Genomic DNA, 144179 nt, shown 5'->3' on the forward strand with positions numbered 1-144179 from the left:
TAAATAAAACTATATAAACTTTAAGTTAAAATAGTATATTGAATAAAAAAGTTAAATGTCACTTTTAGATTATATGATTCTTGTTTTAAGAACATTTTAGAAATTAAAACTTAAACATTTGTATTTTTATATTAAAATTATGTTGAAAAAGTTGAAATAAAAATTATAAACTGTAATTTATTTTCAAGTAAAAATAATAATGTTTTTAGTTTATATAAGAGGTAATCAAGAAGCTTTGTCTTCTACCAGCTATTAAAGCATCTTTAGTAGTTAAAAATATCTTCTTCTTTTTTCTTTTATATTTTTTTTAAATGTTAATGTAGATTAATATTTTAAGTACATTTATAGTAACCATAGTAAAATATTTTAAATTTGTAATAGTCTTATTTTATAATCACAACATTGCGCGGAAAACGTCAAATTTTCAACCAAAAAAACAGTATAAAACATTTATGAAAACCAAAACTTCTAGGTAAACTGTAACGTAGCTTTAGCTTTTAGCATATCGTTTACCAACGTAAATCCTGTCCCTATAAAAAGCAGTGGCTTCAAGTGTGTTTAAAAGGTTTGTACATATAATCATAAATAATTATAACACAATAAACTCTTTTTATTCTACATTACTAACATTTCATACAAAAACAAATATTAATCTACTATAATTTTTTTACTTACGTTACTGCAAGACACATTACTTGTTACGTTAAGATACTTGTTAAAATCTTTAAAAATATTATTAAACTATTTTGTGAAAACTTTTACACAAAACAAAAAATTTGAAAAAATAAATATAATAAATTAATTTAAAAAAATAAATTGCTTTTTCCCTAGTAAATAAAAACTTAATAATGTTTTTATTCTTAATCAGAGATATTAAAAAACGAGCTTAATTTTTTTCTAAATTAGTTTAAAAAATTTATTAAAGTATATAATAGCAATACTCATGCACGTTTTACTAAAATTATCATTATTTGAACATGAAATTTCTCATAAAAGAAATATAAGGGATTTCATGTTCAAATAATAATAATTTTAGTAAAATGTGCATGGGTATTGTTTTACATAAAAACAGTTTAGATTTTAAAAAAAGCGTGGACCATTTCAAATAGTCTTGGTTAAATGTATTAGAGTAAGTTTAAAACATTTTTTTTGCTACAGTGGCCATTAGAAAATTGAAGGTCTTTAAAAATTTACATTCGGACATATTTGTATATATTATTAAAATATTATAAATTTGGAAAAAAAAAACAACGACCCTTGAGAACACAGCAAAGTAAGAACATAAAAAAATTTTAAAAAAATATTTTTTGGCTTAAACATCCGTTAGAGTAAAAATTCCAAAAAAAAAACATTTTTTTCTAAGGGGCCCAAATCAAAAATTCAAACCCCGATCCAATGAACTTATTTTTAAATTAAATGCAAAGGAGCGTTCTCTAGAAAAATAAATCTTAGTTACCTTTAAGTATAAGGAAAATAATTGGATCTAAAGTTTGGACATTTTTTAAAAATTTCAAAAAATGCTAATCGAGCTAAGTTAACGCACGTGTTTAAATCATAATGTAAACAATATTTTTAAAGTGCAATTCAATATTTTAATAATTATTTGACATCGCCAGAATTTTTCTGGTCACAAATAAAAAGTTAATTAGCACGTATATTAATTTTATAAGCTCTTTACACAGTAAATTAAGCAATATTTTATAGTTGACACAAATAATTAAATAAAAAATAAACTTGAAAGGTTTTAGAGTAGTTTCTAGTATTATAAAAAGTTAATTAAAAGGACTAATTCTAAAAACGATTTACATAAGAAAAGTATTGTGATGAGTACACTTTAAAAATGTTCAAAATAGGGTAAGTACTGGAACTTAATACCAAAACGGTTAGTAAAATGAGATTGCCTTGGGCTTGTTTCATTTTGATTAAAATATTTATTTTATTTTTATACATTAAAATTGTAACAATTGCAACAAATATAAGTAGTTTGAGAATATACGTAGGCAGAAGTCTTGTTAGTAGGTATCAAATAGTAATATTTATTAACAATCTAATATTTTGCAGGTCTGATGAATGGCAGGGTTGCCAAAAACCTGGAATCCTGAAAATTCTGGAAAAACCTAAAACTTGACAACTTAGGCTAAAAAAAACCTGAAAGAACATGGAATTTCGGAAATTTTGAAAAAAATTAAATTTTAAACATTTTTTATATGTTAAACAGTAAAATTTTGATTTGACACAAAATATTTATCTTAAAGATAAAAATTTTTTGCCATCATCAAAAACTTTTTTATTAAAAAACACATAAAAAGTAGTTTTAAGATATCTTTTTAATGTCGTTATATTATTGAGCACAGTTTTTATTCCGAACTAAATTTTAAACTAAAAATAGACCCTAAAACGTTTAATTTTAAAAACCTGGCGACTAAAAATATCTTAAACTTTTTGTACCTTAAACTTAATTTAAAATAAAATAGACCCTAAAACGTGTAATTTTAAAATCCTGGGAAAATTTTGAGAACCTGGAGAAAATTTGGTAAAAACATTTGCCAACCTTGGAATGGTTTGGAGTTTTCCAAAGTGTTCCATATGCCCCATCTTAGCGAGTCAGTGGGTGTTAAGCTGCAAAGTAGGGCCGTGACGAATAGAGTGGCCATAAGTTGGTACTTAGGTACGTTTTACGAGAAATTCGAAATTTACACTATTTACAGTATTTATTATATTTTGGTTTGTATTGAAGACTACAAAAAAAAATCTTAGGCACATTTAAAGGAGGTTTGAAACTTATAATAGACATTTGGAGGTTTTAAATAAGAGGGGGTGAAGAATAACTCCTTGTTAATTTAGTTTAATAATTTATTAACAATGTAAAATCTGAAATGAAAACAAGTATAAACATAAACACTAAAATGAGCTATAGTCTAATTATTCTACATCCCTTCCAACTCATTTGAGATGATAACAAGTTTAAGGCAATGACATAGCTCGTCAAGAGGGATTTAAATAAGTAAAAAAAATATTTGACTAAGATTAAATTAAATTTGATGCATTAAGAAAGCTCAATTAACTTAAACAAGGGATTTATTAGAGGGAAAAAAAATAAATAAAAACTGCAATAAAACGCACTAAATAAATCCAAAACAATTCAAATTCATGCAATTCTACGCTGAATCCTTCCTGGCTCAGCAATTATCACTATCAGCAGCAATTGAGAACTCAGCGACAACTGTTGTATAAACAGGAACAAACAGACTTCACTTATGGTGATTTCTACTTTGGAGTACTCCGCTCTCAAGCTTCCCTGGCGCATTGAAGTCTTTCAACCTACGCAAAGCAAGCGGCACGTTATTTTTTTTGGGAACCATAGGAGCAGGAATGTACTCTTCCTCAACCTCTTCATGATCCGCTTCAACCTCACTGGTTTTACCAGTATTGGCACCGTTGCAATCCTCTGTAATCTTTACAGAAGAATCAGGACGTTGATGATCAACATTGCGCTCATGTGAGCTTGGTAGATTACTGCTCCAACCTCGGGAAGTTTTTGCTTCAATGCTTGTTGAGGCTGGATTGTACATCCTTAAAAACATTCTGTTCCTTCGAGTAAGTCTCCGTGAACCATCAACTCTGACTACATATTGATCATGTGGAAGCACCTCCATTACCACTCCGCTTCTGTCCCATTTACGTGGATGAGTGCCACTCTGGTTCTGTAGTAGACACCTACTGCCAACATGGAGAGGTCGAAAATACCTGGCTCTCTGGTTAAGTACTTCGGAATTCTTAACAAATTTTGTACGGAGCACCTCTTCTTTAAGCCTCCATGCTTTACTCCACATGGGTGTAAAGAAACTATCTTTAGCTGACGTCCATATATGATCTCGGCTGGAGACACTTGACAATCGCTATCGGGAGTATTTCTCAAATGGAGCATCGCACTTAAAAACTTGTCATTGTCCAGACTTCCTGAAGCGTCAAAATTTGATCTTAGCAACCTTTTTGCCTGTTTGACGGCTACTTCCGCTCTACCGTTTGATCTTGGATAGTAAGCTGAAGATATTCGATGCGTAACATCCTAGGTTTTAAGAAATTCCTTTGTTGCACTGGTCGTAATTCCGGTCCACCATCACTTGATATTTTCTCGGGTACTCCAAATCTGGAAAACAAAACTCGAAAGCACTTAATCAACTCACGCGAACCTGCCTGAGAGGTTCCGCTGGGTGTGGAAAATATTTCTGACCAACCCGACAACCTGTCACCGACTACCAAAAAATTGTTTCCGGCAAACTGGAAAAAGTCTGCGAATATTTTTTTAAAAGGGTTTGTAGGAGGATCAGATGCTTCTTGTGGCTATGATGGTTAAGAAGGTGAATTGCGGTTGCAGCTTTGACAATTGGCCCGAATTGCTTCAATGTCTTGTGTAATACCAGGCCAAAAGATAATCTGTTGGGCACGATTATGCATTAATGTGACTCCTTGGTGCGCCGAGTGTAACTTGTTGATGACCCGATATCGTAAACTGACGGGGATTACTACTCTGTTCTTGTAAAGTATAATCCCATCACTTAAGTACAATGCATCATCGTATCTAAAATACGCTGACAAAGATTCATCATGTTTCAAACTTCGACCTTCCTCAATACACCTGGATACTCTTGAAAGAACTTTGTCATTTAGTGTCTCTTCTACAATTTCCTCCCAAGTGATTGCCATTGAATGCATACTTCATTACTCAATGAAGCAATTAGAAGTGATTCGTCAGTCAAATCACTATCATGTGAATTCACTTCATTAATCGATGAAGCATCTGCCGCTAGATTAGTTTTACCTGGCATGTAATGCACTTGAAAAAGCCATGGCAATGTACGTTGTTTGAACCTAAAAATGCGCGTGTTGTGAATTTCGTTTAAGGTGCGATCACCAAAAATCTTTACCAGTGGTTTATGATCCGTAACAACCACAAGATTTTTGCAGCCCTTGTGAAATACTTTGTCTGTTCTAATGACCAAGCAATAGCAAGCGACTCCCCTTCTATGGCAGCATAATTCTTTTCTGCCCCATTCAGAAACCTTGAACCTGCAAGCGTCACTTTCCAGCCGGTGGTGCAGCAATCTGGTAACCGGCTATTGCATTTGCAGTGTTTCTGCATTAGGAAGTAGCCCAATCCTTGCTTTGACCAGACTGGTCTAAGACAAGTCAGCTTCCCAAGATCAAAAATTTGAACACCGCTCTTTATTGCGTCAATGATTATCCCTTTTGATTCATTAAATGATTGGTTTAATTTTTCTGTCCACATAAACTTACATTTTGGACTGAGAAAATCTCTAAACGGTGCCATAACTTTACGAAGTTTGGCATAATTTGCGACTTGATTTATCAGACCAAACCAGCTACGTATATCTGTGGCAGACTTTGGGGTTGGGAAATTTCGAATGGAATCCAGATATTTGGGCAAAGGTTCTATACGTTCATCAGAAATTCTAAATCTAGCAAAATCAACGGACTTTTGACAAAACTGGAACTTCTTGGGATTTAGAATGATGCCTGCATTGCCAACTTTTGGCAGAAAATCTATTTTTCGCCACCAGTGACACTCTAATTCTGAATCAAAAAATACAGTGTCATCAACACATCTCTCCTTTCTTTCAAAATCAGATAAAATAGCTGCAAATCGTCGATTGTAACCATCACCAGATGATACAAAGCCTTGAGGTGCTCTAGTATATCGGAACCTGCCAAACGGAGTGATAAATGTAGTGAGGTGTTTATCACTTTCTCTCAGTGGAACTCCATGATACCCGTTCCATGCGTCTTTTACAGTCTTGAACGTTCCCTTTGGAATTCTGCGCGCTAGTTTAAACGGAGTATCTGTAGCGCACGTCTCCCTCTTGCAATACTTGTTAAGTGGTGAGAGATCTACTGTCCTCCTAGGTGACCCATCCTGTTTCCTGGTGACCACCATGCGGTGACACCAGCTTACAGGTTCACCAAATAGAACACGTTCCAAGAAACCCAACTTCACATCTCGAATGAGATCTGCTTCAACCTGCTTCTGCCAATGAATTGAGCTGGTGTATGACAAGCACGTGGTTTAGCATCATTCTCCAAATAAACCTCAAGTGGTGTATCTCAAGTCCCACTCATTTGCTGGAGTAGTGTATGAGAACATACGTTAAACGTTGAAGCTGCGTACCTATGTAAGAGCCAATCCCGCATTTTGCTCACGTTTGTATTTGTTGCCTCAAACGGAAGTTTGTTTGGTCGGTCTGGCACTCTACTCCTTGGCGGGCAATCACAGGTCACATCTTTATGCGGGTCCAGTCTATTCGGATCATTTTCATTTGAACTTACAGCAACTTCAGAATGCTGATGAGGTAGTTGAGATCCAATGGTGGGAAAATCCTAATTAATAATCAGGAAGTCAACCATGGTTTCATACGAGAGAAAGAATCCAGTCACTGAATCGCTTACATAAACAATTCCATCACATCTGATAACCTCCATCTTTGGAGACATTCCGCTGTAACGACATTGCGATTACCAGTGGATTGCGATTACCAGTGGAAGAGAAGGGATGAGCATCGAACGGTATAAAACGTTGACTCATTAATTAGCTTCGGCTATTAACTTGTAACTAGGGATTTGTAAATAAGATTTTATAAAACTTTTCTTAAAATTGTTTACCACACTTAAAACTTTTATTTAGCATTTTTTTTTACTACAACTTAATGACTTAGAGTTTTATGCTGACTATAAAAGCGTTTATTTAAGTTTGTTAACTAAATTTCTAATTTTTTCTGATCTGCAAAACGTTACAACATTTAAATACACTCTTACATTTAAGTTTTTGGTTCGACTATAAAATGATTACTGAGTGCTCAAATCATATTTTTGATGTAATACATAAATATCTTTATATCCTAGTACCTTCTAGCACATTAAGTTGATGTTTTAATGATTTTTTTTGAATATCTCTTAAAGATTTACTTTGGGGTATTAAAGATAATCCATAAAAAGAAATTTAAAAACACCCTATACCTATTGTGCATGCTTTATATTTTCAAGTTGTTAGTACTCTAGGCGTTTAATGGGTTTTTACTAGTGATGTACCAGACTCGCTATCCGGGTCCGGCCGGATATTGCCATTTTTGTCTGATATCCGGATTCGGCCGGATTCTTATTTGAGAAAAAAGTCCGGATCCGGTTCCGGCCGGATTCTAATTTAAAAAAAAAAGTCCGGATCCGGTTCCGGATGGATCCTAACAGAGATCCGGCCGGACCCGGATCTAGTTAGTAAAAAATAGCATACTGAAAAGTATTTTTTCAAAAACAAACCCTGTGTAAATTAATAAGAGTCATTTTCGTCAGTTAAAATTAAACACCTACCGTGATTGGCTCATTTTGTACACGTGACTAGTTTACGTTTGTTTACATTTAAACTATGAATGAAACATTTCAGAAATGCAATTCTTTACAAATTTTGTAAAATTGAAAACTTTGGAATGAATACTTGCATTATTTATTGTTTAAAGTTAAGCTCAGAGAATATTTAGAGTTAATACGGTTGAATGTACGAGCCAATGAGAATCATATGACAAAATGTTTCAAACTAAATACTGATGCAACAAAACATCAGAACATGACAGGCAGTTTATATGTAAGCAGTTAGTTAGTTTGGTGTGCAGCTTGAAGCAACAAAATATCTTGAACTTTTTTGTGAAATTTTGTGATAAGTGAATATTTCAACTGGTGTTTATTTTTTTTTTATTTAAGCCAGGTTTATAGTTTAATAGTTTATTAAAAAATTTACAGTTTTTTGTTTACTAAAAGTTTTATTTAATTTTTGTTTTATTGTTTTAAGTCTTTTGATATAGATTTAAATAGCTTCCAGTTTTTAAAGTGCTACCAAAGTAATAAATAATTTTGTATATGCTAGTATTTCTTGTTGTGTTTCATATAAAAGATTCATCACTCAAAACTGTCGTGTCTGATTATAGAAAGTAGTTTCAGTTGGAATTTAGTATTTGTTAGATATTAATTAAATAAAGTATGATTTAATTATGATGGGTAGTACTAATAAGTTTAGTGTACAACAATCAGTCTACAACTTTACTACCAATTTGTCAACCTTTGCTAGCTGTTCTACTGATTATTAGATTAAAGTAATTTTTTCAGTTTTTAAAAACCTCATTCTGACTCAGGTTAGTTTATACTCACTCTAGCTAGTTTTTTTTTGACTTAAACAGTGGCAACCCTGCTAGTTTGAAAATTTTTGGGAATTTTAGAAAATCTTGGACTGCCTCAGGCTAGTTTAGTTTTTTATAAAAACTCAGGCTAGTTTTGTTTTAGATTTTGAATGAGTTTGAGCTGATCCAGTTTTCAATATTTTGTAACTTTCTAGTGTATTTTGTTCAAGAACTTGATTTCAGATTTTTAATTGTAAGTAACACCTAAAATTGTAAACCTTGTGGCTAGCTGTTCTACTTATTATTAGATTAAAGTTCTTTTTTTCAGTTTTTAAAAACCTCATTCTGACTCAGGCTAGTATATACTAGTGATGTACCGGACTGACTCACTATCCGGGTCCGGGTCCGGCCGGATATTGCCATTTTTGTCTGATATCCGGATCCGGCCGGATTCTAATTTGAGAAAAAAGTCCGGATGCGGTTCCGGCCGGATTCTAATTTGAAAAAAAAGTCCGGATCCGGGTCCGGCCTGACCCGAAATTGTGGGTCCGGTACATCACTAGTTTTTACAAGGATTTTGAAGTCTTTTTCAGCTTAACCACCTTTAACATCTTAAAGTTAATGTTTTTAAAAACGGAAACCAAGTTGGAACATTAAATTGGTTTCCGAAGGACCAGAAATGTAACGACATTGCGTTTAAATAAAAAAGGGCGCTAGAGAGTTTTCTCAAATTAAGGACTTTTTTATCGCTTTGTTTACTTCTCGAACTGCTTTAGCATGACGTTCAGTCAGTTGCAGCAACCTTTCTTAACACATCGTTTGAAATCGTGAGTATTATTTATTCTTTTGCATGTTATTTCTGTTTCTCTAAGATAAATTGTACATTTGAATTTGTTTAGTGTGAAATATTGTATTTGTTTACATAATTTTGAATAAAATAAGTTGCTGTAAAGATTGCTAACATTTTATTAAACACAGTTGTACACTTAGTTTCACATAAGATTTAATAACTTAAGTTTAGTTGTTTAGACTAAATAAAGATCGCTAGCAGCTTCATTATCTCTTAACATACTTAACGTAATCATAAACTAACGTAACTTACTAAATTTGTTGTTGGCCATAGTTAGACACGTTCCTTTGGCTAGTTAATAAAATACAATAGATATATTAGCAACTCCCTCAGAATAGCACTATGAGTACAGGTAATCGCAGTAAGCCTAAGGTTAGTGATAATGACGGTATGTTCTCCAAACATACAAGCCGCTTTTAGCGAGACCACAGAAATCAAGGCTCGTAAGAGCAAGAGGTTAGAAAAAGCGGGCGTACCCAAACGTCCTATTGACCCGAATTACTCTTCATCGCACAAACAGGGTACTACAGGCCTAGTAGCCCCAAAGCGAGAAAGATACCGCTAAAAGTCGCTTTGAAAGCCCCTAGCCTAGAATGTTAGTAGGAATTTTATTGGCAGCCCGAATTGTGACGGATACAGGCATTAAATCCTTCTTACAAAAACCAGCCTCCTAAAAGTTTTTCCACCCCCAAAGGTTCGACTGTGCTCCAGTATCAGCTAAAGCACTTACCAATGCAAACTTGTTTGTGCCATGTCTAGCAATCTTGACTGATGCACGAGGATGATCAGTCGTTGCCTTGGCTTTACGCAAGGACTTCTTGCTGAATTTGGTGTTATTCAACATTATTCTTTTACTTGCGTGTTGTGACATTATTTGGGTATCTTGTTGCATAAAATCAGAACGATCAGCTTGGATTTGAAAAGCATTAATTTTTTTTGATCGACTACGCCAACAAGATAAACAATATCTGAAAGGCTTTTTATTTTGGTTACCTTTTTCGTTGAAAGGATAGAAAAGCTTTTTACAGTTCTGGCAAGGAACATGTTATGACTTATCTCCTATGTTGACACGTCCCTTCTTCTGACGTTGAAAGGAAGAGACTGTAGATATAGTCCGCAAATTCTCAGTCGCATGGCGTCCCATTTCTTTACTTTCAATTAAGGAAATTATATCAAATGATGACCTGGATAAGATATCTTCAGTACTGAGAACTTCTCTTCTTATGTCATCGTCCCCAACGCCAGCGAGCATCACGTCTTTTATTGCTTCTTCTGTGTAACTCGTCTCATTGCTTTTTCCACAGTCACACTCACTGACTGTAGTGAAATTGCAGGTTTCTGCTTTGTTTCGTACACGTGTGGCAAACGTCCTAAATGGTTCATCATGGTCCTGATGTAGATTCATAAGTTCTGCTCTCTTTACACCAATAGCAACTTTTATGTCTGCAATCGATTCCATCAGTTTAGCAACGTAACTTTCTGATTTGGCCATCAGTCGAGGCAAACGTGGCTACATGGACATGACATTAAACTGTATCCGGGGTGTGTGACTAGATAATCGAAAAGTTTTTTGGTACACCTCAGACCAAAAAACTTTGACGCTTTTTTATTTTGTCGTTTAATAAACAACATAAATTACAGCGTAAGAAAAGAAAAAAAAACACATACGATCATAAGCTGTTTAAAAACCCATATAGAAGCTAACAGAGACTAAGTTGACATAAAACTAGTTCTTATGCTAACTAGTAGTATATTTATCTTTCTAAATAAATATTAACAAAAAGTTTAAGTTGTAAGATGATACAGGTAATGGAGTATTTCAAGATTTGTACATGCTGTTTTAAAAAAGTTATTAATGAAATTTAGTACTAATTTAAATTAAATATACTACATGGATATTTAAACAAGTTTAAGTTTAATCTCAACATTAATTTTTACCTTTTAATAAAAACTATCTATGACTCTTTATGTTTATTACCTAAACAAGCTGCACTAATTTTAACTCAATTTAGATAAAATTTCCAAAATCATATAGACTAGAACTTTTTTTTAACTTCATGGTAATAAATAATAGAAACAAATTTCTGAAAGTTTTAAACTAAGTCTCTTAGATTTTTAGTTTATTTTTAGGAACAAAATGATAGTTTCAAAGCTTTTGCTTTTAATTTATCAACTTAAACTATGAATTTTTTTATTTCTTTTCAAGTTACTTGCTTTATCTACTATATATTATTATAGCAAAAAAAAATGTAGGGTCATCGGTTCTATATACATATAATACTAGTTAAAGATAGTAAATTCCTTTAAAAAAAAATTACTGCTTATTAGATTCAAACATTTTTTAAGCCTAAGAAATAAGCAACACCAATATATAAAAGTCGCTGATCAAACTTAAAAAAAAACTTTTGTGTTGTTAGCAAATATATTATACCAAAATTTACAATTTCTTTATTTATCTTAAATAATAAAAAAAAAACGCTAACTGTATAAGCAATAAATTTAGGAACTTATGAATTTTTATTTTAACAAAAAGGTGTTGATATTTTAACAAAAAGTTGTTTTTACTGTTTGTTTATTAGATTTCTGATTTTCTAAAGTGCTGAAGTTTGTATAAATTCTAATACTCTAGTCTAAAGAGACTAAGTTTATGCAATTTATATCTTCTTAAAGCTTCTACTGTTGTATTAAAAACAGGAGTAATAAGAAAAAATAAGCTTTAATTTACTTTGCATAGTTAACGTTATGATTATTTATTACGTGGTACACGACTCGATAACCGAAAGGTTTTTTCGTACACCAGGTCCTTAGACTAAACTTTTAGAGCGCTTTTTTTATCTTTCAATAAACAATATACATTATTAGCTAATATAAAGATTAAACAGGGTTTATATACTGAATATGATGCTTTAATCAGTCCAGGACAAAGTCAAAGATTTTATTGAAATTTTATTGAGGACGGAAGGTAAACTTGAAAACGTTTAAAACTTATATATTGTGCAATAAAAATTTATAGATTTTTTAAAACAATCATTTGTTTCTTTTAATAAAGATTAAACTTAATCATTTTTAATTATGTTTTAACGTATTTTTCTAACATTTTACATGTAAAATATTAATTTATAAAAATGGTTCCCTTTTTTTATTAGTAACTCTGATTTTTTTTATATTTGAACTATCTATATAATAAATAAATAAGTTACTCAGCAAAAAATACAACTATATGTAATTTATTAAGACATCTCGAGAATATAAACAGAAAACATATAGTTGACTTACTATAATTTCTAAGAACTTTGCTAAAAGAAGAAGCTAAGTTTAAAAAGATGGTAGAAATTTCAGAGTCTATACCAAGGTTTTCCAAACTTTTCTTGAAAGGTCCCTTTTAAAGAAATTTAAAAAACTATGATCTCCTTCGACAAAGTTTCTCAAAAAACAACCACTTAAAATGCTTAAGACCTTTATTTTTTGCTTCTTATCATTAACTCCAGAATATCTAGTGTAAAATTCAAATCATGACCTCATAAGTCCCCACTTTTGGAAACCCTGGTCTATACTCTAAATGCTTAGAATAAATGAAGTTACTAGCTTTTTTTTATAGTTAAAATACTGAATATTAGATCATGAAAAAAGATGGTAATGCAAAACTTTAAAAATAGAGATAAATAGTTTTAGTCGGCGGGCTAGAGGTGAAAAGTTCTCGGCGGGCCGTGGCTTTTCAATTTCATTTAATTAACAAAAATTACTCAATTATATAATTCATTTCAACAAAATATTAGTTCTGTATTTTTTTTACTACATCTAGTATAAGTTTTTTAATCTCCCTTAAATTTATCTAAAACCGTTCATTTCAAAAGTAAGAATTATCTAGTGTAAGTTTTCAAAATTTTGTTTAGCGAGCAAGGTTTACATGCTCGTAGGCGGCAGTTTAATCTTTTGCGGCTCGGATTCCACTTATACTTTGTAAACTTTTGCAGGCCCTTAACCGCCCCTACTCTGAGATTATTTAAATAAAGTTAGAACATACATACAAAAATATTTAGGATAAAAATAAGAACAGAAGTTAACGTACGTGTTTTTTATTCAAAATATTTTACGTTTCTAGTAAAATATTTGTGTTAAAACTGTTAAGGACTACTATGTTTATTTAAAGTTCAATTTAAGTTGAAATCTGCTTAATTTTTTTATTCTTACTTAAAGCTATTAAAAAAAAAATTTATGTTGTTTGTTCAAAACTGTTAAATTTACCCATCAAACGACTTACTAAAATTTTTAGATAAGGTATATTAAAATGAATAATTTTTAATGTTGTACAAACTGTAACACATTAAGATTTTACAAAATAACGTTTGTTAATATTTGTAAATGTGCTATTTAAACAATTTTCAATTTAGTTATGTTTTCAAAGTGTAGTATATTGATCATCAATTGAGTTTTTGGTTTATATACCTCAGTTAAAATAAGTTAATAATAATTTTCTTTAAAACTCTTAAGCAATGTAGTAATAAACTGATGTGAAAATAATAATCCAAAAATATGACATGTAATAGAATATAGTTGATAAAGTAACTGAGTTTTGAAGTGGCTAGACTATAGCTTATTCAAACAATCATTAAACCAACAGTTTAATCATAAACCATCTATCTTTATAAGCAAACACTACAACTATTTTATTTTTTAATTTAAAGTCAAAAAAAAAGATAAAAAATATTTGTTTTGTTTAAATTAGAGTATGCAGAAAAAAATAAAACAATAAAAACAAAGTAATTAGGTCTAAAGGAGAGTTTTTCATTACTGCTACAATTAATTTATTTCTTTTTTGTTTACTTAAAAGTAAAAATGTAGAATAAAAAACATGTTAAGTAATTTTTTGAGACAAAAAGTATTAAGTAGAAGTTTTTCTATAAGCAGTTATAACAATCAAACTGCTCCGAAGCTACCTGATTGTGATTTTGAACCAGAAAAATATTGGTTAGTAAAGCTTTCATTTAAGGTGATGAACCATTTTTCTATAAACTTATTTAAAAACAAAATAAATAAAGCACAACTCATTATTATGTTAGAATAATATAAAAATTTTGCGAAACTTTATATAGAACTATTATACTTCAAAAAAACAAAACAAGGCTTTTATTTTACACTCGTTACTATTGCTTGAAGTACTTTCAAATCGTTCGTCAACAAGCAAATATAATAATAATGAGTGTACAATAAAAGCTTTATTGATTTTTTTTTGAAAAATTATAATTATATACATATACTAAATGTAAATAAATCTTTTATATTTTTCAACTTTAAAGTAAACAGTTTTATTTTGGTAACAATTACTTAAAAAAAGCTTAGCAAAATTAAGTTAAAAATACGTTTTAGTAAATTATGTTTTATAAGAGAAAACAAAAGTTTTACTAGTATTCTTATCACATAGAATAAAATTAAACTTTTCTATTTAAAATAAAAGTTTTTAGTTATGTTTTTGATTTTTTTAACGTTAGTCATATTAAGTTGTAAACACGATATTCAACTAAAAATAAAGCTTATTTAAATGAAAAAACTACCTTAAAACTTTTGTAAGTATTTTGTTGAATAAAAAGCTATATATCTTAAGGCTAATAATAATTTTAAAACGTTTAATTAATTTTTCAAACAGTGGTCCTTCGTATGAAAAAATTCAAGAAATTAGATCAAGTAAGCTAAGTAAAAGTAAAAGAACAATCTACTCAAAGCCTATACTTTTTCATCAAGTAAGTAGCAAATTGGCTTCATATAAAAATATGAAGAAAAAAATAAATATACATCAGTCTTATAAAAAAAAAGTTTTACTAATTGAAACGATATAAGTTTTTTTTAAATTTACTTTTAAAAAAATCAGAAAATATTTTTCAGTAAAAAAGAAAATTTTTTAACTGATTTCAATGAAGAAAACAAAAATTTTTACTTAAAAACTCTTGTCAAGTTTTATGGAATTTCTAAGTTTTTTTTTAATTAGGTTTGAATAAGTTACAACAAAGCATTAGGAATTTTTAAAGCATACTTTATGGGAATGGGTCAAAATTGCACAACGACAAAATTGCACGAAAAATTTGTACTAGAGTAAAAAAAAACAAAAAAATATAAATAAAACGGAGAAATAAACTAAAAGATAAATTAATAAACAAACAAAAAGAAAAACAAAGTTACTGACCGAGGGTAAGGGTTAGGGGTAACAGTGATAGTAAAAATAAATAATAACTAATTAAAATTGTCATTAAAATAAATACATATAAAAATAAATTAATTAAAAAGAAAAAAAATTCAAAGACAGAGGGTAAGGGTTAGGGACAGTGATAGTAAAAAGAAAAAAAAAGTTAATAAAATAAAACCAAAATTCGACCAGTGCAAAATGGTCTGCTTGTGAAAAGTGTATTTGTGCAATTTTATCCCCTCGTGCAAAAGTGTCTTCGTGCAAAAGTATCTTCGTGCAATTTTGTCCCTTACAATTTTGTACGTTCGTGCAAGCTTGACAGCTACCCATATTTTATAGTGGACCATAAAGTATCCTGGACAAGACGTTAAAAGGTATCCGTTGTGTACCGAAAGTAACCGAAAGTAACCGAAAGTTTCTTCTGGCACCAGGTCCTAGCACCAAATATTTTAGGCTGTTTTTTTTGTCGTTTAATAAACTAATAATAAGAGTTTAAAAAATCATTATATTCTTCTATACTTTAAAAACTCCCAGTAAACATATAATTAAAACTAGATAGTTTATGAGAGTTTGGTTTGTTAACTGTTTTAATTATAAATGTAATAATTTTTTGAATAGGGTTATAAACAATGGCTTTGGGATCATTCTGGGACTCGATATTTGGACTTGTTTGGTGGAATAGCCACAGTTGGAGTTGGTCATTGTCACCCTGTTGTTGTAGACAAACTAACAAAGCAGGCAAACAAGCTGTGGCATACCTCTAACTTGTACATGAATCCAACTATACACGAATATGCAGAACAGCTCACTGCAACAATGCCAGAAAATTTAAAGGTCAGTAAACTAACTATATAGTACATTAACTGTTCAAAATATAGTTTTAATTGTTTGCTAACAAAATATCCTAGTAAAGTAACTTCACTGGAATATAAATAAAAACAAATTATACAGTAATCTTCCTTTATTCTACCAACATATGTTTCTGTGTGTCAACGAATCAACACACTTCAAATATCTATCCTATCTTTCCTATTAACAACCCAGTTGAAGTGTGTTGATTCGTTGACACACAGAAACATATGTTGGTAGAATAAAGGAAGATTACTGTATAATTTGTTTTTGTTTATATAGTACATTATTAATATTTATATTAAGTTTTTATAACAGCTTTTTTTTGAAGATATGTTTAGTGAACTAAATACTTTTTAAATTTCTTAAAGTCTTTTACGAAAAATAACTTACTGAAGTTTAATGCTAGCTGTACAAACTAAGCTATCATTTTCAAAAACAACTTTTGATTGCAATACAAAACAGTCACTCTATAAAAAATATATCAATTAGGTTAGTTTGTTTAATTTAAACTTTTTTAATGTTTTTATGAATTAAAATGAAAAAGTATGAAACCATTTCCATGTAAAAAAAATTAAGAAAAATAGTAATAAACTTATTTAAAATCAAACATCTACAAATTCAAAATATAGTTTTATCTTTTAAATAAGAATTTAATAATCGCAAGAGAAATATTATGAACTTTATTTTTGCGATTTTTGACAATTTACTTTTTTTATACATATGTAATAGAAATTAATTTAAGGGTGTTTGATCAAAACATTTAAAATTTAACACTATTTGAAGTATAAAAAATACGTTTATCACCTACTTCTAATGTTAAATGTTAACTAAAAATGTTAAAACTTCGTTTATTATAAACTACCGATACTATCAAAATTATGAGTAAGTAACAAACTTTAGTAACTTTTTTTGTAAAATAATTTTAAAACTTTATTATAAAAATAATATAATTTAGTTTATAAATAATGATATTTTAATAGCGTAAGAAAGTTTTAGCTGTAATATTTTATTAGAGTTGTTTATAATTTTTTTGTTTAAATATAAAATGTAATCTAAAGTCAGCTAATAAAAAACCAAGTTTATCAAATATGAAGATTATTTTCCAATGTTAAACTCGTAATTTTTTCTTTAAAGTAACTAAAGTTTTGATTTTTTTTTCAAAATTTTTCTATTTAATCTACATAACAAAGGTTTTTTGTACACTATTGACACAAATTTATACCATGTGGTAGATTTCGCAAAACGAATATACGTGAATTCTCTACAAATGCAAAAAACACCCAAAACAAAAAAAAAAGTCTTGTTTTTGATGATAATTTATATTCAGTGTAATTTATTGCAGTGGCTCTTATCTTATTTAAAAGGTGTACGTACAAAGTAAACTATGTGCACACTGGATTATTACAACTTCAAAAACATTTATTATATTTTGAATGTCTTAATACACAAGTATCGTGTTAATAAATGTTAATTAAGTTTTTTTGTTTAGCTTTTTTTAATAGTAAAAAACAAAACAAGCGTCATTCAAAATAATAATTTTGCACCTTATCTTTTTTTGTTCACACCGTAAACATGGCCTAAAATACTAAAATGGTATTTTTCCTCACAATCTGGTACTGATCTGTTTAAAAAGTATAAAAGTATAGTATCATATATAAAGTTCAAAATTAATTCTAACGAGTCACTTTAGTAGGAAATTAAAAACAAAATTACAAAAAATGATAAGTTTGTTAAAATAATTCCTGTTTACAAAAACTAATTTGTTAGTATTTTTAGTTCTAAGTTTTATATTAAAAATATAATTTTACATTAGTTTTATTACGATTAAACTGGAAATAATAACAGTAATTGTCTATTACCATTATTAGTTTTAAATTGTGCATAGTTAAAATTTAGACTTCTAAACTAAGGCGTAATATTTAAAAAAAGTATTGTGATTTCTCTTGAGCCTAATACATTAACCTGCCACCTATGTACACCTTTTGAACACAGTGCAAAAAAGCGTACCCAATCGGCAGCAGTACGTACCTAGGAATTTTTGGTCTTTATTTACTTACATTAAGCCTGATACAAGCATGCTAAAAGTAACTAAAATTTACAAACGACTAACAAACCAAAATTCCCGAAAAAAAACTTTAACCATAAAAACAAAACGTATTTGTTTTTAATATGATAGAAGTAATGAGTAATACACATATTTAATAATTAAGAGTAGTATAACTTAATTAATATACGTATTTATTACAAAATTTAAACATAAGTAAAATATTTTTTTAAAGTATATTGATTAATTTATTTTAGCATACCTGCAGAATAAGCTTGATAAAAACTGGTAAGAATATGGTGTAAATTTAGGTAGCTGTCAAATTTGCTGGAAGATACTTTTGCACGAAGACACTTTTGCACGAGCAGACAGTTTTGCACGGGGACATTTTTGCACGGGTTTAATTTTTTTTAACTAATTGTTTATTTTTTCATTAATTCTTTTTTTAAATTTTGGTTTTTTTTACTATCACTGTTACCCCTAATTCTTACCCTTGGTCGGTAGGTTTTTTTTTATTTTAAGTTATTATTTCTCATATATATTTTAAAATTTTATTTTTTTTTTTCAATTAATTTTTTTTTACTATCACTGTTACCCCTTTTAAACAGGTTTTTACACTTAACTGCTTTTGAAGTAACTATTTTTAGGTAGACATTTAAAAATCATTATATATAACTAAATTTACACCATATTCTTATCAGTTTTGAGCAAGCTTATTCTGACGGTGTGCTAAATTAAACTAATCAATTAACTTTTATTTAATGAGTGACTAATGTTTAAATTTTTAAGTAAACACTAGTACCAAAACCAAACTTTTCAAAAACTTAAAGTATATGTTTTTATAAGGATTGTTTTCATTTTATTACTTTTTGTTTAGTTTTACTGTAGATCGATTATAACGTAAATGGACTTATTTGATTTTACTGTTACTAATTGCTTTTACCTTTTATTAATCTCTTGATTACTTTATCGTTACTTGATTACTTGGTTACTATATTAGTGTGTAAAATCTTATTATTTGTTAGCATTGTACTCTACTGAAGAGAATTGCTCAAAATATATTTAGTGTTTTTGAAATTGTGTGTCTTGTGTAACTTATTGTATATTTACTGGTCACTTATGTTCCAATGTATGTTTTTATGTATGTATGTTTATATTAAACCGACAAAGTTTTTTTTTATTTGTCTTGTATTTCCTTGTATCTAGAAAATTTACATAATACATATAATTTACTTATATTTTTAATTAAATAAGGACTTATTATAGCATTGATCACATTTTAATAAGTTGTGTGATTAAACTTCTAGTAAACTGTATGGTCATCAAAGAAGATTATTTTATATCAGATTAGCTCTTGGATGTTTGTATAAATAGCCAAAGTTTACAGGCTACCAATGTTGTTGAAACGCAAGAAGTTACTGGTAAAAAATATTAAAATCTAGAGACAGCTTTTCAAAACTTTCAAAGTATTTTGAAAAGCAGTAGCGAGCAACAAAAAGTGTCTGCTAAACACAAATGATAAGCTAGACTGACAGACATGTTTTCAAAGCACCTAGTTCTAAAAAAATCTCAATTGCAATGTTCTTTGTTTTCATTAACATCGGTTTAGACATTTATGATTCAATCTTTGGGTATAGTTTATTGAAGATACTATAGTTTATTGAACGATAAAAAAACGCTCAAAGTATTTGGTCCTAGGACCTTGTGCACGAAGAACCTTTCGGCTATCGAGTCGTACACATGTGATACCTTTTAATATCTTGTCCAAGGTATGTAAATGTCAATTGCAATGTTCCTTAGAATTGTTTATCTTATTTTTGTTTCTATGTTTTAATCATGGGGTATGCAAATTTAAATTGTGTTGTTTTCTTCAAATAAATAATGTAACATGCTTGTTTTATTGGATTGAATATACAATTTATAAGTTCATAACTTATTTTCTGGTTCCTTTAGTTTAAATTTATTAAAAATTAATACAGTATAATTTATTTTAAGATATAATACTATTGTATTACTAATCTCACGTAGTAAAATAAAATGAAATTTGAACACAGCATTTTTCGGCTAAAAGTGCGTACCATACCGGCAGTTCGTACCTAGGAACTGTGTATTTAGGTGACAGGTCACTGTAGCTATATTATTAGTATACTGTTTTATAAACATTTTCAAGTATCAGATTTGAGTTATTTGTTGCAAAGTTTTTAATAAGTTTTTCAATAACCTTTTTTTTATAAGTACGTTATAGTTATGGAAACAAAACTTTTTTCTAAACTTTATATTGCAATAAAATTGTAACTTTACTTAATTGATGTCTTGCATATTTTAAGTAAGTTAATTAGCTTCTGGTATGAGGGGTATTAATTTTTTCACTAGCCTAAATTATCAATATTTTACAAACAATGTCTATGTAAATTACATCTAAAAATAAATCACAACAATATACTTCTAAAACTGTTCAACTGCTAAAGAAATTTTTGAACTTTATTACTTTTATATAATCTTTTACTAAAATTATAACTTTTTAAAAAAGTCAAACTCAAAAAAACTAAATGTTAACTTTATGTAATAAAGTACATTATAAGATGTGACGTTAAAAGGCGTTAAATCCTGGAGATCCTGATAAGCTAAGCTTATCGGAATAATAACCACAGATGTTCTTGTGCTAAAACTTTATTTCAACTAACGGCGTTTCACTGCTCTCAAATAAATTTAAGAACAGATCTACGGAGTCTATAAAATATTAACACACATTAAAAAAAAAGCAGAAAAAGCATGTATAATTATGTATAGTGTTTATGTAGGTAGTAACTATAAATGAACTTTATGGTTTAAAAACAAAGTTTGTGATAAAAACATAAAATTATAAAATTGTCTACAAAAAATACAAATTTAATAAAAGTAGGCACTAACCTCAAAAAGCTCTAAGAATAGGCAAGTTTTTAAAATGAAAATTAAATTGAGTTGTGCAGAAATGTTACGTCATAATAAATTTAACAAATTGGTCAATAATTTATATAACTTAAAAACATGAAGTATTAAGCTTGCAAGTGTATGTAATTGTAATGTGAGTGTTGTGAAATAAATTAGTACATAAGTAGACAGAGTTATTTAAAGTAGAATCGTCGGTTTTGGGGACAAATATTCGATAAATCTTGCCGCTACTGAATAAGTTTCATCTAAAGTATATTTAAACTTTTAACCAGTGGTTTTTGTTAGCATGTGTGTTTTTTTTCAAATTAAGTTTGTAAATTTAAGTTGATATTTTTTATCTTCTAAATGTATATTAATCGTAATAAATAAAAATTGTTTGTTACCGTTCCTTCAAAAGAGTTTTAAAATTCTTATTCAGTATTTTTTTTAATATTAAATAAAGTAAGTTTAAGCATTTTAATAGCTTAAATCAGATTTAACCTTAGTTTTAAATACATTTTTGTAAGTTTTACTGACCTTTAATATAGTTCATTTGCAATATTTTTAAAAGTTTAATCCATAGTAGCTTAAACCTTTTTTACCAGTTTTCCTTAGTTATTTTTTGTTACGTGTTTAACTATAGTTTTTGAACCTAAACTAAACCTTGATGTCTTCATACTAAGTAATTTATTTTTTTTAATTTATTTCTAAAAAGGATTTCATTATTCTTATTGATTAACTGGGTGAAGTTATGTTTAATGAACAAATTTCTGAATTAATATATTTAAATTATATTTATTGTAGATTTAATAGTAAGATAGACTAATTTAATAACTTTACGTTTCTAAAAAACATTTGAAAATTTTAGCCAATAAAAATGAATGAAAGGTAGTTTATTTTGTTAATAAAATATATAAGAGAAAAAAGGCTAATTTAAAATTTTTATAAATAGAACTACTTAATAATGTAGTTGACACTAAAAACAAATTATTAACTTTGTTCAACTTTAAAAGAAATAATAGATTTTCTATCTATAAAAATTAGGCACAAAACTTTTTCTAGTTTCGATACAATATGAGCCAAAAATTTGAAACTGAAAAAATTAAAGTTATTTATAAATTATATATATTCAAACATTTTCATATCAAAACTCTATTTCAAAATTTTAATTCTTTTTGACAAAGTAGTAGGAAAAAAAAAACAAAAAAAAAACCTATTTACGGTAAATGTAGTAAAAGCAAAACATTAAAAGTTTGAGATTGATGAAATTTTCATAACAATACAGTTCTCCCATAAATTTTATTCAGCTTAGACTAACAACGATTTTATCGTGACGTCAATTTGCAAAAAAAAATAAAAATTTTATTTGTAAAACTAAACAGCTCATATAGTTTTTTTGGTTGTATGACAATCCAAATTCAGACAATTTAAACTCATACGATTAAAATTCTTAAAAAACTGTTTAAAACGTATGTAGGTCTAATTAAAAAGATTATGATATTAAAAAAGATTAAATAGTTGTAAAATCACTAATAGTTTCTATATTTTAAGACTTATCTAAGGCTTGTCTCAATAATCTTTTTTAACTTTGCAAAAAAAAAGGAAGCATTTGTAGGTATTGACAAGACCTACTAACTTTTTTTTCAAAACATATATACATTACATTTTGAACCGTGGTCCTTTAAATACTTTTTTAAGAATTTGAATTGTCGTACATCCAGTTTTTTGGACTAGTTTTGACTGTTAAATAAAATAAAAACTGAAATAAAAAATTTTGTTTAATTATTTTCACGCTATTTATGACAGTAAACTACTCTTTTTTAAATAATTTATCTAAAAAACGACTAACTTGCAAAATTATAGACTCTTAAAAAATAAGCATATTTTTAAGATTAATATATACCTCTTCAGAGAACTCTTCGATAAAATTTCTTTTAGAATTTCCTCCCTTTATGTATAATTTGACTATTTTTGTAACGTGACCAAAAATCAAAATAGCCAAAAGATGAGCTTTTATAATATACTTTACTATTCTTTGTTTTTTTTTCAAAATAAGTTTAGTGTTCTATACTATATTGTTTTTATTTATTTGAATACTACATTAAAAGTTGCATTGTAAAAAATAAATAAATTCAATTACCCTATAAAAAGTATATTCATTATAAAACTTAAAACGAATGGCTTCAAACTGTTTTTTATATTAATATTGAAACTATTTCATTATAACTTTACACATAGGTCTGCTTTTTCACAAACAGTGGTTCCGAATCAAACGATTTAGCTATGGTAATGTCTCGTTTATACACAGGAGCTTTTGACATCATTTCATTGAAAAACTCGTACCATGGAAGCAGCCCTTACACAATAGGGCTAACCTCGCATGGTACTTGGAAGCACAACTATGCTAATGGGTTAATTTTTGTTTTAAGCATTTAGTATATTTTGAAAAAAAATTGTTTACATAATTTATTTAAAAACTTGAAAAAAAAACATAAGAAGTTTAACAATATTTCTTAATTTTTATTTTCTAGAAAAAAAGAATTTTGAAAATAAAAAAAGCTTAAATAGCCTACAAATGAATAAATTAATAAACTTTAAAATTAAAAATATCGAAAACTTACACAAAAGCCGGTTTTATATTATAAAGATTTTTAACTACTATATATAGTTTATTGAACGACTAAAAATACGCTCAAAATATTTGGTCCTAGGACCTGGTGCACTAAAAAACCTTTCGGTTATCGAGTCGCACACCACGGATACCTTTTAACGTCTTGTCCAGGACAAAATCGAAGGATACTAAAACATTTTTACAAAATTAAAAACAAGTTCTGTTTTTCAACAGGTTTTTAAATCTTTTGTTTTTTGTTTTATTTTAAGATTCGTTTTCAACAGCTTTGGAATTCATCACATTATGAATCCAGACCCGTACAAGGGGATATGGGGTGGATCAAAATGCAGGGATTCAGTTGTTCAAACCGACAGAACTTGCTCGTGCGCCGAAGACGAGTGTTTTGCTTGTGACAAATACTTAGAACAACTCGAAGAAACGTTGGTACATTCTTGTCCTAAAAAAGTTGCTGCATTTTTTATCGAAGGAATTCAGGGAGTAGGAGGAGTTGTTCAATTTCCAAAAGTTTGTTTATAGTACACAAAGGCAATAAGAACAATTAATTTATAAATTTGAACATAGCTTATAAATTTAATATATAAAGGAAAATTTCCCGATTCATTATCTTATTTTTAAACTTTTTTTTTTGAGTTAAATTTTATAAATATTTTTGTTAAGTAATGCAGCTTTTTAAAATATACCAAAACCTATTCGGACTAATCTTCATTACTTGTTTTTAACTTAAACAAAAATATTGTTTAAAGTTTAGCAAGTAACAAAACTTATGTTTTTACTTTGTTTTAGAGTTTGAAATGATGTATAATATTTTGTTAGTAGTATGAGTCTGTAACTGTATTTAGTTTTAATGTTATAAAATAGTTTAAACTTAATTTTAAGTCTAGTTAGGAAGTATAACGAAAATAATTATTGCTTAACAATTATTCTTTGTTTGTTTTAAAGTTGAGTAATTAAAAATTTTAGTGTTTTCTTGCGATGTATAAAGCTTTTCTTGAAAGATTTGTACATATAATACTGATCAAATACTTTTTTTTTACAAATGAAAATATAAAATGAAGCAAAAATTTATTAAAAATGCCATATATTTCGTTTTTGGTTAAAGTAAATTTTTCAAAATAAAAGTTTTGTAAAATAGGATAATGGGGATTATTTTAATTTTAAAGTATATTCGTTTTAATACTGAATACAAGTTAAATTTTTTATAATTGATTTAAAATACATAAATTTTAACTTTAAAGAACAAGTTAGTTTACAAACACTAGTATATACCGAAAAACTTTTTTTTTGCGTATTTTATTATATAACTGAAACTTCAAAAGTATTTTTCTGTTATTATAATGATAAATTTTTCAGGGCTATGTCAAAAAAGCGTACGACATGGTAAGATCAAAAGGAGGTCTGTGCATCTCTGACGAGGTTCAAGCCGGTTTTGGACGTCTCGGTACTCACATGTGGGGATTTCAGTCCCACGGTGTTGTCCCGGATATCGTCACCATGGCAAAGTCCATCGGTAACGGCATGGCAATGAGCGCAGTTGTCACCACACAAGAAATCGCTGACAAGTTTGCCGACCAAGTTTTGCACCTTAACACTTATTCAGGCAACCCTTTGAGCACAAGCGCTGCGAGCGGCGTCCTGCAAGTCATAAAGGAGGAAAACTTGATGCATAACAGTGACGTTGTCGGAACTCGGTTGCTAAAAAAACTGGAGGTCTTGCGAGGCAAGTACTCCATTGTTGGCGACGTCAGAGGGAAAGGGCTGATGGTTGGAATGGAAATGGTCAAAAGCAAAGAGTCGAGAGCTCCTCTAGATGGAGACAGCATGGCACACATGCACGATAGAATGAAGGAGATGGGTTTGTTGGTCGGGCGCGGGTCTCTGCACGGCAACACTTTCCGCATAAAACCACCCATGTGTGTGACGAACGAAGACATAGACTATGCCTGTGACGTCATAGAAATAGCAATAAAAGAAGTCGAATCAAAACTTTAACAGTAGTCGTGATTAAACTGTCAGTGTTAAAAGAAACAAACCATTCTTTACATTAAATTAGTGATCAAGTTTCGTTGATAAATCAATTTTTATCTTGATATATATCTACTTACAGATTAGATTTAGCTTTAAAGTGAACAATAGATCTAGCACAAATTTATTTTTAAGATAAACTAAATACTTGAAATTAATAAGGAAGGCTTGAAAATCTAAAAACTAACTCTAAAGTCTTTTTTTTTAGTTAAAATATATATTTATATAAGATTTAGTTTACTAAAATAATATAGAATATTCAAAGCAGGGGTAGGCATTTTTTATAAGTTGAGGGGTAGTTTCTATAGAATAGCTCGCAGGCTAAATTTGTGAAAAAAAATCTTCTACGGGACGCAGTTAATTTCAATATATGTAGTCATCAATATAAGTACTATTTTACATCATAATTTTGATAAAAAAAGAATAACAAAGCACTAGCAATCACTAACTATTAGACTAAGTGCCTTGTTGAAAAATATTTATTACTACTTTAGACAGTTACCAAGTTTTCTGTTCAACGGACTATAAAGCTGTAATTCTGTTTAAAAATTAAAATTACAAACAATGCGAAAATTGATAAAAATCGTTAAATTTATTAAAATAACTGTTAGTTTTTTTTAATATAAAATTAAAGAAAAACATGTTTTATAAACCTTAAATGCTATATAATGGTCAATTAGATTATTTTAAAAATCTAAAAATAAAATAAGTTGAGTTAAAACTTGTAAAAATAATAAATTAAGCAGTTATAATTAAACTTAAAATTGTATTACTATACAATATAAATGGCTTTAAATGAAATAGAAATATTAAAAAATAGTTGTGGGATGTTAAATATAAAAATATGAATTGTGTTAAACTTAATGTAGACGTTTCTTAAACATTTTAAATTCAGTATAATAGTCTTTAATAAAATCAATAAACCAATAATTTTATTTTGTAACCTTAAAAGATGAACACATAAATGAAACATTATATTACTTAGGGTGTCTACAACCCAACACTTATCAAGAGCAGTAAATATATTTTTAAAGTATTTATTTATCTATACATTTTTGTTTAATAATGAGAACATTGAGTAACGAGTTCATTTATTTTATTTATAGATTTTATATGATAGTACAATATGAAGTCTTACCAGGTTGTATAAGGTGCAAATACTAATGTGGTCGGTGTTATTTTTTTCAGACTCAACATTCAGTTTAATTTCATTTCCTTTTAGGTTCTATAGATGGTTTGCTAATTTCGGACAGTTTTTGGGTTCGTTTTTACCAGCCTTAAGGAAAGAAACTTTGCGCTCATAGTATTTTGACTTAAACTTTTTTTGGTTGATACAATATATGATTTGTAATTGGTTTCAGATGTATAGATTATTGCTTAATAAATTACGTTAGATAAGCAACTCTAATTGTTAACCGAATAGTTTTTTTGTGTCTATTTATGAGGGCCACAGTTTTTGGTGTGCAACACTATGATACTTTTCCACAATTTAAGTTAATATTTTTTGGTATATGCTGTCTTTCTTAAAATGGTTGTCTAATAATTCTATAAAGCATCTCCCAATTCTAGTTTGAACTGATTTTTAAAATGGGGTATTAGTTATATACAATTTGTTTTTGTTACCCATTGATTTATAGTTTAAATTATATTTAAAATTGCTTTTAGTTTATTGCACTTTAGTATAAGCTCTTTTGATAGTGTTCGCAGTCTTTTTTTCAATAATTTTCAGAATATTATTGCGTAGTTGTTAGGGTGGTCGGAACCGTTATTTCTACAATTTGTTGTAGTAATAAGTAAAGATATATCTAGTGAGACATCCCGTAAATCTGAGTTAAAGTTGTTATAAATTTTTGCATATTTTTTCATCTTAAATTTTTATTACAGAACCACAATTTAATAATCAGTTAATTTATTAAATTTAGTAACCGTCTAAAATTTTAATAAATGTTTTTCAATGGAAATTTTTTTTTATGTAAAACCTGTTTTCGCCACATATTTAAGAGATTTATTGTAAGTTTTTCATATTTTTTTCTCATAAGTTTCAAACCATATATTTTTTTTATTAGACAGTTTTCTCAAAATAGGATTGAAAAAATACTTTTGAAATTTTTTAAGGTTTTCAAAAACACAATTTTTTTTTGATTCTTTTTAGTGTAAATTAAGTTAAGTGTAAAAAACTGTCTTGATTAGTATAAAAATATTGAAAAAATACTGGAATGCAGATTTAAATGTGTTATATAATACAAAAAATTCTCAATGATTTAAAAAATATATTGTATATGATAAATTTTTCGTATCTAATCAAAATTTTATTATTTTAAATATAAAAATTACTTAAAATTCCAGGTTTTTTAGTTGATTTTGTTCAAAATGCCAGGTTATTTTCAAAATTTATGAAATTCCAGGTTTTTTAGCAACCCTGTTAAAACAATTGAGTACAAACAAAGAAAAACATTTGATTACGTGTACCACTGATAAGCTTAAAATTAAAAATTCAACATACTTCTATCAAAAATAATTTTAAAAATACAATATTTAGCAATTAAATGTAGGTCAGGTTAATATCAAACTTAATTTTTAAAACCAACAACGATAAATTTAAATTAGTAAAAATTATTCTTATTACTTGAAATAACACAAGATTCAAATGAAATTTACAAACACTTTATTGACAGTCAAATTAAATTTTACAACATACTTCAGCATGTTTTTCACAAATCTTTTTTACTAAAATAAATATGCTATTTATATTCGAAACAAAATTTATAAGCAACAGTTAGAAAATAAAAATATACAAACTACTTTTAAGTTAAACTTCTTGTTAAACTTACAAACTATTTATTTAAACAATAATTTATAAAACATTAATCTCAAAACAAACTTTTTGTACTTTAAAACTAGAAGTTTTATCTTTATATGCTAACCGTTGCATTTTTTATTAAAAATATAAAACTTTCGTTGTTAATGTTCAAAAACCAATTGTTATAAAAACAATCATTGGTAAGTTTTTTTAGAAACTCTAGAAAAAATTATACTTAGTGCTAAAGTATCTAATTTGTTAATAAAATGTTTTTTGTCTTTGATATTAACTAAAAAACGCGTCATAGCACTTAAAAAAAATTTAGTATGGTACAAAAGTTTACCAAGATTTTAAGTAAGCATTTTTACTAGCTAAATAATATCTCTCTTTGTTAAATTACTGTACATCAACCTTAAGTAATAACGAAGGTTTATATCAAATATGCTTCTTTATTTTGGTCGCTGAGGCCCAGTTTCATTTCTAGCTTTTCTGTTTCTGCTCAACACTTCACCTGGTGATGGGTATGGTCTTTGCTGAAAAAGAACACCATTTGCTGTTGAATCTACTCCTGACTTCGCATCGTCTATTTTCTTCAGACCTTTTTAACGTATAAAAATTAAATGAAAAGATAAAAATAGTATGACTTAGCTTAGTTTATTTAAAATTCCTAGCAAAATATGAATAAACTTTTTTTTAAATGTTACAAAAGATTATAACGATGCAATAGTACATGTGAAGTGTGCAATAGTAAATTGTGCTCAATTAACTACGTAAATGAATAGTAAAACTCTACGAAAAAGCTCTACGAAAAAGTAAAATTTTATCATACAAATTAGCTACAAACCAAGTAGAAATTATGCTGTAGTAAAATTTTAAATCATAAGAGTAGTATTTTTAAGTACTTTAGAACTTTACAACAAGAATTTTAATTCCAACTTTTTATAATTAGATATATTACTATCACATTTATACGATGTGAAGTTAAAAAAGGTAAAATGTAATTGTCTCATGGCACATAAAATGGAGCTTTTTGAACTCAAATTGCATTAAAATTACATTAAATAATCTAATTTATAATCTTCTTAAAGCTACACGAATCTTTTAACAGAAAAGTATGATAATTCTTAAAATAATTTACAATGGATAAATTAATAAGCTTAAGCTATTGAGACTACTGTATTAAGATTAAAGCAATCTGTGTTGTTGAGTTAACAATAAATATTACTTTAAATACTTAAAGGAAGTACATGAAAAATAAATTATTTAAACTATTGATAATCGAAAGAGGAAATTTATAACACTAGCTAAGCTTTTAACATTATAGAATTAACAAAATATTAACAGCTACATCTCTAGTAAACAGGGTTCGTGCGCGAAATTTTTTTCATTTAGCCTGACTAAGACCAATTTAGCCTGACATTTTTTCAAAGTAAGGAAAATCCCCTTTAGAAGTCATTTTAGGTATTGGGAGGTCTTGATTAGTACTATTGTAGTCTCCGACTTCAACCAGCTTGATCTCAAAAATATTTTGAGCTTTAAAAATCTGCAAAAAGCAACCCATATAGCTTAGTTACAACTCAATAAAATAAGACTAAATTAGGAAAAGGGTGATTGACCCCCACTCTATGCCCTTAAAATAACAAATTCAGTGATAAGTTGTAAAATAAGTGTTATATCTGATCTATTACTAGCAGGGTTGCCACTCATTTTTTCAAACTTTTTTCCAGGTTTTCCAAATTTCTTCCAGGTTTTTAAAAGTACACATTTTTGGGTCTATTTTTAGTTTTAAGTTAATTTCTATTAAAGAAATTGTGTTAAATAGAATAAAAGCATTGAAAAGATACTGTTAAATTACTTTAAATGTGTTTTTTAATAATAAAAAAAATTTTGATGATGACAAAAAATCTTAATTATATCATAGATTTTTTGTGTCAAATCAAAATTTTACAACTGAAAATGTTAAAGTTATTAAAAATTCCAGGTTTTTCCAGGTTTTTTGATCAAATTTCCAGGTTTTTTTTTCAAAATTTCTCAAATTCCAGGTTATTTTAGCCTAAATTGTCAAATTCCCAGTTTTTTCAGGTAAAGTGGCAACCCTGTACTAGTGTAAAAATTAAATATATATTACTAAACACAATTGTTCAATTTAATTAAGCACTAAGTAAAAACATTATAAACAGAAGATTTATAATAAGACAAGGTGCATTGTCGTGTTTTATTAAAATTTAAAATGAAACCCTTACACAAGTATTAAAGTAAAAAATGTTTATTATAGTATTTTGACTAATACTTAAAATTGATACATAACTATAAATCCTAAACTCTAAATAAATAAAGTGATTGTTGGTATCATATTAGATTTAAAAAGCTTACACTTAAATAAAATAAAAAACCTTTAAAATTTTGTTCTTGTATAGAAAAATGAATTGTACCTAAAATTTGTACTCCCACAAAACTTAGTACTTATATCTTCAACCTAAGTTTTAGTATTGTGAAATTCTCTAATAACTTTAAACAAACAGTAAAATATATGAATAAACTGCTAAGAGTTTTAATCTAAAAAGTATTTGGTATAAAGCCTTTAAATTGGAAATTAAAACAGTTCAACCAACTAAGCTCTGAAAAACATAGCTGATGTAAACAAATTCAAACAAACAGCTAAGTTGTTGGTTGAACTAAACTGTAATGTTTAAACTGTATTTTTTTATGAATTTTCATAACTATGACGTGTATAATCTACTCAAAACAAAATAAAGAAGATTCTTAGTTTTTTTTTTTAGAGATTCAACAAAAGGTTTTAAGCATTTATTTTTACAAATACGGACTGATTTTGTCTTTAATAACTAAATCTTTATTTAGAAATAAATTCACATCTCAATCTGATCTTAAAAATATTTCTTTTTTTTTACAAACATTTTCAAGCATTTGAACTGAGAAAAACTGAGATTTTCAAATTTTTAAATAAAAAAACTGACTTAGCCTGACGTTTTTCAACTTTTTTCAAAAAAACTGATTTAGCCTGACGCGCACGAACCCCGAGTAAAATAAAAAATAAAAACATAACATTCAACACAAATACTTAAATATTAGAATGACTCTAAAATTTCAAAGTAGTATGATTGACCTCATTATCCTGAATCAATGTTCAAGATAAAAAAAATTATTTAACTATAACATGTGCAAACGCAAACCAAACTCAACTAAGCAGTTAAAAATATTTTCAAAACTTACCAACACCCCAACCACCCCTCGGAGCATCTGAGTAAGATGAAGGATCCATCGGATCAAACTCATCTTCTTCAACCTTTCTTTTCTTAGACTTTTTCTGAACTTTATCACGAGGCTCCTTAAACTTGTCACGAATGTTCGGCGCAGATTCAAGTTTCTACAGTACAGATTAAAAATATTTAATACATTTACTTAACTTATACACATCACAGTTAAATAACTATTACTGTAGTAAGTGATACATAAATCATATTTCAATAATACACTATTTATTAGTTATTTTAAAGTTTTATTAATTTGATATTAAAATCTTACGCCATAACTGTTCATTTCTAAGTTTAAGTAAATTATATAAAAAAGAAAAGTAGCTTGCTAAATTAACTTTAAAAAAAAAAAGTATATTTGTTTTATTTTCACAAATAAGAGACCTCTGCTTGTTTTTTTTAATCAAATCTAGACTATAGTTAATAGAATTAAATCAATATTGCGAAATCATAGACGTTACGACAAACTTTACGAAGCAATAGAAACAAAAGTGTTTTTATAAATTAAAATAAACTTTAAAAAAATAATTATATATATTTATTTCTTACAACCAATATATTTCTCTGTTTTTCGGCATAGTTTTATTGGTATGTCCTGAAACAAATCTAATATGAAAGTAAAAGTACGAACTGTTTTACTTTCAGAAAAAGTAAGTTTATGATCAGGATCAGAAGGTGGAAGCCAAGATACTCTGTTGGTTACTGTATCCCAGTAATACCATGTACAATACTTTTGTTCGAAAATTTTCTCCCATTTCGGTGGTAGTTTGTTTCCAAACTCATCGTGCAGATTGTCATAGATTACCTTAAATTATTAAACTTAAATAACTAAAATTAAAAATTTTAAAATTTTGTTTTTAAACAAATCTAGGGATTAAAATTTAGCTAACATAGAATCTTAGAAAATTAAATAAGAAAAATGTGCCTTTTAGCTATTTTTTTTGTAGTATTGTCTTTTTATATTTATTTAAGTTGAGACTTCTGACTGTTATGTCAAAAAAAAAACAAAAACTACATTTTTTAATTCAACAAAATGTAATAATTAAAAAAACCTGTGTATCATAATTTTCAGCAAAAACTTCTTCTTCAACTGGTTGTTTTTCTTTAATAATTCCTCTTTTTTTTAAACGTGCTGCTAGTGCTGGAGGAAGTCCCATTTTATTTACAGCAAGTGAAATTATTATACTGAAAACAAAAAAAAATTCAATAGTAAAACCTCAAGCAAAAAATTAAAATTTTGTAAAACAGAAGTTAGAATACATTTATTTAGCCAACCTTGAGTTCAAGTGTTTAGCAGTTTAATTATGTTTATTATAAAAATGTTCATTTTAATAAAAAATAATATTTTCAAATTATAAAAAACTTTTCAGTATATTGAATAATATAAATATTTAGTACACGGCAATTTTATAATATAAAAATCAATACAAAAAAAGTTAATTAATAGTTATTAGTTAGTTTTTAGCTTACAGTTATTAAAATGTTTAGTTTTAAAGACACTATTTTTAAAATATAATTTTATTTCTTTGTTACCAAATTTAATTAACATATAAAATTTACTAAAAGTCATTATAATTTATTAATTGATAACAATATTTGCTAATTAAAGATACAAACTTAAGTATATTGGAGTTTAACAAGGCTATAAATAATTCTACTGAGTTTTCATAAGTTGGACATTAACACTAAGTAGTACTATTATCCAGCTTATGACAAATTGGTACAAAAATTTTCTTATCATACAACATAATCCTATTAATAACTTAAGCTGCAAGTAGAGCTAAACCAAAGGAAACACAATTAACAAAAATTATTTAGAAACATTGAAGCAAGAGTATTACTATGTCTGAAAAATTATTTTTATGGTTTTTTAAACTAGCACACTACATATCTAAATGTTTAAATTAATAAACAGTAAGGAAAGCAAATTATCTTATGTTAGTATACTCTATAATAGGTACAACAATCAAGAAATATAAAATAATAGATAAAGAAAATTTAAAGTTAACAATCTACCAGATTTGTTTATATAAATATGATTTTGTAAAACACAGTAAAATAAGTACATCTAACATAGATTGGGGTGTTTCTTATATATAGTAACTTTTTTTTTCACTTTTTTAATTTATGTAAAAACCAGTCCTCATAAATAAGACAAAGCACTATTTTTTGCCATAGATACTCAAACCTAAGCAGAATTATTAAATAAACTGTTTTAAAAAATTATTATAAAAAAATCTACAACTCTAAGTTCATTAACTGTTCAATTAAATCTTCTTTTAAAACAGTATATCTACTTTTTCTCCAGATTTTCTCGCCTTCATCTAAATACTTTTTTACAGCCGGCCCTCTTTTCCCGCAAGCTTTCATTACATCATTTCCATTTATAGGAATAGTGGGAATATCACAATTTCTGAACTTTTCAATCAAATTACTTAGTCCTAAATATTTGAGTAATTCAAAAAATTTTTGCATACTTTGATTTTCTTCTTTGTTGGATTTATTTTTTGTTTTTTTACTTTTTGCAAAGGTTAACACAAGTAAATCTTTTAAGCTTTCAGTAGTTTCACCTTTGCTAGAAGATTCAATAATTTTTCTGTTGTGTAGAATATACTCTAAGACATTCTTTTCAGCTGAAGAAAACTTAAACTTATTATTTAATACAGCTACATCTTTGATGTCATCAATTAATGATGCTATAAAAACCATCGGATGAAAATTTGAAACTGAGTTTAAGTTATCACATACTTTACAAAAGACGTTAATGTTAAGATTGTTATGAAAACCAATATTTTCTAAAACGCCACAAGCACTCATTTGTAAAAATGCATCTTTGACCATAGAACTGTTTGTAATACCAAAAAGAAGTTTCAATTCGGTCCAAATCCTTTCACCAGCAATATTTTTAATTCCAACACCATATTTTTTAATTGCGACTAAAACTTTCTGGTCATGCTGTTCTACTTTAGAAGCAATTCTAGCATGAAATCTAAAATACCTCATCATTCTTAAGAAGTCCTCCTGAATTCTCAATGCAGGATCATTAATAAAACAAATTTTTCTTTCTTTAAGATGATTTAATCCATTAAAGTAATCATATACTTCTCCTGACTGAAGGTCAAGGTAGAGAGCGTTTACAGTAAAATCTCTTCTTTGTGCATCAAGTTTCCATTCTTTAGTAAATTCAATTTCTGCATGACGTCCATCAGTTGCTTTGTCAATCCTCAAGGTTGCAACTTCTATTTCTTCTTCATCAACATTACACTTAATTACTCCATGATCTTCGCCAGAACCGTCATTCATCACCTAAAGTTAAATTCAGTTTTTAATATATTTTGAGGTTGAATAAAAAACTTAACAAACAAAACAAAAACATCTGACTTTTTTTACTACAAGAACTAAGATCTAATAATTTTATAATTTTAATATTATACTTCAATTTTTACTTTTAATTTTAATTAATTTAAGGTTGATACATAATTAGAAAAAATTAAATCTAATTTTAAAATTTTGCTCTAATAACTTAAACTCAAAAAAAAATAATTTCAAGTTGTCTGAAAATTAATTGTTCTAATAAAATTAAACTTTCAAGTTAAACTTGTGCAAACGTTTACTACAGCTATTATTATTCTTCAAAAATTTACTCTACCAACTAGAGTAGGGGTGGGTAAGGTTTATTAATTTGCAGGCCCAATCAGGAAAAATTTAGTCCTTTATGGGCTGGAGCATTTGATTTAGTAATATGCCGGATCCAGTATACATATTTGGTCGGATAATCACTTTTTATATCCAGACATTAATTAAAAGTAATTATCTGGATCCGGCCAGATACTAACTTTATGGATCTGGTTGATCACTATTTCAAATTCATTTAACTCACAAAAATTTCATCAAGTTTGACATTTTAAGTTAATATTTATTAATTACTTTAACTTAGATCTGATTATTTAGTATATCCCTGGGAAGTAAATAATATTTTATAAGTGCAAAAGTTTAATTACTTAAAATTACTTGAGACAAACTTAAACTTATTAAGTTTATCATAGTTTTTATTTCATTTTTTTCTATGAGAGCATTGTTTTACTGAAGTTCATTGTCACACCAAACTCATTATCAGCTGAAAATATGATACTAGTGTACTTTTCCATTGATACCACTGATTGTTCTATAGTTGCAATGTTGAAAATGTGTTAAGTTGTTTTTACGGAGATTGAGAGAAAACAGTTTTAACCTTAACATTTATGCCTTAACTACATGGTATATTTCATGAGCAAAAGTACCCTTTTCCATTAGTTTGGTGTTCAGTTTGTTCATGTGCCTAAACAATTTCACCATAAATGCAAAATCGGAAGAACAATCCTTATTGGAATATTTAGTAAAACCATTATACTTTTCGATCATTTTTAAAAGCTGCCAAATGTGCAGCTTTAAGAGCCAAACACATGTTGAAACTTTTCCTAAACATTGTAATAATGCAAAGCTGAGTAGTTAAACTGAAAATAATTGTTAATTATTTGATTGGAAATAATAAAATTAGTACTTTTCTTATCATTTATATAAACAAATTTTTATTTATTCGGGAAAAAGTGTCATTTTTAACTTGTCCATTGTTTATAAAAGTCATTGACATGGTAAATTGACAAAGGTAGATATGTAAAATATCAGATTTAAAATAAAAGCATTTTCTTATGGAGTTAAGCTAGAATACTATAACTGAGTTTACACAAAAAAAAATTAGGACTTAAGAGTGTTTTATATTAGTACAACTATTTAACAAAAAAAAATTAACATGTTTTTAAAGTCTAACTCTTACGTTTTATTTTGTAAGATTTTGATACAAAGTTTTATACAAATATTTTAATATTGACCTTGGTGAGCCGGTCATTTTAATTTGCAAGCCAGATTCAATTTTCACTCTGTGGGCCGGATCCGGTCTGAGGGCCGTTTGTTGCCCACCCCTAAACTAAAGTGTACTAACTGAAGCTAAAAGTTTTGTTTAATAGAAACTTTATAACAACAAATTTTAACAACATTTCATTCTCATACTACAAATCATTTTTTTGGACTTAATAACTATATTTTAAATGCAACTAAAATTTCTAACAACATTTAAACCTTAAATCCATTCTTTAAATACATATTTTTTATTTGAGCAGGAGTAGCAGTAGTAGCAAAATCTAAATCTTTAGGTATTTTTTCACAAAGGAAGTCCCTTACAGCTCCACCAACTAGTCTAAGAGAATGATTATTTTCCAAAAATGTTTTAACTACTCGCTGCACTCCTTTAGTATACAAACATTTAGTAAGTCCATTTTCACCATTTATATTAATTATTGTATGTCCCATTTATATATTTGATTATTTTTATTATTTCTTCTCTAAAATGATAAGAATTTATTGAGGTATTTTTAATATTTCTGATCAGAAAAAACAAACTAATTTGTAAACCATAATATTGATTTTAAAGAATAAAAATACTTTGTAGCTTATTAAGTATAACATTACTAATTAAAACTTTTATCATAAAATTGATATATCCTAGCATATTCTTATAAGATTTTTAGCAAACACAATAAAACTTTGAGATTGTGCATTAGGTGCCACTCCAAGTGTAAAAACTGTCCTGAATGACCTCAAAGTGTGCTGTATCATCCAAAGCTTTTTAAATCTTTTGAAATTATCTTAAATAAACTTTGAAAATATTTAAATAAAGTTTTGAAAATTGATAAAATCAAGTTTTTGAACAAAATTGGTAAACAAACATTAAAATATTCAAACTGGTTTAACTAAACCTCATTCAAGATATATAAAAAATCTGGACTGAGACTTAAAAAAATCTTTAAACTATCCTTAGTTAAAAAATCAAGCTAGCCTAAGTTATGTTAAGATTTTAAAAAAAATTACTTTCCTGAGTTAAGTAATTGTTTGGCACCCCTGAATCCATCTAAAAATAATATTGAATTGAAGATTTAGTTGCAGCGTTAACTTGTAATCTAAGAAAAAAACAACAAAAATATTGAAACTTAATACAGTTAAACGATAAAATAAATTAAATTAAGATAAAAAATAAATTATATAAATAAGAAATAGGTAAATATCAAATAATAACAACAAATTATACAGTATCCTTCTTTTACTACACTGACATATGTTTCTGTGTGTTAAACAAGTCAACACACTTCAACTGAGCTATTAAAATGAAGCTCTTCATAGTACTTCCTTCATTTTCATAGCTCAGTTGAAGTGTGTTGACTCATTTAACACACAGAAACATATGTCAGTATAATAAAAGAAAGGATACTGTATAGTTTGTTATTATTATATATTCTAGTGAATTTGTTTTGCTAGGATCTTTTGTTAACAAACGCTTAAATTTATATTTTGAATAGTTAGATATCAAATATGTATTTTTATTTTAATAATATATAACAATCACTACTTCATTAACTAAAAAATCACAAAATAAAAGAGACCAGACAAAATCTGTTGTAATACATAACATGCACCAAAATTCAGTATAAATAAAACATATATTCAAAAAACTCTAAATTTACTCTTGGTAGAAATTTCTTGTAAAGAAAAAAAGTATATTTAAATTTATCTTTTTGTAATTTTTTTATAGTTTCTAGGACACTAGACCAAAACTTATAATAAAGCAGTTTAGGCTTAGTCTTGTTCTAGGTCTTTCAGTTATAAATTTTGATTTCTTCATAAATCTTTTAATGAACACCACTAGATATTGTAAATTCATAGTGCTTTAAATAACTCTTTTATAGCATTCACAACAAATTTGCAACTTATGCAAATCATTAAATTTCAGCAAACCAGTTTTTTTAACAGAGGGTTTGTTAGTGTCAGGGCAGGCAAACAAGAAACATATCTGATTATTCTTTTTTGTTTACAAACAGTTTGTTACAAGTAATAGTCATCAGCATTGCCCTAAGCAGATATACAATAATGGATGTGTGGATAAAACAAACTATGACATACCAATTATTTAGTTTATGAGTAACAACACTCTAATTGCTTGAAATTACTTTCCAACTGAATTTCTTAAGTATCATATCTCTTTTAATATTTAATTATGGTTAGAAATTATACTTTATAGTATAAAGTTACTGAAAATTTACTGTTTTCTATAAAAAAGTATAATTTTTTATTTCTATAACAGACAAGACGTTAAAAGGTATCCATTGTGTGCGACTCAATAACTAAAAAGTTTTTTTGTGCACCAGGTCCTACGACCAAATATTTTGAGCGTATTTTTTGTTGTTTAATAAACTATATCATATATAACAATTTTTTTTTGAAATCTAATTTACATTTAAAACTTGTTCCAGGTTTTTTTAATCATTTTTGCTAAAAGTTTTGGGTAAGTTCAATACAAATCAAATTATGGGTTTTTGAGGATATTTTTTCTTAAATTTTCAGAAACCATGTTGTTCTAGGATCCCAGGATAAATGGCTAGGCCACCTTGTACATACATGGTGGAATATATAACCTAACAGTTAAATTCAAAATTATGTTTTTTACATAATTAAACTGATAAACATAAGCCTATACAACATCAAAATACTTAAAAAGAAATAATCTTAATAAAAACTGCCATGAGGTTCTCAAACAAAAATTAAACTAAACTGAGTTAGCCTAAGATTTTCAAAAATGTAGACTAAGTTATCTAGAGTAATGTTTACTGAGTAGAGCAGTACTCAGTAGCCTGAGTCTGTGGCAATCCTGTAAATAGATTATAAAGAAAAACTAAAGCAAAACTAGTAGAAATTTTTTTTCACTTAATTCAGAAAATACAACCAAACTGATATTTTAAAAGCTATGTTATTTCAAGTTGTACAATTTTAATATTTTTCAGTTTCCAAAGAAAACTATCTTTATTTTCAAAATTTTAAAATATTTTTTGTAATAAAAATGTAGGTACATTTATTTACTTATCAAAACAAACTACTTTAAAAAAAGATTTAAAGGTTTTTAATGAGTGTGTACTGTATAAATTTCAGGATGGTAGTATACTTTGTTCTGTTATATTTTAAATAAGAGTGTATTCTAAATACTGAATAAAGGTTTGTTGTTTTTAGTCAAAAGTTTTATGCTCCAGCAATTGTGTGGTAAGTTTTTCATTGAAATCAGGCAACTACAATTAAATGAAAAAGAAAAAACAGAGAGTTGAATTAGGATAGAAGAATATTAAGAAAATAGGTAGCTTAAAAAAACCTACATATTATATGAAAACTGACTTTTTTTTAGATACCTCTACAATTTAATTATCAATGTGTTTTAGAATAATTTAGGGGATTTTAAATTTAGAATGGACATCTTTAACAATTTGACCAATAATTAAAAATACAAACTTTCAGTATATATATATAGTTTATTGAACAACAAAAAAAATCGCTCAAAATATTTGGTCTTAGGACCTGGTGCACGAAACACCCTTTTGGTTATCGAGTCGCAAACCACGGATACATTTTAACGTCTTTTCCAGGACATAGACTTTTTTTTCTTTTTTTTTAATTAACAATAAATTTTGTTTTATAAAAAAATCACTTTTTTTATTAGCATATAGTTTTAAAATAAATTAGGGATTATTTTAAGTGCAGGGCCTCGATATTAAAAAAAATAATATACCGTTTTTCAAGGTATTTTGCTTTGATACTTTTTTTTTATCTCTTTTATAAAAAATACAGTACTGTGTTTTAGCTTTTAAATAACTTTAGCTTTTAAATAATAAATACGCTTTAGTGAACAGCTAAATGTTGTGAGTTTATGTTTTTGACAAATATTATGCAGGTTGCAGAACCTGGATTGGAAAAACAATCGCAATAAACGGCTTTTTTAGTCTAAGAATAATAAAAGCAAGCATTGCTATTAGCATTTGTTAATGGGTAAAAGCAAAATTAAAAATTTTAGACAATGATTTCTAAATACTGAAGTTCTTTGTTTCTATTATTTATAAAAAAATATATACATTTACAAAAACTTATTTCAACAATGTTCTTCATTATTTCATTCTTACGTTTACAGTTACAATAATACACGAGTCATTTTTTACTTATATAGCTTTTAGAAAATAGAAACGTAACTTTTTTAAACCAAGCGTAAAAAAGAATAAAAAAAATTTCTAATATATAACTTAAACTATGTGAAAAACGGTTTAACTAGTTTAGCACATAGTATAATTGAATTACTTTCCTTTACAATAAAATGCTTAAGGTTTATATAACAAAAAAACAGTCGATTACTTTTTTACTACAATAAAACTGAAATCGTTGTAATTTTTAGAAAAACTTAACATTTTCACTAGATGCTTAGCTGTAGACAATTGTTTTGTTGCGTTAATACTTGACGAACAGCTTTAACTTTTATTAAAATTATTTTTGAAGTATTTTAGTTTATTATTTCAGCTTTAATTTATTTATTAGTATAATTCTCAATATACAATTATGACAAAAGTTAAATTGTTAAAAAGTTTATTACTTAACAATTGTTTCACGCTAGTGCGATGATCACAAGTAAAAAAGTTAACAAACTAACAAGTTGCAACGGATCAACATTTTATATAGTTTGAGATAAGTAATTAGTTGATTAGGTGATTGGTTAATTAATTAAATTTAAGTAATATTCAGCAAGAAAAATTATAGTTAACGTAAATACAATTATAACAAAAATCAAACGACGAAACAAAACTACATAATGAAAACAAAGGTAGATTAAACTTAAATTTAGTAAATTAAGACTTTAAATAAAATTTTGTAAAATGTCTACATTTTCCCACCAATTCCGATCTCAAGTTAAAAAGTTTCTTGTTGTCTGCAAATTCAATTTCGAGTCTCTCCAAATTACATAGGGTGCAAATTCTACTAGGCTTATTTTTGCACCTAGTAGAATTTGCCCCCTATGTAATTTGAAGAGAATGGATTTTTTTATTTAATAAATTGACTGTTATATGAAATACCAATTAAAAAATAAACAAATATTCCATGATTTCGAAGAGCTGAAAAAATTTCGGAAAACTTATATACAGTTTCACTAAGAATGTTTGATTTCTATTTTTATTTTACTGACCACGATTATTTACAAAAATTTTTAACCGATGTCCTTAAAACCATAGACATTTATAAAATCTTTGTCAAAGAAGAAACACTAAACAGAAAAAAAAATTATTAATACAATCGAAAAATCAGTTGAAATGATCAAAAGTCACCAAAAAAACAGTAACAGATTTTTACTGGGTAGAAGTGATATTATGCAACAAATTCAGGCTGAGAAAAACCAATGTGCTGTTGAAGAATTAACACTCAAAACAATGCAACTTGAAAACAAAAACGAAAAAATTAAAACCTTCTAAACAGAATTACAAGAAAAAATTGACCAGTTTTAACAGCAAGTAGAAACGAAGAAAAAGCATTTCTTCAAAGGTCTGTTACCCGCAAGAATCCAGAAGTTTGGTAAATTCATAGCTGATGAGTCACTGGTCGGGGATCAGTTTGTCATATGTGCATGGGAGAAATTGGTATAAATATGATGCGCCTCAACTGCGATGGACATCACACTTTTTGTTAAGTTTGGATTAAAGGATTGTTTGCTAAACACAACACATGCCCAGTTTGTAGGCAGACTTTTAAATAAATTTTTATATATGGTATTAACTTTCGGTGTTTTTTATGGCGTTTTATTTAGTGAAATAAAATTGACCTATGAGATTTAGTATGTGTTAACGTTGTTAAGTTATTAAAAATTAGAACTATTTTACTAAGTATAGCACCAGGTCCAGATACAGGTCCAACTCGCGCCGAATAGAGAATGAAGTTTTGTATAAATCGGTAATAATTTATCTCTTTAACTATTAAAATTTAATGTTTCCAAAAATGAAGTTAATTGGATCTTTGGAATTTTTCTCTTTAATTGTTGAATTTAGACCAAATAAAGTTCGAGTTAAACTCAAATACCCATTTTAGAAGTATTAACATGTGATTTTCGCTAAAACCTTTCAATTTGCTAGCTTGCACAATTTTAGTCGCAGATTGAAATACTAATTTAGTTTGAAGCGTTTAATTGTTATTAATATATTTTTTAAGCACTTCCTTGAATGAAAAACAAATCTAAACAAAGTTTTGTTTCGTACAAAATGTAACTGATAATAATTCTGGTTTATTAATCTTTTCACAAAGTTTGTTGATTCCTAAGTATATGTTATTTAAACAAAGAAAAAAAGTTTGTGAAAAGTCATGATAGTCTTACTTATTCAATAAATTTTGCATTGTTGCATTGATGTACCAGACCTAGAATCCGGATTTAATTTGCTTAAATATTTAAAAAAATACTTAACTTAAAATTTTTTACTTTTAGAAAAAATCGCACACTATAACTTTTTTAAAATATACTATCAAGCACTAATAAATCCACAGCAGTAGTACTTTTACAAACTGTAAATGATGTTTATTGTAAATTTAAAATTTTTCATAAATATGTAATAAAAATTAATTACAGTCGGTTAACATAATCAGTGTAAATATACAGTTTGTATAGTATACACCATGTAAAGTTATTTAATTGAAAATTTGTACTAAAAAAACGCAAAGGTAATTATTCTACTCTCACTTATTTAAATAATTTTATTTATATCAGTAAAAGCATATTGCTTATTATATATTATTGGTTATATTAGTTTTGCTTTCATATTTGTTTGACTCACAGGTATTCCTATGTAAAGTTTAAAACTTAAAAAATTAACTTTTCGTAAAAAAAAATCAGTTTTGAAATAGGGTAAACTAACTTATTTAGTCGAAGGCTCAGATATTGTACATAACCGGTTGGTTGGTTGACAAAGATTTTGGGGGTTGGTTTACTTTTGTAAAACTAACAAACTAAATAAAATTAGTACGTATAAATAGAGAGCCCGGTTAATAGAAACAAAAACATAATAAAAAAAAATTATACGATTAGCTTATAAAAAACACATAGTGGTTCATGCACTAAGCAATGTTCATCAATAACAATCTTTACTTAAAAAATTGGATGTAATTTATAATAACAAAAGAACTTTTGAATAGAAAAAATCCTAACTATTTAAATTAAGCTGTTGAAATAACGGGTTTAGTTAAATTCAGTCTTTTTTTGCTAAGATCGTATTCGGCCGAACATTAGCGGTGGACCTTTGCTTTATTGACCTTTTTCTAAATACTATTTCAGAAGGGTTGTACCTGACAAGGCATGTCTATAAATTGGAATTGGCAAGAAAAATTTCTTTTTCTAACGTGGTGTATAGCTTGATGATCGAATAGGGTTTCTTTACACTAGTTCTAAAGTTCCTGAAACAACATCTTTAAGCATTTCTTTTCATTTATAAACTATTTCATTGACATGTTGTTTATTATTCACGAAAAAAAAACGAAATTTATAAGTATTATAAAAGGACCTAATATACGACCTTTCAGTCATCGAGTTATATACAACTTGTTTATAGTATACACTAGTACTTAAATATTATGTATAATATTATGTACATTTGTACTTAAATTTTATGTCCTGGACAAGACGTTAAAAGGTATCCATGGTGTGCGACTCCGTAACCGAAAGGTTTTTTCGTGCACCAGTTCCTGGGAATGAACATTTTGAGCGTTTTTATTTTGCCGCTTTTACAATTATACAATTTAAGTGAGGATACCTTTAATAAAATTGTGTTATTAAATTAAAACTGTATTTATTAATCTAAACTAAACTTAAAAAACTAATAATTATAAAAGTAATACTAAAAGTCTATAAATAAAATCTAACTGTTCTAAAAAAAAATTTGCATACAAAAAAACTTATACGTGCAACATGTTAGTTTTAAATTAAAACTGTACAGATTAATAATTTAATCATTTTCATATCAGCAAATAAGGTAAAGAAGAAACAACCTATAAGTATGTTATTATATATACTTTATTGAACGACAAAAAAAAGCTCAAAATATTTGGTCCTTGGACCTGGTGCATGAAGAACCTTTCGGTTATTGAGTCGCACACCACGGATACCTTTTAACGTCTTGCCAGGACCAGGACTGTGTCATGTTAGTTGTATGGTTTTTATATCTAAAAATTAGTTGTAGTTCCCCAAAAATTTATATAGGACAGAGACTTATGTATAGTCATTTAGATATAAAACGTTCAAAGTTTAAATTTAGCATGTTGGTGTTTTAAAAATCACAGCATATATTAGAAAAGTCATACAAACTATGCAAACGCGAGTTATGACGACAAAACAAGCAAATAAAAAAAGATTTTAAAACTGCAGAAGGTACTGCAAAGTGCAAAGTGAAACTATTGTAAATTACTTTCACACCCGTCAAATTAAAATAAATTATATGAACGAAAAGATTCGGGCTATTTATGAAAAGGTTTAACTTCCAAAAAAAACTCTCAGCTTAAGTTATTAATAACTCAAAAATTTATGCTCTTTATTCAAGGTATATCAGAGAAAAAAACTTAATTGCGTTCAAATTTAAAAACTAAAAAATAAAAGTACTAAATATTACATAAAGCTTCTTTTATTTTTAATTAAAACTTACTTTACTAAAAAATACTATGTTTTCAATCCATTCTTTATTAGTTCCTAAAAAAAGTATTTAATTTTTTAGGGAATTTTATGTAAACTAGGTTATCACTAAGTGTTTTAGATTCAAATTTAGCAAGAACTGCATCTAGCTTGAATAAAATAACAAAGTTAAATAGTTATACATTTTCGGTATAAATTCAAGTTTGAAATAACTTTTATACTTTTTAAAACATTTTCAGATCAACCTTAAATATATATGTTGTTGATTAGTAAATTTCAAGTTTAACTAAAATAAAATAAAAGTAAAAACAATGTTTAAACTATAGATCTACCGAAACTAAATACTTTTCAAACTAAGATCCAGCCGGACCTGGACATTTTGTTCAATTTGAGATCCGGCCGGATTTGGATACTAGATCTAAAATTTAATAAACGCGGTAAGTAGTTTTTTTATATATTCAATCGACTAGTTACGATAATGATAAATAGTTTTTATATAAAAGTTTGTATAAAGTTCTTAATATTACGTACTTAATGATCTACTGGATCCAAGTATTCGTATACGGATCTGGTCGGACTATGCCTTTATAGATTCGGACCCAGATTCGGCCGGATCCTAATTTGAAATGTTATCTGGATCCAGCCGGATTTTAGTTTAAAAAAACTATTCGGATCCGGCCGGATCTCAGTTTGAAAATGATATTTAGATTCAGATCTGGCCGGATCCGAAATTTTTGGATCCGGTAGATCACTAATAGCAGCAGAACACATTAATTGTAACCAACAGCAACTCAATCCTCAATTGCATTAGTGAATGGTTACTAAAACTTAAACTAAGTACAACTCCATGATTATTTTCTAAACGATAACTTTTATACTACATGTATATTTTTTAAGAAGAAGGTTTGTTGAGCGACAAAAAAAAGCACCCAAAATGGGTAGGTGTCAAACTTGCACGAGCGGACAAAATTGCACGAAGACACTTTTGCACGAAGGGTCACTTTTACACGAGAGAACATTTATGCACGACCAGAAAATTTGCACGGAGACACTTTTGCACAAACGGTCATTTTTTTACGGGTTGAATTTTTTTTAGTATTATTTTTTTCTTATTATTTTTTATTCTTTATATTACTATTTTATTAGTTTAAATCTTTTTTTACTATCACTGTTACCACTTACCCTTTACCCTCTGTCGGTATTATTTCTTATTTCTTTCTTTTTATTTTTTAATAATTTTTTTTTTTTATTAGTAATTTTTATTAGTTATTATTTGCTTTTTATTTTAGTTCTACTATCACTGTTATCCCTAACCCTTACCCTCGGTCGGTAACTTTTTTTTCTCAATTTTTTTATTAATTAATTTATTTTTTTCTGTATTTATTTTATAACTTTTTTTTTTTACTCTCGTGCAAAAATGATCCTCCGTGCAAAACTAACCCTTATTGCAAATTTTTTTTGTACAATTTAGTCCCTTCGTGCAAATTTGTTTTCGTGCAAAAGTATCTTCGTGCAAAATTGACCCTTCGTGCAAACTTGTCTTCGTGTAATTTAGTCCCCTCGAGCAATTTAGTCTTCGTGAAATTTTGACCCGTTCCCCTCAAAATAGTTGTACCTAGGAAAAAACCTTTCGGTTACAAATCAAACACCATTTGGATGCAGTTTAATATCTTGTCCAGAACTAATATTAAGTTGATAAACGCTTATAACAAATTATAAAACATTAAAACATAAAAAATGGGTAAAGTTTTAAAGTTAATGTTGTAATTTTATTAATCTGTTTAGAAAATTATGTTACTAAAATAAATTCTTTCAAACAATATAAATAAGACTCAATTTTTTAGAACAAAATATATTTCATGCTTCTTTCGTCAGTTGTATACTAAGCAATGAAAATAAAATTTCAAATTTAGCTTATATAGTTAAAATGCAATTAACCTAATTAATAATAAAGCAAAGAGTAATTAACAATACATAAGTACTTCTAATTACAATGCAATTAAAAAAAATTATAAAACAGAGCAACAACTTATAAAACAATTTAAGAAAACAACGATACAGTATAATCAAAATCTTAATGTTTACACAACTTAGGTTTTCTAAACAAATATTTTCAAGTTTAATTAAATCCGAAATGTGAAAACAATTTATAAGAATTTTGAATCTTTTTAAATTATATTTACTAGTACATTCAAGGTTATTTACTAAGTGTTCAGCAATAGCAGATATTTTTGAAGCATTTACTACTCTAATAGATTTAGTTTTCTTATTACTCATACAAAATTTATCGATACTTTTTGGAATATGTTCCTTTATTCTTTTGCCAAATTGTCTTGAGGTCATCCCGACATAACTAGCTTCACAGAAGCAGTTAAACTGGTAAACTACCATAATTTCTTTAAATTCTGCTATCGGATCTTTTCCCCCAGGTCTGAACATCGGTTTGGATACGAAAATAACAATTGGCTTTGCCGAATGATAAGTCCTACTTACTAATTGAAAAATATATCTTTCTTAAACTCCTGAGTTCTTATTGACATAAGTCAGTACTAAAGGAATCAAGCATTTCTCCGGCCGTGCTGGCTTTATTTTGTTTAAACTATTAAGATGTAAACTTATAATTTTATTAACAAATTCTTGTAGATAGCCATTTTTATTTAGTATCAGTTTTATCTGTTTTATTTCGTCATCAAATTATTCTCTTGAACAGATCTTATGTGCTCGATGGCAGAGCGTTCTTATTAAATTTGTCTTTCTCTTCATGCTACAGAATGAATGAAAGTTTAAGTAGTTCCCAGTGAAAGTTTTCTTTCTATAAACGGATGTCAAAAATTTGTTCTTGTGTCGTTTAACTAAAACGTCAAGAAAAGCCAATTCATCGTTATTTTCCTTTTTTGAAGTAAATTTTATTAAAGAATGTGTTTTTTTCAACGCATTAAAGAGTTCATCAATCTCTTCCTCATCTTTTCCTAGCACAAAACAATCGTCAACATATCTATAATAAGTTACTTTGTACTTAGAGATCACCTTTCTTTCTATAAAGCCCATAAATATATTTGACAAAGTTGACCCTAACGGGGAGCCCATGGCTATTCCATCATGTTGGGAATACATTTGTGAATTAAATGTAAATTGTACACCACTAGTGGATAACTTTAAAAGTTTACGAAAATTGTTTTTGCTTATACTGGGTGTATTAAGTCTATACAATGTGTCAACACAAATATCCAATACTTCATCTAGCGGTACATTTGTAAATAAACTCTTGACATCAAAGAATGCCATAAAAGTTTTATTTGAATTAATCTTTTTTATTTGATCAGCAAAAGAAAATGAGTTTTTTAACATATAAGAAAAGAAATATTCCAATACCGATTAAAGTTGGTCATAAGGAAATTTGGCCAACTTATGTTGAGCAGAGTTCACCATGGATAGGATTGGTCTTAAAGGAAAATCTTTCTTATGTATCTTTGGTAAGCCATACAATCTTTAAGTAATGGAACCAACAGGTTTAATCAAATTATAAAAGTCTTCATTAATTTCTTTGGTAAAAAGTAGATTTTTAAGAATTTTAACAAATTCATTCTCAACTTTGTTAATATTATCAAACTTATTTGGTGGACCAAGGAAGGAGTATTTGGTTGTGTCCTCAATAATCTCATGCATTTTATTTATATAATCTGTTTTAAAATTATATAAGATTATAAAAATTTAAAGACTTTGTTTGTGATTTTTATTTTAAACAAATACAATCAGAAAATTTAATTTTAAAAAGTATACTTTTAAATATTTTACAAAGTTGTAATAAATTGTAATAAAAGTTATAAAGTTGGTCTATTTTAACTTCTGTGTAACTTTATTTAAATTATGTGCAACGAGATGTTGTTATCACTGTTGTATTGTATATTAAAGAGATTGATATTTTTTTCGTAACTAAAACAGATACTCTAGTTTTATCGAACATATTCATTTTTAAAGATATAAAGTTTACTGTAAGTTGTAAAGACAATTTTAATTTAGTAAGTTTACATTTGTGCAAGTATAAGTAATTCTAATGAAATTTATACTTTTTTTAATTGTTTAATTTGTAATATATAAGTATCTTTTAAACAGTTACTTCGAACTTATTTTACTTAATGAATTTATTTCAATTATATTACTTATAAAAATATCGTTTTATAGCTTATTACAAAAGTTTCAATTTAGGGGAACTTTTGAGAAAAAATTTGCGCACCCCCTACCAAAATACCACGCTACGCCACTGAATGTTAGCTGAATTAAATAAATCTACTTCTCGAAAAAAACCGGCCAGGTTATCAAGGAACCGGATAAGCGAAGACCAAATAAATGGAAAGCTTTGTACTTTCTTATATTTTAAGCTTAAGTTGTGCGAAACCTACGGATTAAAAGTTTAGGGGAGATTTTATATCCAAAATTTGTAAGTTTAACAATTTTTTTTTATAAAACGTTTTTCCTAAGCTTTTAGTAATTTTTAAATTTGTTTAGTTTACCTTTACCCTTACAGTATATTTCTATTAACTACATAAACAAAATATTTAAAATTTTTGTTTAAATTGTTAATTATTTTGAATCTTCGGATTTCTTTTTTTTTTTTAATTGTTCAACTATCAAATTAGATGTCCTTTAAATATTAAGCATTTTTCTTAATTTATATCTTCGTGTGTCGTCTGTTTTAATTGTTTGAGTTTTGCTGCTTGAATCAAACATTGCACAATAAACAACAACTATAACAATATTTTTTATCAAAAAGGTAAAATGTGAAGTAAGCTATTGTTGGTAACGGGTATTTTATAATGCTATATTTTTAGTAGAAATTCGTCACTTTCGCACGGATGAGACTTAAGCACATGTCGGCACATTTGCACGATTTCAAGCTAAAATTTTGCAAAGATTTAAATGAGAAACAATTTTAACTTTTTTAGTTTAAATAGACTTTAACATGTTTGAGTTATTAAAATTATTAAATTGTATTGTACATTAAATTTTAAGTGATAATATCAAATTTGAGCACTAATATCTTAAGACTAATATTCGTTAGTTTATTTTAAAAGTTAGAAAATAAAACATATTACTATGTACTTAAATATTAAAAACAATTAAGTATAACTAAATTTAAAGATTTTATTAGATTTATTGCATTAGAGATTAGTTTAGCATATTTAAGAATTTATATATTGATTTAAAATGTTTAAAAAAACAATACATTTATTGAAATAACATGTCAAGTATGTGTATACGTATGTGTTTTTTAGCTTGTATAGAATAAATTTTTAAAACAATTGAAGTTAAACTCTTTTTTATTATTTATCTTATGTTTAAAAGTTGTGATGTTTTACTGAAAGTTTAATAAACAAAATTGTGTGCCTGTTAAATATTTAAAATATAGAACACGACATTTAACTCTATCCTTAGTGAACGACTTGATAACTGAGAGGTTATTTTTGTATATCAGATCCTTAGAACAAACTTTTTGAGTGCTAATAATTTTTAAGCTATAGCACTTTTAAAAAAATTCTTTGTTTTATAAACTCTACGTGAGAGATATATCATCACTTCTAGACAAGTATAATGCAGTACTAGATCAGCTGGTTTGAAGCAAGTTTTATTTCTGTTGAGTCTGATTATAACGATACACGATGGATTGGCTGCAGTTGAAAAATTTTGAATTTTGAATTTAGATTTGAATTTATTCATAACATCATGCAAATGAGGTTAGGTGATAATACAGCAGAATATTAAGAACATCTATCTATCTATACCCTTATCCCTAACTAACCTTACCCAAATGTATAAAGAATGAACCAAAACACATGTGTTATAACTTAAAACTTTTTATAAAAGCAGGTATAATATCAGCCAATCAGAAGCGACATTAGAAATGCAGCCGACATATAAACGATAATGAGCAGTGCCGTGCCGCTGCTGACAACTAGCTACTAGTGCACTGCACAATCGAACATTAAATACTCTACCACAAAATACGAGTAAGTAGTTAGTACGACACTTGTTTTAGATCAATGAATTAAAGGTACATCGACACTGAACAGTCGACAGTCGAAACTTGACAGCACCATACTTTTAAGCTTCAATAAACATTTAACAATAAAAAACCTTAAACAAGTTATCCAGTTCTAAATGATCCACCTCAGACAGTCTGTTACAGCCTTAAACACAAAACAGATCGTCAGAAAGTCAGAACCTAGTTTTCGCCCAAGGTCAAAAACTGAATAAAATTAGTGTTGGGTTCAAGCATCCAGATAATGTTCTTATTATAAATTGAAATTTGCTTAACAAATTTTCTGATTTAAATAAATATCTAAAAAGTGTTTTTTATGATTTTCCAGAATGCCTAGCTTTTAGTTAGAACTTTTTTTTGTTATAAAAGCAAATTGATAACCGATGATTAGAATTTAGAATTGTATCACATACAAAATTTAAAGCTAATTTTAGTTTAAACTACAACTACAAAAAATAGTAGATTCAGTTTTAAAACAGATAACTATATACTCTGTAAACTTAAAAGTGTAAAGTTATCTAACAATACATTGTTTAACGAAGGACAAAACCAGTACTCAAAATAATTGGTCTTAAGACCTGGTTCACGAAAAATTTCGAGTCGTACACCACTTGGATACAGTTAAACGTTTTGTCCAGGGTAATAAATTATTTTCATTATTTTTTTTATAAATCTCAAACTTTGTTTTGTATAACTTAAAAAAAAAAAAACTAAGATTTGATAAATAATATATAAAGTAACTTTTTAAAGTTAATCAAGCCGATGGTCTTATTACTTGTCTTTTGTCATAAATAGTTTGTCTAAAAATTTGTTTGTGTCAGCTTCAAATCTAAGGCGCTTATGATTGTATTACTTATACTTGTTTTTAATTTAAGTTTTAGTTCATAAATTTTATTTTTTGATTAGTTTTTTATATACTTGGTCAAGGTGGGATAGGGTTGATTTCCAATATTAAAAATATTAGTTATAAATGGTTAGTCATAGGAGTTAAGAAGTTATTAACATACTGCTGTATTATTAATTTAACTCATTTACATATTGCAGTGAATGAAATAATCTCTAAAACCTTACAACTGCAGCCGACCCGATTTATTCTAGAAAAAAACTTTTTAAAGAGATTTGAAATGTTTACAGTTTGTTAGCAATGTTTGTAAAAAGCGCTTTAAGCTAATTCAAATACAGTATTCATTTACTTTTTTTTTGTGTGAAATAGTTGGTTTGTTTACTAACCATTAAATATAAATAAATTGTTTCTAAAATACTTACAAATATATTTATTGTGGTGCACAATATTGTCACTGTTTAATATGCTGTGAAAATTTATCCTTTATATTATATCAAGTTTCTTGTACATACAATAATGACTGAAATATTAAACAAATTTCCCTAGTTTTGTTTTTGACAGCAAATTATTTAATTAAATACAAATACTATAAAAGAAAAATTTATTTAGATTGGTCTGATGGCAGGGGTCCAATTTCAACTTTTAGTCTCTCTGAGTTAAGTTAAAAAATCAAAACCTATGGCCAACACATACACCAAAAAAAGTGTTATTGGTGTTATAAAATGATGTCATTATAAAGACTTGTATATATTTATTTAGTATATTTCAAATTTAAAAAGAACAATGCATATGTTTCATAAAAACAATCAAATTGTTTTTAATCCTCAATTTTTAAATAAACTTTTCTGTGGAAGGTGATTTTGTTAATCAAAATAATATTTTTTTCTATATATATTTATTTATATGTTCTTATGAGCGCTTAAAGCATAAAAACTATGGTAAACAAATCAAACATTAGTTGTTTTTTTGGTATTGTATTAATAAAATACCAAGTTTTTATTGAAACATATGTTTCACAGTTCTGTTAGTCAAATGAATTTTAAGTTAGTTAATTACAATGATTTAAAAATATTAATATCAGTGTTTGCATTGAGAACTTTGATATTTGTCAACTAAAATAAAAATCCAAAAAAAACATATATATACATATACTAAAGATTTTATAAAAAGTTCTGGTCGATAGTGCTCGACAACTAAATTGGAGCTGAATATTTATCTAATTATATAAAAACCATAATTTATACAGCTGTTTCACACATGAAATGTAAAATTTCATGTGCTCCTCAGTAAGCTACAGTTTATTATAATAGTAAACAGAAATTTAGATTTTAAAATTTTTTATAATATTTATGTATTAATAATAACAATTATTATAAAAATAAATAATAAAAATTTTCAAAATCTAAATTTCTGTTTACTATTATAATAAACTGTAGCTTACTGAGGAGCACATGATATTTTACATTTCATGTTTGAAACAGCTGTATAAATTATAGTTTTTATATAATTAGATAAATATATATACTTGTTTTTTTTATAGCAGATTTAAGTCTTGCAAAGTTGAACTACTACAGTTTAAAATGCCATTATTAAATCACCAATGCAGGGTTGCCACAAGGTCAGGAAAAACTAAAAAAAAAGACAAGAGTCAGGAAAAATAGGTTTTTTTGAAAAAAAGTCAGGAAATTTGACAAATTAAGGCCATAAGGGGGGGGGGGGGGGATAAATCATGTTTTTTACAAGTTGATCTTATTTTATAGAGTTTTTTCTAAGCTTCAAGATGCTTTTTATTGTTTTAAAAAATTCGAATTATTTTTTGAGATATGACCAGTCAAAGTCGGGACGCATAATAGGTTCCCTACCTCAATGATAAATTTTTAAAATTTTTTTACAATACAATGTTTCACTCGTTTAAAAAAAACGAGATCTTCAGTTGTTTAAAATCTGTAAAAATTTATGTGATAACAAGTAGGAAGACATTAGGCTAAACTTGAAATAAAAGAAGTTAAAAAGAAAAAATGTATAACAAAAAACTGAGTAAAATCTAATTAAAACCTATAGTTTAAAGTTATTAGCGTATGATGATTTTAATGTTGCTAGGCTAAATTTAGGAAAATGCACGTTACTTAATATTTATACAATCTTAAAACTTAAACAAACAAAAAAAATATACAATAAAAAATAATTCTACTAACATTTAGTGGCCTTGTGAAATCTTTAGATAACTAACAAAGAAAAACATCTCTTTAACTAAACCTTTAAGTTAAGTTTACTCGTTTAAAAAAAAGTTTGGTATTGTATTATGACGTAATTATATATTGGTTTAAGTACTTGTACAAATTAAAATAGATATTTTTTTATCTAAACGCTCTTAAGTTTTGAAATAAAGCTTCTTAAAGTGTATACAAGAACATATTAACTCGTTCCTTTTATTTAATGATGTTTCCCCGTCAGCGTTCGCTATTTCCATTTTTTCATAGAAGCAGGTCCTGCAGATTCTCTGCGGTTTCCTTATGTGTCCGATGTGGTGTAAAATTTCCCATTTGATGTTGTAGTTAGTGTTGTTGCGTTTTAGCTTCCAAATATATTTGGATAGTTTGGTTCCGTTCTCCTTGTAAATTTCCCTATGGGAAGGGAAAACTATTCAGCGAAAAAAGACTATTTCATTTAAAATCTATCTCCTCCTACATTTTTCAAGCAATCTTCTTCAAACTTTCACAGTCTAATCTTTATATGTTAACAAAAAAACTTTACTTTAAAGTAAAAAAAAATTTTTGAAAAAATAACACTTTTTTTTAATTTTTTTGATAAAATTTTTATTTTTTTAAATTACTAAAATTCTAAAATAAAATTTTTTCCTTTTATTATCAGGAACTTATCCTGAAAATTTGAAGAAGATTGCTTAAAAAATGAAGGAGAAGATAGATTTTTAGTGAATTTTAAAATTTCCGAGAAAATTGACCCCAAAAAATTTGCGGTCCATAGGTTTATATTGGAAATTTTTTACAAAAAATTAAATATCTCAAAAGTTTAATGATATTTTTGAATTCTATAAAAACTGGCTTATAGTTTGTACTTTAAGCTTTCATATAAAAGCCAAAGTTAGTTTTAGTAAAAAAAATGTTGGACCCCCCCCCCCCCCTATGGCCCCCCAATTTTTTCGTTACTGGGAGGAACATTGATTGATCATTTTTATTACTACAACCTGCAAAAAATTTCAGACTTAAATGTACTTTATCATGTATTTCTGATCATTTCCCACTCTATGTAAAACTAATATATTGTAACCAAAGTAAGACTAATATAAATTCTAAAATTCAAATTTGCCAAGACTTTTCTAAAATTAACAGTCAAAAACTAATGATTGATACCTCCAAAATTTTCAATAAATTTCAAATATATAAAATTATCAATTCTAAAGACTCCATACAATTACATTCAAAGTTTGAATGCTTTATAGATAAAATCAAAGAGATATGTGAAAAAAAAAATATTCCTATAAAAAAACTTTCATAATCTCAATTAAAACTTAACTCAAAACCCTGGATCTATTAGGCATAAAAACAACCTTTACAAAATACTTTGCAGAAATAACTTTAGTAACATGCACCACGTTAAAGAATATAAAGTTTACAGAAACAAGTTAACAAAAATTAAAACAATTAAAAAAAAAAAATATTTTGAAAAAAAATCTTTAAAGGTGTAATAAAGATTCAGCAGAGAATTGGAAGGTAATTAATAGTATTACAAACAGACAGAAAAAAAAACATATTTATCCTCATAAACTTGAAATAAATGAAAAGTCTTCTGTTAATCTAGATGAAATTGTTATTAAGGCCATAGGGGGGGGGGGGGGGGGTCCAACAATTTTTTTACTAAAACTAACTTTGGCTTTTATATGAAAGCTTAAAGTACAAACTATAAGCCAGTTTTTATAGAATTCAAAAATATCATTAAACTTTTGAGATATTTATTCTTTTGTAAAAACTTTCCAATATAAACGTATGGACCGCAAATTTTTTCAGGTCAATTTTCTCAGAAATTTTAAAATTCACTAAAAATCTATCTTCTCCTTCATTTTTCAAGCAATCTTCTTCAAATTTTCAGGAAACATTCCTTATAATAAAAGGAAAAAATGTTACTTTAGAATTTTTATAATTTAAAAAAATAAAAATTTTATCACAAAAATTAAAAAAAAAAGTGTTTTTTTTTATAAAAAAAAATTTTACAATTTTTTTTTTTTAATTTCAAAGTAACATTTTTTTGTTATTGTATAAAGATTAGACTGTAAAAGTTTGAAGAAGATTGCTTGAAAAATGTAGGAGGAGATATATTTTAAATGAAATAGTCTTTTTTCGCTGAATAGTTTTCCCTTCCCATAGGGAACCTATTATGCGTCCCGACTTTGACTGGTCATATCTCAAAAAATAATTCGAATTTTTTAAAACGATAAAAAGCATCTTGAAGCTTAGAAAAACCCTATAAAATAAGATCAACTTGTAAAAAACATGGTTTACCCCCCCCCCTCTTATGGCCTTAACTGAACCTTCATTTTGCCAATATTGGAAAACAAACTTATTCTAAACAGGAAATTTATCTAAACTCATCTATTAATAGCCCAAAAAACCACTTTAATAGTTTTGTCAGGTTTGATGTACATGATAATGAAATAATTAGTATCCTAAAAAGTTCAAGTTCAAATAAAGCTAGTGGTGTAGACAATATTTCTAATAAAATCTTAAAGAAAATAAACTATCTATTTTATATAACTAAAAAATAAAAAAATTATATAAAAAATAAACAAAAAAAATAGTTTTTTATTGTTTTTTTGTTATAAAGTTTTTATTTTTTTCAAAATTCCTTCCGACAGATTTTTCTAAATATATCAAGGAACATTTCCTAAAAGTTTTAGGTAGTTATCTCAAAAAACGTAGGAGAAGATAGATTTTCAGTAAAATAGTCTATTTTTGCCGTTTTAGTTTGCGCCTCCCATAAGGAACCTATTGTTGCCTCCAACTTTGACTGGCTATATTTCAAAAATGTTTTTGAATTTTTTAAATCTGTAAAAAGCATCTTGTAGCTTAGTAAAAACTATATAAAATAAGATCAAAAACCAAAAAAGAGTGTTTACCCCCCCCCCCCCTATGCCCTTAAAATGTTCATTAAAACTTAAAAAGCAAACCTTATTCTAAAAAGTTAATGTAAATTTATAATAAGGAAAAACTGCAAAATAACAACTGATAAATTGCTTTTGAAAGTTAGTGAAAGATGAAGATGAACTATGACTTATGTAACTATATTTAGTTCTACAAAATTTTATATTAAATCAACTAAAAATAGTGATATTGAATTTAGATAAAAAATTGTTGTAAAAGAGTCCAGGCCTCTTAGTAGGTAAAATTTATTTATATGAAATCTTATGTTTTTTGCTGATTTTTCTTCAAAAATTAGTGGGAACCCTTTGATTATAAACATAAATTATAGTGGTTACAACATTGCAGAACATTAAGCAGTATGATGGATTATCAGGTTTAGCATTTAGAAGTAGGTACACACAGCATAAATATTCCTTTAACATCAGTAAATACAGTCTGAAAACTGTGCTTTTGAAATATGTTTGAAGCTTGAAAGACCGTAATAAAGATTTTAGTATTAACTGGGAAATTTTAGCCTAAACCAGGGTTTCCCAAACTTTTTTGCTAAAGGCCCCCTTTAAAGAGTTTGAAAAAATAATGGCCCCCTTCAACATATAGATTACTCATAAACTGATAAAATACACATAAGACCTTTTTTTTTTTTTGCTCTTCTTCTGAAACTCAAGAATATCTAGTGTAAGTTTCTAAACTGCCATAAAATACACATAAGACCTTTTTTTTTTTTTTTGCTCTTCATCTGCAACTCAAGAATATCTAGTGTAAGTTTCAAGTTATGGCCTCATGGCCCCCCTGTGGCTCCTTTACTGCTCATGGCCCCCTGAGTATCTGTCATGGCCCCCTAGGGGGCCACTTGGCCCACTTTGGGAAACCCTGGCCTAAACAAATAAAAAATCAATTGCCACATTGAAAAACATGAGATCTCAAAATTAAACTTAATCTAGCTTTAAATAAAGGAAAAGAACTTTTTAGTAATTGTAAACACTTCTCTAGCTTAAAAAAGTATTTTAATGTTTATATAAATGTAGTGTGCCTTATATTTTTAATACTTTTTTATTTACCAAACAATCCTTATAGTTTTTTTTTTGCTTAACTTAGTGCAGTAACAAAATTATACAAAATTAGATATTACATAGTAAAAGAATACCAGTACATTTTAAACAACATTATCAACATAGTTTTTTTTGGTAATGCAAACAGCCAGTTTGTAGTTTATTTATTTTGTTTAAAGATTCTGATTTTTTAATGTTTAAAATTTATATTTTTCCACACTGCATAATATACATACATTTTTTAAACTGTTTTTTGTTTTTGTTAATATTTCCAAGTAAATATTAGAGTTAGTTTTTTTTCAGTTTCCATTTTTACTGCAATAAAGTTGTTTGGTTGCCAGGTTGTTTATGTCTAAAGTTGTACCTGTGTTTTGTCTAGCAATCTTTGAAAAATAGTCTAGAAGAGCTAACGTAAAACCTGGTCTGATTTTAAGTTTTTGCTTTATAAATTAAGTTTTATCTTTGACATTTTCCATTGACCAAACATTCTTGCTTTTTGCAGTCCCACATTTGTTTCTTTTCTCTTGCATGTCTAATAGTTTATGATTGTATGCCATTATTAATTGTCTCATGTTTGGCATACAGGAATAGAAAAGTTTTAGTGTGTTCCTGTTAAAAACTTTACTATATGAATGGTATCAGTAAAGTTTTTATCCCCAATCTCTTGAAAGTGTTTTCTAACATATACATATAGTTTACATAAATATATAGTTTTTTTGCTAAATTTCATGTGCATCTTAACATATGTTTTATCATATTATTGTAATAAATTTACTGAACATTTGTTTTGTCTAACAGAACAGTGAGACATATGTATCAGTAAAAATTTAGTGTTATTTAAATATATACATACATATATAATTTATTTAGAAAAGTCAATTAAAATAAAACCAGAACATATGTTTAATAAAGCTAAAGGCTTTAATCATCAGCTGGTACGGTTTGAAATAAATAACACTTTGCTATAAAATGGTACAAAAATTATACAAAAAAACAAAAAAAACTATGACGTAATTATTAAATGTTGTACAGTTCAAATATAAAGTGCAAAAATTAATCTTCTATCCAAACAACCAACTAAAATTCACAAAACTACAATTAAGTGACTATGAAATGTTTTAAATTTATTTTGTTTTAAGAGGAGCTTTTTCATATGTTGACAATAAAAATTCACTCCTCTTATTTAAGCAACCTTCTTTTTTTAAAGAATAGAAACGGCTGTTGATTCTTATAAGCACAGCCTACAAACTGGGCTATTATCATCTGCTCTTGGCTGTGCTCTTTTTATCACCTCACAGGTTATTTTAAAATCAATGTCTTTGCGCTTTAGGTCGTAAACGTACTTTGAAAGCTCCGTCTCATTTTCAGGTACACCACCTTTAAAAGATTTGAATATCAAGAAACTACTCTCTGTAAAAAATAAGTATTGTAAGGAAAGAATAGAAACTAAAGTAGACATATAAATGTGTTTATTAAAAATAAATACTAAAGATAATTGTAGATTAATGGTAATTAATAGATACAATACATAATGTTAAATCTGACTGTTATAAATAGTTTCTTGATTTTCATAGCTATGTTGAAGTGTGTTAACCTGTTAGCACACGGAAACATGTCTTAGTGTAATAAAGAAAAAATACTGTTTAATTTGTTATTATATATATTTATTTATTTACAGATGATCTAAATTGAAATTAAATTTTTTTAGCTTAACTCAAACTAGTTTTTAGCTTCAAAAAGTGAAAATTTTAGGATAAACATTACACTAAAAACTGTTTTTAAGTCAACATTTATTTAAGTTGTAATAAACTTTTTATAAGTTTTATACAATTCGTAATTAATTATGAAACAATTCTTAAATATTACTTCGTATTGAATTTGCAATGACTTAATTATAAAAAGGTGCTCTTTTTTTTTAAACAAAGGATTTATAATTGAGAAAAGTCTATTTTTGTTGTATTAACAATCAGGTTTTGGTTAACTGTTGCAAAATTTAAATATTCAACAAGTTAAGTGCTCTTTACCTAATGTTTCTTTTTATAGTAACAGTAGGTGGCTAAAACTTATTCAAGCACAAAATTAAAAGTGGTTTGATTGCTTATGTAAGTTTATTTCAATTATACTCTATAATTGTTTTTAAACTGTTGTTATTAAGTCTATGTCAAGAGATATTTAAGAAAATATTACAAATAAGATGTTATCTAAATTTTATAAATTCTTAAAATTTTTCAGCAACTAAATTAAATTTTTCGATGGGGTCAAGTGAGTTTTTCAATTGTGCAGATTGGGAAAATTGGTTTTTTGGTAAAATTTCTAGAGTAAGTACACAAGAAAAGTTACTTGGACAACCCGAAGGAACTTTTTTAATACGAGAAAGTAGTACCATTGAAGGAGATTTTGTATTGTCTGTGAGTGAAAATTTAAAAGTCAGTCATTATATAATTAAATGTTCTTCTGATCAATTAGAAATTGGAGAATTATCTTTTAAATCAATGCCTGAACTACTAGATTTTTATATTGTACATCAATTGAATACCACCACACTTCGTTTTCCTCTCACCAAAGAAACTATTGAACCACAACAACCTACTATGATTAGAGTCAACAGGTATTCAACAGGCATGGAACCACAACAAATGCAACAAGGTTTAGCTGATCAAGCAAAAGTCTATGTACAGGGTGTTTTTGATTTTGAAAGTAGTGATCCAGATGATTTGCCTTTTAGAAAAGGTGATATTTTAGAAGTAATAGACAAACCAGAAGAAAATTGGTGGACAGCTAAGAATAATCTAGGTAAAATTGGCCAAATACCTGTTCCTTACATAGGAACTTTAGCTCCAGGTAGAAATTCTATTGGAGGAAATTATCAATTACCTCCAATGGTAAGTTGGTTTTAGAAATCACTATACATAGAAATAAAAGTTATAGAATAAAAGAAAATAATTTTTATTTTGTAAACAAGTAACAAGAATGTATATTCTTTAAACTTAGAAGATGTGTACATATTTAGATTTAAATAGTAACCTTTTATTTACTTTAAACAAGGTTTTAAGAAAATATCAATAATTGATTGTGGGTCCTATATACAGGGTTCGTGCGCGTCACGCTAAGTCAGGCTAAATCAGTTTTTTTGAAAAAAGTTGAAATATGTCAGGCTAAATCAGTTTTTTTATTTAAAAATTTGAGGTTTTCAGTTTTTCTCAGTTCAAGTGCTTGAAAATTTTTAATTAAAAAAAAAAGAGAAATCTTTTTAAGATCAAAAGAAGATGTGAATATATTTCTAAATAAAGATTTAGTTACTAAAGACAAAATAAGTCAGTATTTGTAAAAATAAATGCTTAAAACTTTTTGTTTAATCTCTAAAAAATTTTAAGAATCTTCATTATTTTGTTTTGAGTAGACTATATACGTCATAATTATGAAAATTTATTTAAAGAATACAGTTTAAACATTACAGTTTTGTTCAACAACTTAGCTGTTTGTTTGAGTTTGTTTACATCAGCTATGTTTTTCAGAGCTTAGTTGGTTGAACTGTTTTAATTTCTAATTTAAAGACTTTATACCAAATATTTTTAAAATTCAAAATTCTTAGCAGTTTATTCATATATTTTACTGTTTGATAAAAGTTATTAGAGATACTCACAACACTAAACCTTAGCTTTAAGATATAAGTACAGTAACCTCTCGCATCTTTACGCACTCGTGACGTTACGCATTTTAGAATTCTAAAAAATTCAGAAAAAAAAAAAATTTTTTTTTAGTATTGCACAAATTAGGTTTATTGTATATTTTTAATTTTAAATATTTTTTTAATACTAATTCACCTCTCTATATCTTTAGACTTTGTAAGTTTATGTTCCGTGACTAATTGATAAACATTTAATTATACCTCAGTATATCAGAAATTTGTTATCAATAATAGATTATATTAAGATTCTAAAAGATATATGACTGTGTTAAATAATGGAAGTATAATGAAATATTGAAAGATTAAAACAATTTTTATTAAACATTTTTCTTATATTTCATATATTTTTGTTCAAAAGAAGAAATACATTTCATCACCAAATGCATATTTTTGTAAAAGGCTATAGAAACAAATTTTAATAAAGACATCACATCATTTCTTAATTGTAAACAAATGCTTAGTTATAAATTGAATTTGCTAAGTACAACAGAATATAAATATTTAGTATTAAATAAGTCACATATAAATAAAGATAAAGATAAAAACTTCTTATTATTAAAATTTGTAAAATTTTTCCACAAGTATTATTATCTTATATAAATTTAATCCTTTTTTTTAATATATGTTTAGTTTTATCTTTTGTTTTCATGTTTGTAAATAAATTAAACAAATTGATAAAAGTGGGAAAGTCCTCAGTCTGCTTTTAAGTAGAAGCAATATCAAAAAACAGCCATTATAGTAAGTATATTTGGTACCTCTCGTATCTTTACGCATTTTTTTTGTAGACACAATGTGCGTAAATAAGCGAGAGGTTACTGTACTAAGTTTTGTGGGAGTACAAATTTTAGGTACAATTCATTTTTCTTTACAAGAACAAAATATTGAAGTTTTTTTTTTAATGAAGTGTAAGCTTTTTAAATCTTATATGACATCAACAGTCACTGTATATATTTAGAGTTTAGGATTTATAATTATGTATCAATTTTAAGTATTAGTCATAATAATATAATAAACATTTTTTACTTATTTTAATACTCGTGTAAGCAGTTCATTTTAAATTTTAATAAAACACGACAATACACATATTTTTATTATAAATCTTCTGGTTATAATGTTTTTACTTAGTGCATAATTAAATTGAACAATTGTGTTTAGTAATATATATCAAAATTTTACACTAGTAATAGATTAGATATAACATTTGTTTGAAAAATTATTACTGTATTTGTTATGTTAAGGGCATAGGAGGGGGGAATCACCTTTTTCACAATTTAGTTTTATTTTATTGAGTTGAACTAAGCTATGAGTTGCTTTTTGCAGATTTTTAAAGCTGAACATATTTTTGAGATAAAGCTAGTTGAAGTCGGAGACTACAATAGTACAAATCAAGACCCCCAATACCTAAAATGACTTCTAAAAGGGGATTTACTTACTTTGAAAAAAATGTCAGGCTAAATTGATCTCAGTCAGGTTTAAATGAAAAAAAAAATTCGCTCACAAACCCTGTATATATCTTTAATGGTAAGTCTGCTTTAAAAGTTATAGAATAAAAAAAAACATTTTTATTTAAAAAATAATTAACAAAATGTATGTTCCTTAAATTTAAAGATGTGTACACCATGGACGTAGCTTGGTACGTTTCTGCAGAAACGTACTATTAGTACTACTAATGTGCGAAAAAACTTGCTTTTATTTCAGCTTGAAAAGACTCTGCTTTTAGTAAGTATAATTATGCACTTAGTTATGCACTCCTGAGAGATAATTTTGACATATAAGTATTTTTTAGTGTTGTAAAAATTAAACGAGTTAAATACATCCAAATTGTAACATTTAGCGCGTTAAAGCTTTAATTTGACAAAAAGCTGCATTGCAAAATTGATTCTAATGGAAGCTGTAGCTTCAAAAATCAAAACCATACAATTTTATGTTACAAAAATTTATTTGCATAATTTGTTGTTACTATTGACTACGTTAAATGTTTGATTTTCAAAACAGTATAAATGTTTTTGAGTCAAATTGTGATTTTCTTATACTTATTTTTAATGAATGTTTTCTGGGTTTACACAAGTGGAAACACATAAAGAGTCATAGGGGATGAGGAGCAAAATAAATTGCCTTGTATACAGTTATCACTCGTACTTCAACATTCCATTTTTGATGTATTAACATAACTGCATATTTTCAGATTAAATTCAATAACATTAGAGGTAGTTTAAATTGTTGTGTTCCCGCTAGGACGTTATCACGTGTCATTTCAGATGTTTTAATTTTTGTAGATTCGTAACTTTTTTGAGCTAACTACGTCCCTGGTGTACACTATTTTTTAGATTTAAAATAAAAACTACTTTTATTTACTCTAAATAAATTTTCAAGTAAATAACAATAATCGATTGTTGTTCATTTGTTTTTATCAGGAAACTCTTTTTTATAAGTTACCTGTAATATTAGAAATTACTTATGTTAGATATTTTAGCTGTATTTAATAGTTTGTTTATTTTGGGAATTTTTTTTTTTTAGTTGTAGTTAAAAGAGTTTTAACATGATTTATGAAGTTTTTAAATTAATGATATGCATTAAGCAAACACTTTGGTTTTCTGCGTATATAGAGTTTTTCTTCAAAATTTCTAGTATTTTAGATTTTGTAAAGTCCACCTCCTGTTTTTTATTGATTCGTTATTTTAAACGTATTCATCCACTGCTTTTCAAAAGTGAAAGTAAATTATACACTTGATTTATCCTAAAGTAGTTACCTAACTCAATTCACATAATAAAAGAAAAATAAGTTTTCTAACCGAAAATATTTCTTTGACTTTATAAGATAAATAAATGCTTAGTCAGCTTTAATAGCTTAAATTTATTATATCACAGAAAATAAACAAAATGGTAAAAAAGTATCATTAAAAATTGCTTATTTTTACTCACATTGTTGCCAAAAGTCTGAATGAACTTTTTTTTTACTAAAATCTTCCATTTATATATCAAATTGTTTACATTTAAGATATTTTTACTAATTAAAAAAGGTTTTTAAACTAAAAACTACTGCTTTTTAAAACTCTAAGTAATTTAAAAGATGTTACAGATCAAAGTTGGAGAGCCACATGGTTGCCACACATTCAGGATAATCTGGATTTTATTTTTTGAAGCTATTTTTTAATCTCCAAATAACTCAGCATATTTTGAATTTCGTTTTAAACTCAGGCTGTATCAGGATATTTTGTTTTTTCATGAAAAACTATAGATTTAGGTTTTTTAATAATGGGAAGACAATTTTTTTCTAGATTTTAAATAAAATTTAGTTGATTTAATTTCAATATTTTTTTTTTATAGATTTAAAAAAATCCAGGTTGACTCAGGACACTTTAAGGTTACTCAGAACATTTTTGGTCACTAAGGACAGTTTTTTAATCAAAGAGTGGCAACCCTGGAGCCTAATAGAAAATAAAGAAATACAAAATAGACTATTTTATTATATACAGGGTTGCCACTTTACCTGGAAACCTGGAAAAACCTTGATAAACCTGGAATTCAACAATTTCGGCAAAAATAACCTGAAAAAACCTGGAAAAACCTGGAATTTTTAATAATTTAAACATTTTCAGTAATAAAACTTCAATTTAATACAAAAAATCTATCATATAGATAAGATTTTTTTGTCATCATCAAAAAATAGTTTTATTAAAAAACTTATTTAAAGTAACTTTACAGCATCTTTTAAATGTTTTTGTACTATTTAACACAGTTTCTTTTATAGAAATTAACTTAAAACTAAAAATAGACCCAAAAATGTTTACTTTTAAAAACCTGGAAGAGATTTGGAAAACTTGGAAAAAATTTTGAAAAAATGAGCGGCAACCCTGTATAAATCAATATCCTATAGTTTTTTCGCAATAAATTTTAAACTGTTTACTGCAATTTTTAAAAATTAATAAACTACCTACTGTACAATGATTTTTAACTTGAAGAAAAAATATCATTAATCTCCAAAATAACTTAAAATTTTTTTTTTTAAGCTTTGTAACAAAAAACTAGTTTGAAAAAATGCTGTGTAACGTTTTTTGTATTGATATAAAAAAAAATTCGTAAAAATTTGATGTCTGTAACTTAAAATCTTGAGAAAAAAGATATTTCTGATGATATTTTAAAGTTGCAAGAAAATTTTTGAAAAGTTTACCTTGTATATGTTTGTTTTGGAAACTATTTACATAACTTACTATATTTAGAAATATGATTGATATTAATACAAAATACACTTAAATTTCATATAATTAACAAAATTTTTGGCAAAAGTTTACAGAGTCAAAGCCTGGACTTTTGTATGCCGTGAGACAAGCTCAAGTTTAACAAAGGTTTGATTATATCAATTCAATCATCAGACCACAAGCCTTTGGTAGACTGAGACCGGTTTTGTCCTGATTAGGAATCATCAGTCAGTTAAAACAAAAGACTTACAGTCATCAATCTACAAGCGGTTTATGATGCTTTCACATAAAACAACCATTTGCTGGTATTGCTCAGTGATGTCAGCATTGTCTTTTGCCGTGCAACATTTAATACATTGTCCACTAGGCAAGACAGCTGGTACTTTTGTATTGGATACTTGTGCTTGTGGTCTGATAATCAAATTGGAATGATCAAACCTTTGTTAAACTAGAGCTTGTCTCACGTCATATGAAAGTCCAGGCTTTAAATGTTTAATCTAACTTGTGAAATTTATTAAGAATTGACTTTTAGTCTCAAATTTGTTAAGTTGAAGGTAGAAAGCCTCCATATGACGTAACACAAACAATTATAGATTTTAATTGTTTTTTTAGTAATAGGCTACTCAAGATAATTCAAGCTAATTGAAAAAAATACAGGCTAGTTTAATTTTTTTAAATATCTCAGGACAACGCAGACTATTTTAAAATTATTTAAAAAACTAAGAGTAGTTTTTATGCCTTAAATTTATTATCATTATGTTTTTATTAAGTCCCTTTGGTATTAATTTTTTTTTTTTTTATGTATTCAGATTTGATAGTATCTTTTCTAGTTTTCAGCTCCTACTACTTAAAAAAAATCATAAACTCTGGCTAGTTTTTAATTCTTTAAGATGGGTTTTTTGCCTTGTGGTAATTTATTGTCATGACTTTTTAGTTTATATTATTTATTTTTATTGAATATGAATGAAAACTAGTAATTTTTTTTGATGTACACTAGCTATTTTTTATTTAATTTCAATTATTTAACTTATGTTTACGAAAATTAAATAAAAACTATTTCAGTTCAGACATTTATTTTCTAAAACTGTTGTATTATATTTTGTTTACATTTATATTTCTGTTCCAATCAATCAGAAGTTGTATATTAATGAATTGTGGACTTTTTTGTATAATATACTAAACCAGTTTAATAGTTATTTATTTTTTAGTTTGCTTGAGTTTTTATGTACATAGTTGGAAACAATAGTTTGAAAAATTTAAAAGAAAGCTAAATATTTAAAAACTAAATTTTGCTAAATGACAAAGTTATTGATAATATCTTGATGATTATTTTTTTTATTATTTATTAGTTTGTTTCTTTTTTATAATAGTTTATTTAATCAAGTCATTTAGCTTTAGAAAAAATTCAAAAAAATCAATGATTTTTACAATAATAGATAATTTTGTGGATACTAGAATTTATATAAGTAAAAGCACTATATGTTTTTCTCAGATATTTTTTCTATTACAAACTTTTACTTTTTATTAGCTTTTTGAGTTAAATTAACTTTGTGTTAAAAACAGAATAAAAATAAGTTTCTGAATTTGTTTTAAAGGAAATAAATAAAATAATAATTTACTTTAAATTTAGATTTATAAACAAATACTTGATGTATAACTAAGATAAATAGATTGATGGATACATTCAATTGTGAAAGCTGGAAACAATGGTTCTATGGAAGTATTTCTAGAACTTCTACTGAAAAGAAACTACTAGGACAACCTGAAGGAACTTTTTTAATACGAGAAAGTAGCACCATTGAAGGAGATTTAGTTTTATCAGTGAGTGAAAATTTAAAAGTCAGCCACTATATAGTCAATATTTCACCTGATACGTACAAAATAGGAGACTTAACATTTCCTTCAATAACTGAACTATTGGTGTATTACAAAATACATTATCTTGATACAACATCGCTTCGTTTTCCTCTCACTAAACAAACAATTGAACCACAAAAACCTGCTATGATTCAAGTCAACAGGTATTCAACAGGCATGGAACCACAACAAATGCAACAAGGTTTAGCTGATCAAGCAAAAGTCTATGTACAGGGTGTTTTTGATTTTGAAAGTAGTGATCCAGATGATTTGCCTTTTAGAAAAGGTGATATTTTAGAAGTAATAGACAAACCAGAAGAAAATTGGTGGACAGCTAAGAATAATCTAGGTAAAATTGGCCAAATACCTGTTCCTTACATAGGAACTTTAGCTCCAGGTAGAAATTCTATTGGAGGAAATTATCAATTACCTCCTATGGTAAGTTAGTTTTATAGTTTTCTGCAGTATAATTTGTTTTGTTTGATTTTATAGAACAAAAATTAAAGTCAACAAATTTAGTGAGTAAAGTTTGTATTTATTATTGTAAAGATTATGCAAATAATCTAAAATAATGTTAAGGCCATAGGGGTAGTCCACCTTTATTTTTACAAGTTGATCTTATTTTGTAGAGGTTTATCTGAGCTATCAGACATCTTTAACCGCTTAAAAAAGTAAAGTAACTTTTGAGATATAAGCAATTAAAGTTTATGTAGGTTCCTAATGGAAGGCGCAAACCGAAAACTTGAAAAAAGAATATTTCACTAAAAATATATCTTTTCCTTCATTTTTTAACCAATATTCTTCAAATTTTAACATCAATCCCATTACTGATATTTAAAATGATTCAATGCAATGGAATTTTTTGAATTTTGAAAAGTAAAAAAAAGTATTAAAAATAAAACCACCTAATTTATTGTTTTTTTCTAAAATTTTCATTTCTTAATATTTCTTAAATTGCAACATTGAAAGCCTTTTAAACTATAAAAAAAATGTTTCCTGAAAGTTTGATGTCTCTAGATCATAAAATGAAAATGAAGATAGACTTTTAGTGGTTTATAAAATTTCCCAGAAAGTTGATCTGAAAAATTTGTGATCCATACTTTTGCATTGGAAATTTATTACAAAAATTACAATATCTCAAAATTTTATAAAAAAATTAAATTACTTTTTACTCACTGGCTTGTAGTTTATACTGAAAGCGTTCATAAAATAACCAATATTGTTTTTATTTAAAAACAAATAAATATTTTACCTCCCTATGGCTTTAATAATATTTTTTAAGCAGCTTTTTGATAGTATATACATGTTTAACTAAAAAAATTTGCATGGATTGAAAACATAAAAAAGTTGAAATGATATAAAGTCTAGTGATATTTAGATCACTATGAAAAATTAAAAATAATTTGTTCAGATTTACAAACCAGCATACGAACCAATTATGATTTAATTAAGCTTGTGGGTTATGCTAAGTCTCAAAGTCAAAATTATTTGAGATTTATAGTGGCAACCATGTTAGACATATCGACAATTTATATGCTACAAATAACATTTTTTTTGTAATTTTCTAACTTTTAAATTGAACTACAATTTAAATTTTTTCATAATCTTTACTTTCTTTGTTTCTTTATATTTCTAAAACATTTGTCAACAGTTTGAATATGTTTACTGTTGTTAAATTGTTTGTCAACTTGTACTTTCTTTCTTTCTTTAAGTCTCATAATTATCGAGTTAAAACGCAATAATAAATTTTATGTAATTATATGGTGTGTTTTATCATTGTAGTGTTTCTTTGTTGATTATATTAACTATGTACAATTGCAAAATACAATTACGTTAGATAATTGTTAGTAAGATAGTTTCTTTTCAATACAATATGTTTATATCAAAATTAAGCACATAGTGATAAATTGCTATAATTTTAAGTGAAATTTTTATCAGTTATATATATTTTTTGTTTTAGTTTTAATTTCGATTAAAATGTTTAATATGTAAAAAACCAAAAACTCATTTACTTGATTTAAAAAAGTTTAAATAAGTACTATTAACAATTGTTTTAAAGCAGGGACAAACAATATCTCCAGGACGACCCATGTCAATGCCAACAAGTAGCACGCCTGTTTTTGCCAAAGTAGTAACCCGAAGAGTAGGAAATGCATATGATTCTTCTTCTCTGTCTTTAGAGGTTTTTAAACTTATGATATAGTATTTAGTTTCCAAAAGTGGTTTTCATCTTTTTGGAATCAAGGTAGTTAAGGTAAAACATTTTAAAAAACTAATTAAACTTGCAGGTTTGTCATGCAGTAAGGCTAATCAGTGTAAATCAGGCTAGTTTGATTTTTTTTGAAAACTTAGGCGGACTTGGACAAGCTTTGATATTTTTTCTAAATTTTATCTTGTTTTTATGATTTTAATTTTTTTTCTTAAAATAGTTATGTTTTTATGAAGCCAAATCCTTATTTCTTTTTTCTTAGTTGTTTTTAGTATTTAGGCGTGAATAAAAGTATTGTTTTAAAGATTTTTACTCATGTAATTTTTTTTTTACTTTTTACTTCAGGCTAGCTTAATGTAGCACAGGCTAGTTTTTGCACTTTCAGTCTGCCTTTTTTTGCCTCAAAAACTGATCAATAGTTTTTGCCTATATAAATGCCTAAATTATGTTTTTAAGTTATATTTCATGTTTTTTAAAAACACACTTACCAAATGCTTACAGCCTATTAAAAATACGCAATCAGACCAAAAACTGTATTTTTCGTATGTTTTTGTAGATAATTCAATAAATTATACGTCTTGTGAACCTTAAAAGTGGTTTAATTGATATAACATTTTAAAATGTTTTAAAATTATCATAACCAAGGTTTTGAGGTTGTTTTATACATGTTTGTTTTATATCTGACTTTTCTGCATATCTAAGGTAAGTTTTTTAAGATAACTTCTTACTGTAAGTTCTAAGAGTATTTTGTAAGCAAAAAATACTTTTTTTATAAAATACAAAAAAGTAGCCAAGTATTATACACCGTTAAAAATAAATTATAATTTTAATTTATATTTTATTTAAAAGTAACTTACTTGCTAAATATATGCACAATAATAAACCGTAATATTCAGGTTAATAAAAGTTGAAAATAGATTACCATTTAAGTTATCAAAATTTAAAACTTTAAAATAAAATAAAAATATTTTAAACAAAAAAAATATATATAAACTGATATATTTTTATTAAAAACTCAAAAAATATAGACTATTTTTTTAGATAATGCAGGCAGTTGTAAATGTGTTATTTTAAAGTAGTTATGCACAATAATTTAGAACGTTGTAAATAGTAAGATTTGTGAAAAAAAATTGTTTGTTGTTTACGCAGTAACTAAAGTATAATGGAAACTTTTATTTTTGAGTAAACGATCAGGTCAAAATTTTTAAGAGAATACTGAAAACTATTTTAATAACTAATAAAAGTTATCAAGAAAGCATAATAGTAAATAAATTTTACTCAAATTATCATAGACATTTTGTCTTGAAATTTATTTGCATAATCTATTATGTAATAATATACCAGATACCTAACATTTATTTAAATATAACATTTCTATACAAATGAGCTTTTGGTTTTATTGAGTATTTTGTTAATTTTTCGTATATGTAGTTTTTTTAGTTGTTCATATACAGTTATAATTACTTCTAACTCTTTTATATTTTTGCATATGTAGCTAACATATTTCGTAAAATTATAAAGTCTCTAATTTTTTAACGCATATAAAATTTAATTTAACAAACTTTTTCGTTATTTTGTTGTTAAAATGTTTTTATCTTGTTTACTGAAAATGTTGTATACAAGTGATGTAAAAATGTAAAACACTATTTTTTAAATGACAGCAGTTAGTTTTCTTTATGGTTTTAAATATAACTTGCTTTTTAAAATATTAAAAATTACAATAACAATCTAAAGCAGATCTGTTTAATGATTTGAATAATATGATTTTTTTTTTCGTTTAAATTTTCATATCACTAAACGAAAGAGCTAATGCTTAATAGCAACATTATATTTTACAGTTGATTTAATAAATAAAAATTGTAATTAAGTAGTCAACGCAAGGGTTCATAAGCTTCACAGGCTCAGTAAGCTTCTTCGTAATGATTTTTTAAAAGTTAAACTGAAAGTATGTTAACGTGATGTGACTTATTATTTCGTGTTGTCGCCGTGAGCGTTCTGAGTTTACAAATCGTTAACTTTGAATGTGTTTTCTAAGCTTATCTTATATTATAAGCTCTTATACTAAAGAAGTCTTGATTTTTTTTGAATAAATTTTCATAAAAGTTTTACAATAATTTTAGTATTAATTACTCAATAGTTTAAATTAGACCGTTTTTTTTAAAGCTATCAAATCTTGGATTAAAAAAGTTTTCTAGGCACGAACAGTATGTGTTTACAGTTATGTACTAAAACTAGTTGAAGTTTTGGTAGTTTTTTAAAAATACGTTGTTTTATAATTCAATATGAATACTAAGTTCGTTTTTTTGACTTGCCGTTAATGAAATTTCAAGCAAATGTAACTTGTTCATTTGTTTATATTTTTAAAACCACATTTCAAAATCAAATTTCATTAAAAAATCTTGAAAATCCCTTTTCTGTTATCAATGGTTTTAAATGTATTTGTATTTTGTTGTAAATTTTCCATAAAAAAAGTTTAAGAATAACTTTTGTATTGAAGCAAAGGTTATTTAAATTTAAATATCATTTTATGTCAAAGTTAGTAATTACATCTTCATAAATAAAACAAAGTTTTGTTTTAACTTTTTTAATCCGCGTATTCAATTAGCTTGTTTGTAAAATAATGTTTTGATATCAATGAATTTATATACAGGTTGGCGACATTGTTACAGTTACAAAAATGAATCAAAGCGGCCAGTGGGAAGGTGAATGTAAAGGGAAAAAAGGATTCTTCCCGTTCACACATGTTAAAATCATTGATAGCCCTAATCAAGCTAGCTGAAATTAGATTGTATACTTATCAAATAGTTAAAATGTTATATTTGATCAAAATTTGATTTTTATAGTTCGTAGCGAAACTTTTTACATATTTATAATTGTGACTTCAAAGTTCAAACTTTATGCCTTAAATTACTCTTGCTTATTACTAATTTATTGTTTTTATATAAGTTTAAAGAATATGGATTATGCTAAAAGTGTTTGTCACTTAAATTTTATTAAATTAGTGCAATCGTTACTTTTATGGCATTAAGAAATGTTGGTTTCACATACTCTAAAAATAACTCCAGGCCACAAAAAGTATTTAATTATTTTTGAAAATGTATTTTGTAATACTTTATAAGACTATATGCATAATTATAGCTAGTTTTAAAAGTTTTAACTTTTTGACGTTCAATCCCAATTTGAAAAGAGTCCTAGTTTTTATGAAAAAGTGGTACTTCTTAATTTGTCTTTTCTAGTTATTTAATAATCCATTTTATGGTAAATTTAGCTTAGCTAATTTTATTTTGATTTAAATAAGTTTTTTGTTTTATTTTCTAATCACGTTTTGTTTCAAACTTTATTCATTTAAGTTTTGTTAGCTAGTTTACCTTGTATGTTCTTTTTTTAATTATCTAAAGGTATGATTAAACTTCAGTTAGTTTTACCTTAAATTTTTTTTAATAACTTTTATGTAATCGTAGGTAAAAATAAATTATTAGATTTCCTCTATCAATTTTAAAAATGTTCCAGCAATTAATACTTACAATTTGAAGTTAATATTATGATTGATTGAAATTTAAAACAATTATTATCTATTCAAATACTTTTTTGTAACTTTGATTGATTTCTATGTTTCAGATCGTATTTTTTAAATTTTTATACTAATCTTTTATAACAAAAAGTGTTTGTTTTAAGCCCAACCAAATTTTTGTATAAAGTCCTTAAGAAAGTGATGTTTTTTCAATACAAATGCAGAGTACAATACTTTGTTGTATTAAAAAAAAATGTATTTAATTTTATACCGTACAATAGTTTGCACACACAGTTTAAAAATGGTTTAAAGTTTGTTTAATTAAATTAGTTTTTATTAATTAAAGTACAAAAGAAAAAAAACGACTTTAAAAAAGTTTTTATAAATAAAAAGTTTGCATTGAAATTTCGATATGGAATTGTAGCTTTGTTCAAAACCATGTATTTTGTTTTATTTATATATATAAATAAAAATAACATTGTTTTGAATTTTTAATAAATAAACTTAAATAAAGCATTTATATGAGACTCAGTATCTACTAAGGGTAAAATTTAAATACAACAAAGGGTTATATTAGCTGGTATTTTGGGTACTTTGAGAATTTATAACACCACCTTATTTTATTATAAATTCTAATTACTAACAACTTTTAATTAATATTTTAAGATGCAGTTGTATAATATCTCTTTCGATCCTGTTCTTTTAAAAGTGACATCTTTATGTTTTTAAATTAATTAAATTAAGTATTGTTATTACACCTAAAAACGAAAATTATTTTTAATATGCAAATTTAAGTTTAAAGTTTGTTTAGAATATTGTACAACTTCTATTTGAACTATTAGCAACTTCTGTTGCAATGACTTTGCTCTATATTTTTAATTTTTGTTTAGTTATAAACAAAACATACATTTTCTGTTTATGGTTTTTTATTAAATTGTTTTTATAAGACCTATATTGTTATTCTAATTTTTATGACTTATAAGTAGTGTTTTGTTTAATTTTTTTTGTTAACTTTTAGATCTTTAAAATTAGTTTCAATGCAATTTGTTTTATTTATAATAATAGTAAAGTCTAACTTAAAAGAATTCAAACACTTTTTAAGTGTTTAAAAACTATCGTTTGTAAGTTTTTGAAATATATTTGTTAGTAACTTAATTTACTGAATTTAAATGATTTTATATGATCAATTAATATTTGTCTAAACTCTAAAGATATAAAAATTTTATACAATTTTTGTCTTTAATTTTTTGCTATTTTAGTTATAGATGTTATGTTATATTATTTTTTAGAATATACTGTTTATCAAAATATTATGATAAATTATATGTAAAGTAATTTTTCAAATTAAAATAATTAAAAGTTTATCTTTTAGTGTCTCATAGTTATCAAAAGCTTTTATTACATAGGTTGTTTGTTTAAAGTATTAGATGAAACTATAAAAAAAAGTATTAAAGTAATTTGAAACAAAAAAATGTATTAAAGTATAAACAATACATGCATGTAGTTAAGTTTAAAAATTTTGAGGGAGAAATTGTCTAGTAAAATCAGTCTTAATCAATCTAAGTCTCTAGTTCAAAATTTTTTTATTAACTGAAATTCGGATTTTATTAAATTAAAAAACTTAATTTTTACTTCTACGAGATTTAAAAGGCTTATGTTTTCTCTGAATTGTACATCTTTAATCTTTTTATATGTTTTTTATGTAAAATATTATTATTACAGTTATTCAAAGTGGCTTACAGAATTATCTAAAACGTGTAACGCTTAGACATGTTAGGATAGTTTACCATATTCTTGGATTGTTTGTTGTGTTTCAAATACTTATTATTTTTTGAAAGAGTTAAAAATGTAACGTCTATTAACTGTCAAGGTATACCAAAAAACAATAAAAAATGTTTTAAAACGTATATGCTTTGTAATTTTTCACCAAATATGCTAATATAATTTTTTATTTCCCAATAATTCATTCGCTCAAAGAGCTCTTCAGTGCTTAAAATAAATTAAAAAAAAATATTATTCATTTAGAATATATTTATTCTTCTTTTACAAAGTAGAGACCTCTAGTTTTTTTTCAACAATCAAACTTATAGTTTTAAAATAGCTTATAATAAAGCTTAGCTCAACAATCAAACTTATAGTTTTAAAATAGCTTATAATAAAGCTTAGCCTAGTACAGGGGTCGGCAGCCTTTAATAAGTTGCGGGTCATTTTATAGAAAAAGATGCTCGCGAGTCCCATTATGTAGAAAAAAGTCCTGCGTGGGTCACAGATGTTTAATATTATGTAGTAATTAGTTTGAAAACACTGTTTTCAATTAGTAATGTAACATAATAAGCAATTATAAAACACTAGTATTTAACTTTTATTTATAGATCTTCAATATAAGTATTTTATTACCATATTGCATACACTTAATAAAACTTACTATGTATATAAACTAGAAAACTATATTTTTTTTAGTTTACTGCAACTTATAGTTAATCCTAAACCACATGTTTCCAATGTTTGAGGACAAACTTATTAAGCTGAACCATTTTAATCCTTGTAAGAATATTATCCGAAAATGTGGTACCATTAGAAAAAGATAAAAGTAATTATGAAGGTTCAAGATGCAATGAGCATAAAAAGCAAGTTTTAAATGCATCCTAACCAACAAATAATGAAGTTGAATATTATTGCTTATAATAACAATAATAATATCAACTTCAACATTTGTTGGTTAGGATGCATTTGAAACTTGCTTTTTTAACTAGTTTTATTTAAGTATCATTAGCTGATAAACTGAATTAGTTTTTTAACTTTTTTTTACTGATCTAAATATTGTTTCTCCTTTCTGAAAAAAGACCAAGTACTCGGAGAAAATTAATGTTGGAAAAACAAGTCAGATTAAATAACATTTGAATGGCTGTTTTAGACACCGACACATCAATTTCAATAGGCTTTTAAGGTGGAGAAATAACTTGAGTTAAAAAATTTTTTTTTATAATAGTTTAAAGTATTTTGATCACCAATTTAAGAAATAAACGTCCTTAGAGATAAAACTTGCGACTATTTAACGACTCGTTCTTACTGTTAATATACTGTATTATTATAGGGCTTCTAGAGATATTTAAAGTAGAGAAAAAAAGTCAAATTTTGATCAAGTGGTTTTAAAATTTCTTTGCGTAACAAAACTGTTGCCAATGTAACTAAATATTCAGGTACTTCTAATTAAAAAAGTGAATCAAAACATGAACATTTTGATTTAGGTCAATCAGAAAGCCGTTTAATTGAACATGATTCAGTTATTGATAATTGTGTCGACTATTCAACAAACTGTAGTACAGATTCAACTATTGAAAATGATGTTAATAGTTTCAATGATAGAAACAGTTTTAAATGCAGTAAAACACTTTACTTCTGTCGCTAACCAGGGTATTCTTTTTATATATTGTTAGGGGCCTGGTTTATAACTCAACGTGCGCTTTAACTTATATAAGAGATGTCCCCAAGCTAACGCTTAAATTATATTTGATAAATAGATTAATATGACTTACTTACTATTTACTAAAGGTTTTAGACATAAGTTGCTTATACTACTGTTAAACGTAATTTGAGTCTGATCTGTGGTGATCAAATGTATTTACAATAAAATCATTGTGAAACGAAAAGATGATAGAGTACTATACAACATAAAATACCAACTAACTGAATTATCATTTTTTTTTACAGACTAAAATACCTGAATCAAAGAAGCTGAAGACTAAGTATTCGTTTAAACTAAAATTATGAAACAATATAAAAGCGAACTAATCGCTCGTTTTTACGAGATCGAAACCATTCACAAACTAAATGCAGGAAAAAGCGGTCAAAAAAAGCAATGGCTTATATTTAACTGCTAAACAGTAAAAACTAAAAAAGTCAAGCTTAAGCGTAGCTTGAGCTTTTAAACAAAATATGCTCTCTAAAAAAGGAGAAAATGCCAATAGCATTACATTTTGCTACCTTGAAAACCTTTTTTGGAATCAATGCTTAGCTGTTAGAAAAATATTTTGAAAATTTTATAAAATCAGTTGACAACATACAAAATTAACTAAAAGTATGATACAGTTGAAAAAAAAGTGTTAAAAAAAGAAGTTCAGAAATAAATGGGTCGCAATTTCTCCCCATTCTTAGTACTCGCTCCATATAGCTCATAGACCTTCTGTCCCCTCATATTTTATCCACCTCGATCTCCCGTACACGCCATCTTTGTCATCCGAATGAGGTCGTGCGTTTAGGTAACAAAATAAAAATAGAATTTAAAAAGAGTACAAACTAGGTTCTATTCCGTTAAATATAGTTAATTTGGGCTATGATAATATGTGTTTCTTTTAGTTTGTTAGTGTATTAGTAAATAATTTCATAAAACAGTCTACATTTTATCTGTATAAATTATCTTATTAATCTCTTTACGTATTTTTTCAAAAAAAAGTTAAATATTTAAATAATAAGCTGAGACTACTGATAAAATGTAAAATTGGTAATAGTTTAATTATTTATTGATTATTATTGTTTTTTATTAAAAAAAGAACTAATTTACTACTAAAAAAATTGGTCATACCAATTCGATCATCAGACCACAAGCCTTTGGTAGATTAAAGCGGTCTCAGTCTGCCAAAGGCTTGTAGTCTGATGATCGAATTGGTATGATCAACCCTTTTGTTAAACTTGAGTTTGTTTCACGGCATACAAAAGTCCAGGCTTCTGCTTTGCAGACTTTCGCCGATGTTTTTGTTAGTTTTACTATTTTAAGTGCTTTTACTTTCTATGCTTGTTTACATTATTAATTTGATTTGGTTAAACTCTTAGACTTAGATATTTATTCGAAGTTGGAATTACTGATAGCTTTAAATAAAAAGACGTATTTTTTATTTTTTAATATAGTTTAAGCATAGGTTACATCTTTATTTTGATGTTTTTTTAGTATTACAGCTTTATTTTGTTTTTTATTTTCTTAAATGTTGTAGCTTTTTTTTTTTTTTTTTGGTAAGTTAAAATAAGTTGATGGTATAATCCAAATTCTTAAACATACTTTTTAAAATTTAAAAGAAAAAATCTATTTTATATTTTGTTTTAAATCATATAACATTTTTAAAGGTTAAAATGTTTTTCTAAATTTGTTGATAAAGTTTAAATCTAAAAACATTTCAGATTAAAACTTTACCTTGTAAAGTATAGTTCAATACATATTTTATGTGTGTTTAATGTTAGATAAAATGTTATGATTTTTTTAAATGTTTTTGTTAAGGAAAATATTTAATGTTGTAGAACTTAATTGCCTCATTTTTAATACAGTTTTTGTTTTAAAGTTTAGACTTTGACTGTTAAGGTTTTTTTCTTTTTTAGCTCATTATAATTTTGAATAAAGTTGGGTATGCAACTCGATGACCGAGAGGTCTTTTTGTGTACCCTACCAGATCCTTAAACCAAAATATTTTTTGATCATTTTTAATTTTTTTTTTTGTACAATAAACATATTATGTTGTATCAATAAATATAATTTTCTACTTTATACGGTAAAAGTATGTTCTAAATAAATTGTAAAAGATCAAATTACTAATTTGGGCAGTCATGCTATAATAGAAATCATGTCAACACTCCTTGATTTTTTATTTTTTATGGTAAAAAAACTTCTAAAAGTTTTGTAAAGTAACAAATAAATAACAATAAATTATTTCTTAAAAAATACTGACTAATAAAAGTAACATAACAAATCAGGATTTTGTTAAAAGCTAAAAAGTTGATCAAAGTTCTATTCAATTAGCGACCAAGTTGAACTAAGTGATAAAATGATAGAAAATCAAATAACTTCACAGCAAGTAAGCGGCCAGAATGCGACTTACAAAAAGAAACATTTCAGGTCTAGTTCGAAATATGAAGTTTGTTCAAATAAAAAGGCTGTTTGAAAGAACCTGAAAATGCTGAGGTTAAAACTTGCAAAAAAAGTAAAATTCTTGGCAGTTAAAATTTTTAAAAGTTTCGTTCAACAGTTCCAGATAAAACATTAAACTTTCAACGTAAATAATCAAACATCTTCTATTGTTTAAATAATCAAACATCTGCTATTTCTAATTATCATTGGAACTGGCAGCAATAAACACTGTTAGAACTCGAATGACTACAAACGTTAACGATTGTATGGAAAGGTTTGTTTTTGCTTTTTTTTAAGGTAGAAAAACATCTGAACTCACATTTAAGGTTTAGAATTTAAGGGGAGGCATAAAGAAAATACTACTATTAATGATTTGTAATCAATAGTATTAGATATTTTGGAAAAAGTTAATATTATTTGAGTATTTGATGGTATTTTTCGAACTTTACTGTCAACTATTTCGTTTAAATTATTTTTTAAAGCTTTTATCGAAAATTTAAAGAACAAATTTTAGTGGTGAATATTACGTCATGTAAAATAGCACACTTTTGTGTGAAAAATAAAACATAGTGTAGTTACCAACTTGTAGTAAATATTTTGTTAAACAAGTTTGGACATTACTCGTTACGTTAGTATGTAATGTACTAAAATAAAAAGCAAGGAAATAATAGCTAGCAAATCAAAAAAAAATGTATTTTTCATCAGACTGAATAAAATGCAAAAAATTTCACTTTATAGAAAACTGTGCAAATTTGAGGAAACTTGCAGAATAAAAATCAATAGTAGAATTTATTTTGCTCGAGTGAGGAATATCAGGCAGTGCGAGTTCGTAACTGCACTTCAAATTACCACAAATTTTATAAAACAACACCAAATGCACCTTAAAAGTGTCAAACTGCTCTTCTAAGAGCAAAACCCATGTCAACTAGCAGTTGGCACTTGGCAGGAAAACTTAAACGAAAAAGAAGATCTTTTAATGCGCTTTCAAAATGCCAGCTTTCTTAAATAATAACTACAGTGTGAGAAAACCAGCTTATAGTATTAGAATCAATTAAGTTTGAAATATACTATGAGCAGTGCTTCAGTTTTCAGCAGTCCACTATATTAAAAAACACTTCAGCCACCACCAGCTCTAGATAGAAGCAGTTATCAGTCCAGATATACAAGGCAACAGTTGCAGATACCAGAAATAGCACTTAAGCCATCAACAGTTGCAGGTACCAAAAGCAGTAATTCAGGTTAGTTTGTTATTGGTTTGATTGTTCAACATAAAAAAAATATTTAGCAATACCTGTTTTTTATAAGTTCGAATGTTTTATTTCTAATTTTAGTCTAAATATTTCGGAAATACCTTACACTTGAGCTAAATCTGTTCTATACAATTTTGATTTTATCTGAATTTCAACATTTATTATTAGAAGTGTGGTTTATTCAGAATTTTAACCAACAACTTTTCATTTAGGCCTATAGTTATCTAAAACACCCTTTACTTAAGTATAAATTAGTAGTTAAGTTTTGTAATTATCTAAACTTTAATTTAGCTGATTTCTTTTTTTTTTGTGTTTAAATAGTATCGTTAAAAATTATTTAGTTTGGTAACTTGTTGAAGAGAATAGTCTAGACAGAGTAATAAGGGTCAGTATTCAATTAAGTAAACTAAATTATAAGCAATATTTCAAGTTAAAAACAATAAAGAATTGTCTGCTATATATTCTAATAGTAAACACCTAAGGGAGTCAGCAGAACATAAGGGATCTCATAACTTTTTTAAAAAGTCGTAAGATTAAAGGTAGCTGTTTTTCTTAATAAAACCTACATAATCCTGGAGAAAAACATCGGGACTTGTCACAAAAAACTTTTTTTTGAGGTATGTAAGGGCTCTTTTCAGCTAAAACCTAAAATACCATTAATTAAAGCTCAGGACTTCTTTAAAAAGTCATGTGATTAAATGTATCTGTTTTTCTTAATAAAACCTACACAATCGTGGAGAAAAACAGCTGGACTTGTCACAAAAAACTTCTTTTTAAAGAACATAAGGGCTCTTTCCAGCTAAAACCTAAAAATAATATAAAACGGGTTTCATAACTTTTTTAACTTTTTTAAAAAGTCGTGTGACAAAAGTAGCCGTTTTTCTAAATAAAACCTACACAACCCTGAAGAAAAACAGCGGGACTTGTCACAAAAAACTTCTTTTTAAAGAACATAAGGGCTCTTTCCAGCTAAAACATAAAAATGAAATAAAGCGGATCTCATAGCTTTTTTAAAAAGTTGTGTGAATAAAGGTAGCTGTTTTTCTAAAAAAAAACCACATAATCCTGGAGAAAAACATCGGGACTTGTCACAAAAAACTTCTTTTTAAAGAACATAAGGGCTCTTTCCAGCTAAAACCTAAAAATGAAATAAAGCGGATCTCATAGTTTTTTTAAAAAGTCGTGTGATTAAAGGTAGCTGTTTTTCTAAATAAAACCTACATAATCCTGGAGAAAAACAGCGGGACTTGTCACAAAAAACTTCTTTTTAAAGAACATAAGAGCTCTTTCCAGCTAAAACCTAAAAATGAAATAAAGCGGATCTCATAGCTTTTTTAAAAAGTTGTGTGAACAAAGGTAGCTGTTTTTTTTAAATAAAAACTTCACAGTCTTGGAGAAAAACAGCGGGACTTGTCACAAAGAACTTCTTTTTAAAGAACATGAGAGCTCTTTCCAGCTAAAATCTAAAAATGAAATAAAGCGGATCTCATAGCTCTTTTAAAAAGTTGTGTGATTAAAGGTAGCTGTTTTTCTAAATAAAACCTACAAAATCCTGAAGAAAAACATCGGGACTTGTCACAAAAAACTTCTTTTTGAGGTATGTAAGGGCGCTTTTCAGCTAAAACCTAAAATACCATTAATTAAAGCTCAGAACTTCTTTAAAAAGTCGTGTGATTAAATGTATCTGCTTTTCTTATTAAAACCTACACAATCGTGGAGAACAACAGCTGGACTTGTCACAAAAAACTTCTTTTTGAGGTATGTAAGAGCTCTTTCCAGCTAAAACCTAAAATGAAATAAAGCGGATCTCATAACTTTTTTAAAAAGTTGTGTGAATAAAGGTAGCTGTTTTTCTTACTAAAACTCACACAATCCTGGAGAAAAACATCGGGATTTATCACGAAAAATTTCTTTTTAAAGAACATAAGGGCTCTTTCCAGCAAAAAAATAAAAATGAAATAAATCGGATCTCATAGCTTTTTTAAAAAGTCGTGTGATTAAAGGTAGCTGTTTTTCTAAACAAAACCTACACAATCCTGAAGAAAAACAGCGGGACTTGTCATGAAAAATTTCTTTTTAAAGAACATAAGAGCTCTTTCCAGCTAAAACCCAAAATGAAATAAAGCGGATCTCATAACTTTTTTAAAAAGTTGTGTGAATAAAGGTAGCTGTTTTTCTTAATAAGACCTACACAATCTAGGAGAAAAACATCGGGACTTGTCACAAAAAACTTTTTTTTGAGGTATGTAAGGGCGCTTTTCAGCTAAAACTTAAAATACCATAAATTAAAGCTCAGGACTTCTTTAAAAAGTCTTGTGATTAAAGGTAGCTGTTTTTCTTAATAAAACCTACACAATCCTGAAGAAAAACAGCTTGACTTGTCACAGAAAACTTCTTTTCAAAGAACATAAGGGCTCTTTCCAGCTAAAATCTAAAAATGAAATAAAGCGGATCTCATAGCTTTTTTAAAAAGTCGTGTGATTAAAGGTAGCTGTTTTTCTAAATAAATCCTACACAATCCTGAAGAAAAACAGCGGGACTTGTCACGAAAAACTCCTTTTTAAAGTACATAAGGGCTCTTTCCAGCTAAAACCTAAAATGAAATAAAGCGGATCTCATAACTTTTTTAAAAAGTTGTGTGAATAAAGGTAGCTGTTTTTCTTACTAAAACTCACACAATCCTGGAGAAAAACATCGGGATTTATCACGAAAAATTTCTTTTTAAAGAACATAAGGGCTCTTTCCAGCAAAAAAATAAAAATGAAATAAATCGGATCTCATAGCTTTTTTAAAAAGTCGTGTGATTAAAGGTAGCTGTTTTTCTAAACAAAACCTACACAATCCTGAAGAAAAACAGCGGGACTTGTCATGAAAAATTTCTTTTTAAAGAACATAAGAGCTCTTTCCAGCTAAAACCCAAAATGAAATAAAGCGGATCTCATAACTTTTTTAAAAAGTTGTGTGAATAAAGGTAGCTGTTTTTCTTAATAAGACCTACACAATCTAGGAGAAAAACATCGGGACTTGTCACAAAAAACTTTTTTTTGAGGTATGTAAGGGCGCTTTTCAGCTAAAACTTAAAATACCATAAATTAAAGCTCAGGACTTCTTTAAAAAGTCTTGTGATTAAAGGTAGCTGTTTTTCTTAATAAAACCTACACAATCCTGAAGAAAAACAGCTTGACTTGTCACAGAAAACTTCTTTTCAAAGAACATAAGGGCTCTTTCCAGCTAAAATCTAAAAATGAAATAAAGCGGATCTCATAGCTTTTTTAAAAAGTCGTGTGATTAAAGGTAGCTGTTTTTCTAAATAAATCCTACACAATCCTGAAGAAAAACAGCGGGACTTGTCACGAAAAACTCCTTTTTAAAGTACATAAGGGCTCTTTCCAGCTAAAACCTAAAAATGAAATAAATCGAATCTCATAAATTTTTTTAAAAGTCGTGTAAACAAAGGTAGCTGTTTTTCTAAATAAAACCTACACAACCCTGAAGAAAAAAAGCGGGACTTGTCACAAAAAACCTATTTTTACAGAAAATAAGGGCTCTTTCCAGTTAAACCTAAAAATGAAATAAAGCGGATCTCATAACTTTTTTTAAAAGTCGTGTGATTAAAGGTAGCTGTTTTTCTAAATAAAACCTACACAATCATGAAGAAAAACAGCGGGACTAGTCACGAAAAACTTCTTTTTAAAGAACATAAGGGCTCTTTCCAGCTAAAACCTAAAAATGAAATAAATCGAATATCATAAATTTTTTTAAAAGTCGTGTGAACAAAGGTAGCTGTTTTTCTAAATAAAACCTACACAACCCTGAAGAAAAACAGCGGGACTTGTCACAAAAAACTTCTTTTTAAAGAACATAAGGACTCTTTCTAGCTAAAACATAAAAATGAAATAAAGCGGATCTCATAGCTTTTTTAAAAAGTTGTGTGAATAAAGGTAGCTGTTTTTCTAAATAAAACCCACATAATCCTGGAGAAAAACATCGGGACTTGTCACAAAAAACTTCTTTTTAAAGAACATAAGGGCTCTTTCCAGCAAAAAAATAAAAATGAAATAAATCGGATCTCATAGCTTTTTTAAAAAGTCGTGTGATTAAAGGTAGCTGTTTTTCTAAACAAAACCTACACAATCCTGAAGAAAAACAGCGGGACTTGTCATGAAAAATTTCTTTTTAAAGAACATAAGAGCTCTTTCCAGCTAAAACCCAAAATGAAATAAAGCGGATCTCATAACTTTTTTAAAAAGTTGTGTGAATAAAGGTAGCTGTTTTTCTTAATAAGACCTACACAATCTAGGAGAAAAACATCGGGACTTGTCACAAAAAACTTTTTTTTGAGGTATGTAAGGGCGCTTTTCAGCTAAAACTTAAAATACCATAAATTAAAGCTCAGGACTTCTTTAAAAAGTCTTGTGATTAAAGGTAGCTGTTTTTCTTAATAAAACCTACACAATCCTGAAGAAAAACAGCTTGACTTGTCACAGAAAACTTCTTTTCAAAGAACATAAGGGCTCTTTCCAGCTAAAATCTAAAAATGAAATAAAGCGGATCTCATAGCTTTTTTAAAAAGTCGTGTGATTAAAGGTAGCTGTTTTTCTAAATAAATCCTACACAATCCTGAAGAAAAACAGCGGGACTTGTCACGAAAAACTCCTTTTTAAAGTACATAAGGGCTCTTTCCAGCTAAAACCTAAAATGAAATAAAGCGGATCTCATAACTTTTTTAAAAAGTTGTGTGAATAAAGGTAGCTGTTTTTCTTACTAAAACTCACACAATCCTGGAGAAAAACATCGGGATTTATCACGAAAAATTTCTTTTTAAAGAACATAAGGGCTCTTTCCAGCAAAAAAATAAAAATGAAATAAATCGGATCTCATAGCTTTTTTAAAAAGTCGTGTGATTAAAGGTAGCTGTTTTTCTAAACAAAACCTACACAATCCTGAAGAAAAACAGCGGGACTTGTCATGAAAAATTTCTTTTTAAAGAACATAAGAGCTCTTTCCAGCTAAAACCCAAAATGAAATAAAGCGGATCTCATAACTTTTTTAAAAAGTTGTGTGAATAAAGGTAGCTGTTTTTCTTAATAAGACCTACACAATCTAGGAGAAAAACATCGGGACTTGTCACAAAAAACTTTTTTTTGAGGTATGTAAGGGCGCTTTTCAGCTAAAACTTAAAATACCATAAATTAAAGCTCAGGACTTCTTTAAAAAGTCTTGTGATTAAAGGTAGCTGTTTTTCTTAATAAAACCTACACAATCCTGAAGAAAAACAGCTTGACTTGTCACAGAAAACTTCTTTTCAAAGAACATAAGGGCTCTTTCCAGCTAAAATCTAAAAATGAAATAAAGCGGATCTCATAGCTTTTTTAAAAAGTCGTGTGATTAAAGGTAGCTGTTTTTCTAAATAAATCCTACACAATCCTGAAGAAAAACAGCGGGACTTGTCACGAAAAACTCCTTTTTAAAGTACATAAGGGCTCTTTCCAGCTAAAACCTAAAAATGAAATAAATCGAATCTCATAAATTTTTTTAAAAGTCGTGTAAACAAAGGTAGCTGTTTTTCTAAATAAAACCTACACAACCCTGAAGAAAAAAAGCGGGACTTGTCACAAAAAACCTATTTTTACAGAAAATAAGGGCTCTTTCCAGTTAAACCTAAAAATGAAATAAAGCGGATCTCATAACTTTTTTTAAAAGTCGTGTGATTAAAGGTAGCTGTTTTTCTAAATAAAACCTACACAATCATGAAGAAAAACAGCGGGACTAGTCACGAAAAACTTCTTTTTAAAGAACATAAGGGCTCTTTCCAGCTAAAACCTAAAAATGAAATAAATCGAATATCATAAATTTTTTTAAAAGTCGTGTGAACAAAGGTAGCTGTTTTTCTAAATAAAACCTACACAACCCTGAAGAAAAACAGCGGGACTTGTCACAAAAAACTTCTTTTTAAAGAACATAAGGACTCTTTCTAGCTAAAACATAAAAATGAAATAAAGCGGATCTCATAGCTTTTTTAAAAAGTTGTGTGAATAAAGGTAGCTGTTTTTCTAAATAAAACCCACATAATCCTGGAGAAAAACATCGGGACTTGTCACAAAAAACTTCTTTTTAAAGAACATAAGGGCTCTTTCCAGCTAAAACCTAATAATGAAATAAAGCGGATCTCATAGCTTTTTTAAAAAGTCGTAAGATTAAAGGTAGCTGTTTTTCTAAATAAAACCTACACAATCCTGGAGAAAAACATCGGGACTTGTCACAAAAAACTTCTTTTTGAGATATGTAAGGGCTCTTTTCAGCTAAAACCTAAAAAACCATTAATTAAAGCTCAGGACTTCTTTAAAAAGTCGTGTGATTAAAGGTAGCTGTTTTTCTTAATAAAACCTACACAATCTTGAAGAAAAACAGCGGGACTTGTCACGAAAACTTCTTTTTAAAGAACATAAGTGCTCTTTCCAGCTAAAACCTAAAAATGAAATAAAACGGATCTCATAATTTTTTTAAAAAGTCGTGTGAACAAAGGTAGTTGTTTTTCTAAATAAAACCTACACAATCCTGAAGAAAAACATCGGGACTTTTCACAAAAAACTTCTTTTTAAAGAACATAAGGGCTCTTTCCAGCTAAAGCCTAAAAATGAAATAAAACGGATCTCATAAATTTTTTAAAAAGTGTTGTGAACAAAGGTAGCTGTTTTTTCTAAATAAAACCTACACAATCCTGGAGAAAAACATCGGGACTTATCACAAAAAACTTCTTTTTGAGGTATGTAAGGGCTCTTTTCAGCTAAAACCTAAAATACCATTAATTAAAGCTCAGACTTCTTTAAAAAGTCGTGTGATTAAAGGTAGCTGTTTTTCTTAATAAAACTTACACAATCTTGAAGAAAAACATCGGGACTTGTCACGAAAACTTCTTTTTAAAGAACATAAGGGCTCTTTCCAGCTAAAACCTAAAAATGAAATAAAGCGAATCTCATAATTTTTTTTAAAAAGTCGTGTGAACAAAGGTAGTTGTTTTTCTAAATAAAAACTACACAGTCTCGGAGAAAAACAGCGGGACTTGTCACAAAGAACTTCTTTTTAAAGAACATAAGAGTTCCTTCCAGCTAAAACCTAAAAATGAAATAAAGCGGATCTCATAGCTTTTTTAAAAAGTTGTGTGATTAAAGGTAGCTGTTTTTCTAAATAAAACCTACAAAATCCTGAAGAAAAACAGCGGGACTTGTCACAAAAAACTTCTTTTTGAGGTATGTAACGGCGCTTTTCAGCTAAAACCTAAAATACCATTGATTAAAGCTCAGGACTTCTTTAAAAAGTTGTGTGATTAAAGGTAGCTGTTTTTCTAAATAAAACCTACAAAATCCTGAAGAAAAACAGCGGGACTTGTCACAAAAAAACTTCTTTTTGAGGTATTTAAGAGCTCTTTCCAGCTAAAACCTAAAATGAAATAAAGCGGATCTCATAACTTTTTTTAAAAGTCGTGTGAACAAAGGATAGCTGTTTTTCTAAATAAAACCTACACAATCCTGAAGAAAAACATCAGGACTTGTCACAAAAGCTTCTTTTTAAAGAACATGATGGTTCTTTTCAGCTAAAACCTAAAAATAACATCAAGCAGAGCATAGAACTTCTTTAAAACGTCGTGAATTCGATTGAAGTTGTTGTTTCTATAAGTTAAATCTACACAATCCTGGACAAAAACACTTAAACTAATCACAAAAGCTTGTTTTTGAGGAACGTAAGGGCTCTTTCCTATTATTACCAATACCACCATGCAGAGCTCAGAACTTTTTATAAAAGTTTTTCCTTTAATTAAAGATAGTTGTTTTCCACATGAATTCTCAACAATTCTGAAGAAAATACAGCGTTACCTGTCGCTCTGAACTTTTTCACACAGAAAATTCCCTGAAGAATTGCAGCTGTTTTTTAAGATGAACTCATAACAATACATAAGAAAAACGTTGGCAATATCATCTTTTTACGACAATTAAGGTTATTTTTTTACATTTATGTAAACATTTACTTAACATTACTTGTTATTTAGTGTAAAAATTATTACTTTGGTCCGTAAACTTTAAAAGGATACGTTTACTTGTATTTGAAGTAGTAAAAGTTTCATTTTGAATGTTTTAATTTTGCAGTTAAAACTTTGTTAAAATTGTTATTTTTATCATTGTTGAAACGAATATTAATTTTTTTGTTTAATGAACTATTAATTGAGTAGGTGTTTTATAAGTTACAAGCAGTATAACTTTTAACGAAAATAGTCTAGTATTTTTATGCGTATAGTTTAAAAAATTATACTTCTTACTGTTTTTACTTACTCCAGAACAATGAATTAACGAAGATTACTTAACGGCTAAAAAATATATGAATGACATGAGTTTTGTCAACCACGTTGCCGAACAATGTGTTAAACTGGGCAGCAATTTTTTAACATCTTCCTGGTATTTTGAAAAATTGTACAAGCTTATTGGGAAGTAATAAAAAAATATCCTAATATTTGATTTTTAGATGTTAAACTTTGTTTGGAGACTGTCTACTAATGACCGAGATGGATTGGAAAGAAGTCTCAAACCTCAGAATAAAGCACATTTCAAGAAGCCAACTACTGGGAAAACAATTAACAATTTTAATTTTACAAATTGATTTTAATATTATTTTTAATAAACTTATCAACTCCAAACGCATGTTTGTAACTAATGTATGTTTTTAATAGATACGAAACTCTTAAAGATCCTTTCAAAGTTTTTTAAAGTATGAATAAATTCTAAAAGTTGTTTTAGCAAAACGTTGAAAACAAAAACAAAAGTTATAAATAAAAAAGTATTGCACCCCATATAGCCTTAATAAAACTAACATAACTTTTTTTAATATCATTAGGTAATTTTTGCAATCAGCTATAAAACTAATATAGATTCCAACAATATAAAAATTATTAAAACATAACTAAAAATTTCACAATTTTGAGGAGCATCGGGTTCAAGATACTGTACATAATTTGTTAAATAATTAGTAATTGTCATTAAATTTATTTATGCATACTCTTTTAACTTACCTTACGTATAAGTAAACAATATTATAAAAAAATTTAAAAACCAAAGTTATGCATACACTTCATTGATACTAAAAATTGAAATTATAAGATACATGAAAATATATTGAATATTAATAAACAAGTCAAATATAACTTATGTACGGCAAATAAGCATTGTTGTACATGATTTATTGAAACAGTTTTTGATTATTTTGATAAAATTAAAAATTTCAGTTGTTTTACCCGAAGCTTATAAATACTAAATAAATTTGATTTATCAAAAGTACTATTTATTAATAAATTAAAACTATATATTGGTTAAGTTAAAAGTTATCACCAAAAAATAAATACGTTTGTTCATAACAAATTATTTTTAATTATATAATTTTCATATAGTAAAAAAAGTTTTATAACAATAATAATGATAAACCACTATATTGCGAAAGCGGCCATTAACCGTATGAGTGTTTAAGTACAGTAGACTACCGCTTAAGTACGCAAATTGAACCCGACCAAAAAGTGCGTACTTAACACGGGTAGTGCGTACTTTTTGACGACATAGTATAATATGAAATTTAGTTGTTTGTTTTCTTTCTTACAACTAGCCACCGAATAATTAAGCCAAATAAACCAGTCTTTTTATTTTAAATAACATTTAATACATAATGCTAATCTGCAAAATTTTTTGTTAGATTTAAATTTTTTTCATTTTTTTTTTTAAAGTTTCTACATAATAAATACATACATTTAATATAGAAAGTCAATGTCAGTCAATGATATAAAAAAGAATATTAAGCCATATTTTCCATATTTTGCTTGTCAGAGTAAAAGTACCAAACTACATTGTGTTTACCAAATATTTTCAAAACATCAATGTGTGTACATTTAAACTAAATTATGACTTAACTATGTTGTATTTATAGGTTTTTTTTAACTTTGTCATCTAGATTTATTTATTTTATAGCATTACAGCTCAAATATCATTATTCTTTTTACTTTTCTGCAACCACTACGTAAATATGTGAAAATCTGTGAAAGCAATTATTCAGGTTATTTGTTTATTTGAATTTGATATAAATATATGAAAAATTTATAAAAAAATTTGAATTTTTTTTTGTCTTTCTGGATAAGTGCGTACTTAAGGCGGGGTGCGTACCAAAAAAAGTGCGTACTTAAGCGGTAGTCTACTGTATATACAACGTTACTGCTTGTAATATACTGATGAAAATCGTTAAGTAATAGAACTTAATACCTTCTAAGTAAAAAAAATAATAAAAGCTGTGTTACTGTATTTACCTTAAAAATCACTTAAAAAACAAATAGAAAGAATGAAAAAAAGACTTTAACTAGGTGCAATACACTTGGTGACTCAAATACTCTTAAAAAATTCATTAAGTTTGTATTTTTATTATTTTTTTTTAATTTATAATCCCGGGGTTGGCAGGCGGAAACGGGTCAAAATTGCACAAAGGGTAAATTTTGTAATAAGATACTTTTGCGCAAATACAAATTTGCACGAGGGAACAAAATTGCATGAAGACAATTTTGCACCAAGGGTCAATTTTGCACGGAGGGTAATTTTTGCACAAGAGTAAAAAAACAGAAAAATATATCTTAAAATCAAAAAAAAAAACTAAAAGATAAAATTTTAAAAAACAAAAATATAATTAAATGACCAAGGGTAAAGGCTAGGGGTAACAGTGATAGTAAAAATGAAAAAATAACTAATAATAACTATTGTAAAAAATATGAATAAATGAAAATAAATAAACTCAAGTAAAATAAAAAGGGTTCCGACAGAGGGTTAGGGGTAACAGTGATGTAAAAAAATATGTTTTTTTAATTGAAAATTAGGATTAATAAAAAAATTAGAAAAAGTAAAAATTCAACCCGTGCAAAAATGTCTCCGTGTTTTGGTAATTTTCATAACTAAATTTTGTCTGCTGGTGAAAATTTGACACCTACCCCGGCAGGAAATTGGTGCTCGCGAGCCATATTTCAAGTTTTAAATTCTTCGCGGGCCGCAGTTTTAGTCACAACTTAATATTCTGGCTAGTATACTTAAAGGTCAGTCTAAGCTGAAAACAACTGAATCAAAAAAAAAGAGCTTTTTTTAATGTTGTTTTTAATTTGAGTTGTTTAAACTATATTTCTATGATTAACTTTTAATATTTATTTGTAACGTGGGTTAGGGATAAGGGTATAAATAAAAAAATATAATAAAAATACCTTTATAAAAAATTTCTTTATCAGCTGTTTTTTAGCTCAGGCTGATCTTAAATATATTTTTCTTTTAATCTATTAGTTTGAGTTTTAGTCACACAAAACAAACAGTTTTACTTGTGTTCAATTTATAAACCTAAATTAATTTTAGCTAGACATAGAGAACATATCCATGAACTAAATCTTAGACGGATTAATAAACTGAAATCTTAATAATCAATCTACAATTATAAACAAGTCTTAGTTTTTTTTTTAGGTTTTGTACTATTTTTAACCCTTAGGTAGATTGTAAATACAAAAACAGACCATTAAGAATGTGTTGTTGTTTATATATTTATTACTAATAAAATTATTTTTTATACTTATGTATGAAGCAATGCATTGTTAAATACAGAGTTGTTTAATAAAATCAGTAAAAATCAGGGGGCTTCCATTTTTTTAAGGTAAAGGAAAATTAGTTTTAGTTATTTAAAACTAGTTTTAGTCAGCCTAAAATTGTAGATATACTTCAAAAAAAAAGTTTTCAGGCTTAAATGAATTCACCTTTAAGCCAGTGTGCATTGTTCATACTTATATGTGTACAATTATTTTTTTTCAAACTATAGCAGCTGCAAGAAATAAAACTCCACACATAGTTTAAATTAAAAAATTTAATTGAATAAAACATGCTTCAAAAGTTTTTTTTGCCCATCTTCAAGGCAAAAAGCCATCCTGAGTGACCAAAAACTAGTGTGAAGTTTTAGAATAAAAAAACAATTCAAGCCGAAACCTGAAAAAAAATTGCCTGATTTGGTCTGAGATTTTAAAAGTCTTCAAACTAGCCTGACTTATTCTGAGTGTGTGACAATGTTTGACTCTTTATTTGATAATGTTTAAACAATGTTGATTAACCGTATACATACTTAATAAGTTTAACATCCCTAAATCAAGTGTATATTATATAGGTAGTTCCAAAAAAGAGTATCTGCGTATACACTTTGCAATGCATAAGATTTAAGTAAACTTGCAAATAAATATTAACTAAAAAAGTTGAAATGTACACTGAAAACAAATGTTTAAAATTATATCTTGTTCTTATATTGTTTTAAATGTGTCTGTACTGTGCAAACTTAAATATAATATCTATAAACATTCATTATAAAAATTATGCTTTAATTACATTTAATATACCTTAAGTATTAGTTTAAAAAGTGGTTCCAAAAGTAAGCAGCTGTTAACATTGGTGTGCATAGGATTTTATTTAAAATGTATAGAAAATTTATTTAAAAAATCAAAAAGTGTCAAAACCAAAAACAAACTAGTATGTATATTATACGTCTTATTATTATGTTGCTTAAAATTTTTTTTGTGCAAATTTAAATAAAATATATAGTGATATAACATCTCTAATAAAAACTTACTTGAATTTATTCTTTCAAGAATTTGTTTTACAAACTAATTTTCGGTCAAAGACCTTGTCAGTGCTTAAATATTTAAGCACTGACGAGGTCTTTGACAGAAACTTAGTTTGTAAAATAGATTCTAAAAAGAATAAATTCATTATTTTTCCTCCAGTAGTTGAAATCTCTCTATTTGTTTTCTTAAAACCAAAACATATAATAAAAACTTACTTTTAAGTTACATTAGAACAAAATGCTTAAATTGTAAAGAATTATCATTTTAGTTAGTTACTGTGCATAAATTTTGTACACAATGCAAAATTTTTACATTTAGTTAACTTATTTAATAAATTTACATAAACAACTTACTGTATCCAAGTACTTTCAAAATTTTGTTTTTAGTTCACCAGTGTTATCTAAGGACTTAAGAAGAAATTAATGAAATTACAGCAGTTTATCGACAAAAAAAATCAACTTAAAATATAAACTTGTTTAGTGGGCCAAATTTACATACTCGCCGACCGCAGTTTGCCGATCCCTGGTTTAGATGTATAAGATAGCTACTAATTGTTTTAAACTAATGATTCAATCTATTAAAATCAGATAATTAAACAGTTAAGTTAGTACTTATTTTGCAATAAATAGTAACAACAACTTTAAGTATATTAAAACTATAAGTTTATTAATTTAGTACTGCCGAAAAAAAGTCTGGAACAAAATCAAGTCTGTTTTAGTTTCGGTGTTTATAGACACTGTTACACCGAAATTAATAATTTAGAGTTAAGAATAGAAAAATATAGAGTTAAAAAATTGAGATGCAATTAAATACAAGTTAATTACAAGCTTAAATTCAATATTAATGCTTAAGCAACTCTTTAAAAGAAATATAAGTTATGTTGAAATTTTTCTTTATAATATTTCCTTTTATTGTTTATATATTTGTAAAAGTAAACTTATTGGTTAGGACCTCAAAACTTTTTCATACTATAATAAATTATAATAATATTATAAAAACAAAATACTGTAATAATGGTCAGTAAGTATTTGAAACAGGCACAACAAATTCTATATTTCTTAAAGAAAGAGATAATATTAGTTTTTTTGATTGGTAATTAAACTTTTATTGTTATAAAAATTAAGAAAAGCTTTTAGCTTAATCTATAAAAAAAATAAAGTACATTTTGTGTTTTTAATGGTTCAAACTTACTGACTGATTTGTGAATTTTACAAAAGTACTGTTAGCATTTAATTATCTACTACAGTGTTTATTTTACTTTAATTATGACAACTATTTCACTTAACAAATTACAATTGAAGGACATTTTGTATGGACATATTTAATAATCAAATAGTTGCGGAAAAAAGAGACCAAACCCAACAAAAAAAAGATAAAAATTTAATTTAAACAAGTCAAGAGGAATTAAGCAGTCAGGTCGCTATTTTAAACTATAAAGTAGCCTATAAATGCAGCAAAGAAAAATTGTGTAGTGCTAAAAACTATGGTTTTGAAAAAGCCTAGATTGCAAGCGTCAAAAACAGCTTAGATGATTTTAATGCAAATGACGAAAACGTTGTTAACAACAGTAATAAAAATGTCTCTAGTTTAGAGAACAAAACACAATCAAATTTTGCAGATGCTCTTCAGAACCAAAATTGTGGACTAAATTTTCAAGTAAAAACGAAAGCCTGAAGTATAAAATAAATACCAGCAACATTTTGGAAAAGTCACTTGGAGATACTTAGACTTTTTTACAAAAGTTAAGAATGTTCAAAAATGAAACTTAGTGGGAATTATAATTTGAATAATTTTTAGTTGTAGATTGTTCACGAATTATTGCAAAAAAAAAAAAAGATAATTTGTGAGTTTTCAACTTCATGGTCTTGAAATTTTTGTTCCAGACATATAAAAGTCTATTTGATTAAAGTCTCCTCGTGTAAAAGAAAAGTGACCCCTCGTGCAAAAGTGTCTTCGTGCATATTTAACCCGTTCCCGTTTACCTTAACTAAATCAATGAAATTATGTTAAATGATTGATTCTTAGTAGTTTTGCTCCCTTCATTTAATGACAAACCAATACTTTTTTAGATGTAGTGTTACAAGTTCTAATGATTTTTTATTCATAAATAAATCAGTTTTTGTACACTTTTTAAGTTCTATATTAGAGGTAGGCAACCTCTCTAGTTGGCTGGCCTGATATGTACATAACAGGCGGGATTTAGTTAACTTAGGTTTTTACGGGGCCCTTCATTTTAACTTTATAAGTTAATTATGATGTAGCTCTACTAATAAGAGGCAAAAGATAACAAAGTATTACTTAACACTTAAGTTTATTAAAACATACACTATTTCAAGCATTATACAATGTTTTGTCATGGACATGATGTTAAACTGTTCTGGTGTTTGACTAGATAACCGAAAGGTATTTTCGTGCACAAGGTCCTTGGACCAAACTTTTTGAGCGTTTTGACGTTCAATAAACAATATATGTATATGTTAAAAACAAAAAACTGTACAAAATACAAGAGACAAAACTACTCAACTTATATTAAATTATTCATGATCATTTATTTATCATGAGCTTTTATTTTTTGTTAGTAATTTGAAAACGAGATTCGAATCCCGCCTTTTTTAATTAATATCCGGATTCAGTAGGACCCTAGTTTTATAAAATGGGTTAGGAACACTCGTTTGTGTTTGGCAACCATATAAATTTCAAAATAATAGTTGCATTAATATAAAATAAAATTATTTTTTTGTCTATATTTATACATTTAAAAAAACAATCAAATTTTATTGGTGTAGTAAGTACGGGCCTATACAAAAAACATTTCTAATTTATTGATATGTATTTTTTCTATCAATTCCAGTAAGCTATTGCGCGAACTTTAAAAAAAATCAGTGTAAAACTAGAGATATACTTCAAACCTTGGTTTTAGCTGATTTTAAAACTTGATTTTTGTTTTCTACTTCCATAAAGTTATTACAAACAGCATATAGAACAAAATTTTAGTGTATTTCTATAAGATGTTAAATATTAAGTTGATGTTGGGTTACATTATTTGATGAGAGATATAGATAAATAAACATTGAGATGTAGAAAAGATTTAATACGGTCATATAATATATTTAAATAGTTATAAAGTGTACAGCAAGCAAACACAATTTTTTAAATTATTTACGTTCAAATAATAAAAATATCAGACACAAATTGAAGAAACTTAAATTATTAAAAAGTTTTTAACTCGAAGGTTATTAGATAGTATGCAAAACTTTATAGACTATTATGGACAGTTTAAAATAAAATAAAGCTATCGATAAACAAAATTTTAAAAACTATATTGAGATTAAAAATTCAAGTCTATGTTTTATAGTATTTACATTCAAAAAATACAGTGAATAAAAAAAAATTACAAAAATATTACACATATTAAAACAACATCCGATAAAAAAATTGCTTGTACCAGAAATTAGATAACTACAAAAACTGCATAAAAAATAACAGCCATGCTAGATATGCGCAGTTAGTCCCAAAGTTCTTCACTTCTACCGAATTTGAAAGACATAGTCGAAAGGAAAATAAGGAAGTTTTGAACGAAAACTGCAACACCTGCTCCAACCATCGTGTCTGCGGTAGCTGTACAAGAAAACAAATTGTAGCAAAATTTAGTTTAAAAAAATTACATCTACATTTAAACTGTATTACTAAAAATCTACATTTGACTAAATAAACAGCTGACATAATAAAAACATAAGCGATCTAATGTAATATAAAAACTATTTAACAACAAACTCTATTTTTAAGTGTTAATTCATGCTTTTACAATCGTAAAACACACAAAAACAAAAAAGAAACAATTACGTGTGAAAGTTAAGGTTTCTTTTTTAATATAAAGACACTATAAAAACTATTGCTAGAAGTAAATAAATTTAACATACTTTAGTGCGAACATTTTCATATAAACATGTAATGCATTTGTCAATAAATAATTCAAAAATCAGTGACACCAGAGCAGAGATATCAAAATAATTGTGTCAGCAGGTTCTCAAAAAATAATCTGCTTTTAGAAAGCTCAATTTGTCAATGGTTTAAAGTTTAAACTATTGCATAACTTCTACTTTCTTAAAATTGCAGTAAGCCTAATTTAGAAACATTTTGTGCTTTTGTTAAACGATTCAATTCACGCACGCTCCATCAAAATATATATATATACGCTTAAAAATTATTAACAGAATGGTTTATTAAATTCAAAATGATCTTATTTTGTAAAATTGTAAATAACCATAAAACACTTATTACTGATTAAAGACCAGTGGCCGAATATTTCACATTGAGTCAAAAAAAATAAACATAACAAAAGAAAACTTAATGCTACAGATTTTCAGTGCTATTTGGTTACTGAAACTTTCAAACTAAAATTATCATTAAAGGTTTTTGCAATTACAAAAACTATAAGTTATCTGCTATTTAAAATGAAATAGTATTCAAATCAGGGTTTTCCAAACTTTTTTACCAAAAGGCCCCCTTTAAAGAATTAATAAAAACTATGGCCCCCTCTAACAAGATTTCTCAGAAATTACCATTAAATAGACTTTTCTTTTTTGCTATAGACTTTTCTTTTTTGCTCTTTTTCATCAACTTCAGAATATCTAGGTAAGTTTTTAAATTATGGCCTCATGGCCCCTTTTACTACTCACGAATTAAACTTGGACTTTTTTTTTTTTATTTCAAGAAATTAAAATCAAATTACAACAATGCAAAAAAAAAATTTTATTCAAATTTTTTTAAACACCAAGGACTGCAAGTATATCACTTTTTACATTTACAAAAATATCTTTGCTATATTTAAGTAGAGCCAACTGCAAGGCAAAAAACTATTTATTAATAAAAACTTAAAGTGTTTATAATGAAATTAAAAAGTTTAATTTTAGTTAATTATAGAGTATCAAAAACAGAAATAAATTAACCTCATTTAAAATCTAACAAGAAACAAGCCTGAACATATCAAAAAAAATTAAATAGGTATAGTTGGCTTAAGTTTCTCAATAACTTCAAACTAGGCTAAATAAATTGCAACCCTGCAATAAAACTCAGGCTATTTTGACCTTGTACAAATTCTTAGATCATTTTAGATACTTTTATGAAAGCTAGTTTATTTAATTTTAAGAAAAAAAACACTCAAAATTATCCGTGGCTAATTTTTAATAACAAGATTGTAATAAAAAAGTAATAAACTTCTTCATATTTCAAGCCGAGTTATGTTATAAATTTTAGCGTTCAAGTTAAAGGTATTTTCTGCTCTTATGACGTTATAATTGTAACCAAAATTAAAAGTTTACCAAACTAATTCATAACCTTTAATCTTTCTGATAAATTCTTAAATGTGAACTTGCTTCAAAATAGAAAATAATTAATAATTTATATTTTAATATGGGGATCATTTTAAGTCGTATCAACTTTTTTGTAAAACTGAGCTAGCCTGCTTGAAATTTACTTCAAATCATCTATAATTTTGCATATTTTTGTAGATAATTACTTTAAAATTCAAAATACATGAAAACTAAAAGGTCCCGTTTTTTATAAGCACCCGAATATACTTATTCAGCTAACTAAAATAAACATTTAGTAAAAAAACTAATTAAGTATGTTATATTATTAAACTATTTTTTTGTTTTATTGAGCTCAAGTATTGATTATAATTTATTACTAAATGTACTCCAAATACAAAAGCTTTTTTTTATTAGAAAATTAAAATAAAGAAACGCTAACATATAATAAGTTTTATTTTATTTATATTTCATAAAGCAAAAAGTTTGAAAAAATATTATAAAAACAATAAAATTAATTTAAGTAATCAATACTGTAAAATTTTAAAAGTAATTATCTATCAACGCAAAAATATAAAGAAAAGTAGTAAAGTACAATAAATTTATTGTTGTGTTTGAATTTTATCGTTTAAATATTTTTAGTTAAGTAATGAAAAACTATAAAAAGTTTATTTCTGTTCAACAAGGAAGTTTAATTTAGTAATAATATTTTACAACCATCTTAAATACTAATAACATAAACTAATAATTTTTAGTATATAAAAACTTTTATAAAAATTTCAGACACGTTTAAAGCTCAAATTTTTAAAATATATATCAGTATCAGAAATTAAAATATTTGTTTTAGGATTTTTTATAAGTTACAGATAAAGTATGTTAAAAACATTAAAACTATGTTTTGAAGCTTTTGAAAATAAATGTCAGACAAAAGTAAAGTTAACTTCTTTTAATTTGGCATTTTAACACATTACTGTACCTTATTATTTAATACAACTTTATAATTTAAACATAAAATATTTCCTTTTTTTGTTTTAAAAAAAGTAAATTCATTGAACTTTAAAAAACAAGTTCATTACTTAATAAAGATTACAGAGTTAATTTTTTTATTAGTATTAATTGATACAAAATATTCAAAATTTACTATTTATAGTTAGCAGGCATTACAGGTATTAATTTAACTTTAAAAGTTTTCGTAGAACTTTTATAGCGTTTTTTTTTAATGAACTTTTTTTTGAGCAGTGTTTCTAAAAGTCTGCATCTGTGTTCAAAAATTCGCATTGGAACAAATCACAGGAATTTTTATAAAAGTAAATTTTAATTTAGTTGGTATATTTTTTTACCTTAACTTGTCTAATTAAAAAAAGCTGTTTTTTGTAGTTTGTAGTATAATTTATAATTTATTAGTATAACTTGTTATGTTTTTCTTCCATATTGTATTTGTTATAACACATTTTATACTAGTGAACAAGTACAACCATTTCGAAATAAGTATAGTTTTAAAAATGTAACTGTTTGTTCTAGTAATTAATTTACTACCTATGACAACAGTAGCATTATGTAGTATATTATGACAGTAGTATGATGTCATTAAGCGTTCTAAAGAAGACATAAATAAATTGTTTTCTTATCGTTCAATGTTTAAAAATATTTTTTAATGTTAAAAGGGTTTGTTCAAATTAAATAAAAGATTATTTTTAACATTATATTGGAGTGCTTAAACTATTAGATTAAGTGAAATGGAAAAAAAAAACTAAAAATTTAGTTAGGGGCTTGTTTTGAATTCTTATAACTATTAAATGTAAAAAATAATAACTAATATCAAACTATAAAACAACTTTTTTATTCTAATTTTTATTATAAATATAACATGTAACTTTAAAAATTAAAAAAAACTGAATGGTAGAGAAAGTTTAAAACAATATTTAATTATTGGTCATTTAGATCAGTGGCCTTCAGGGTGTGCACCAGTGCACATACTTTATTTTAGGGTGCACAAAATTCCTTCTGAAACTTACACTAGATATTCTAGAGTTTGTGGTAAAGAGAAAAACAAAAAATTTAATAGTAAAATTCACTAGTAATTTAAAGCTTACACTATATATTCCAAGGTTGTGTAGAGCAAAAAAAAAATTTTGAGCTTGGGGTGCACATACTTTTTTCACTTAAATATGCACAAATTTCAATTACTGTGGACACCACTGATTTAAATATTTAATGATAGGCAAACAGAAAAGCTGTTAGAGTATCAAAATTCTTTTAAATTACTCAAATAACTTGTTTTTCGACGTATTGCTAAGCTGGCTTATATTATAACCCTATGAAATTTTAAACTGGTTTTTATTGAACAATTTCATAGAATTTTATTATAAAGTTAGCACAGTAAACATTATAAGTTGAATAAAATGTGTACTTGAAAACATTATTATAGTATATTACTTATATCAGAAAATGTAACCGACCATGAACAACATAATTTCCAAAAAGTATCCACATTGAAGCGATCAAGGCACCAAAACAAAGGACAAAAGCAAAAAGAAGCCAAATTCTTGCACCTAAAGTTATGTTATAACATGTTATTAGCTGTAAAAGATAGTTTTTAGTACATAAAAAAAGAATTTGTTGTTTAACCTATAAATCTAAAAAACAGCTAATGACTAACCAGCTGTTCCAAGACAACCATCAGTATATAGGTCTCCTCTAATCTGTCCATTTGCTACTGCATTAACCCTATTTATTATTGTAAAAATTATTAATTAATTAAATTACAAATTTCACAATTTAATAATAATTTTTCAATATATTAATACCAAACTTGTTTAAGATAAGCTTTTCTCAATTTAAATGACTCTACATTAGCAAAGTATTAGTCTTTAAGTTAGGTTTTGAAAGCAAAAGGCTCCATCAACTTATAGCAAACGTAGTTGTGTACAAACTAATGTCAAAAAAGCTTATAATTTCAACTTATTTAAAACTGTATATACAAATCATAGTAATAGTTCATTTATATTATCTATTTTTCATGAATAACTCTTTAGTTTTGTTACAAATACATCAAAAAAAGTCAAAAATAAAATTTTCTTAATAGGTTCGAAACATATTTAAACTAAAACTTGTTATAATTAGTTTGTTTAAATGTACATATATTTTTCTTTATAACATACTTTTCTTAACGTTATACTTAATATTTGCTGTATACTCAATACATTAAAGTGTTTACAAAAAATCTTAATATGATTTTTATAGACATTCACAATATGTATTCTGAAAATTTATAAGCTGAAACACCTTTGTTTCAATATAGCAGTTATTAAACCAAAATATATTTATTTTATTTACTTAATAACTGAGTAATGTAAAAATTTAAAAAAAGTTTATATAGCAAACCAATGTTTCAATAAGTAAACTTACGAAGTTTTTATATTCCTATATATTACTATTAAACAAAAAATTTGCTGATTTTATGAGTTAGAAAAGTTTTTAAAATCTTGTTTGGGTACTTAACTTAATAAATATAAGTTGATAATTTAAAACAAAATATAGATAGTTTTTCAGTTATCTTAATAAAAATAAAACAAGATTTATATTATAAAACTAAGCTTGAAGTAACATACATGAAGAAGGCAACAGTAGCAACTGATCCACATGCATGAACATAATTTGGAAGTTGAGTAGGATCATATACAATAGCAGCATTGATGATAACCCACCATCCAGCAGCAAACTTAATTTAATTTACTATTATAAGAAATAAAGTCTCAATTGTTGATTCTATTTTTGAATATATATACTTAATAAAATAATATTTTTAAGCATGACTGATAACTTTTAAATTAGTTTTTACATAAGTTTTAACAATAAAAAATTTAACCTTATAATAATTTACTTCGATTAAAATTGCAGCAGAAAATTTATAACTTTGTTCATATTTAAAAATAACAGTTTAATTTTTAATTAATGGAAAAACAATTTTATATTTAAAAACAGTAACAAAATTCAGAATACAACCAATTAATTAATCATTATTTTACTTAACTCTGGATAAGACTATAAGGAGGGTAAGACAACAAGTATAAACAAAGATTTTTTTAAACTTTAAAGTAATGTTAAAATTTGCAATATAAACTTAGTTGATAATATATAGACAGTTCTCGTTATCTGAATAGTTGCTTTGTTAAAAGCTAACTGTTATAAATTTTCATGTTTAACATATCTCTATATTATACTTTAATAAATAATTAAAAACTAGTAATTAAGGTGTACAGCAGATAAAATAAACCTAAACAGATAATTAACTCTGCTACTCAATTTAGTGGTTACTGATATTTTAAAACAAATCCAGGTTTTTAACTTTCATCAAGTAGTTTTTTGTTTTTTTTTAGTAAGAAATAATTAAAGGTGAAAAAACGTAATAGTACAAAGTTATAAAAATATGTTGTAATGCTAGTTTGTATGTTTTATAATAATATAGTTGTAAGTAATAAAACTACTTTTTATTTAATATAATATGTATAACTTATATAATTAAATTTTAATTATTGTCCACATAAATTTTGTAGAAAATTTAAAGCTTTTCAAGGTAATTTAAAAAATTACCAAACACCAAGTAAAATAGCCTCCCTTTTAATATTTTTGTTTAAATAAATTTATAAGATAAAAATATTTTTAATAACAATTATTCCCTAACATTAACAAAATTTCATTAAGATAAACACAGTTGCAGCTAAAAATCTTAAACCATAATCCCAACTATGACAAGAATTTTGCTAACAATAGTAATTATTAAAAATTTAAATGACTATTTGCTAGAAACTTTTGCTTGCTGATTATATAAAATATTATGATTGCTAAATATTATATTAGTTTGAGTTAATGTTCTACTTTGTTTTACTTAATTAGATGTTTATCAATTTTGATTTTATTGAATTTGTTTCCTTACAACATAAAATAGAATTGTTAAATAATTTTTGTCAAAGCTATATACATTGTCTGTTAATATGTGAAAGTATGACAGATGAATTCTGTTCTTCCCATTTCAAAACTTTCTGACCACTACTTTACTGTTTTCTTCAAGTGGCAACAATGGATAAGGAAATTAAGTTAAGCAGGGCTGCCAAATGTTTTTGTCAATTTTTTTTTTAGATTTTTAAAGTTACATGCTTTAGGATTTATTTTTAGTACAAAATAAGTTTTAACGTAAAAAAATGTATTAAGGGCATGGGGAGTTGACACTTTTTTGATAACTTGATACTATTTTATATAGTTTTTACTAAGCTACAAGATGCTTTTTACAGATTATAAAACTTCAAAATAACTTTTGAGTTATAGCCGGTCTAAGTTAGAGGCAGCAAATAGGATCCTTATGGGAGGTGCAAACTAAAACAGCAAAAGTAGATTATTTCACTAAAAATCTATCTTCTTTTATGTTTTTTGAGATAACTACCTCAAAATTTCAGGAAGTGTTCATTGATATATTTAGAAAACTCTGTCATATTTGAAAATTCTGTCGTATTGAATTTTAAAAAAATAAAAATAACATTTTTATAATAAAATAACATAAAAAAAACTGTTTTTTAAGCAATCTTCTTCAATTTTCACAGAAAGTGTATTATTAAATTTTAAAAAGATTGAATGCAGGAACTTTTTGCATTTTGAAAAATAAAACTTTTATTAAAAAAAACCACTCTTTATTTTTAATAAATTTTTTTTTTTTTAATATTTTAAAATTTTAATATTTAAAGTCTTTTAAACTATAGAAGGAATGTTTCCTGAAAGTTTAAGGTCTCCAGCTTTAAAAATGAAGGATAAGATAGATTTTTAGTGTTTTTTTTAAACTTCCGAGAATATTGACCACAAAAAATTTGAAGTTCATATGTTTGTATCTGTAAATTTTTATAAAAATTACAATTTCGCAAAAGTTCAATAAGATTTTTAAATTCTATAAAAACTGGCTTGTAGTCTGTACTTCAAGCTTTCATTAAAAATCTAATTTTATTATTAGTAAAAAAATGTTTTTGCTAAAACTCTGAAAAACATACGTGTAAAGTTTTAAAGCTAAAAAGTAATTTTAAATAATTGAAATAATTTGATGAAATGTTTTACTAACATCAGAATATCAGATACAAAAAAATTTACCTTCTTGCTAAACTTAAATACCAAAACAACAACAAAAGATCTAAATAAAATTTATAGGTAAAAAACTGGTCTAAGATATTGAAAATGTATCAAAACTAGCCTAACTCAGCCTGAGTTAAAATACAAAGTTTTAAATACCAAGAGTTTTCCTGAGTAGAATGAGTGTGTGGCAAAACTGTAAAAAGATAAATAGTATAACATATAAAAAAATTAGATACCTAACTGCTTTTAAAATAAAACCATGTTATTTTTCATGGTAAATACTAGTTAAATTCCTCTCTTAAATGATAATTAATTAAGTAAAATAATGTAAATAATTACAATACAATTAAAAATGACTTACTAGAGCTCCAGAAACCACAGAGGCAATTGTATTTCTTTTTTCACCTAACTCTAAGTTTTCACAACAATAGCGAAAACAACTACATGAACAGTTATCAATAAAACCTGACATAATTTTTTAAATTTAATTCCTGATAATTGTTAAATGTGTTAGTAAATTAGTAATAACAATTACTACTCTTATGTATTTTATGTTTACTTTGTACTCAGTATTCTTATGTTTATTTTTAAGATATTCAGCCTTCAAAACATAAAACTGTTTTAAAAATTACAGGTCTTGAATGTAGTAAACAGTTGTGTATATTTATATTTTTAAAACAACTGAAAATTTAAGTTTTTATTTAAAGTTTTAGAAAAATTATTATTTTATACTACTTACTATTGCTTCAAATATATTAATCTAATTTTTCATAGTTTAAATAACAAAAACTTTAACTTTAAGTTTATTTATATTTAACTTTTAAAAAAACTATAAAAACTTTGTAAACTTTTTGGCTCTCAACTTGCAAATTTAAACGGATTCAAAATTTATAAAAAATGCATGTGTTAGTTTACCTTTCTACCAAGTTATTATTTATAGAAGTAAAAGATTTTAAATTTTTATTTGTTAAATATCTAAAAATCAAAAAACACTTGTGAGATTCTTTAAAAAAAATTTTGACAATCTCAATGCTCAGCTCAGCACTAGGTACAGTAAGAAGTAGATGGGGTAGCACATTTACGATTAATATTCATATTTGAAAAAATATATAATTGTTCAAATTCTTAATGAAACAATTATGAGACAATAGCGTACTTTTGTATTAAAATCAATTAAACAGCTACTTTGAAAACAATTTCAAAAAAGATCTTAATTGAACTTATTTTAATATAATAAAATTTTAGGCTTAACCTTTGTCCTTAACCCAGCTAGTCGACCCCTGCCTCAATTAAGTGGCTCTAAAGTCTAAACCAGGGGTCGGCAGGCATTTGGTGGACGTAGGTAAAATTTCAAAAACAATAATATTCGCGGGCCGCAGTATAAGTTTTAGATTTAACATTACGAATTCTAAATATATAGTTTAAGTTTTGATTATCTCGTGAGTTGTACCAGAATGAGACCTTTTTTTTCTCTTAATTTCAAATCCAAGAATATCTAGTGTAAGATTGACTTTTGCTGACCGCACGTTTTAAATTTAAAAGGCCGCATCCAACCTATAATAAAAATATAATCGCGAACCGCAAGTTATACCAACCCCTACTTTAAGCTATCAATTCTTTATACTTTTCTTGCCCTTTCATTTTTGATCTACTCTTGAATTCAAAGTATTTGTTATTATTGTCTTTTTTTATACTTGTAGTTATGCTTAGTTCGTGATTAGATAGTCTTTTTAATGCACTTTATAACCGAAAGGTTCTTCGTGCACCAGGTCGTAGGATCTAATTTTTTGATTTTTTTTTTATCGTTCAATAAACTATCTTTAAACTCATTTTGATTTTACGGTATGACCATAGTTATTTTTTATTAATTACTTAAGAAATTATTTACTTTTTACTTTTTCTAGCTATATTTATTATCTAGCTACACTTAAACTTGTTTTATGTTTTTTGTACACCAAATTACCCGAAATCTAAAATTAAAAATCTGAGTACTGAATAAAAGCTTGAAGTTGTTTAAGCTAAGCTGTCATACTCAAATAGATTTTGACAATTTGCTTTAAGCCATTCATGCAACTCTTTTATGCACTTATCAATAATAAATATTATTTTCTAGCTGTGAAAGTGACGAGTCAATGATGTAACCTGATAACTCTATTGCAAGCATTAACCTGTTAAAATTTCAAGCAAACAACTAAACAGTCAAACATCCCAAAAAAAACGATTAGAAATTGCGAAAGTATGTGACTTGTGAAGTGACATATTTTAATTTTAGTGTTTTAGTTAGCTAATATGATAAAGGTCTATTTGTAATTTATTATGTGTATGCAGTATGTACTGTATGTGAATGTGTACAGTTTTGCCTATACACATTAAAAAATATGAGTAGTTTACATAAACTAAAAACATATTTTTACGTATACAATTAAATTATTTAAATAAATATACATTGATAACATCTAAAACAATCAATAGAATAACTTATAAAGTTGCAACAGAAAAAATTGTGTTTAAATATTTAAACATACTAAACGTGTTTTTAATAAGTTAAGTAAAATATAATCTACATTCGGAATGATTAGTTTTACTAGTCAGCAACATCAGATTTACTACAGAAAGTCTCTATTAGAAACTGTTTTATGAACCGAGTTTTGTAAAAAAGTCTTTGCAGGTTGCGTTATTTTTAAGATTTTTAATATTAAAAGTAATCCTTTGTAGCAATATTTCTATTATGTTTAGGTTTTTTTTGTATACCAGGCCATGAGATCATACTTTTTGAGCGCTTTTTTGTGATGTTTAATAACCAATTATAAATGTTTAAACATTTGAAACATTATTGGTTTAAAAAAGATTAATTTATAGCTTTTTACAAATGGTTTATTAGTTAAAAAGTACAGGGCGGGAAAAAACTTTTGTATGGCGGGCTTTACATTGCTAACCCAATGCCTACAATAAAGGACCTACATTGATTACATAATGTTTGCCAATAGAGAAGCCATTTTAATTAATTCATTAGATCAACCAAATTTTTTTGTTATCATATAAAAATTTAAAACAACTTTTAATAAGTATAAAGTGCTAATAATTCTTTATTATGTCCTGGACATGACGTTAAACTGTTCTGGTGTATGACTCGATAACCGAAAGGATTTTTTTGTTCACCAGGTCCTTTGAACAAACTTTTTGAGCGTTTTTTGTCGTTTAATAACGATATATTTTTAATAAACTCTGAGATTTATTGTAACTTACTCGATAAAGTAAATCAATTAATTTGAAAGTTTTAATCAACTCTTTTAGCTATAACGTTTATACTTTTCTTTATTTTATAAATTCTTTGTTAAATGAGCTATTGATAATTAATATTATTAGTGAAGTAAAAACTAAATAAACATTTTGTACAGCTCTCTGAAGCATTTTTTATTTCTGTCAAAAGACTGTTGTTTTATGTATAGTAATAACAAAAATAAAGACTTCAACTTATGTTTATTAACTGAGTCATGACACTAGGAATAGACACATTTTTCTCTACTTTTTTTTTTTGATTTTATTAAACTGTGTACTTTTAAGAGTAGCTTGGAAAACTCGCAATTGTTTGCAAAAAAACAGCGAATCTTTTGCATATTTGCAAAGTCAACAAAAAAAATTAAAGTTTTATTTTGTAATTTATTATTTTGTTTACACCCTTTTGCTTAACCCACCTCACCCAAATAGAACCAAATAATTTATAAAATTATAGTTTTAATGATTGAAATTAAAAACAACAAAAAACTTTTTTTACTGACTCGGGAAATAAAATTTGCTTCTTTTACGTAAATTATTTGCGATTTTCTCAAGCTTCCCCTATTAAAATCGTGTTATTACAGTTTAGTAATAAATATTTTATACATTTGAGTTTTTGTTTTGAGTTTTGTATACTAGTCGTAAATGGATATTTACAACTAAGTTGTAATCGTAATTGTATAATTAGATAACAGACATTAACATGCAGATGAATAGACATACAAAGATTATTCAAGTACAGTAACCTCTCGGATCTTTACGCACTCGTGACGTTACGCACTCTCGTTTAGTTACGCATTTTAGAATTCTATAAACTTCAGAAAATAGAAATTTTAATTTTTTTAATATTGCACAAATTAGGTTTAATGTATATTTTTAAATTAAAATATGTTTTTGAATGCTAACACACCTCTCTATATCTTTAGACTTTGTAAATTTATGTTCCTTGACTAATTCATAAACATTTAGTTATACCTCAGTATATCACAAATTTTGTTAAAAATAAGAGATTAAATCAAAATTCTGAAATAAACATGTCTGTGTTTAATAATGAAAGCATAATGAAATAATGAGAGTTTGAAACACAAAAAAATAATACAGCAGTCTTGCCCTATATATTAATAAACATAATTTTATAATTGTAAAGAATTGCTTAATAATAAATTGAATTTCTTAAGTAGAATAGAATATAAATGTCACATATATATAAAGATAAAGATAATTTCTACTTATTATTAAAATAGTAAAATTGTTTCTACTCGTATTATTATTATTTTATAGAAATTCAAATCCTTTTTTTTAATATATGTATAGTTTTATCTGTTGTTTTCATATTTATAAATGAAGTAAACAAATAGTTAAAAGTAGGAAAGTGCCCAGTCTGCTTTTAACTAGAAGCAATATTAAAAAACAGCCATTATAGTGAGTATATTTGGTACTTCTCGTTTCTTTACGATCTCTCATATCTTTACGCACTTTTTCTGTGGACACAATGTGCGTAAATAAGCGAGAGGTTACTGTAAAGAAAAGCTGTTAAGTCCACTACTTTCTAAAATTGTTTTGAACTTTAAATTTGAAAAATTACCAAGTAAGTTCTACTAACGTTCAAGGGAATCTCCCGCATATGCAACGAAATTCAAAGTTAAGATATTACAGTATTGAGAAATGAAAACATGTTTTCAGGTTATAACATATATTGTTTATTGAACTACAAAAAACACTCAAAAAGTTTGGTCCAATGACCTGGTGCACGAAAAAAACCTTTCGGTTATCGAGTCATGCACCGGAATAGTTTAACGTCATGTCCAGGACTAAATTGTACCAATTAATAAATACAAGTCATGAAGAATATAATAGGACTAACAACACCTTCCTACTGATCAAAAAAGTTTTAAGTTTTAGATAAGTACAGGCCAATCACTTTAGTATTACATTTTTTGATACTTTTTGAAAAACAGAATGATTTAAGTATTTTTAGATTTTCAGGATAATTTTGAACTTTTTGTATAACATTGCTTGCTTGACCTTCTAAAATTGTTTATCGTTTTAGAGAGAAAAATAAGTCTGATGTTTTTCTACCAAAAAAAAAAGATAAAAACTAACTGTTTTTAGATAAAGTTGTGACCAAATTTTTATATTTTATTTTTGGTGTTTTTTCTAATTTTTGGGTGTGTATCGACCACAGTTTGATCTTGCTACATTCAATTCAGAGAGTTTTTGGTAATTTCCTAGCATGATGTTGCACCAATATCAAGTTAAAATTTAATTAAATTTTATATCTTTTTTGACCATAATTTTAGGCTAAAAATCAATGTTTTAAGCCTAGTTTGTATAGTCTAAAAAGATACTTTGTTTTATACTATCCTATATAAGTAAAAAAAGAAATTAAATTTATATATCATAAACTAATAAAACTTAAATGTTTAATCGTTTTTATTTTACAATATTGTAATTAATAGAAAGTATGACATTGATATAGTTGTTTTATACTGTCAAATAAAAGTGATTAAATATTTAAGAATTATTAGCAATTGATAACTAAGTTTTATTCTATTTATTTATTTGTATGACATTTATTTACAGCTAAAAATAATTGTTAAAAAAGACAACAAATAATACAAAATTTGAGTTTGATATTGGTGCGACATCATCCTAGGTAATTACCAAGTTTTCAAGGCTAAATAACTCATTTAAAATGAGTTTTTTATTATTTCTTTTTTTCAGAATATTTGTTAAGTTTTGTTATTTTTATTTTGTAAGTTTAGCATGTATTAAGATTTATTTTATTTTATTTTATGTAGTTTAAACAAGTTTAATCAATGACTAGCGCTAGATTTAGTTGATTAAACTTGAATTGTTGACAACTGAATAAAACAGTTAAACAAATACTTAAAAAAATTACCTACCTACAAACATGTATACTAGAAATTTATAGACACTATTTAAAAATACATGGTGCTCTTACAGTAATATGATTATACTAAATACTTTATGTAGAGTGAGGTTACCAATTCTCCCCTCTTATTTAATTTTGAGTTATTTATTGCATTTTTGTGGTTGCTCTAGTAGAAAGGGCAACAAGAAAAATGTGAATGTAAATAATCATAAAAATCAACATCTAGGGGAAGAGACGGTGTGGAGCCCATGGTACACTATGGTTTCCATGGTCAATATTGGCAGTAATGATTTAAAAAAAAGATACTTACTATTTTTAAACTTAAATTTTTTTAAATAAATTTATATATAATTACTTTTGAAGTTTTTTATTTTAACTTTTGTTTTTATTTTTTCATTATTGTTTTAAAGTTAGCTCAAAGTATTAGTTACAAGTAAATGGTTGGCACTGCACAGCTTGATGACCAAAAGGTCTTTCTCCACACCATTTCGTTGACCTTAATTGTGAGCGTTAACATTTTTTTTTCTTTCTTCTATTATTAGGACCCCTACTCAACCAGACCACACAATTAATATTTTTTTTAATTATCCCTGTTGTCAATAACTCACAGGTTAAAACCAGAAAGTTGTTTTAAAAAGGCAATCTATAGCATATTTACAAACTTTCATAACTGTATTAACAGTAATTTAGTCATAAATGAGGTTATCGTTTAGAACTGCACTTTAAGTTTTCCTAAAGAAACTATGATAAAGTTATTATAGAAATTTTATAAGCTTAATCAACAAGCTAAGGAGAACTAAATCCAATCAGTAGTCATTCATTATTTAACAGTCAAATTTTTACTTGTTCTATAGATTTTTAAATTTGTTATAAATTAGTATTTTGTTGATAGTATATTAACCTAGTTTAAATTTTTAAATTAAAATTTCAATCATTACTTTTTATATTCAAGTTGTTATAGATTTATGTAAAATATTGAAAGGCTTACAAATCACTCATATGCTAGAATTATAAGAGTATTATCTGTAACCCATTTCTTATACTCATAAGCTTAAAAAAATTGTTTGAAAACATTGTGAAAAAATGTTTAAGTTTAAGTAGAATTCTGAAAAAGATTAAAATATTTAAAAATTTAGTTTTACTATCAGCGATTGGAATATATAGTCTATATTCAATACAGTTCAGTTATTTTTGTTTTTATTGCTAATGATTTTGGTTAGTTGAACATTTATGCTTTTAATTCAAGTAAAAATATATATCTTGTTAAGATTTTTTAGGTCTTGAAAAATACTTTTTGTTTCTCTGTTAACATTTAAATTTAATTATATGTTTTGATTTTAAGAAAACAAATAAAGAGATCTCAACTACTGGAGATTTATTCTTCCAAGAATTTATTTTACAAACTAAGATTCAGTCAAAGACCACATCAGAGAATAAATCTGAAAAGATATGTAACAGTCATGGAAAATAGCATTTAAATAATAGAACTAAAATTTAAAAAAAATTTTACTCAAGAAAAAAAGAAAGGTACATACAGCTTTTATTATTATTGTTGTTATATTAATTTTATAATTAACTAAAATTTAAACTTTATGTCAAATTCAATTTTAGTATAAAGATTTAATTTGTTTAGTTTTTTAAGTAAAAAAATTGTTTTTATTTTAGTTTTATTGTTTAAATGCTATTTTCCATGATTGTTACATATATTTTCAGATTTATTTAAGCACTGACAAGGTCTTTGACCAAAACTTAGTTTGTAAAATAAATTCTTGAAAGAATAAATTCATATAAAAAATTCATAAAAAAAGCTACTTTTTACTAATATTTAAAAATGTTTATACCATATAATAATGCTACTACCAAATTTGTTTTAATTTAAATACATAAAAGATCAACTTTTTAAATTTTGGTGTAATTTTTTTAACTTTTTAGGTCATATCTCTTTTGTAACTATATTATAAGACTTGTTTATAATAAAATTATTTTTAACTGAATCTTTTATAAAGTTTCAGACAACTCTTTACTGCTGGTGCTGGTGAAAGTCTATGTACTAGCAACATACTTTTTCTTAGTTACTAAAGATAAAAGTTAATAAGGTTAATTTTATTTAAAACTTGAATATAGTTAGTTGAATAAATATTTTTCTACTTAAAAATTTAATCAGTCTACATGCAGTGAATAAAATACAGATAGTGAAACAAATAATCTATGTCTGGTAAAAAGATTTCTGAAAAGTTTCACTTTTATACTTCTAAAAAAATAGCTAAGGTGACCGAAGAAAGTTTTATAAAGAATGAGAAGAAAAAAGCTGCTATATTTTCTTATGTAAAAAATTCAATGAAAAAGTCTGATAATTTGAAAAGTCTTTCTGCTTCAAAAAATAAACGTTTGTTACTTTTAGTTACATTTTGATAATATAAATTTAAGGTGTATTAAGATTTATGTTTTTTATTTTACAAAACAACTTAAACCTTGGGTTAACTTCTGTTATTTTATTTATCTAAACTTATTTTAATTACGAAAATATTTAAACAAAATTTAACTGTTTAACAAAAGTTGATAAATAAAAATAAAATAAATTTTCTACATTTGAAAATTTTAGTACATTCAAATTCAAAATAAGTTGATTTGTACTTCTTCACAAGTTTATTACATTCTTTGTAAAAAAAAGACTCATATAAAACATATTTTGTTAAATGTGTTAATTACAATAATAATTAATTAAATTAGAATTTATTTTTGAAAGTTTTTTTAAATTGTAATTTAAAATAAAATACTAGTTAATATTACAACACTAAGTTTAAACTTTTTACTAAAAATTTAACATAAAAATTTCACATATTTTAAATACTAAAATACTTGTATAATTTACTTAATTCTGATAAAATAGATAAAATGCTTGAAAACTTAAAAAATTTTTGATTACTTTTTTTTGAATTTGTTTATTGTTTTGTTTGAAAATTATTGGTGTCTTAAGGATAGTTTAAGGGTACATTAAGGGTCATATGGATCAAAGTATCATAAGGAAACCTGATAAGATTTTTTCCCAGACTAGAGCGTATACAATAAAAAGGTTAAATTTAAAGAAAACTCTGTTTTTTTATATAAAACTTTTTTTTTTGGAAGCAATGTTTTTAGCCTGTATGAGTTTTTTTGATAGAATAACTAAAAAAGATAATTTTTAAACAACTTATTAAGTTTTCCAATAAATGCTATACCATATTAAAAAAAATATTAAAAAAAAGTTAGTTATAAATAAATGGATCAGGTAAAAATAGATGATTTTTGATAATTTTTTTTTGACAAGTAAATGATGAATTTTGAATAAGTTTTGATTAGATAAGTAGCAAAATTTCTTACATAGTTTCTGATCTTCTTGAAGCAGAAAAAAAATTAAAACAAGAAGTTAAGTTCTATCCAATTATGTATGTATAAAAATTGTTTTAATTTACTAGTTACTAAAAAAGTCAATGTCTGCTTTACATAACTCCGCTTTTCAAATCATTTTTTATATCATTTAATATAAAATTTATCTTTAAGAAAGTGAAACACCATAAAATTTTTCTTGTACAATCTATTAATAATAATGAAAGCAAATTGTATTTCTTAAAAATGACTTTTTTTTAACTTAGTTAATGCTTGGTTGCATAAATTTAGTGTAGTATGTAATATTAAAAGTTTTATATCTAAATATTTTTTCAAACATAAAAAAAGAAGTTGACGCTTAAAGATATGGTCAAAGGGCTTGCATATAGAAAGGTCTTTTATTCATCAAGCTACACAGCATTTAAGAAAAAGTATTTTGAGCTATATAAAAAACCATATTTTTAACCTGTGAACCTTAAGGTTTTAGAAAAAAAAAGAAAAAAAAACGTTTACTTAAAAAATAATGTATATACTTTTATAAACTTTAGTCAAGAATAATAGTCATACATAGTAAGTATTACATAAATGGTAAAAAAAAGGTTAACATTATAAACTCATTCATACTCACTTCTTATTAGTTATAGAAAAACAGATCATATTGTAAAAATAAAATCTATGTGCTTCTAGAAAAATAAAAAGTCTTTTTACCTATTTTGAGCACTCAAAATTTTACAACTGTAAATATGGAGACAGATAAAATATGCTCGAAGACACTTTTGCACTGAGGATGACTCTTACGCATGGGGTCACTTTTGCACGAGAGTAAAAAAATATATATAGAAAATAATTAAATAAAAAATTACCTAAGGTTTAGGGGTAACAGTGATAGTAAAAAACAAAAAAAAAGTTAGAATAATAAGGTTCAACGTGTGCAAAAGAGTTTTCTTGCAAAAGTAACTACATACAAAAATGACCATTTGTGAATTTTTAGGACCTACCCTGTAATTATATATCTAAACCTACAAATTCATCAGTAACAAGATTAACTATGAAAAAGAAAAACAATAAATACACTTAAACTGTTTTCTATTTAAAGAATATCCTTTCATTTAGTTTGTTCAAGTTGTTTATAAACAGTGAACAGTCTGTTAAAGTAATAAGACTTAAATACAACACAATGAGCTACATAACTCTACATTATATTAACTTTTTTTATACAAATATAAAGATTAACTAGTTTACTATCAACTTTATCTTTAATCATTGGTTATTTTGAAAGTATAATGAATTTACTTACAAAAAAAAAACTGTTTATCAAATAAAATTTATACTTTTAGTCTAAATATTTAATAAAAACTTAATACTGAGTACTACAATTGAGACTGGATATATCTCATTAAAACATAGTAAAAATGATCATTAAGAGCTATTCTTAGATATAAACTTACTATCAGTATGTTTCTAAAACATATAACAAGACTAGCCATATTGTAAAATATTTGTTCTTTAAACATGTCTTTTAGTAAAATATCCCTCAAATTAACCTAGGAACTTTCCAAATTTCCACTGTCTTTTAAATAATAATCGTAACATATATGATAACAGGAAACACATATGTAAAATATTGTTAGTTTATAACTCAAAGGATATTAAAGAAGTAAAAGATTAAATTGTTTTTATTGTATAATTATATGTTGTTTATTAACCGATAAAAAAAGCGCTCAAAAAGTTTGGTCTAATGACCTGGTATACAAAAAAATATTTTGGGTTTTTGAGTTGTAAATTTTATGCAGTAAACATTAACTTTTCAAAAACTTCAAGCATACGTAGTTTACTTAGTACCCCTTAACTTTTTTAGGGTTGAAGTATCAGAAAAATGAAAGTATTAATAAAGTATTTTGTGATGATGCTGATATAAGCTGGAGCTCTAGTGACAATGAAGAAACAGACACAAGTATGACTTTAAATCAACCAGTTGAAATTTTAGATATTTCAAGTTTGTTTTTTAGTTATTTTTTGTAAGCTTTATAATATTTGTGTTATATTGAATGTTTTTATAAACTCCTATCTAAAATTTTACATACCTTGTATAAAACAGACAATACTTTTAATGTATTTCGGACTTGATGCTTTATGCACCAGGCCTTCCTTAGAAAAATACATAGTGAAATTTAGGTTAAGATAACTAGTAAGATTAAGGCTTATCAATCAGATTTTAATAATTCTTACCAGGGCAACGTTTTGATTTTTGATTCATTTATAATTTAGGTTTTCAATATGTGCCGAGATTGCATACTCAATGCTATAGTTTTAAAAGAGTGTAAAGTAGTTTTAAGTATGTTATTTAATTTAAAATAGTTGATAAAATAAACAACACTTTGAATTTTTTTCAAAAAAATAGTTCTACTAATAAGCGAAACGTTTTAATATAGTAAGTTAACATTCTTTGAAATGTGTATATAACAGTGTTTTAGTTTAAATTTCGCAGAGCAGTTGTGATCAGTTGTATGTTTTTTACTTAAAATCAATAGTTTAAATTTTTTTAAATGAACGGTTTTAGTTTTCTGATATTGTAAATATATAATAGTTGTTAGAAACAGTTATTCTTGTTAGTTTTCTTACCGGCCATTTGTATTTAGTTGTTTTGTTATCATTTCTAGTTTTAGTCTTGCTTTTGTTTCATGTAGTGTTCATTTCATTTAATCTTCACTTGTTTTAGTTTATGGTAAGTAACTATTATGTCTCAATTAAAATAGATGATTTACTGCAATAACATTAAGCATTTGCTTACAGATCACAATATACTCTTCAACACCCTTTGTCCTATTTATCTCCAATATACCTTACAAACATCATTCTTAATTTTTGACTATAAAGTTTTAAGCTTTTATTTAGTTTTGATTTACAACATACTTGGAATTCAAATTCAAAATTTTAAAATGAATTTATTTGAATTAGTTTTAAATTATACCTGATACTTTTATTTGGTGCACATGTCACCCCTGACTCATACTATGATTGTTTTTATAATTTTCAATGACTTACGAAATTTAAATCATTAGTTTTCAAATTTACTACTTGAAGTGCATAAGATGAAACTAGAGCTATCACTTTGTTTCAAAAATAAAATGCAATTTGATAAAGTAAAGGAAGTTTTACTAAATCAAGAAATAGTTTAAAATATATATTAGAAATAAAATACTATAGAATTAGAATAAGACTTTTTTTAATTGTGAATTTCTAACTAAATCTTTTTTTAAAATCATTCAGATTTTTTTTGATATGATCATTAAATTTTTCAGTATTTTTAATAGCAATCAAATGTATATAATCAGTTTTTTTTTAATAATTATTTCATTGACACTCATATTTTTTCAAACACTTTTATAGTTTCACGTACTTGGATTAACAGTAAAACTAACATTTGTTTAAAAACAAATAACTTTATTTAAAAGTTAATATTGTTGTATATTTATGATATACTAAATTAATTGTTTAAAGGTGATGAAGAGGACTGGCATAACTTACCAAGAAAGAAACATAATTCACCGAAAAGGTTCAAACAAAAATTTATACCTAAGAAGCTCAACTTTGGAAAAAGTTAGAAATAACTCTGCTTTTAAATTCACTAGTTTTTTTAGATAGATTTAGTTTAAACTGTTTTATTATATATGTAAATTTAGCATATAGTGGATATAACTGCTATTTTCAGCAAATCTGAGATGTTTCTGCTATTAACAATAAGAAATAGACTACACCTTACAACCACCAACAACAACCCTTGAGACATTCTGCAACCTGATATTGTCCTCATCATCAGGCAGACTTAGTCACAATGTACTGTCGTTAAGTCCAACCAAGCAGGGTTAAGTCATTAGTATTACAGCATGCACTTTTAGATGAATTAAAAAAAATGAAACACCTAAATTGCTCCCAACTCAACCTCTAAGACAGGGTTTCCAAAACTAATTTTCATATTTCCCCCTTTTCTAGAAAAATAAAGAACTATCTCTTCATTACGAATCCAAGAAAAATAAAGTTAGTTTTTGCTGTTTCACTAGTAATCACCGCCAAAAGTTTGTATCGCCCCATTTTTTACTGTTAGTTACATACCCCTGACGTAAAGTTTAAATATAATATAGTGTAAGTTTCAAATTTTCTGTAAATTATCCCTCAGACCTTTTTTTTACTCTTAATTACAAACCCCGAAATTCTAGTATAAGTTTTATATATCCTGTTAGTTATGCTTAAATTTTTTTTTCACTTATCATTACAAACCCCAAAGCATCTAGTTTAAGTAAGTTATTGCCCCTTTACTATTTTATTCTTTTCAGTTTACTAAAATCGTCAAAAAAGGGAGGATATTGCCCATTTTGAAAACGCTGGTCTAAAAAATTGTCAGTTAAGTGAACTTATAGTTGATAGGTTACGTTTGGTTGAATAACTACAGGGTTGCCACTTTACCTTGAAACCTGGAAAAACCTTCAAAAACCTGGAATTCGACAATTTAGGCAAAAATAACCTGGAAAAACCTGGAATTTAAGAAATTTTGAAAAAAACCTGGAAACACCTGGAATTTTGAACAAAAAAACCTAGAAAAATCTTGAATTTCAACAATTTTCAGATGTTCAGTAGTAAAATTTCGATTTGACTCAAAAAATCTATCATACACATAAAAAATTTGTCATCATTAAAAAAATTTTTATTAAAAAACATACATAAAGTAGCTTTATATTATCTTTTCAATGTTTTTATACTATATAACACAGTTTCTTACCTTAGACTTAACGTTAAACCAAAAATAGACCAAAAAATGTGTACTTTTAAAAACCTGGAAAAATTTTTTTAAACCAAGTGGCAACCCTGTAACTAATAGCAATGTTTTGACTATCTTCAGCAAAGCTGAGATTTTTTTGCCATCAGCTGCTTGGTTAGACTTAAACAGCAGTTCATCATGACTATGTCTGCCTAATGAAAACGAAACCAGGTACATAATAATGCAAGGATTAATTTTGAAAGTCCTTTGGTGTAGTATAGTGCGTATTGAGTTTAAAATAAAGGTTAATAACTAAATTATTTCCCAAGTTTTTGATTATTTTGTAAATTTTTAACCAAATCTATTAAACTTTCAAAAAGATGTATGGTTTCACATCAAGTTTTATACGTTTTTTTTACCTTATATTAATTCTCATCTTATTTCGTTAATTTTTAAATGAAGTTGAGGAATATTGGTTTAAAACTGAACTCAGTACAATACAAAAATTTTTTTTCGTAAAACTGCTTTAGTAAATCTAATTAACGTTCCCTAAGATTCAAGTTATAAGATAAATTTTTCTAATACAAAAATTGATTAAAGTTTCCAGGCAAAACTTATTCTATTTTTTACTTTATAATTTTTAAAATATTTCAGTAAAAAAAAACTCTAACAAATTTCAATTTATATTTAGTTATGAAAGATTATCTGTTAACATTTCATTTATTATTCATGTCATATTTTTTGTATGATATTTTTTTTATTTTAGTAAATAATAAACAAATGAACTTCACCGCACGACAAACAACAACAGCATCCGAAACAACCTATAACCGGTTACGTCCTTTTTAGGACTCATCAGGCAGGCTTAATTGCGAGAAACCGCTCTCGTGGTTTTAATCAAGCGGGCTTAAGTGCAACTGCACTGAATTGAAGCGACCGTTTGTGGGTAAAGTCCGAAAAATTGACGCAGGCAAATTGTTTATAGCCAAACGTCTAAGACATTGTCAGCTTAATGTGAGATTTTACTCTCTACGCTCGTTTTATCAGTTTTAGCCGGTATTTATTTTGATGTTTTTTATTTTAGATAATTTTTTCCACTAGACACTAAATGTTGTTCGTAACTAATTTAATCCAACTTTATACATACTATATTATTTTTACAATTCTGTATATAACTATAACTTATAGCAGTTCTATTATTTAAACTTTGACTTAATTTTTTGAAGTTATATGTAAGAATTATAGATTAAACTTTTTAAAGGCAAAGACTTAGTTGAAAAAAATGCAAGACCTGTTGGAAACTTTAGTAATTTTCAGTTTCAGACCTCTTTCATGATGAAATGTGATAGAAATGAGTTTGAAAAAACTTCAGATATAATGGTTAGATGTAACATGTAAAATAAATGATTTATATCCTGTATGTAAACAAAACGTTTTAGACTAAAATATATTCTTTTGTTTTTATAACTTATTAGCAGCTTTACATGATTATCAAAAAAATTTAAATTTTTATATATTTGAGTTAACCCTTTTTAGTATTAGTTTATCAAGAATCTTACTATTAAAAAGCTTATATTTATAGTTGAAAAATAGTTTTTCTGTTTTCTAAACTTTACAAAGTACTAATAAATATAAAAGGTACAACCCTTTATATACCTGAGTATAATAAAAAATTACAATTTTAACATAATTTCAATACAATAATGTTTCTCGCTTTGTACATACTTTAAGCACAGTCTTAAATTGCGGAGTCATCCATCAGAAGTGTGTATCTAAAAATTAGTGGTCTATATAATAAGTTTAATTTTAAGCTAAATATGTTTTAAAAATAAATTAATATTTTTAATAGTCTATCAAGTTATCAGAGCTTTAAAAAAACAAATGTAAATTGTATGTCAATTATTATTAATATATATTTTTCCAATTTTTTTTTAATTTACGCTTGAAGTTTTAGTATTTAAATAAATATAAGGTTATACAAATTTATTAGAAAAATATAACTTGTATATTTTGCTAGGTTAATAAAAGTAGTTTTATGTTACAAAACTATAAGTTAAAATATTACAATATCTTCGTTAAACTTTTATAGTAAAAAAAAATAATGAGTTTATTATTTTACTCTTACCTTATTAGTCTAAAGTTCAAGGTTGTTTTAAAACCAAAAGTAGTAAAATTTAAACAAGAAGTTTAAGTTAAAGCTTAAACTTGTAACAAATTAAAAGTTTGTTAGTTTTTAATTTAACATCTTGCATAGTATTTTTTTTATATTTTTGAACATAGTAGTACAAATGTTATACAAGCATGAAAAAAATCATGCAAAATGACGCCGTGCAATAGTGTCATTTCGTGATAAAGTGACGCTCTTTGCTAAAGGTAAACCGTGCAATTCTGACCCGTTCCCTTTTAAATTAGTTTAAACTGTCAGTAGTGTTTATCTTAACATTGCTAGAATTGCAGTCTGTAAAGAAAACGGTGAATGAAATTAAAAAAAAAAGTTTTTTTTTTAAGTTATCAAATATTTAGGCTAACTTGTTTCAAGCTACCTTTAAAAAAATGTTTAAATAGTTTACACGTATGTTTTTTAAATCCTTTAAAAAAATGAGTTGTTATTAGTTTTTAAGTATTAAATATTTTCAATGATCATTTGGCTCGTTTAGTTGAGGTACCAGAAAATCTTGAAGATTTTATCTATGAGTTGCTATTACTTTGTGTTGTTCTTTAGTTTTTTTAATTCAGTTTTTTGTATCTTCTATCATTATAAAATCTAAACAGTTTAAATAGTTTTCTAAAGAACTTTGACTAATGCTATAACTTTCTATAATTTTTGTGGAATTTGTTAATCATTTTAAGACAAAATAAAGATTTTTTATAGTTTTTTCTCAAAAAAAGTCAAGATATTATATAATTAAAACTTATGTACCTATTCTTTTGTATCTTAGCAAAGTTATAGTTTTGTAATTTAACACATTAAACAGGTTTGTTTTGTTAAACTATTTTTATTTGTAAAAACATATATTTGTTTTAAATGTGATAATCAGAAATTAGTTCTGTTAGTTGTTTCTTTTAAAAATAATAAAAGTTAGTCTACCTACTTTATTTTTTAATTTATTCTTTTATTTGTACTGTAATTTAGAATTTAAAAGTTTTATTAAATGTTTATGTTGTAGTGTAATGATTCGTTTATACTTTTTTTTTGATGCCAATGAAGTCAATTAGTTACACTATCAATATTCGTTTATGTTCGTTTCAGTAATATATATTTCTAACTGTATATCAAAGCGAACTTACAATATTTATACGTTTAAACCAAATAAATAAAGTAGGAATATAAAGACGAAGAAATTTTGCTCTCAAAAGTTGACGAAGATTGGACCAGCGGCTCTGATGATAACAACAATGAAAACAGTTCAAAACCTGTAACCAGCGCCTCTTTGTGGATAGAAAATTTAGTTGATAAGTTTGATAGTGAAGAAACAAAATTTCACAACCACAAAAATGTGTCTGCCGAGTCTGTAATTAACAACATTCCTGACTCAACGAAGAAAAACAAATTTAAAAAGTTTGTTTATACCTTTATGTTTCGTACATATAAACAATACTTTAGTTAAGTAGTTAAATTTGCTTAAATTTATTTTTGATGAATTTAGCTTCATCAATTTCAATTCGATTTTTTTAAATGAGAATTATTTTATTAATTTAGTTTAGTAACGTAACAAGTAAACTTTGATTTTTTTCTCAACACTAACTTAAAATTTTATAAAGTTATTGCTGTTTTGATACTTAAATTTTTTGTTTTCTTTTTACCTAAAAAATGTTTAAATGATCTTCAATATTTATTTTATAATCTATTATCAATCTACTTTTAAACCATATAGTTAAAAATGACGTCAAACGAAAAGTTTGCTACCAAATATACTTATACATTTATAAACGCTTTAGCTTGTTAATTAAATTGTCTCAACTTAAATACTTATTTATATAACTAAAGATTAGTTTATAGAAAGACCGATTTCTTATATTTATACCTACTTTTTCGCTAAGCTGTTTTAAGTTAATAATAATAATTTCGTTGTTTTTTATTGTTAGTGTGATTAAAACTAATTTAAACAAACTTCAAGTCTGTCTATTTAATTTTTTGTATATAACTTGTTTCAATATTTTGAAGCATAATATCACTTATGAATATCACTAATAGTTAGAATTAATTAAAAAAGTATAATCTAAAGCAGGGTTTCCAAACTTTCTTTCAAAACGCTCCCTTTACAGAAATTAAAATAGCTATGGCCCCCTCCGACAAGATTTCTAAAAACATACCATTGGAAACGCCTAAGACCTTTTTTTGCTGTTTATCATCAAATCCAGAATTTCTAGTGTAAGTTTCAAATTATGGCCTTGTAGCTGCCCCTTTTACAGCTTATGGCTCCTTGAATTTCCTGAAATTTTTCAAAAATATCTAGTATGAGTCTCAAAACTACCTTTGAATATCAATTAAACCTTTTTTTGTTTTTTGCTCTTCATTTTTGACTTTACTATAACTCTATTATATCTAGTGTAGGTTTCAACTTATGACCTGTGGTCCCTTTGCTGCTTATGGCCCCCAAGGGGGCCACTTAACCTACTTTGAGAAACCCTTAAAGCAATTTTATACTTTAATTATAGAAGTTATTTATGTATGATTTAAACATTTATTTCTAGGGGAGGTTTCGCATGCCGTCTTCAGGATTTAATCAGACAAGAAAAATCTGACTGTGTACTATTTCGTCACAATATAAATAAGCTTCAGGACCATCAAAAGCAGGGTTAGTATATGGTATTACTTGTAAAAATAATTACTAATTTTTCAAAAATTTAAAAAGTATGTTGTTGATTTCATATAAAATAGTTGACAAGTTTTAGATAATTGAATATTATTATTATAATACTTCTTTGTTAGCTTTAAATCAATTTTTAGACAATTATTATTTTAAACTTTTTTTTTATTAGGCAAACAGCTTCAAATGCTTATTTTATCAATTCATAGAGAAGGTAACTTACTTGTTACTGAATGCAAGGTTTGTGTTATGGTTTATTATTTTCATTGTGACTAATACAGTAGTTTTAAAATACAATTCTAAAGAAATTACTTTTACGAAGATAGTTTATTTATACATTCGAATTCTTATTTGCTTTCCATTAATTTGTTTCAAATGTGTCTAGTTTACTGATTTTTTTCAATATTATTATTTACATACAATACATTTCTAATATTATTAGGAATACAATTTGTTTTTTGCTAACTAATTTTATAATAAAAAAACAGATAATTAAAAAAGGAGATCGTGTAAGAGGTTTAGACCACAATAATTTTGTAACTTTGTTGTTGCAGCATAATGTAGTAGTCGAGCATAAACTTCAGCTTTCAACTGTGTTTACTCTATACCCACCTTGGTAAGAACTATAAAAAAAGCTATATGTGTGTATAGATATTAAAAATTAGTAATTATAATGATGATTTTCATAACAGATACGTATGAAAAAAACTCTTTGTAGTATGATAATAACAGTTTTTAAGGGTGCTAAATTTATTTTAACTAAGGACTTTTCTTTGTCTTAAATTAATAACACAGTTCGGGGGAGTTTTTTGGATGATTACTGTGTTCTCAGTACGAATAGTTTTTAATTTTTACAGGAAAACAATGATTTTAAAAGACCATGAGTTCCCGCTTTTACTTTGTGTGAGCAATATTACAAATGATACTAAAATGAATGAAAGCACTCTAAAAAAGGTAATTATTTTACTGGTTTTTTATTAAAATAAATAAAAAGCAAGGCTTTTTTGAACAGAATAATTTATTGGCTGGCGAAATAGTTAGTGAAACTGTTACAAATAAAGTCACACATTGTGAGAGTCTCTTAGAAGCTTTAGAAAACTGTGATGTAACAAAACATGGCGTTAATATTGCAGCCACAGTTCAAAGAATTTACAAAGAACCGAACAATGATAAAAAGTTGATAGTTTTTTGCTACACATTATATTAGTTATAAATACAGCATAAAATTTTCCAACATTCATAAACTAATCAGATAAATCAAGTAACATAACTAAACTTAATAGAGATGTCATAAAAAATGGTTATACTTTTTAAAACATTACAAATATTTAAATTTTATACTAGTTTGAAAGTTTTAAGATAATTATAAGGTTTAATATTAATTGACTAGTATGATGTTAAGAATTTTAAAAACTTATTATGCTCATTTTTTAAGTAATTATTTTTGTTAAGTGTAAATATAATATATATTTTAGAGCTGTTTTTAGATACCAAATCTACCTACTTAATATCTTTTTGTAAAATTTCAATACAGTATATATTTTTAAACGTTTAGTTTCTGTTGTAAGTGCTATTTAATCTTACATAAAGTTAAAGTTTATCAAAGTATTGTAATTCAAATATCAAAACTCTTTTGAATAAAAATTGTCATTTTTTAGTCTCCTTAACAGATTCACTTTTTTTTATTCAATTGAATACACCTTACTTTTTTTTACTTCATAATACAATTTAAAGACACCTTTAAAAGAACGTTGTGAGCATGTTTGTATAATTTTCATTTTAAATAAGTGCTAACATTCTATTTCAATAGTATAAGAATTTTGAAATACTAAGTTCTTTTGTAATTATTTATAAGAAATTTTTTTTTATCAATAATGGTTATTAGTTTTAAAGTAGATTTTCATACAATCAAAACATGAAGTTACTAATAGATGTAAATTATATGTCATGCTACAACTTTATAAAATTTGGTTTTAATTTTAAGCTAGTGATCTACCGGGTTTTTACGGCCTGTTCCGGATCTGTTTTTGTAACTTGGATTTAGCGGAATTCAGATCTATTTTTAAAGTTAAGATCCGGCCGGATTCGGATCCTGATTTCATTTTAAAATCAAAATCAATTACTTTTAATTTTGCCGAAATATATAGTGTAAGTTGAAAATGCCTCGAACTTTTTTATTTTCTCTTTATCACAGACTCCAGATCTAGTGTAATGTTTTTGATTCATTTGCCAAAAATAGCTCATATTAATGAAAATGAAAAAAAAAAGTTAAGATAACTTTGTGTGTAAATGTTTTGTTCACTCTATACTAAGTAAATAATCAACTCATACATTTTATCAAATTGATTATTTTACGTAAACTCATTTCAGGTTTATTAACTTTTTTAAATGAACACAAACTAAACTAAATGTTTATAAAATAGCTATTGTTGTTTATACGATACTTCTTCCACTTAAAGTTTAACTCTGTTATCTACTTTGAAAACTCAAATAATCGCTAGTTAAAATAGCAAAATAGTTGTGTCAATGGCAAGAAAGAGTTTTAATTTGTCATACTATAAATATTTAAAACCTATTAAAAATTCAAACCTTAAGTTATGTACCTAGTTTGAAATTAAATGTAATCTTAAATCTACGTTGTAATTAAAACATTGATTGCTAGTTTATTTTCCAAATTTAAAACCTACAGCTTTCAAAGTTTAAGTGATTTTTGTTATTAAGCTAGGTGTTTAATTTGCACAGATAAACATATTTTATAAAACAGTTATATTTTCAAATAATTTTTTTGTTAATTTTTTTAATTTTTTCAGTATTCTTCAAATGTTTTTACGTAGTATTTAGAATTAAATTTTTATTTTTGATTATTAATGTCTTTAAATCTAATAGAAAAATTAAAACAATAAACAAATTTGTTGGTTACTTCTCTCTGTCTAATCAGTTTATTTTGACCAGTCGTGAAATTTTTACGAAACTAATTTAAGTTGAACTGCAAAGTTTTAAGCTTAGACGAGCAGTAAAACTAGTATAACTCTCTACCAAAATATTATAAATAACATTCTAAGTACTGCAAACATATTGTATACTTACACCTGAAACTTTTAGGCGATGGTTATTGTTGTGTGAAGATGCATTTGGAATATTTTTCGAGCTGTCAGTAGAAATAGATGAAGAAGAAACTTCGTGGAAACATTTGTTGCAACATGGAGAAGGACAAAGAGTTCATTTTGAAAGAATTCGTGTCAGTGGAAGAACAACAAAGAATAAGTTCGTGTTGAACTTTTCTAAAAGTTCGGTAAAGCACTTAAGTTAAACAGTTTTTTTATTGAGAGTTGATTTAACAGTTACCAGTTAAAATAAATTATATTATAAAAGGTTTTTTTAAATTTAAATAACTTAACAATTTAGTTATAAAAAAAATCACTATAAAACTATACAAAAATTTCGTTTATTATTATTAAAAGTTTCTTCATTTAAGTTTTTAAGTACTACACTTAATAAAAGTTTTAAATGAAAGCTTATATATCTTCAGAAACGCAAGACTTTTTGAACTAATTGCTTCAGTTTGGAATGTTGAAGGTTTTGGATTGCATCAAGTTAGAAACAGCCAATCGACAGTACGTATAAATAACTAAAATAAACAAACAATTTATTATGATTAAAGGGTACGATCTTATTTGCTTAAAGCTGTTAAAGATACTTTTTTATGATTTACTTTTTGTACAAAAGGTTTTTTACTATTACTTATTTACATTTCAATACTAATGGTAATTTTGTAATCATAAAACTTTTAGCTTTTTTAGAGTTTTTATTTTGGTTTTGTTTAAATATTTTGAATTTATACACATATAAGTTTTTATAATATCAAATAATTAGCGGTATTGTACAAAACATTTTGTTAAGACTATACTTTCTTACTTTTAATTAACTTTGCTCACAGCAAGACTCTGAATCGCAAGAATCCTCGTTATTGCTTCCCGTTCCCTCATTTGCGTACAAACTTTCGGTTAATCGCTGTGCAAGTTGGCATTCTATGACTGATCACGTCATTAGTCCGCTAAACAGGCCGCTTTTGACCGGCTCAAACTTGGAACAGAACACTGATGTAGATGTTTTGTACAAGTTTCCTAACCTTGTATCAAAACATTATTCAGCTTCAAGTATTTTTTGTGGTACGAGTTATAAAAGGTTCGCATATTTCTAAGTTATAAATACTTTGATGTGTACAAAAGTGTATAAAATTACTATTCATCTTAAACATTTTCAACGGCAGCTTACATGTCACATATCTATATTTTTTCAAATTATTAGAATTATAAAATAGAATAACTTTAACAATTTAAAGAAAAAGTAGTTTATTTTGTCATTAATATTATGGAATTTTGTACGAAAGCTTCTTAGTTATTAATTAATTCTGAGCTAACTTTCATTCATTTCACTTGTAGATATGTTTTACTTGTTGTTAATTGTCACATTAATAAATTTAGCTTAGTTTTTTATACTTAAGTTAATAAGTGCAAAAAAGGTTTTATATCATTTTTAGTACTTTAAAAGTATGTTAATGTTGTTAACTATAAACCGTAAGAATATAGCGGTAATATTATTAAAAATAGTTTGTCATGCTTTAATAATTTAATTTTGTTTTGTTTATTACTATCTAGTTTTTATAATCTCTATGTTTTTAAATTATCGGCTTTTAGGGTTAGTTTCATTGGAAAGCTTGTGCATATCAGCCTTAAAGCTAGTAAAATAAATTTTGAAAATAGAGAAAATAAAGTATATTTGTTCATTAACATTTCAAATGAAGCGATTGTTGTTTGCAATGGTCATGATAGTAACTTACAAGTTGATGATATTGTGCTAGTTAAAGATGCAAGAAATGTTGCAGGTGATCAAAACTAGTTATTTTAGCGTATTAGTAATACTTTGAATTTGAATGACGTTATTTTTTAAAACTAGGGTTAAGTTCTTTACTATTATAAAGTGAACTGTTTTTATAATGGTATGTTATAATCGACCATTTATATATATATTGCTTTTGTTTTAATGTTTACTAGTTTGTTGATGGACCTTTTAAACTGAAACTCAAGTTAAGCAAGTTTTTCCTGCAAAATAGACTATAGGTAATTTATAGATCAATTAAATTGTTTCTATTCAGTTAAATTGAGAAATTGTACCACTTTCGCAGAACTTTTAAGAGCTTGTTAAAAAGTAAAACACTGTTTCTCGAGTTCCATCTTTACAGAATAATTATAAGGAGACACGGACTGAAATTTGTATACTTATATATAGTTTTGAAAAAGTTGTAATGTAAGCATAGTGAAAATAAACTAGTACAAAAGTTAATATACTTAAACTAAAAACACAAACTAAAGAGATATTTACAATAATGTAAAAAAACTGTTTAAGGTGTTTGTTTGAACTATATGAATGTTTCTGAAAATAAAAAGTTATGCTGTTACATAATAAATTAAACTTATTTTATGATATTCTGCACTTATTTATTTTTATATATGGTCTATTGATTGAGGGGTCGGTAGCCGTTTGTAAATCGCAAGCCAAATTTTCTTGAAAACGTTTCTTATTGGTCGTACTGTATAGAAAAAACTTTTCTGCAAGCCGAAGTTATTTTAAAATAGTATTTTTATAAATTGTACTGTAGTAAACAATAATAAAGCAAAATTAATTACTAATTAAATTAGGAATGAGCAACGTACGGCCCGGAAAGTTAAAATGACCGGCCCACTAGTGTTTAAAAAATTTAAGTCGAATCCGGCTAACACACGGTACAACTGCGGCCTGCGAGCATGTAAGTCTGGCCCGCCAAAGCAAATTTTTTTACTTAAAACAGATACTTTTGAATTTTAAATGAAGTGCAAAAAAAAGTTTTAGGTACAATTTACAGGAGATTTAAAACTTACACTAGGTATAATATTTTTTTATTTGCTTGATGTTCTGTAATTTGAAATGAAAAGCAAAATAGAAGTCTTAAGAATAATCTATGGGAGCTTTAAAACTTACACTAGATATAGTAACAAAAAAAGTCACATAAAATTAGTATTTTGTCGAAAGGAATTGATAGTTTAGTAATTTATGTAAATTAAACGAAATTTTCCAGCCCACAAAGGACTAATTTTAACACCTGGCCCGCCGACTAAAAACGTTGCTCTAAGTTTAATTTTCAGCAACAAAAACTAAGGTTTTACCACTTTTTAGTTTTTTTATTATTACATAATTAGTTGAAAAGTAAATCGCAAGCCAGAGTATGCTAACTGCTAGTATTATTTAATGGAATGTAGTTAATGACGTGTGAAAACACAGAAACAACTTTTTAATTGAAAAATTTATTTGGTTATACTTTAATCTTAACTTGCTCTTTCCGAAAATAAAAAGCCTATGTTTTATTACAAATTTCCCTTGTTTAAGGTTTATGCATATTTGTTACTCTACGTTTTAAAGTTATTTTTAACTAAAAAATTTCAAGCTACAATATATTTTAGTAAATGTATTCTAAGCTTAGGTAAATGTGCACACTAATGTACTTGAAAAAGTTTGTTGTTCACTATAAGTTAAGAACAAGTCATTAAAAAAACAGGTATTATTTTCTTTTGGTTAATAAATATAAATATTTTTTTAGTTTTGATAAGTAGTAACAAAATAAACTAGGGGTGGCTAGGGCAGTCTTTTATAAGAAACTGTCAGATTTGTTTTAAAATGTTTTGCGCGGGCATTAGAATGTTTAAAAAAATGTTATTATAATGATCTTAATTTGTGTTTTTTTTTTATTTCGTTTATTTGACTTTTTCTATTACTAAACATTTAAATATTTAGATGATAAAAAAATTATGCGTAATAGCTCGTAAAAAATTTTATAAGCATGTGTACGAGTCGATAACCGCAAGGTTCCCTTGTACACCAGGTCTTTAGACCAAACTTTTTGAGCGCTTTTTTAATCGTTCAATAACCAATAATATTGTTGCTTATTTTACAGTGGTTGCAATTTAGTAAAAACCACGTCATGGGCCTGTAACTTTTTCTTGGTTAGCCGGTATGGCCTACAGGCCAAACTTTTCCTATCCAAATAATTAAGGGCATACAATAGTAATTATTCTTTGTGAAATGTACGGTTGTTAGTTCTTAATCAATAAAAAACGAGAACAGCTTTTTTAAAGCTTTTGAACTACTTGTCTAATTTTATGTTTATACATCTTATTTTATTTAACTTCAAATCATAGTTAAGTTTTAAAAAATAACAACTAATCAGAACTTTATACACAATTTTTTTTTTAGATTATGTATCATGTGACTTTTACACACAATTTATTTTGTTGAGAAGGAGAAACAAAATTTCAAAGCTAAGTTTTGTCTATAAAAGAATGATAGAAAAAGTTGACTTATGTGAATCTGAAAAGCTTTTCTTAAACTCTCAACATTTGCAATTTCTTCACAATATTCCCAAAATTAGTAATTTATTAAATATAAAAAGTAAGTTTTATTTATCTATATGTTTTTTCTCCTAATAATTATATAATATTAAAATTTTCCCCTTGTTGTTAATAACCATAAGTCTACAAAAATTTTTAAATTCTTATACAGTTTTATATGAAAACTTTTTTTTAATACATAGAGTTAAAAGAATTAAGAATCAAGGTAAAGTTATAAAATATAAGTAAGTCTTAAGGTATAAAAATTAAAAACAAGCAATCTCTTGTTTAAACTTTATATAGTTAAGTTGTACCGTATGGAAATCTAACATAAAATTTTAAAACAATATTTTTATGTATAGTGAACATCGCACGTGAGCTACAAATATTTGAAGTAAATTAGCTTTTAGGATGAACTTGACCACATTTTATACCCGAAACAACACTAGTGGCGATAAAGAGTATTTAAAAATTAAATATTGTTCATAATACAGCTTTTCGTTGATAGTTAAATGTGACGTCACAAGACAAACATGTGACTATTGTTTGAAACAAGCTTGTTGTGAAGTTTATTTCCCAAAGATATGTAGGATGTATCAACAAATTTAAGTTTAGGTATAACTTCGTACAAACTTTCGAGTAACAACACATTTAACTTTTATCATTTAAGCATAATTTTTATATGAAATTTTAAAATTACATTTATTCGCATAAAAAAGTAAGTTAATAACTTAATCTCTTTTTTTTATTTTGATAGTTTTAGTTCCACTAATATAATTTTAAAAAAATTGTTTTTGAATAAAAAATTTTTACTTGCAGTAGAATAATAAAGTTTGTATGCTAAATTTATATTTTCTCTTATGCTTATGCATTAAAATTTAGTTTCTTTAGACTGTTTCGACAAAAAATGCAATACTTTAGTTACATAACAACTCGTTTAAAAGCTCCAATATTATCGTGCCAGCTAATTTTCATTATAAAATTTACTTTTCCATTTGTTTACAAAAGTTATTTTACATTGTATGACATAATTTTACAATTAATTTATTAGGTTATTTTATTCTAATAACTCAAGCATGTATAAAATATGTTCTATATGTTTTACTAAAGTTTTAATTTATTGATCAAAAATTAAATTAAGACTTCTTGTTTTTTAAACTTTTATACTTAAAAGGAACTAGAGTATTTATTTTACTTTTTAATCACGTTTTGTTTTTGCTTTCAACACTTAGTTTCCTTAAAATGATGAAATCTTTTCTTAATTCTAATCCGTTTTGCTTGTATAGAGCAACTTCCCTAAACTACGTAATATGAGTAAAATATTAACAAATACTTCGTAGGTGAATTTGACATAAGTTTGTTAATGCTTACTAGGTTTGTTAATAATAAGTTAAATAAATACCTGATAATGATAAAAGTTATTTACGATTTAGGCGTAAATAAGCCATGCACTGTTCACGCATAAATATTTATCTTTCTGTAACCACATTTATTAAACATTAATGTTTTATGTAACACTCTTGTACAGCAGTTTATTAGAAATATTTATTCTGCTTATTCCTAAAATAAATTATACCAGTTTTGAAATATATATATTATTACCTTTTGTTTTAAAGAAATTAAATTATTTTATTATATTAACTTAATGATACAGATAATTTTATGACCCTTGACGTAAACATTAGAAAAATATTTTTCTAGTAAGCATTTGAATTTACAGATTTACTTATAATCTATTTTATCTTAGCTATTACACATAAGTTCAACACAATTTATAGAAACTTTATTGTTTAAACACAAGTCGACAATATAATTCTTATGATATAATTTTTTTATTGTTTAATATTCTACACTTCTCATTAGAACATAAAAATTATTATAAATTAAATTTTAGAACTACAAACATAAACGCTTGTCTTTAAAGAATTTGTGGAAGAATTTAATGAGTATTCCTTAGTTCATGAAAATAAAACGACTGAGGATGGTTCTAAATTGTGGGAGTAATATTAGTAATTATCTAAGTTTTTTTAAGTATGTATTTTTGTGTCTCAATTAGTGTAATTTATTTTTAAAGTAATTTTTTTTTAATAAGTTTTATAGATATTTTTGTTATCATTAGATTTTTTAATATGCAACATAATTTTATGAAATTTTAACATCTATAAATGATACTAAATTAAATAAGTTAAATTTTGAAATAGTTATAATGATACAAATTTCAAATTTTTGTCATATTACATTTTAGTGATAATATCAATTTAATAAAATATAATTAATTTGTCCTTATATAATTTTTTACAAAAACACCTGACTAATGTCAAACTGCAGATTAGTTATGTATGCATGTTTAGCTTTGTGTTTACATAACTATCAATTTATACAAACAATAAAATTTCTGCTCCTACAAATTACCTCCCTGTAATTTACAAAGCTTTAAGTTATATAATTAAAAATTTTAATTAACCGATATTTTTGTTATTTATATTTTTTTATTTGGCATTTTAGTAGGTTTAAAAACTTAATATACCCTCAAAGAATTAAATGAAGTAACTGAGCTAACACTATCTAAGCTTATAAATAACGAATATAGGTAATTAAAAAGTTTATTTAACTATAATGTTACTTAACAATATAGTTTTTTTTGTTTTTAAATAAATGAAAAAACATTTTATTTGTTATTCAAAGTAAACAAATAATATAAATATACTAAAGACTGGACACTTATTCAAATGTTTTATTGGAAAGTATTTTAACGATCAAAGGAGCTACAGTACATAACCACAAACATAATTGGATTTTAGTGAGACACTAATTAAAGCTTGTAAAATATAACAAACATCATTATTTGTATTACAATAGTAATGATACTAAAAATTATTGTATATATACTAAAGTACATAAGTACTAAATTAGCTACATAAAACTCCCATAACAGCAAAAGTTTCTTGATAAAAAAAATTTCAGTAGTATTATTATTAATCGATAACTTGTATTGGTAATACAGTTTTAAAAAACTTAATTATAGATTGCTACACCTAATAAAAGCTGTGATTCTATTATACAATTGTAGAACAAAATGGTTGATTTAAGTGGTTGATATAAATTTGATATTTTATCTGTTCAAACAAGAAATGTTTTTAAACATAATCTCCAGTACATTGTAGGATTTAAATAACACCTCTATTCCTATAACATTGAAAAGCATCAAGTTTAATTAATCAATAACAACTTACACTTTGAGTAATGATAAAAATGGTTGTAAAAGCACAAAATCATCAATAAACATAGAATGCAGTGTCGTACACCTTTTCCATTCTTTGCTGTTGTCTTCAGCAGCTAGAGCGATTGTCAATTTTACTTTTTTAGAATGTGGTGCTGTTGAGTGACTGAGCTGAGTAGGCCTCTGAGTGTTTCAATTTCAAGCTGTAATTTGTTCACCTTATCCTTCAAATGCTGGTTTTCTTCAGTCAAACACTGAACTTTGTTCTGTGTTTCTTGAGCCTTTTTCTTTGCCTTATCACGACTTCTGCGCACAGCAACGTTGTTTCTTTCACGTTTCTGCTTATATTCATCCGATCCTTTAATTGCTATCTTGGACTTTTTAGCAACAGTATCATCGTTATCAAGGTGGTTTTGCTGTTGACGCTTTTGACGAACTAGTGACAATGGTCCTTCATAGCCATTTTCCTGCTTAATTGGCTCAAAGTTTCCATTTACATGTGGCTCAGTCTTAACGGTTCTTTTGCCAGTCACCAAGTTTAAACCAACTGAGTGGTCATCAAAATTTGAACCATTCAATTCTATAGCATCTGGGTGGGAATTAAATTGATTGTTTGACATTATTGGGTTTGCTGGAGCTCGGACATTAAACTGCAGATGCTTGCGTAAAAGACTTCTCTCAGACGATTGAGACACAACTGAATTTGGAGAATGAAAAGTTTGGTAGTGATGAAACGGAACTGGTGAGGGTGCTGCAGAAGAACACGCTGATGCACAAACAGAAGAAGTCACAAAATCGTTTTGCACTTGAGGATTGAAGTAAGGCTCAGTCTTAATGTGTGTTGGTAAGTAGCTGGTATACTCTGACTCTTGTTTAAAAGTTTCACCAAATAGACTGTTTAAATCTGGGTCTTCTTTAAATTCAGATTCTATGTTATTAAGGTCAAGAAAGCTACTTTCCTGACCAAATTCAGGTTCTGAAATGAGACCAGAAATGTCAATGGAGTCCTCGTTGTCTAATAAAGAATTACTATTTCCAAAAAGATTGTTTTCCATTAAATCTTCCTGAAGACCACTAATATTATTTGGGTCAAACGACATTTCTTCCGCTCATCCTAGAGCAAAAACTAAAAATCTAAAACAAGTTACAATTTAAACAACTTCAAATAAATATCCATTATCTATTAAAACAATTTTTTTAAAATAAAAAGTATATTAGCATAATGAACATACAGTATTTTTTAAAATCAACTATTTTCTGATTAATTATAAGTTTTCAAATAGAAATACTTTTATTGACATTCAAATCTAACAAGAGAGTTGACTAAAAGTTTTATAGATAACAAAAATAAAAATTGAAAATTAAGGTTTAAGATATCCTGTTGTAATCAAAAGCTAGAATTTAATAGTTGAAGGCTTCTGTAAATTTATACTGAGATAAAAGAAAGCTTTTAAAATAAAAACAACATTTAAATAGCACAACTGATTAAGTATAATGAAACAGCTGCATTTTTTAAATTTAATTCGTATAACAAAAACAAGTTGTTTTACAATTTGTTTTAAAACTAATAAGTAGGTCACAGGCCTAGTTTGACTGCTTAGTATAGAGAGCATTATAAAATTCCATATTTATTGAACTAAATGTATTTAAATATTTTGTTCACTTATAAATGAATTTCTTTCAAAATTTCTCTCTGAGCTAAACTAGTTTTTATAACTTAAGCGTACAGCTTCAGACACATTTTTTATTATCTATCTCGCAACTAAAAACATATAGGTAAACTAAATGATTGTATAAAACTAAAAGTTTAAGTTTAACTAACATTATATTTTATGTCATATTACTACTACTTTAAACAAGCACTATACTGCACCACTCGACCATCAACAACAGTCAATGTGACAATCTGCAACCTGATTTTGTCCTTACTATGGACTTAGTAGTAAGACAATAAGGCATTCCATTATTGTGTCAAAACCAAGCATTTTAATATTCTCGCATTGAAGTGTTCGTTTGTGGGTAGAAAAAATTACTAGAAATTAACTGATTAAAAAGGGTAACTACAATTGCACATTAAAACTGACACATCTTGGACCTTAAGTTGAGAATGATTTACTTTCAACTACTTGTCTGTACCCACAATGAAAGATGTGCAAATGTATACAACAACGTTCAACTTTACTGATACAAAGGTGTGCTGGTAATATTCAAATAAAAACTATCCAGACTTTAATAATTCTGACTTAGGTGCTTATTCAAAGATTAAATAAATAAATCTCAGCTTTGCTGAAGATAGCTTAAATAAATACTATCTATATACTTTAAAGAAACTGTAGAACTGTTCACTTTTAGTTGACAAAATAAACCCTTTAGGCCTTAAGTTATACTTTTTTTAAATATTAAAATTTGTTTTGATTTTCTGTTAGGGATTAATATTCTTGATTTTCATATACAGTTTATTAATATTTATTGCTAGTAAGTCTAGGATAATATTTTTTCTCAAGTTTACTAAAATAATCTAGACTAAATCATTAAATTTTAGTTCCACTTTCTACCATTGTATAAAAATTTAACAGTTAATAGATGATATTAACTAAATATTAAATTTTAAAAATGTCCAACTTATTTTGACAGCCTATTTAAACATAGGAAAGTAAGAATACTTTTGATTAACTATTTATAAAATGATAAATTTATATTTCATGCTTTTTACATATTTGATGCTTTACTTAAAAATATTTTATTAAAAAATCTGCTATACATCAATATATACTCTACTACAGATTTTCAGTTATAAATAAATTCTGAAAATTAAAACAAAAATACATGTAGACATCAAGGTTTAACTTTAATTTACTAACAATTCAAAAATAACAAAAAACTTAAATTAAGTAGAAAAAACTAATTGAAAATTTCGCAAAGAAAAAAATCAATTGAAGAATTTTGCTAAAAATTACATCAAGGTTTGAAAACTAGGAAAAAAAAATTCAAAAAGGTTTACTAAGTTGTGGAAAATTGCAAATGAATATTGATAAATACTAAATAATGTTCCTTTTTATAGTTTTTTTTTTCCTAGTAATTTTAAGTTTTTAGTAGTCTAAAATACAGTTCGTAAATTTAAGTTTAGTCTTGTTGTCTAGTTTTTGTTATTTGTTTGTTACTATTTAAAGAATTTTCAATCAACTGAAAAACTTTAAGTGTGACACATTGTTTTATAACAAAATTTATTAAAATGAAAAATTTGATTTATCTCTTTGAACCCAAGTTGAAAAATCTAATCCCTACACTTACAACCGAAAGCATACTCTATGTCCAACATAACATCTATGTTAAATTTTGTGAAATAAATGTTTGGACTCCCTAGACAGAGTTCCCACTTAAACATGAAAAAAAGATTTGAAAACAAAAGTTCAATATAATTTTTTAATAAACTTTATCAGCAGAAGGCAGGTTTTGTAGTACATGTTTTTTTATTTGAATTTATTATAATTATTTTTTCTTGATATTCTTTTTAAAATTTGTTAAAAACTTTGTATAAGTAACATTCAAATTATATAAAACAATAAAACTGGAAATTATTACTGTTACAAAATGTTAAATATCTTAAAATATGGAATTTATAACAGAAGGACTTAAATCACAATTTATCAGATTAACAGTGCTTATAAAAACATGAAGTTAGAAGCTGAGTTACAGACTATAAATTAGTAACCAAATACTAAAAGTAAACAAAAAATGTCTAAACCACTAAAAATGTTTAGCAAATAAATGGTAATGAAATAATTTGTAATTTAATTTAAATTTTTTTAACCCTTTTCAACTGTTTAGTGCAATTTCTTGAATTTATAACAATAAAAAAACTAATTAACTAAAAAAAGTTATACAAATAATAGAAACTTATATAAGAATAAAATTTGTATTTTATTGGCGTAATTTAAAGGCAGTATGTTGTAAAAAGTTAACATCAGTAGCTGAGTTACACTTATTAAGTTAGTTGTTACTTAAAAACTATTTTTAACAAACAAGCTTTAAAAAAAACCTACTATGGTTTAATTTTATTAAATTTCTCAATTATTTTTTGACCTCCTTTATTTTAGATCAGGGGCCGGCAAACTGGCCCCGCGGGCTGCATTAATTTTTTTTGTTTTCAACTAGTTTGATATATTAATATTCTCAAAAACAAAGTTTTAGTGCTATCTTTAAAGAATAATCTATCGCCTAATTGTTTTCATTCAAATAAATTATCTTTAAATATGTTTTTTAAAATACATAAAAAACGTTCCTTTTTTGACCTGCCAACCCCTGTTTTAGATGATAAATTTTATTAACATAAAGTAAAATATTATGTAATACCCCCTTGAATCTATTTTAGTTTCAAACTCTACTTTTATAACCTAAAAATATGGGACACATTCAAAATCCACTTGCGATCAAAATCAACCCAGTCAAATTCAAGAACCGCTTACCAATCGAGGGTAAGGGTTAGGGGTAACATAGATAGTGAAAAATAAATAAAAAAAATTCAAAATTGTATAAAACTAATTAATAAATTTAAAAAAATGGGTGGATTTTGATAGTATACCAAAAATATAAAATACTTTTTAATTGAAAAAAAAAACTGTTTTATACATTTTTAGTAAAATTTCACTAGACAGAAAAAAAAAATCAAGGGAAGTGGGAATCCGGAGTCTTAAAAAATACACTTAAATTTTTTTAGTTTTTAAGTGTTAGTTTTTATTAACAGAATATTTTGGACCACTTATGGCCTTAAATTAATAAAAAATCTGTCATACAATATGTATTTTGTTATTTATTTTATGCTAACTAAAAAATTACATTTATATATTTTTATCATTAAATAAGTTTCATTAGTTATTATTCCTATGCTTTTTAAGAGAAAAAAATAGCTTATTCATAATCAGGGTGGCCACTGTTTTTTTCAATTGTTCTATTTTCTATGTATTCTGATTTCCTTCCAGGTTTTTTGATTACATTCAAAAATTTTTAAGAGCATGCTTTTTGACTCTTTTAAAAAAAACCAGAATGATCAAAAGTACCAGATAGTCTTTACTGTTGAAGTACCTTTTTGGTTTACAATTATAAATAACAATTATATTATTATTGCTAGAGATATAAAATTTTATATCAACTATTACAAAGTTTTCAATGATTTTCAAAAAAATTTATTTTTTTTGACTAAATTTTTTAATTTTAGTTCATATGGTCACCTTGTATTTATCTTATATTATAACTACTTGTATTTTCAATTACTAAACTGGATTCTTGAGAAGTTATTATCTGCACATTTCTTAGTTTACTCAACAGAATAAATATAGTTTTAAATAAATTAACAGTCTTAGCTAAATACTTTTATAATACAAAAACTAAAACCTGTAGTTGAAAAGCAATATATATATATTACTAAATTTTTACTATACTTAACAAACTAAAATACAAAATGAACAAAAATGTTTGAAATTAAAAATCCAAACCTTATAACAACTAATCCTCTAAATGTGCACAATAATTCAAATTATAGTATTTATTTGTAATTAACCTTTTTTAACAAACTCTTTCTTTTTTTACAGTAGTAGTTTTGTTGATAAGACCTACATTTTCATCTTTTCAAATTCAAAACAGTTTGTGATATGTGGGTCAAAAAGCTTTTAAAACTTAATAAAATATGGTTACTCTTAGAAATGATTTTTTTTCTTTTTATTTTTATTTTTTTGAAATGTGGCCTCTTAAAAAGTTTTATAAGATTTTTAACTACATAAGATTAAAAGTGTTATATGACAATGACAGAAAAACTTATGTGTAGTTTAATTATTTATAAAATATATTTATAAGTTTTTAAGGTTAATATTTAAAATCCAAGGTATTAGGAGATTGATAATTACTTAATTATAATTTAGTTAACAAAAGTTTAAATCATAATAACAAGTATTCTTTTAAAATGTAGTATCTATTAAATAACCTAGTATGTAATTTATTTTTCTGCAGATTGTGAAAACAGTTAGCATGTCACAATTTTTTTAACATTGTGTACTGTGAGGTTAGGGAGAATAAACACAAGAATTTCCAAAAGTGACTTATTTGGCTCATAGATAGACAAGCATTACTTTTGCTCGAATAGCTTTTTATGTAAAAACTTTTTTAGCAAACTTTAAAACCTATTATTTTTAATTTCTGTAGTGCTAACTTGGATCTTTTATTTTAAAGAACGATTTTTTGCTTTTCACAATACTATATTTTGCTTTGACTTTAGTAGTTGGGCCCTTTAAAATTTTAACGTTTTTTTATTTATTTTTTACTTATTTTTGTTTTTCTCCAAAATTATTTTTCAATTTATTTTTCTTAACTCACTTATTATACTAAGTTTTTTATGATAGAAATGTTTTCATTTCTTTAATTTTTTTTTTAAATATCCCCAAATAAAATTTTCCCTAATATTCAAATTTATCATGGCTTTACTGCAAATATATAATATTTTTCAAATAATTTTTATTTTCAAAATTCTTGTTTAACTAAGTTTTATATTAAGGAAAAATTAATTTTTTCAATTTTTTTTTATATGACCTATGCAAGTTTTACGTAAATTCATAGCACTTGGAGCCAAAAATCCCAAGGATAGTGTTAATGTATGTAAAACTTACAAAGGTAAAAAAAAAGGAAAATTTGATATTTCCTTTATACAAACCTTAGTTAAATTAGAAAAATGATAATAAAAATTATCGTTGAGTGTTCAGCCGAGAAAAAATTAATACCTTCGATTTGACCTTTGATGTTCTTGTCTTATCGTGAAAATTGGCTAACAAAAGATATCACCAAAGAGGAAGTTTCAGGACTGGTCACATTCTCAGCCAGCGTAGGCTTTGCTAAAACCTAAATTATTACTTTTAAAAGACTGAAGATTGCCGACTCCTAACTATTTTTTATTAACTAATTTTTATTTCGGTCATCATCAACAAAGTTGAGATGTCTGCGCCATCAACAACAAATAATGAACTTTACCACACGTCCAACAACAACAGCATCCAAGACAACCTACAACCGGTTTCGTCCTAGTTAAGACTCATCAGTCAGGCATAGTCGCGTGAAACCGCTGTTGAGATCTGACCAAGCAGGCTTAAGTACAAAGTACTAAAGCGACCGTTTGTTGGTAAAGCTAAAAAAACTGACACAGCTCATAGTCTCAGACATTGTCAGCTTGTTGTGAGACTATAGTCTGCGCTCGTTCGATCAGTTTTAACCAAAACAGTTTGTAAGTAAAGTTGAAAAAATTTGGTGAAGTTAATTATTTGTTGTTGATGGCGCAAAAATCTCAACTTTGTTGATAATGGCCGAAATAAATATTAGTTAAAACTCATCGAACTAGCACAAACTATAATCTAACAATAAGCTTACAATGTCTGAAACGTTAAGCTGTGAACGATTTAGCTGTGTTAATTAAAAAATAAATTATAAGAGTAAATAAAACTTTATAATGCTCATACAACATCAACTTTAAAAAGCTTCGCTTAAATAAAGTATTGCATTGATTTAAAAACATTATAAGCTTTAATTAGTTTTTTATGGTATCTATTATAGCTTGTTTCTGATATACTTCTATTGCAGGAGTTTGCAAACTACGGTCCGCAATGCAAATATCTGCACCCGCGATGTACTTTTTAACTGGAAACATACTATTTTAACACAAAAAAAGAGGTAAAAACTTAAATTTAAGCCACTATTTTAGTAGATAAAATTTAGTAGTGCTTTCTTATTGCATATTTTATCAATATTTTTGGTTTAAAACGTTTGTATTTTGGAAAATTTGCCAATTATTTATAAAAGCTTTTCACTCCTTTTCTGTATAATAGGTAACAAAATTTAATACTTTTGGAATATTTGATTTACTTAAATCCTAAGCAGCTTATTAACTTAATAACAGCAAATGACTCAGCTTCGGTTTGATAAAATTTTATGAAATCAATTAAAAAAATACGAAAAAAAGTATAAACTTAATTATAAATTATAAGAAAATTATTTTTTAAAAGTCTCGTTTTAGAACATGGCTAATAATTAAAAGTATGGCATGTAATAATTAAGCATTTTTGTATAACTGTACAGAATATAGTCAAGCTTTAAAATATTTTCACAACGAAAGGTACTCAAAAAAAAAAAATTTTGAATAAAAAAACAAAACAAGAATTTTGTTTTAAATAAATTGAAAAATATATATTTTAGTTTTATTACAAAATGTTTGGAAACAAAAAAAAGGACTTGTGTTTCAATTTGGTTTTCAAGTTTAAAAAAATACTTGTATCTTGGATGGTTCCAAGTCGATCTAAAAGATGTTTGAATCAAAACAAAATCAAACTACACAAAGTTTAAGTGTGTTACATGGTGATTTTATTTTCATATGTTTTATGAATACACTCATAATAACTTGTTATTTACGGATATTCCTTACTGAGCATCATAATTTTGTTTTAATACCATTTATCAAGTTTAGATTGTAGTTTTGTATTTTTTTAGTTGTAATAATAAAACTATCTTTCACTCAAACGAGAGTTTGTCATTAATAAAATCTGGAAAAATAAAAATATATACAAAAAAAAATCTGCCCTTGATGTCCCTTTAAATTATTTATGCTTACAACTTTTTTGAATTTATGTGTTTTTTTACTTACATATAAGCTAATTTCAAAATTTAGTTTCGACTTATTTATACTAATTTTTTTTAATGCATAAAACAAAAATAAGGAAATCCATATATTTTTTTATTTTTTTAGAGATAGGAATAAGCTTAATTATCGTATTTTCTTACTAGAAAATTGTTTGAATTATTGTGCTTAAGCTTAATAAGAAGTATTACAAAAAAAAAAAATACGTGCACAAAAGAGAAAGTTTAATTTTTGAAAGAGCATGCATAAACAACATAGATTTGTTTGAAGGGATGCGTAAAGGTTTGTTTTAAGTTATATTTGTTATAAATTACATGTAATAATTGTAGTATTCTAAGTTTTTTAAACTAATTTAAAGTAAACCAACTTTTTTTTTCCATCATGCATTAATATTGACAGCCATTGTACATTGGTTTTAAAGTAAACATACACAGTCATTTTCCTCTTAAGTACGCACTTCCCGTTAAATTTTCACTTTATGCCTAAAAAATCTTTTGTTTAAAAGGCAAACTTGCGTTTTTCAATATTAACTTTAAAAAACTTCTTAACTAGCTAAATATTAATAAAAAAAAAAAAAATATTGAAGGTTTATCTGTTTTGATGACAGTAAACAAATAAAAAAAAGGAAGTAATTAAAAAATACTAATAAAAATGTAGCAAAGTCCAAAAAAATTGAACGAAAATAAAAAAACAGTGTCT

General features: G+C 26.2%; 7 protein-coding genes across 10 annotated transcripts; 3 read left to right on the forward strand and 4 right to left on the reverse strand.

Annotated features, from left to right (window-relative positions):
* The first annotated feature begins 13838 nt into the window (after positions 1 to 13838).
* Positions 13839 to 25749, forward strand: LOC145830069 (alanine--glyoxylate aminotransferase 2, mitochondrial-like). Its single transcript, XM_082937954.1, has 6 exons — positions 13839 to 13998; positions 14675 to 14768; positions 15827 to 16042; positions 23253 to 23425; positions 23910 to 24150; positions 24997 to 25749. Exons 1-6 carry the CDS (start codon positions 13883 to 13885, stop codon positions 25633 to 25635), a joined length of 1479 nt encoding a protein of 492 aa, XP_082794080.1. The 5' UTR covers positions 13839 to 13882; the 3' UTR covers positions 25636 to 25749.
* Positions 25750 to 28542: 2793 nt separating this feature from the next.
* On the reverse strand, positions 28543 to 32921 carry LOC145829420 (polyglutamine-binding protein 1-like). The gene is made up of 4 exons (XM_082937200.1): positions 32793 to 32921; positions 32372 to 32545; positions 31700 to 31853; positions 28543 to 29066 (listed from the first exon to the last, which is right to left on the reverse strand). Exons 1-4 carry the CDS (start codon positions 32895 to 32897, stop codon positions 28918 to 28920), a joined length of 582 nt encoding a protein of 193 aa, XP_082793326.1. The 5' UTR covers positions 32898 to 32921; the 3' UTR covers positions 28543 to 28917.
* Positions 32922 to 33808: 887 nt separating this feature from the next.
* On the reverse strand, positions 33809 to 37111 carry LOC145829466 (CCA tRNA nucleotidyltransferase 1, mitochondrial-like). Its single transcript, XM_082937268.1, has 2 exons — positions 36856 to 37111; positions 33809 to 35046 (listed from the first exon to the last, which is right to left on the reverse strand). The coding sequence occupies exons 1-2, from the start codon at positions 37084 to 37086 to the stop codon at positions 33979 to 33981; spliced, it is 1299 nt and encodes a 432-aa protein (XP_082793394.1). The 5' UTR covers positions 37087 to 37111; the 3' UTR covers positions 33809 to 33978.
* Positions 37112 to 60618: 23507 nt separating this feature from the next.
* On the forward strand, positions 60619 to 74669 carry LOC145830247 (adapter molecule crk-like). 4 transcript variants are annotated; one of them, XM_082938180.1, is made up of 3 exons: positions 60619 to 61260; positions 70182 to 70304; positions 72982 to 74669. In XM_082938180.1, exons 1-3 carry the CDS (start codon positions 60631 to 60633, stop codon positions 73108 to 73110), a joined length of 882 nt encoding a protein of 293 aa, XP_082794306.1. In that variant the 5' UTR covers positions 60619 to 60630; the 3' UTR covers positions 73111 to 74669. The 4 variants fall into 4 exon arrangements, with proteins under 4 accessions (XP_082794306.1, XP_082794307.1, XP_082794308.1 ...); XM_082938181.1 differs by having other exon boundaries at positions 70185 to 70304; XM_082938182.1 differs by lacking the exon at positions 60619 to 61260 and adding an exon at positions 67900 to 68560.
* Positions 74670 to 96687: 22018 nt separating this feature from the next.
* LOC145849811 (transmembrane protein 50A-like) lies at positions 96688 to 105581 on the reverse strand. The gene is made up of 5 exons (XM_082954875.1): positions 105428 to 105581; positions 102564 to 102673; positions 101612 to 101679; positions 101412 to 101504; positions 96688 to 97261 (listed from the first exon to the last, which is right to left on the reverse strand). The coding sequence occupies exons 1-5, from the start codon at positions 105536 to 105538 to the stop codon at positions 97149 to 97151; spliced, it is 495 nt and encodes a 164-aa protein (XP_082811001.1). The 5' UTR covers positions 105539 to 105581; the 3' UTR covers positions 96688 to 97148.
* A 7862-nt stretch (positions 105582 to 113443) lies between these two features.
* Positions 113444 to 133742, forward strand: LOC145849746 (uncharacterized). Its single transcript, XM_082954790.1, has 16 exons — positions 113444 to 113624; positions 116463 to 116600; positions 118106 to 118204; positions 120622 to 120740; positions 122684 to 122919; positions 124056 to 124159; positions 124344 to 124411; positions 124660 to 124787; positions 125029 to 125125; positions 125184 to 125347; positions 127274 to 127435; positions 127701 to 127785; positions 128109 to 128356; positions 128869 to 129056; positions 131459 to 131653; positions 133487 to 133742. Exons 1-16 carry the CDS (start codon positions 113447 to 113449, stop codon positions 133498 to 133500), a joined length of 2223 nt encoding a protein of 740 aa, XP_082810916.1. The 5' UTR covers positions 113444 to 113446; the 3' UTR covers positions 133501 to 133742.
* Positions 133743 to 134310: 568 nt separating this feature from the next.
* On the reverse strand, positions 134311 to 135980 carry LOC145849747 (uncharacterized). Its single transcript, XM_082954791.1, has one exon. It carries the CDS (start codon positions 135910 to 135912, stop codon positions 134947 to 134949), a length of 966 nt encoding a protein of 321 aa, XP_082810917.1. The 5' UTR covers positions 135913 to 135980; the 3' UTR covers positions 134311 to 134946.
* Between the last annotated feature and the right edge of the window lie 8199 nt (positions 135981 to 144179).

The sequence above is a fragment of the Thalia democratica genome, chromosome 2 (assembly GCF_965202585.1).
Source record: "Thalia democratica chromosome 2, ktThaDemo2.hap1.1, whole genome shotgun sequence".
Classification (NCBI taxonomy): Eukaryota; Metazoa; Chordata; class Thaliacea; order Salpida; family Salpidae; genus Thalia; species Thalia democratica.

Coding starts and splice junctions, on each gene's coding strand:
- LOC145829420 (XM_082937200.1), bottom strand. CDS start 32,897: ATGGGACTTCCTCCAGCACTAGCAGCACGTTTAAAAAAAAGAGGAATT. Junction 32,546..32,792: donor CTGAAAATTATGATACACAG/GTTTTTTTAATT, acceptor TAATAATTTAAG/GTAATCTATGACAATCTGCA. Junction 31,854..32,371: donor CTTTTTCTGAAAGTAAAACA/GTTCGTACTTTT, acceptor TCTGTACTGTAG/AAACTTGAATCTGCGCCGAA.
- LOC145849747 (XM_082954791.1), bottom strand. CDS start 135,912: ATGTCGTTTGACCCAAATAATATTAGTGGTCTTCAGGAAGATTTAATG.
- LOC145829466 (XM_082937268.1), bottom strand. CDS start 37,086: ATGGGACATACAATAATTAATATAAATGGTGAAAATGGACTTACTAAA. Junction 35,047..36,855: donor ATTTAAAGAATGGATTTAAG/GTTTAAATGTTG, acceptor ATTTAACTTTAG/GTGATGAATGACGGTTCTGG.
- LOC145830247 (XM_082938180.1), top strand. CDS start 60,631: ATGGGGTCAAGTGAGTTTTTCAATTGTGCAGATTGGGAAAATTGGTTT. Junction 61,261..70,181: donor ATTATCAATTACCTCCAATG/GTAAGTTGGTTT, acceptor ATTGTTTTAAAG/CAGGGACAAACAATATCTCC. Junction 70,305..72,981: donor CTTCTTCTCTGTCTTTAGAG/GTTTTTAAACTT, acceptor ATTTATATACAG/GTTGGCGACATTGTTACAGT.
- LOC145830069 (XM_082937954.1), top strand. CDS start 13,883: ATGTTAAGTAATTTTTTGAGACAAAAAGTATTAAGTAGAAGTTTTTCT. Junction 13,999..14,674: donor TTTGAACCAGAAAAATATTG/GTTAGTAAAGCT, acceptor TTTTTCAAACAG/TGGTCCTTCGTATGAAAAAA. Junction 24,151..24,996: donor GAGTTGTTCAATTTCCAAAA/GTTTGTTTATAG, acceptor TAAATTTTTCAG/GGCTATGTCAAAAAAGCGTA.
- LOC145849746 (XM_082954790.1), top strand. CDS start 113,447: ATGTCTGGTAAAAAGATTTCTGAAAAGTTTCACTTTTATACTTCTAAA. Junction 124,412..124,659: donor TACTTGTTACTGAATGCAAG/GTTTGTGTTATG, acceptor ATAAAAAAACAG/ATAATTAAAAAAGGAGATCG. Junction 127,786..128,108: donor TTAGAAACAGCCAATCGACA/GTACGTATAAAT, acceptor CTTTGCTCACAG/CAAGACTCTGAATCGCAAGA.
- LOC145849811 (XM_082954875.1), bottom strand. CDS start 105,538: ATGTCAGGTTTTATTGATAACTGTTCATGTAGTTGTTTTCGCTATTGT. Junction 102,674..105,427: donor CTGTGGTTTCTGGAGCTCTA/GTAAGTCATTTT, acceptor AATTAAATTAAG/TTTGCTGCTGGATGGTGGGT. Junction 101,680..102,563: donor GCTACTGTTGCCTTCTTCAT/GTATGTTACTTC, acceptor AATAATAAATAG/GGTTAATGCAGTAGCAAATG.